This window comes from Archocentrus centrarchus, chromosome 8 (genome assembly GCF_007364275.1).
Source record: "Archocentrus centrarchus isolate MPI-CPG fArcCen1 chromosome 8, fArcCen1, whole genome shotgun sequence".
Lineage (NCBI taxonomy): Eukaryota > Metazoa > Chordata > Actinopteri > Cichliformes > Cichlidae > Archocentrus > Archocentrus centrarchus.
Window position 1 is genome coordinate 1,311,191 of NC_044353.1, and position 144,179 is coordinate 1,455,369.

The 144,179-nt window shown below is 44.0% G+C and overlaps 6 protein-coding genes across 6 annotated transcripts; 5 read left to right on the plus strand and 1 right to left on the minus strand.

Moving 5' to 3' along the window:
• Positions 1–13,198: 13,198 nt before the first annotated feature.
• Positions 13,199–26,459, plus strand: LOC115784953 (uncharacterized). Its single transcript, XM_030736363.1, has 6 exons — positions 13,199–13,260; positions 15,406–15,516; positions 16,770–18,833; positions 18,993–19,130; positions 20,055–20,150; positions 22,937–26,459. The coding sequence occupies exons 3-6, from the start codon at positions 18,623–18,625 to the stop codon at positions 22,954–22,956; spliced, it is 465 nt and encodes a 154-aa protein (XP_030592223.1). The 5' UTR covers positions 13,199–13,260; positions 15,406–15,516; positions 16,770–18,622; the 3' UTR covers positions 22,957–26,459.
• A 12,176-nt stretch (positions 26,460–38,635) lies between these two features.
• On the plus strand, positions 38,636–76,281 carry rapgefl1 (Rap guanine nucleotide exchange factor (GEF)-like 1). Its single transcript, XM_030735769.1, has 16 exons — positions 38,636–39,505; positions 41,037–41,305; positions 59,733–59,811; positions 61,385–61,586; positions 62,182–62,279; positions 63,272–63,384; positions 64,087–64,254; positions 64,368–64,465; positions 64,825–64,947; positions 65,049–65,227; positions 65,598–65,688; positions 66,431–66,481; positions 66,562–66,649; positions 68,576–68,640; positions 69,173–69,227; positions 69,369–76,281. Exons 1-16 carry the CDS (start codon positions 39,306–39,308, stop codon positions 69,491–69,493), a joined length of 2,004 nt encoding a protein of 667 aa, XP_030591629.1. The 5' UTR covers positions 38,636–39,305; the 3' UTR covers positions 69,494–76,281.
• A 3,513-nt stretch (positions 76,282–79,794) lies between these two features.
• On the plus strand, positions 79,795–85,591 carry LOC115784596 (nucleoside diphosphate kinase A 2-like). The gene is made up of 5 exons (XM_030735880.1): positions 79,795–79,907; positions 81,869–81,999; positions 83,057–83,158; positions 84,217–84,329; positions 85,364–85,591. Exons 2-5 carry the CDS (start codon positions 81,883–81,885, stop codon positions 85,479–85,481), a joined length of 450 nt encoding a protein of 149 aa, XP_030591740.1. The 5' UTR covers positions 79,795–79,907; positions 81,869–81,882; the 3' UTR covers positions 85,482–85,591.
• A 12,080-nt stretch (positions 85,592–97,671) lies between these two features.
• LOC115784534 (MBT domain-containing protein 1-like) lies at positions 97,672–110,782 on the minus strand. The gene is made up of 18 exons (XM_030735795.1): positions 110,653–110,782; positions 109,510–109,756; positions 109,268–109,401; positions 109,020–109,131; positions 108,371–108,450; positions 107,525–107,642; positions 107,235–107,369; positions 106,995–107,083; positions 106,815–106,913; positions 104,846–104,981; positions 104,651–104,706; positions 103,977–104,081; positions 103,753–103,900; positions 103,261–103,343; positions 101,667–101,904; positions 101,524–101,595; positions 100,786–100,974; positions 97,672–100,711 (listed from the first exon to the last, which is right to left on the minus strand). The coding sequence occupies exons 1-18, from the start codon at positions 110,671–110,673 to the stop codon at positions 100,608–100,610; spliced, it is 2,166 nt and encodes a 721-aa protein (XP_030591655.1). The 5' UTR covers positions 110,674–110,782; the 3' UTR covers positions 97,672–100,607.
• A 1,154-nt stretch (positions 110,783–111,936) lies between these two features.
• LOC115783966 (uncharacterized) lies at positions 111,937–122,350 on the plus strand. The gene is made up of 9 exons (XM_030734986.1): positions 111,937–112,255; positions 113,223–113,351; positions 114,385–114,467; positions 115,216–115,375; positions 115,455–115,580; positions 115,687–115,818; positions 116,248–116,456; positions 116,666–121,173; positions 121,679–122,350. Exons 1-9 carry the CDS (start codon positions 112,049–112,051, stop codon positions 121,720–121,722), a joined length of 5,598 nt encoding a protein of 1,865 aa, XP_030590846.1. The 5' UTR covers positions 111,937–112,048; the 3' UTR covers positions 121,723–122,350.
• Positions 122,351–139,912: 17,562 nt separating this feature from the next.
• Positions 139,913–143,690, plus strand: LOC115784282 (keratin, type I cytoskeletal 13-like). The gene is made up of 7 exons (XM_030735441.1): positions 139,913–140,444; positions 140,877–140,959; positions 141,963–142,119; positions 142,226–142,387; positions 142,889–143,014; positions 143,094–143,317; positions 143,471–143,690. The coding sequence occupies exons 1-7, from the start codon at positions 139,989–139,991 to the stop codon at positions 143,616–143,618; spliced, it is 1,356 nt and encodes a 451-aa protein (XP_030591301.1). The 5' UTR covers positions 139,913–139,988; the 3' UTR covers positions 143,619–143,690.
• Positions 143,691–144,179: the final 489 nt, after the last annotated feature.

Sequence of the window (144,179 nt, forward strand, 5' to 3'; positions counted from 1 at the left end):
TTGGTCGGATAGGAGGTGGACAAACCCTCACCACACCAAAGGACTCGACCTGGAATAGAAAACAGTTTTGTTGTGTTTTGAGTATTCTGATTGGCGTAAGTGCCTCATTTGTTGTGTGCCAGCCCACAAAAACTAGTAATTCAAGGGAAGATTTTGTTTGATAGTTTTTGTATTTTATTTTGTTTCCTGATCCAGTGGTCATAGTTTCTCCACTGCTTGATTTTGCCTCCCACATTTGTTTTGATTTCCTGTTCTCTTTTTTTATAATGTAGTTTGGATTTGTATTGAGAAGTACACTCATTCATCTCATTCTGTTAGGTGCTTGTTATGTGGCTGTCCGGTAGTACAACTAACTCAAGACGATTTTGAAATTTTTTTGCTCTGTTTACTGATATGTGTGTCATATGCTGACTGTGATGTGTTTCCCTGAATGTAACCACACTTTTCTATGTGAGTTATGTATGACCACATATTAAGTGCAGGGGGTCTGATTTTTTTCTGCTGTGTACGGCTGAGGACAGCCGTATTGTAACCAGGGGGGAATATGTAACAGCCAGAGCAACAGGGATGGGATATGTTGCAAGGTTGAATGATGCCACAAGGTGGTGTTTCTTCCTTGTTGTGTGTGTTGGACTGAGAACCACTGCAGAACGCCGCTGATGCCCACCCAGCTGACATCTTGGAGCGCGAGCTCTACATTGTGACAAGCTGATCGCGGGACTCTCTGTGCCTATTGTCATGTATGATCTGGCTATGTAGAACCGTGGAGACCTGGCGTTTGATGGTCGTAAGTTCTGCCAAATAAAGGCACTGTATTCGGAATCTTGTCGGTTATGTTTATGAGTTACCCAGGCATGGCTAGTGCTAACCCTAGCTAATCTCGCTAGACTCTCCACCCGCAGTTAGCCCTCGTTACACCACCACACCACCTTGTTTTGTTTGTTAAAAGTTTATTAATTTTGTTACATTTCCACCAAACTGCAGTCAGTTCTCCAGATCGTATTAAAATCAGTCTGAGCTTTGTAAACTCTTCAGTCCTTCTTGTCTGTGAAACTGATGGAGGTGGAACATCAGCCCCACGATGTCTCCATAAATCTCTGTGTTCACTTCTGTTGTCACGCTCATGTCGATGCTTTTGCTCTTAATGACCAACTAAGCATCATTTTTCTGTAATGATCCTCTTTTGTGCTCACGTAAGATTTCAGTTGAAGTGTGTGAGTCTGTTGGTCAGGTGTGTCATCAGCATGGTGACAGTGTTACCTGAAGGAGTGACGACTGTCTGTGAGAAAATAATGGAGCTCAAAAGAAAGAAATGAGAGGAGAGACGGAGGCTGAGATTAGACACAGGCACGAAGATCTGTGTGGTAAGAAGGCTCTGTTCCAACAGGCCTCAGCTTCATACCTGCAGCAGCACACGCCCTCTCCCAGCAGGAGGTGTGTGCTCACACTGCTGCACTCTGTGGGAGTTGTGTTGGATTCATTTTAGGTCACTTTTTTGTGTTTCTGTCCTTAGAGGAAATATAATGAAGTTAAAGCCAGGCTCCACCTGTCTCTGTTCCACTCTGAGGGTTACACCTGAGCAGCTGTGGGAGGCCGGCTGCAGTGCGGCCCTCTGGATGTGAACACTTCCTGTCCTCAAACCCGACCCATGTCAGCGTTTCCAAAATGAGCGCCGCTACAGTCAGCAGGAGACAGCCTGGTATTAGGACGTATGAGCTACATGCACTTTAAAATCATGTTTACTGTGTAATGTTTAAGCTTTTCCTGAGGTATCTAACAGCACTGAGTCCCCACAGACTCTCAGTGAGAACAGGTGGAAAGTTTTCACACCCACCTTGTTATTAACTCAGCGTGCAGAAAGAAAAAGCTCAGAGCAGAAACGAGTAAGCAGGAAAATCCCCCAGCCGGCCGTCACTGAGCAGGTACGGCTGAAGATGACGGACAGCTCGTTGGAACCAAAATCCCCCAAAATCTCCAGCATTCATTTAACAGAGTAATTAAGATGCAGCTCCAGCTGAAGTGGGCGGAGCCAGTTGGATGGCTCCACCCACTCTCATGGTGCAGGAAACTGCTGTTAACCAGTCAGTGCTTCCTCTTCTACAAACATGGGTTACACTGTAGGAGGAACAACAGTCACTGTGGGAACACACTCTGTGTGTACTTACAATGATGTAACACATGTGTGTTGTTGTTCCAGAGTGCAGTCTCCATCCCAGCTTAGAAACCTTCCCAATAAAGAAACCAGGACAGAGAACCATAAAGGCTGGTAAGCTCTGAGTGACTTTAAGTCTTCTAATAGACCTGCAGAGCATCACAGCTTACTGAGCCCACACTCCTCTGTGAGGACTCCAGTGAAGGCTCTGAACCAGGACACAGGCCTGCCATCTAATAGAGATCTCTACAGAATCAAAATATCATGGATCTCAGTGAGCAATATTCATCCTAAAGTGCAGTTCATGATTCATTTAACATTTTCAATATTCCCACTGTCACCGAGTGCTGCTCATAAAAACACCTCTTAAACAGTTAAAGAGTTCACACCTACTAGACGTCACAGCACTGGAGAGAAACCTGCACCTACTGAACTAAACATGGTGGAGAAGGTTTCAAATGTGCTTAAAACACCATAAATACATTTACTGGTTAAAACTTCTCTTTTGATTGATTTCTTCCCATTTTTCCTTTCCTTTTACTTCCTGTGAAGCTCTACAAGAACCACTGCACATGAATCGTGTCCAATAAACACGCTCGTCTTTTCTTCCCTGCAGTTACCGTTCTTAAGGGGGGTGCAGGTCCCTCACTGACAGACTTCATCACTGAACTTTGAGTCGACACTGTTTGGATTCCTCCATCAGCCGATGAGAGATGACTGCAGCTCTGGTGATTGGCTGCAGATAATTCAATCACTTTGATTTGTATAGCAACAAATCACAACAACCACCTCAAGGTGATTTATACTGTAAGGGGATCCTGATGGTGGATCCTGACCGTCCTCTGCAGCCATTACTGGACATGCAGCAGACACAGATACTTCCCCACCTCAGACCATAATTCCTACATTCACTTTATAACTAATATTAGATTTGGATTTATTTTGGGGTCATTTCTATGTGATTGGCTGCTGTAACAGCAGTTTTCCATCGTTGGGGATAAATAAAGTACCTCTGATGGTTTGGACACCGTGCTGTGAGCCTCTGTATCTCTGAGAGCTGTTTTCCTTTTTTCTGCCTTTTCCATAAAATCAAAGATGATCTGATCGACACCTTCAGAAGTAGCAGGACCTCAAACATGATGAGTTATTACAGGCTGTCAGTTTCATGCAAACAGACTGTGTCTAATGAAAGGAGCATATTTAAAGATGACACCATTAAATATCCAAATTTACTGCCTGTGATTTATTTATTGTATGGACCTCGTGTAACAGGATCCTGTGATTCCTGGATCAGGATCTGCTCTTCCAGAGGAACCACCTGTCACAGATATGACTGCACAGACACACTCACACTCAAAATACATTCAAATGGTGCCACCTTTGTTTTATATGTGTCTGCATAGAAAAGTTTCAACTATGACCTCACACCTCAGTGTGTGTGTGAGCCCACCCTGATGGTGTGCTTCAGCAGCATTCTTTATTATCTGCTGGCTATTGAAAATTACTTTAATTGATTATATATATATATATATATATATATATATATATATATATATATATATATATATATATATATATATATATATATTAATTATTGTATTTTATAGTAACAGTATTGAAAATTAGGGTTCAATATCTATATGCCAATATATTATTTATATATATTTTTTGTTTTTTTATAGGTTCTTTAAACAAAAAAAAAGAGGGCTTGTATATAAAGTGGAGGATGCAATTATAGATTTTATAATTGCCAAATAAAAAATAATAAGTGTTGTCTACAAATATGTCCCAATCCTTCATTTTCAAATGAAATGTACAACAAAGAAGTCAGCTTTACCAGCTTCCTAATCACAAGACAAAGCCATTTTTTTCTATGAGTTTCTGAGTAAAAACTCTAATTTGAATGACATTCAAAAATCCTGAATCTCAAGGTCTCAGATCTCAGATCTCAAGGTAAGTTTACAACAATTATCGTTTGGCATATTGGTTTAATATCTGTAAGGTCATGGTTATTATACTTAACGTATTTGGCCAAGCTGACTGAATATTTTCTCAAAAGTAAACTTGCCAACATTAGTCAAAACCCATGTGCTAACTAGATAGAAACTTTCATGATTTTCTGATGAGCGTAGAACAGCAGGGTATGCTACCCACTAGTGGGGGGTGGATTGATCCAAATGTTGATTGCACTGAAACACAGCTGGTACTGGTATCACATCGATGCTAGCATGCAGTCCTGTCACCAGATCTCAGTCTTAAGGGGGGCTTATGAAATCCAACAGGGGGGCACCACTATTATTAGCTTGATTAGTGAGCTGGGTTGGGTGGGCGGGCCAGGGCGGGCCCAAGCATATCAGTGGGCGGGCACGGCACGGCCCCCCTAGGGCCCGCCCATAGGATCTATGGTTTAGTTTGTTTCCTGTAAATTCAGTACATTGCTCCTGTTTGTCAGAAAAGGGGAGACATGTTGGTGCAAACACTGCTCCTCTCATACAGGCCCAATTCACTTCACCACCTCCTACCTGCTCTGCTATGGCTAGTTGCCTGCAGTCACATGACTCAGCAGCGCTGAACAGAGACATGTGGCTATAGTCAGTGAGAAAGTAGAGGTACTTTTTAGCTGTAAATGAAAACACTTCAAACAGCAATGTGGTGGAAAGAAATTCTCCACTGTTGAAACACCACCAACTTATATGAAAGACCACGACAAAGAAAAAGCTTTGTCCTGGAACAAGCAGGAGGAAGGAAACCCCTTACACATACCCAGACCCCCAGCACGGAGGCAGAGCCTGCTGTCACAGTCCTTTCTGAGAGGCAAAGAATAACCAGGTAGCTCATATAGTGGTGATCTACCTGATATTTTAGTCAGCTTCAGCTTTAGTTCCTGTTAAACTGTCATCTTACACTTTTACTTCATCAGACTGGTTTCTCTAGACTATATTAAAAGGGTCACTGAAAAAATATACCTCAAACATGATTTATGAAAAATGTTTAAATAAAATAACCCCTTGTGTTGACTGTCAAGTCTAAAAGAGAACACTTGCTGCACATTTAAAATTTGAGGTAGACGTAGCCTATGATTGAATTGTTTTTATATTTATATTTAAGCTGCCTTTAAGTTAAAAGTATTGGTATTGTATTGGTAAAACTGACCCTTTATTTACTTGGTACTGGATTGATACAAAAATTTGCAGTATCACACACCACTAGTACCCACAGCAAGCTTGTATTTGATGCCACAGTCCAAAGACATGCACTTACTGGGGTTAGGTTAATTGGTCACTCTGAATTGCCCATAGGTGTGAATGTGAGTGTGGATGTTGTCTGTCTCTCTGTGTTGGCCCTGCGACAGGCTGGGAACCTGTACAGGTGTACCCTGCCTCTCGCCCTATGTCAGCTGTGATAGGCTCCAGCCCCCCCGCGACCCTTAACAGGATAAGTGGAAGATGGTGGATGGATAGATGAATTACTATGTTTACATTTTTGAAAAAAGGCACCTCACCATTACCTGTGAAATGAAATTACTGAACTTCACCATAAAATCCAGATTTTAAAAGAGCTGTTTTTAAAGAAAAGTGTCCTGGCAGATTTAGAGGGTTTTGCATCTGAACTCTTCATGTTTCTATATTCATTAAAAAAAAAAATCAACAACTTAAGGCATGCCTTCATCTTATGCTATCTTTAGTCAGTAGTCATCCAACATTCTTCTTTACAGAACTGATCAATAGGTATTTACTCGTGTGTGTGTCTTTGCTGGTCTTTGGTGGGAGTGTGTTTTGTTCATTCTTAACTATCATAGTTGATCATTTTGTTTTTTCCTTGGTTTATTTAGAGGCAACTACCTGATCAGGGGATGTATATGTGTTGCAAATGATGTGCACGCATCATTAAAATATGAGAAAATAACTTTCAAAAAAAGGAATAAATTGTGACTTTTAAGTGTGGCGTATTGTATAACAATGCTCATTGCTCTACAATTCATGACACACATCAAAATACAATACAATACAATACAAACGTGTATCCATTTTATTCTGCTTATCCAGGGCCGGGCCTCAGGGTGGCATTCTAAGCAGTGGAGCCCAGACTAGCACTTACTAGGGCCTTTACTGGGGCATTCCCAGTGCACCCTCCCTATATGTTTTGGTGTGCGCGGTCTGTCTAGCTTCCTCCTGATCTAACTAGCCACCAGGTGGTGATCAACTGACAACTCAGCTCCTCTCGTCACCTGAGTGCCCAGAACATATGGCCACAGATCTGATGTTATCGATCATCAACCTTTGACCTAGAGTCTCCTGGTGCCACGTGCACTTATGGACATCCTTATGTTCGAACATGGTGTTCGTTATAGACAAACTGCGGTTTGCACAGAAGTCCAATAACAAAATGCCATTTGGGTTCAAATCAGGCAGGCCGTTCCTCCCAATCACACCCATCCAGGTCTCACTGTCATTGCCTACATGAGTGTTGAATTCTCCCAGGAAGACAATGGAGTCACCAGATGGAAAGCCCTGAGCACCCTGCCCAGCGAATCCAAGAAGGGTGGGTACTCTTAACTGTCATTTGTGCATAATCACAAACAGTCAGGATCCATTACCCAGCCAAGAGTGAAAACTCCAACATACAGGCAACAAGCTGAGGGGATACAAAAATACCCACCCCAGCTCGTCGCCTCTCACAGAGGGCAACTCCAGACTGGAACAGAGTCCAGCCCCTCTCCAGGAGACTGGTTCCACAGCCCAGGCCATGCGCTGAGGTGACCCAGACTATATCTAGCTAGTACCTCTCAACATCATGCACTAGGGTCAGGCTCCTTCCCCACCAAAGAGGTGACATTCCATGTCCCAGTAGCCAGTCTCGATAGCTGGGCATCGATCTGTCAGGGAGTCCGCCATTGGCCGCCGCCCCATACACACTGCACCTGACCCATACAATGCCTCCTGCAGATGGTGGGCCTAAATTAATTAATTTGATATGTCTATATGCCAAGGGTTTTGCTTTCATTAGCATTTTTTATACAAAAAGGTGGAGGGCTTGTAAATAAAGGGGAAGAATACCATTATAAATTTTATAATTCACAACCAATATACAAATTAACCCATGTTAGTGTTGTCTACAAATACATCTCAAATCCTTCATATTCAAATAAAATGTACAACAAACAAATCAGTTTTACCAGCTTTCTAATCACTGAATATGTTAAATGACTATTTTCTAAGGAAGCTCAGATCCTTTAATGTGTGCAGCAAGATGTTGGAGATCTTCTACCAGTCTGTGATAGCAAGTGCCATCTACTTTGATGTCTGCAAACACACCTGTCAGGACATAAGATCCCACACACATGTTTTTGTATTATATCCACTTGCTGATGTCTTCTGGATTCTTTGTATGCATATTCTGATTTATATTTATAGTTCATATATTACATATAATTTTTTAATGCAGTTTGCACTACTCTCTTGTACAATGTCAGTCTTAATATAGATGACTGAATATTTTCTCAAAACTAAACTTGCCATCATTAGTCAAAACCCACATGCTAACTACACAGACAGCTTTCACGATTTTCTGATCACTATATGGTAGGGCTGGGCGCAGTGGCACAAAAAGGCAGTATGCACTATATGCAATGCACAGGGGCACCGCACAAGAGGGGGGGGGGGGGGGGGGGGGGCGCCAAAACGACGTGGGAAAATATTTCTCTAGTTGCATTTTCTGTATTTAACAGCTGTGCATATGACATGATCAATAACAGAGGCGCGGAGCTGATTAGGCGCCCCTGCGCTCCTTCACCTCCCCTCCTCCTGTCCCGTTTAAAGACAGTCGGTAAGTGATGTCATAGAAGTCTCTGAGGATTTCACCTTCACTTTCGGAGCTCTGCTGTCTCTGCATTTAGCAAACAGGAGCCTCACGGACTCCGGCTAGATCGCTGCTTTTATCGCTGCTTCCGCCTCTATTATTTCACTGCAAGTTACCACAGCAGGGAAAGTTCACAGTGTGCACGTTTGAGGTCCCTAAGGTCATGCGCGCACTTGATTTTGCGGCTACAAGTCAAGTCAAGTCAAGTCAAGTTTATTTATAAAGCACATTTAAAACAACGACGTTGACCAAAGTGCTGTACAAGATCTGTAACCCCAAGGACTATACTAAATAAAAATAAAAATATATAAATAAATAAATAAAATAATAAAATAAAAATAAATAAATAAAAACATTAAGAACAATAAATAACATAAGAAAATTAAAAATTAAAACGTTTAAAACAAGTACCATAAAAATACCATAAAACAATCATCTAAAAGGAGGTAGCACTGCAGCCAAATGCCAAGGAAAAGAAATGTGTTTTTAATAGAGATTTAAATGTGTGTATCGTCTGAGCTGTGCGGATATGGAGAGGTAGATCGTTCCATAGCTTTGGTGCTGCTGCTGCAAAAGCTCGATCACCTCTCTGTTTTAGTCTAGTTTTAGGCCTCTGTAAGAGCAGCTGGTTCGATGACCTCAGAGCTCTTACAGGGGTGTGACAGTGAAGCAGCTCAGACAGATACAAAGGTGCCAGTCCGTTTAAGGCTTTAAAAGTAAGCAATAAAATCTTAAAATCGAAACAGAAATCGAAATGACAACCAGCACGAATGAGGAGAAGTAAGAAGAAAAACGTAGATCAAATTAAAGTTTCAGGCGTGATTTAACAGGAGTGGATCATCGCTGACAGGTTTTTTCCACACCTTCATTGTCTGTGTGGTTTTGTTCGTTGTGCAAAGAATGTCAGCTGTTTTTTTTTCATTACATCAGCTGTAGCCACCAGCACGATCACTATAACCACAGTCTGGTGGTAATCACACTGTTGTGGTTTGTGTGATTGTTTGGTGCCGTTTCCTTCACTTTCTATGAACTGACAGATTTCCTCAGGCAGCTCATCGCACCTGTGTAATAGTGCACGTCACCAAATTCAGAAGCTATTTACTCCAGAAAAGACTGAAACTGCTGTGATTTAAACCTCTTATAAAGTTCCCTGTCTGTGTTTCGGTGTTTATGACGTGTTCTGTCTTCAGGACTTTGCTGCAGCGTTTCCTGCTGTGTGACGCAGTGATGCACTGTCAGCTCACCTGTGCAGGTCTCCCTCTTCATCATCTGTCCCACCAATCCGCTCTTTTCCCTGCAGCGCAAGTGAGGAAAAGAGACAGATGGTTTACCTCCGATGTCAGCGTTCAGGGCTTTTGCCTCCCACCTGTTTGGAAAATCCCTGTTTCCCACTTTTCCTTTGGTCATTTTTGGGGAGTCAGGCAGCTTAAATGTCACTGTAAAAAGTGCTGACCGATGTTTTATCCGCTGATCACTGATCAATCTGCAATATGGAAAACGGGTTAGCGCACAGTTCATGGCCTGCCGGCACCTGTTGCAGTGCATTGTGGGATTTGTAGTATAAGTGGTGGGAGCACATTTACCCGCGGGCTATTAATAATAGCTATATGACATCATCTTGCTGGCCGTATAAAATTAGATTGTGGGCCGGAAGTGGCCCGCAGGCCTCGAGTCTGACACATGTGACATAGAGAAAAACTGCAGTACGGAAGTTAAAATGTGCAGATAAATTGTTAGTACGAAATTTTTTTTCTTATCCAATTACTTGATTTAATTGATGGAATAATGGATACAATACTCGATTAATAACATAATTGATATTGCAGCCCTTGTATTCAGCCTTGTATTCAGAAAGCCATCGTCAAACATTAGTTTTCAGCACCAGTGGAGCTGTGAAAGACCTTCAAGGAAAATGACCTGCACCTCGAGAAATGTAACTACAGGTTCACGAAGACTGTGATTAGGCTTTAGATGGTGCTGAAAAAAATTTCAGGCTAGAAGCCTGGTGTGTGTATGCACATGGGGTGTGTTGGGTTGGGGGTCGCATACACCTCAGAAAGTATATAGCTGGGCCCCTGGCTGGGCGATATGGACTAAAAGTAATATCTCAATATTTTTTAGCTGAATGGCGATATACGATATACTATATCTCGATATATTTTCCTTCCCAAATGGTATAAACAAAAAGGCACTTCAGAGTAAAATCTACATGTCCCAAATGTCATACAGACAATTTATTAACATTCAGCTGTAGATGTACATGAGAAATTACTCAAAAATAAACTATATTTAAATTATAATGCTCCTCAAATAAATTAATGCTTTTTTTCTTTTATAAAAAGACTCACAGCTGTGCTATTAAACTGTAAATAGAAAAGATCCAGACCAAAAACAGCAGAAGGCTGACATTCTTTCCAAAGCTGTACATCCAGGTACATGATAGACTGAATGAACAAAACTCCATCTGCAGGATTTTAGCATCTCAGTAAATCCACAGACATATGCGCTGACATATCACAGCAACGGGCCCACCGATCAATGCAGCGTCTGTAAGCACACGTATAAGACCCACTTCTGCTATTAAGGTCACGTGACTTACAGTACAAACCAACTTCTGCTGCGTATGGCGGCGCTCTCTCACCTGCAGGCAGGGACTCTCGGGGGTCCGGGTGATGCCAAAGCGTACGAACGGACGCAGTACGAAGGCTGTATGTACACAAAACACGGCGAGAGCGGCGGATTTCAGGTTAACAAAACTCTCCGACCTCACCGGAAAAAGTAGTTAAATTTGTGGCTAGTCGCTTTTGGGGAAAAAAGTCGCCAGTAGGGTCTCAAAAGCCGTTAAATCTATCAACAAAATCACTAAGTTGGGAACACTGCCATGCTGTCACTTCCTGCAGGATTAACGGAAGGGGGGGGGGGGGGGGGGGGCAGTGTGAAGCTGTGCAGACGGAAACTGGGAGAAGAGAAAGGTGAACTGGTGGATCTACAAGTATGAATAAGATAAGATAAGATAAGATAAGATAAAACTTTAATGATCCCACGACGGGGAAATTTGCGCGTTACAGCAGCTCAGTACAGAAAACTAAAAATAGAATAGAATAAAATAAAATAGAAAAACACTATACACATATACATAAGCACTATATACAGAAAATATATAGTCAATACACACATGTACATATACACACATATACACACACATCAAAACACTATATACAGATATCAAAATATTATATACATTTGTAGCCGGTAAGGTACACAGCATACATGGTATGCATTATATGGGTGAGTGTAATAAATAAAATGTATCTGACTGTATGGATAAAGTGATGGCAGAGGAGGTAAAGTGTCCAAGTGACTCAAGACATTATGAAGTGTTATACAGTCTAACTGCTGTTGGGATGAATGACCTGTGAAAGCGCTCCTTCCTGCAGCGAGGATGTTTCAGTCTCTGACTGAAGGAGCTGCTCAGCTCACCCACGGTCTCATGCAGAGGGTGATGGGGGTTGTTCATGATGGATGTCAGCTTTGCAAACATCCTCCTCTCACCCACCACCATCACAGACTCTAGAGGACATCCCAACACAGAGCTAGACCTCCGCACCAGTTTGTCGATCCTGCTCCTGTCCCTTTCGGGTAACGCATCAGACTAAACTGATACAAACGATATTGTCTCATCTTATATTGCGTATGAAAATATAACGATATTTTAAAAACAGATATATCTCCCAGCCCTCCTATATGGCATATAACAGCAGAGTATCGTACCCACAGCAAGCTTGTATTTGACGCTGATTAGTTGCTAATGGTTGTCAGTGCTCTGAACCTATTTATTCTACAAAGTCTTTTGTGAATTTATGTAATTTTATCAGTGTCTTGCAATGCAGATGTACAATATATATAATCATAACACACCAAAAATAGGTGTTACTAATTACATCATGTGCTGTACATGGTCCAGAATATATAGTTAATAGAGAGACAGCAAGAAAACAATAAGACAAGTCAATCTGAAATTATAAGTCCTCCTTCAACAACATCCTTTAACAATCTGTGATCCCTTCATGGGAATATAATGACAATAATAAATGGTGCAGATGGGCCGTCCCTAACAAGCTGGCATGCAGAACAGCTCCATCTCCCGTGGACCAAATTACCAGCGTCTCATATAGACATAAGTATAGAACAGGGGTGGGCAAATCCAGGCCTCGAGGGCCGGTGTCCTGCAGGTTTTAGATGTGTCCCTGATCCAACACACCTGAATCACCTGAATGACCTCCTCAGTATGCAGTCAAGTTCTCCAGAGTCCTGCTAATGACTTCTATATTTGACTCAGGTGTGTTGAAGCAGAGACACATCTAAAACCTGCAGGACACCGGCCCTCGAGGCCTGGAATTGCCCACCCCTGGTATAGAACATGAAACAGCCAGCAACATGACACACATCAAGACCATGAACGGCAGTCATGACCCTTAAAAGCTCATTGCGACAAATGCGCAGTATGCCCACTGTTCAATGACTGATTCTGATAAAATGATTTTTATTAGACTGGCATAGCACCCAGTTATTAAATATGTGGCAAGATTTATGTAAAAAAAAACAAAAAACAAACAAAATAACCCCAGACATCAAGCAGAATTAAAGTGCATAATGTCCACTCCATTTAAACAATTAATAGAGCAGCACCTCTACATAAGCGAACAGATATCTTGCATATAACAACTTACTTTTTGATGATGTCATGTCTTGAACTATGCTGGTGCTGAAAATCCCTACAAAGGTCTGTTTCTGCTTCAAATTAATATCATAATCCTCTCTGTGTAGGCATTTATTTGCAAAAAAAACCTCCAAGGTTTCATAAAAATTAATCCAAAAAACAGCAATGACAGAAGAATGCTGATGAATCCTCTTCGGTAATACTAACAGACTGGCTTCAGGCCTGGGAGAAACTTAGCAGACAGATTAGCCAACTACGACTAGGGCTTGTGATTGGTTCCATTAAGGAAATGAGAAGCCCCGCCGTGAATACATTTTTAAAAAATGCCCTACTTTTCTTTTTTTTTTTTTAGCATAATGTGTTTAATTATGCAGTATTAATTCATAAGATTTAAAGTCAATGCATCTTATACTAATATTAAAAAAATACAGACCTCATGCTATCCACCCCTCCTCCCATACTTGGTTTGATCCAGAAGTTCGAGACACGCTACAGCACGACGATACCGACTAGAGCTGAACAATGACCGGTAATTGTGTGTGAAATGATTATTGTCGTAATTTTGATTTCCTTCAGTTAAATTTTACCTATTAAAGTTATTCTTTGCTGAATTACCTGTAAATTATATTCACATTTTCACTTATTGTGTTTTGGGGAATTCGCTAGCTTAGCGCAGCTATTAGCCTAGCTCTTAGCCAAGTCACTAGCAGCATAGCTTCTTCTCCCGTCCCTCCTGCACTTTCCTGCTCTGTGTGTTTAGTTACTCCACGGCCTCATTTACAGGCAAAGATACTTGTAATAAATGTAGCCTGTTTGTAGCTTTAGGGGCCAGGCTCAGTCAATTGGAGACTCAGCACTCTGAAAAATCCGGTAGCTAGCGAGAACCCTGTAGTCGGTGAAGACCAAGGTAGCTTAACACCGTTAGCTTCCTCAGCAGATCCTGAGCAGCTGGGAAAGCAGGCTGACTGGGTGACTAGCCCTTTCTCTATCCATTTTCCACACTTAGCGACACACCCGCCGAGGAACAAACTCTTGTTATTGGCGACTCTGTTTGAAAAACGTGAAGCTAGCAACACCAGCAACCATAGCATACACCCATGAGTGTTAGCAGGCTACATTCAAGGAAATGTAAAACTGGCTAATGCTAAACGTCGGACAGTGCAATTGAATAAAATTGGATTTTGATTACAATATTGGCTCCAAACGATCACAAACAGTGTAATTGACCAAAAAACGATTATTATTAAAGTGATTTTGTTACTTCACTTAATACTCTTAGCCCTCATTTATTGTGCTGCTGTCTTTGCGGCCTTATGATGATACATGAGTGGCTAGCAATTTATGCTTGATCGGTGCATTATGTTAATTATCGAGCGGGAAATCTACACTGTCACCTGACCTGCACTTCCCGCGAAATATCAAATGACGTCTGTTACGTCCCTACCAATCACGGGGCATGGTTAGCAGGGAAACGTCCCTACCAATACTTGCTCTGTGGGTGTAATTAGTTCCACATGGTGGCTACACCAAACTTTGAATACATGTACAGGATCTGTTAAGCCGCGTTTCCATACGGAACGATTTGGCGCGGGTCGACGCAGTCAACACAACTCCGCACGGTCGTGTTGTTTCCATTGCATTTGAGGACACTACAGCGTGGGTGGAGTCAATATAGCACCGGGGGCAGTAGTCTCATGACGTAACTCGTATGCGGCTCAAAACAACACAACAATGGATGAGATAGAGCCAAGTTAACAGCTAATGCCAGTTTAATATCATAATCATGCATAAGTCCCACATACAATGTTTTATTTGTTGAAGGTTATCTTTTTTAAGTATAACCCTATACCCCCGAATATAATTGGCTCAGTGTACGTAAAAAGTGCCGCTGTTCATGGACTTACGGCAACAATTACGTAATAAAACACATCATGCACATTGTATATAGTGTTATTATTATTAGTAGTATTAAGGTTAATATTGTTTGTTGATTTTATATATATTCTTTTCTTAATAGTGTGAATTATTATATCTTTATTTATATTTATAATAACTGCGGCTGCTGTTACACCCAAATTTCCCCTCTGTGGGACAATAAAGGCTGTTTCTTCTTCTTCTTCTTCTTAAAACTACAGTAATACCCTATGTTGGTTGTGAAGTGCAGTTTCTCCGCTTTCACAAACTGTGTGTCGAGCCTCTAAAGAACAGTGGTTCTCAAATCCAGGCCTCGTGGCCCAGTGTCCTGCAGGTTTTAGATGTGTCTCTGCTTCAACAGACCTGAGCCAAATATAAAAGTCATTAGCACGACTCTGGAGAACTTGACTGCATACTGAGGAGGTAATTCAGCCATTTGATTCAGGTGTGCTGGGTCGGGGACACATCTAAAACCTGCAGGACACTGGGCCACGAGGCCTGGATTTGAGAACCACTACCCTAAGAAGAACATGTCAGCCATCATTTATGCTTGGTACAAAAACAGTGTAGTGTTCACATTATAGTGCATCATTCTTCTGATGTGTGGAGCTTACAGCATGCTGTCATCTTACACTGCCTTCACTCGCTAGTCACTGAGCATCCTTTACAGAACTGATCTATGAGACTTTAATCATGTGTGTGTCTTCACTGGTTTTTGGTAGGAGTGTGTTTTTCATGCTGTCCCTTTGTTGAACTGCAGGTTTCTGTTTCAAATGTGGACATGACATCAACGGCTGGTCTCTCAAACACCACCGATCAGTCACTACATCCTATCTTGAGCTTGGTACCACTGCCCTCCACTGCGAATGAGGTATGTGACATTGCAACCACAAAGACAACAGTTGTCGTCTATTTTACACTGTTCTAGACAATTGCAGATTACCGTAGTGTTTAACCACTTGAAATGGGATGTGCCAAAGTTTCTGTATTAACATGAATCTTGTCCTTCAATCCTTTCATTTTCCGTCCTTCCAGTCTGTGTCTCCTAAATTGAAACAACACCATGAGAAATGCTCTGAACGCTATATTGCCTCAGAGGAAGAACAGAATGCCATTGAAAGACAGCGCACATCACTTTTGAAGCAGCCTGACCAATATGGGATTTTTGAGATCTTATACCAATTTTGGTGTAAGGGGGGGGGAGAATCACAGAATTAACCCTTGAACACCCAACCTGTCTTCGGCGACAGAACGTACTTCAGATGTGTTGCCGTTCACAGACTTTCAGCAACAATTACTGTAATAACCCTATGTTGGGTGTGAAGCACAATTGGATGTTTCCGATTGGACAAACAGCCGTGTAATTACCGTAATACAAATTACGTGTGGTCTGACGTCTAGGCAGCAAAACAATTGGTGTTAACCAGCTGTTCACTGCAACTAAGGGCAGGTAACAGGTGAATCAACCGCGATCACCTGTGGTTAGTGGATTAATTTGTTGAACTGATAAAAGTGAGTTTTTGTGCTGGACTGAAAATTCTAAAACAGTGCCTTTTTTATGTTCTTTTTGCACCATTGTGCACTTATTGGGTGATGTAAATGTACTCAGAAGTCAAATAATATATATGTATATAACGTTACACCGCACATTTCTTGACATTTTTTAAAAAATTATATTTTATTTAGGGGCAGCACGGTGGTGCAGTGGTTAGCACTGCTGCCTCACAGTTAGAATTCCATCTGGAAGGCCTCGGTTCAATTCCACCTTGGCCCAGGCCTCTCCCTCTCTGTGTGGAGTTTGCATGTTCTCCCCGTGCTTGCGTGGGTTTCCTCCGGGTACTCCGGTTTCCTCCCACATTCCAAATACATGCGCTTAATTGGCTACTCTAAATTGCCCATAGGTGTGAATGAGAGCGTGAAAGGTTGTTTGTCTCTCCCTGGGACAGGCTGGCGACCTGTTCAGGGTGTACCCTGCCTCTCGCCCTATGACAGCAGGGATAGGCTCCAAACAAATATCCTTGCAAATAATACTGAACATGGCTTTTCATGTATTCTCATCATTCAAAAGTTGCAAATAATCCATTACCTGTTTGGTTTTTTTTTTTTTTTGGTTTTTTTTTTAAGATCGATGAAGATACCTTAGATGAATCAACAGATGAGAGCATTGATAGTGACTACAATGATGCTGATTATGTACCTGACACTACTGGAACTGACTCTGATGACTCTTTGACTGTTCAAGACAAACTAGAGAGGTCACCATTTCCCCAATTAATGCCAGTGATGGGGAAATGCTCAAACAACAAAAGCAGCTCAACAGTCACCCCAGACAGAGAAATTTGCATGGATAAGGACTATGCATTAAAGAGGATGGAGATACTCTCATCCACCCCAAGAAAGAGGATAGTCAGCCCAAGGAAAAAGAGGAAGACACTTCTCCACCGAGAAAGAAAAAGATTTGACAGTCAGCCCAGAGAAAGACAGCAGCTCCATAGTCAGCCCAGTCAAAGAAAGTTTAATTGAAGTACTGTGTACTACAAATAATAAAGAGCGTCGGGTGTACGATAAGAGTAACTACTGCCTTTATTGGTCCAAGCCAACATCAAAGATCTCCCGACACCTTCAAACTGTTCATCGTGATAAGCCAGATGTTGCAAAAGCCCTCTATTATCCACAAGATTCTAAAGAACGACGAGCTCGACTGGGCATTTTGAGGAACAGAGGAAACTTTGCCCACAATACTGATGTGGTTAAAAAAAGGAAATGGTCATCTCGTTGCACGTTATCGAACACAGGAGATCAGACATGGTAAAGATTTTATTCACTGTGCGCACTGTCAAGGTCTGTACTCAAAAAAACCATTATGGAAACATATCAAAGTCTGTCCAGAAAAGACAAAAGAGAATGACACCCAAGTTGGAAGAAAAAGAGTTCGATCCCTGTGTGCTCTTACCACCCCTGTTGGTCTTGAAATTAGTGAAAGCCTACACAAGATTCTTACTCACATGAACTATGATGAAGTGTCGAGGGTTGTTCAGAATGACACATGCATCCTCCAACTAGGACAGCATATGTTCAACAAACTAAAGAACAGAGGGAACAATTATGATGACTATATAAGTCAGAAGTTGAGAGAAGCTGGAAGAATGGTCCTGAAAGCTCAAAAGGCTACACCACTAAAGAAAGTGGAGGAGTTCTTTATTACTAACAACTTTCCACATGTTATAGCAGCAGTGAAGAAGGCAGCGGGATATGATCCTAAAACCAACACATATCAAACCCCATCTTTAGCACTCAAGCTTGGCCACACTCTGAAGAAAATCTCCAGTATTGTTGAGAGTAATGCTTTGATGCTTGGTGATCATATCACAGCAGAATATGCTAAAATGTACAGGACTATACATGACAGCAGACGGGAAGAGTTCATCTCCTCTGGTGCACTCAGCACTCTTAGGGAGGCCAAATGGAATGTACCACAGGTCTTACCGTTTACCCAAGATGTGAAGCTGTTGAACGAACAAAGTACTTCTGAAAGAATGCTTAGACTCTCCCCCACTCCAGAGAACTATGCTAACCTGGCTAAGGTTACACTTGCATTAGTGATTACATTCAACAGGAGAAGAGCAGGAGAAGTATCTCGAATGTTACTGACTGCATTCAGGTCCTGCAACAAATCAGTTCTGCATGATGACATGGCTATCTGCTTGACGCCATTCGGGAGGAAGCTGTGCGAGTTTTTCACAAGGGTGGAGATCCGAGGGAAACGTGGAAGAATGGTTCCTGTCCTTTTAAAACCGTCAATGGTGACTGCTATGGAGCTGCTGTGGTGTATCAAGTGACAATGTATTCATGTTTGCAAGACCAGATGCCTTGTCATCCTACAGAGGTGGGGAGTGCCTTCAGAAATATGGCAAACTCTGTGGTGCCAAACACCCTGAAGCACTGACTTCAACGAAGCTAAAAAACATATTGCAACAATGTCGCAGGTCTTGAATCTTGAGGAAAATGAATCTGACCAACTGGCTGACTTCTTAGGCCATGATATTCGCATCCACAGAGAGTTCTATAGGCTGCCCCAAGGAACGTTGCAGCTTGCTAGAATGAGCAAAGTCCTGCTGGCTATGGAAAGGGGTACTGTGTCACAGTTCAAAGGGATGACACTGCATGACATTGAAATTGACCCTGAAGGTTGGTGCTTGTTCTGATATTTTAGTCAATTTGCAACACTCTTGTGGATACTTGTCTAATATTTCTGTTTTTACACCCACTATACTGGATTCTGCATGTGAGGTTTAGTGTTCTGTTTATTTCATTTGCTGATTTTCTTCCTGTCTTGTGCTTCGCCAGAGAAACTGCCATACTGCAACGAAGAAGAGGAGGCTTCTTCAAGTGCTACTTCAGAGGAGGAAGATGCCTGTCCCAGCACTGACATGGACACATCTGCCTCTTTAGAACCACCAACTGCTGCTACTCTTCCTATACAAGGTTAAAGCTTCTATCATGTTAGACAGAGAATGACGATTTATGGCATCCTTTCTCTCCAGAACACGATACCCTTTCTACATTAGACTTAGAGAAGGGCAAGAATGTCCACAGTTAGTCAAAACAGTACAACTTTAATATTGCAACATTGTATCTGACCACTAAATTTCATGGAGAAATGCAACAGCTGCTTACCTCCTGCAGCAGCCGCTTGCCTCCTGCGACAGCCGCTTGCCTCCTGACCTACAGTCACCTCATGAGCCGAGTTCCTGTTCTACCTCCAGGAGGTAGAGCAGGTCACCTACTAATCGGAAGGTTGGCGGTTCGATTCTGGGTTGCATGCCAAAGTATCCTTGGGCATGATATTGAACCCCAAGTTGGTCTCTGACGCAAGCATTGGAGTGTGAATGTGTGCGAATGTTTAAAAGCACTTGTCTTATTTACATATGGAAGTACTTGTAGGAATGGGTAAATGTAAAACGTGTTGTAGAAGTACTGAAAAAGCTCAGAGTAGAAAAGCGCTATATAAGAACTAGTCCATTTACCATTTATATAGTGGGTCAGATGACTGATCGCCAAATGCTTTATTTGCTTTGTTATTTTCCTCTTTCTCTGCCCTGTTTCCACCAATGCTATGACTGTAAGCACATGCTCAAAGTAAATCTGGCCCTGCAGCTGTCATCTCAGGGTGACTTACAGGTCATCCACTTTCACAGTCACTCCCAAAATACTTGCTCTGGATAAATGTTCCTCTTTCTCCCGGAAACAGAGTTTCTTTCAGATTACTGTCAATTCCAATACAATAGATTGCATTTTTATTGGCCAATTTTATGGTTCCATCTGTAATTCTGTGTTTACTGATAATGGTTTTATCTGCATGTGTTACAGATGTATTATATAAAGCTGCAATTATTTTCTTCTTTACAGAACGAGTAGAAAAGCCCAGACGCAAATGGGACATGGCAGAAGTGAATGCAGTCGAGAAACATCTGATGAAGTTCATCAGAACATTCACAATTCCAGGTAAGAGCGACTGCATGGGTTGTTTACAAACTGAAACACTGGCGTTAAAGAATCGGACATGGACGGATGTGAAAAACTATGTTAGAAACAGGATCACTACCCTGAAAAGACAGACAAGCCTTTAAGTAAAGCACTGGTGTCTGCCATGTTCATAGTGTTAATGTTCTAAACAGTTAAGCATCACAAAGATTTTGTAAATGTTAAAAACAGAGTTTTACATCACAAATGTTCAAATTGTTTTGGATTACAGGGTTCTTTTATATTTGTCTCACTTTATTTTGTAGTTTGCTTGTTTTGCTTCTTTTGTCAATAAAAGACAATTGAGGCTGCAACAAACATCCTTCTCCTCAAACCTTATTCTCAGTGTATCTGCATGTCTGTCACCTTCTTTTTGGGTGTAACATTTACTTGTCATAGTGCGACGGTTTGCTTTAAAGTAAGGTGCCAGCCAGGTTTCTTTACTGACAAGTAAAATTTTACAAACCTGACAAAGCATGTAAGTAACACAAGGACTTAACAACCTTAAACACAGAATTAAAAACAATGTAATTCAGTCAGTTCAAACACAGCAACCCAAAAAAGAACCCCCAATCTGTTTCCCAGTCAAGGCAGGCTCAAAACAAGACTGTGTGCCCAGCACTTCTAAACAACTTGTGCTAAAGTTCCAACAACAAACAGCCATCCACCCAGATCCACCAGGTTTAACCAGTTGGTCTGACTTGCTACACCACGGTTAGTTTTAGGGTTGTCCACTCCAGGGCCATCTCTTTAGGGCAGGGCTCTTCAACTCCAGGCCTCGAGAGCTCCTGCCCTGCAGGTTTTAGATGTGTCTCTGCTTCAACACACCTGAGTCAAATATAGAAGTCATTAGCAGGACTCTGGAGAACTTGACTGCATACTGAGGAGGTCATTCAGCCATTTGATTCAGGTGTGTTGGATCAGGGACACATCTAAAACCTGCAGGACACCGGACCTCGAGGCCTGGAGTTGAAGAGCCCTGCTTTAAGGAATCCCCGTCCTGGCAGTTTCTCCCGGCTGGGTCCTGACATGAGGTGAAACTGCCTGTGGAATTACTGAGTGAGGAGGATATGTATGCCATGTGTCAGACTGAAATATGCTGTGAAGGACAGTTCTTTCATCTCCCTTACTGGTATTTTCGTGTGGCCCATAACAAAAGCAATACAGGGGCTGAACTCTAATTGAAGTGCCAAATCCATGGAATCCCACTGGTCTGCACCTGGCAGGATGTGGGGATGAGCTAAAAAAAATAAACACATGCAGGGCTTGTCTTAAAGGAGGGCCATTGGGCTGTCACAATAGATTAAACTGTTATCACATGTTTTGTATTGATTCAGTTAGTATTAAAATGATATCAGGTATATTTGTCCCCTCCAGTTCAAACAATTCCTCTTTGAGGAGGTAAGACCAAGCTCAAAGTATTGATTCTCTGAATTGCAAAGTATAAGACCCCAAAGATGAGTTCTGTCAGATTTGTGTATGACCCAAGTCCCCTGAGGTTGCTTAAATATCATATGTCCCCAATCTCTGGGTGAAAAATCAGACTGGACAAAACAAGCTCTAATCAAAAAACTAGTGTGATTTTTGTAATTGTCACATTCATTTACATGGGGTAAAGTTGTCAGTTTCTCTCTAAAACATGTAGAAATAGGTGCATCCCCAAAGGTGGGGTGTTGTGTCAGGTGACCCCAAAGGTGGCCAAAGTACATGTGTGTGTGTGTGTGTGTGTGTGTGTGTGTGTGGATGACCTCTAATTTCCTGCTTCTAAATTCAGATAAAACTGAAGTTCTTGTTCTCGGCCCCACAAATCTTAGAAACATGGTGTCTAACCAGATACTTACTCTGGATGGCATTACTTTGGCCTCCAGTAACACTGTGAGAAATCTTGGAGTCATTTTTGACCAGGATATGTCCTTCAATGCACATATTAAACAAATATGTAGGACCGCTTTTTTGCATTTGCGCAATATTTCTAAAATTAGAAACATCCTTTCTCAGAGTGATGCTGAAAAGCTCATTCATGCATTTATTACTTCTAGGCTGGACTATTGTAATTCATTATTATCAGGCTGTCCTAAAAGCTCCCTGAAAAGCCTTCAGCTGATCCAAAATGCTGCAGCTAGAGTACTGACAGGGACTAGAAAGAGAGAGCAGATTTCTCCCATATTGGCTTCTCTTCATTGGCTCCCTGTTAAATCTAGAATAGAATTTAAAATCCTTCTGTTTTAAAAAGCCCTCAAACAGGTGAAATAATAGATTTTAAAAAGCTAAATGATAAGTAAAAGCTTTGCAATTGAAGCATTACTAAAGTAAGTGTAAAAAAAAGTATTATTAGCAAAAGGTATGCCCACACTGAATAAGAGTAAGACAGTGTCAAATGCTTCATAGACATAGTTGCGGGCCGGTCTCAGCCAAAAATGCCAGGGCTGATTTTTTTTGTCCCAGTCCAGCCCTGCCTGATACTGTAGAAAACCTAAAAATGAATGTTGCTGCCAATCATTGACTCATATCAGGACTTAATAAAATAATCAAATACTCCCTTAAAATGCATTTTATGGAAATTATTTTAGTTGTTTTTGTTATGTCGATGAAATCAAATCAATAGTACAATGTAAGAATTCTGGCCTTTTGAAGGGTTAAAATGCAAAGCAATATTTGTAATATTTGATGTATTTATTACAGGCTGAAGTAGTTTTAATAGACTGGAAAAAGTGGTTTTTTGAAGGATCTCCATTAACGTGTTTATTCTGTCCGTGTGCCTGTTCCAGTTCTGGGAGGCGATTGGTGAGGAGCGTGGCATCGACCCCACCGGGACCTGCCACGGAGACCGCGACCTGCTGCTGGAACGGATAAATGTGTACTTCAACGAGGCTACAGGTTAACTGCCTCCGACCTGCACAGGCTGATTACCTAATGTCTGGGTTAGGCGAGTAATTCAGAAGGTATAAATTGGATTTTTAAGAACCATCAGTCACATTTTGTAAATGGCCCGTTCTCAGCTCGCTCCGATCGTCTGCTTGATTGTTGTTATGACAGGTGGTCTAATGAATTTGTTAAGCACTGTATGTCAGATTTACACATTTTTATCATCTTCATGAATTAAAAATAGCTCACTTACAGAAGTTTGGGCATAATCCTAACATGCAACACTTTATAACACAGAAAAACACCACCAAACTCAGAATGTGTTCTTTGGAATTTTTCTTGCATGTTGAATTAAATATTTTATGATTAGAGTGCAAAATCACAACAGTCTATTTTAATGCTCTAATACTGTAAAATACAGGAACCAATGACTAACGTACATATGCAACACTTTTTTCATATTTGACAACACAAGAAAAAAATAAGAAAAAGATTTTTTTTTAATTCATTTTTTTTATTGATGCCAATTTTAAAACAGTTAAACTCCAGATTAAAAAGCACCAAATTAAAAGAATCCGTCTCCTTAAGATGTTTCTACTGTAGGGTAAAGACTCTACAGTACGAAACATCTTTCTCTCTGGTACTCTCTACAGTACCAGAGAGAAATCCCAACAATCAATGATCCCCTATGAGCAAGCACTCGGCGACGGTGGGGAGGAACAACTCCCTTTGAACAGGAAGAAACCTCCGGCAGAACCAGGCTCAGGGAGGGGGGGTCATCTGCCGCGACCGGTTGGGCTGAGGGGAGAGAAAAGACATGCTGTCTAACCGAATACAGCTTTAAAAGCTCTAAACAGTTCATCAGACTCTTGTAGTGACAGGTCCGCTGAAGACCCCATTACAGTGTTATCAATGGTGCAGGCATACTGCTTCATCAGAGCATCCTCATCAATCTTCATGTTTCCACGTCTGCTCACACAGGCAGTGAGATGGAGGGTGGCTTCAAACCTGGAGAACATGAGCGCCAGAGACAGAGCCGAGGTGATAACATTGAAGGGGACGCTAATTTCGCTGTTATCTGGGAGGATGAATGGGATGATGATGCGGTTTCTCCCAGCTTTACCGTGCTGAGTCTTAAGACTCTCAAATGCTCTCCATGCACGATCTTTAGGTTTTAGCGAACTCAGCGTGATGTGGGGAATCTTTTGGTCTCCAGCCTTCTTCATGGAGTTCCACTCATCTGGAAGTTTGGTGGGTTGATGCCCAGCATCAGGAATTTTGCAGCGTTTTTTGTTACAGAAGTAGCAGCACCACTGGAAGAAGAAGCAGCATTTCCAAACAGGAATGCTACAGCAACACTCTCTGTCGTCAAGCGTCATGCGTCCTTTAGCTACACTGTATGCTACTTCAGCATCCATGGCACAGTTCCAGGGAGAATACAGGAGCACATCAGTGATTCCGGGCCGAAGCAGAGAGCTGGCTGATATCATGGAGTCTGTGATCGCTCCATGTGCCACAAAGATGATGTCAATGATGTTGGAGTGTTTTTTCTTTTCCTCCTTCTTAATCTTTTTATTCAGGAATTAAAAAATTTTGAGAGATAAGTCTAGAGATTGGAAGAATGTGTCAGACTTAGGGTTCTTTCTCAGCCACTGCAGGGTGATTTCATCTTTGCAGCTGTCCATCACAAAATCTGTTAAGGATTTTTTTTCTTCACTGTTCCTCTGACTTTCTACCTTTTCAATGGCACGTTTAACGCTCATTAATCTCTGGAAAAAATTTAATAAGTTGATCCTAGGCTGTGATGTAGGAACAGTGTGACTGGATGTAGCAGAGCTTTCTTCCAGAAAGATGCTCTGCTCTGCTGTACTCAAAGCAGATGCTGGCTTTGAAGGGCAGGATGCTGCAGATCTTACATCTTCTGGGCTTTCTCCCCTGACCGTCTGGCTTTGAATCAGAGGCAGAACAAGTCTCAGGAATTTGGCAGAGGTGATCTGAAAGATTTCAGAAATCAGATCAGCCAGAAGTGCTTTAACATCTGAGTCCCAAGCACCATGTTTTATCATGTCCAACTGTTCTTCAGAGAGCTTCTCAAAGAAGCCATTAATAGCTGGTAAAAGGTCCTCTGCTGTGACCACGGTTGGAGTTTCAGCTTCGTTTTCTTTCATTGTTGACAAGTATTATCTCCTCCGTTTGAATCTTCCTTTCGTGAGTGCAGAGTGTCTGGCATCGAACTTAAACCTTCCTTTCATGACGTCATCCGCGACCACATCAAAGACATTAGAACCGTCAAAGGAATTTCGGCCGCTTTTATGTCTGAAACTTCACAAGAACGCGCGCGCGCAGAAGGAATCCACACGTGAACGAAGGAATCCCCACGTGAACGCGCATGAATGAAAATCACTAACGTACTAGTTAGTGCCCAGCAGTGTTGCCAAGGCCACTCATTATAAGTGGCCTTGGCAACACTTATAATAACCGCAAAGAAAAAACCGCAAAGCTCGTGAGTCGCGGGTTGCGGTTATTTGGGCTTGTTTTTGAACATGGAGTTGCTTATTTGGGCTTGACTCTTTGCTCCTCCTTGAATATCTCTCGGCAACCTTTAATAAAGCAAAAGCGAGTGGCAGGTAGTTTGTCCCTTCCAAGCCCCCGTTTCCTGTTTATCGCTCCTGGTCAAGTTGACGGGCGCACAGCCAAACAAACACTAACAGCTCAGAGTGAGGAGGCAGCGCACGAATGAGCTCCAGTAAGCGGGGAAAATATCTAAAAAAATCTAATGAAGAGCGGGAGAAAGCGAGCGCACTGACAGAATGGATCCGAGACAGTGGCGCTGTGCACTATATGCGTAGAGGCGCCGCACGAGAGGGGTAGTCGGCGTTTTCTGTATTGAACAGCTGTGCATATGAAATGATCAATAACAGAGGAACAGCGCTGATTAGGCACCCCTGCTCCTTCACCCCCCCTCCCCCTGTCGCCCCCCCCAGCCTAAAATTGTGTCCGCATGCACCTCAGAAAGTAGCTGCTCCTAATGGGAGACGTACCAAAGGCATTCTGCAGATTGTGTGAAATATGTGCTCACCATGCTGATTTAGTTCAACATGCTGATACAGAGAAGCACTGTTGGGATATTCATGATATATGCCACATATATATCTTACATACACTGACTTCCCTGAGAAATTTGTCTGGAAAATAACTGATTAAAAACACAGAAGCTTATAATGTTCCGTGTCCTCATGAACTTTGTATTGTGACGGTACAATGAGCCACACTGATGAAGACTACACAGTGATAGAAATGGAGACTTCGAGGTCACCCTGTTGTTGAAATTCTCTGTTTTGTAAATGATGTAATCAAGGCTGATATGCTGTGATTATGTGACACTGTAAGCTGAATTAGAAAGAGCCATCTGTGACCCAGATATCTGAACTGTTTGAAATAAATGTAATAATTGGACTCTTTATTCTGTTTGTGTAATTCGATAAAACGAAAACACGCAGAAACCTAAAGGCTTAAACAGCAACACACACTCTGATTATTATCTAAATCCCTTCACACACACAAACTGTGCACCCTTCTCGGGTTTGACTGCTCCAAAACACAATGAGACCAAACAAAGAAGTGAGCTATACCGCTGTAGAGCTGCACAAAACCAATAATGGTGGAATAGAGCGGCTAAAACTGAGTAAACTTTGACATTTTACCGCTTCTGTGATACAAAACAAACTTTCACGGTGTTTTCAGGCGAGAATGCAGATGTGTAAACATCAAATATCTCCTCACTTTATCAAGATATTGCTTAGGAAGTGGTATGAGGGGGGCCCAAATCAAACTATGCTTGGGGCCCCTTTGAGGCTTTGGGCGGCTCTGGTTCTACAGAAAGTTGTTCCAACAGTGTTTGATGATGAAGTCTATGAAAACCTGATGTTACAGTCCTGGAATCACTCTCAGCTCTCATTCCTGCTGACTTGACGCACTAGAAAAACAAACCAAGTGTTCCTGCACAGAAACGGTGCATTCAGCACACTTCATTTACAGGTGCCTGTCTTTTATTTTGAAAGCTGGGCTAGCAGAAGTTGTGTTTTCAGGTGTTTGAGGTGGTTTCCGGTGTGGTTGTAGGTTCCACCGTGTTCAGAGTTGACTATAGTCATGATGTCACCACAGAGAACACACACAGGCCAAAACAGCGCGCAGGAGCGCTAAACAAACACCGACACGCCCAAACAGGCACAGCGAGCCGAGGGAGGCTCTTTACCTGAGACTCACCTGAGCTGCGGTCTCACACATTTTCTCCAGATTCTTCTCCAAGCAGCCCATCAAGGTTTTGATGGGTAAGATTTAATCTGATGGTTAATAACTTATCACAACAGCGTGTAATCGTATCCATTTACCACACTAGGATGTAACTGTAATAATAATAACATTTTATGTGTAAATTCTGAGTTGTGATTTGAAGGCAGGAAGAGGGGCGATGGTGCTGATGTCCGGTGGGAGAGAGTTCAGGAGGCGAGGAGCAGAGCGGGTGAAAGCCCTGCTCCCCCTGGTGCTGAGGCAGGCGGAGGGCACAGGGAGGTGGAGGTGATGCGAAGAGGATCGGATAGATGAGGAGGGTTGGATAGCCTTCACGTGTTAATATATTCAGGACATATTTGTCTCTGTCCTCACAGGTAGGTCGATGTAATCACAGCATTCTCTGGAAGACGGGCGAGCCCGAGCACAGAAACAGTCCCGTTAAACTCTGCTCACTTTAAACTTATTTGCATCTTAGATGAGCTCTTCAGGCTGAAACACGCAGAGATTAAAGCTTTCAGACAGGAAGAAGCCTGTTAGTGACTGTGATGAAAACCTGACTGCAGTGAGGAAGAGCTGCTGCTGTTGTCCCTGCAGCACAGGACAGTTCATCATTTACTCTGAGTCAGTGCTGCAACATCACACACTTCCTGTCAAACAGGGGCTCATGAGGGTTAAGAAAAGTAGTTTAATGTCATAGATATGAGTGATAATAATTCATAATTGAGTTATAATTTTAAATAATGATAATAATAGCACAGTGGCATGGTGGTTAGCATTGCTGCCTCACTTATTAATCTGACACTGGTTTATTTGGTATGATGAACATTAATGCCTATAATAATAATCCCTGTTTGGGGGACGTAGACTTTAGTGCGTCAGGTTCATTGTGTGGGTTCGAAACCTGCTGGAAACAAAGGATTTAGAGCAGTCTGGAACTTTTGCCTCTCAGGGATTATTTCACATAAATTTATCTCATTATTTGAACCATTAGTCACTTTGAATATGACCTTTGACCCTTCCTATAGCAGATGTGGCTCCTCCATTATGTTTTGAATCCACGCTGAGCTGCAGGAGCAAAAGCATTGTGCAGTGCAGTGAGTGTTTACTTCAGGTGTGCAGACCTGTGAGAAGCAGAAACAGCTCAGTAACCTCAGCACCTCCCTGCAGGGACACGAGTCTGCACGATGACACAACATGATCATTTGTGCTTTCAGTCATTTCCCGTCTTCCAGTGCTGACTTTCTGTTCAGTTGAAGTTCTTGGAAACTGATTTGAGTATCTTTTCTTTGCTCGACACAAACTTCTATCACAGCCACAATGCAAAGTCCCCATTATGCAGCAGCTTTCCTGTGGCGATGATGGACGTGTGATGCTGGTTCTCTGGACAGCTGTTTTCAGGGATCTGTCTGTCACTGTTTTTCATGGACAAACTCAGATCTGAAATGCTCCCAACCCTAACACAAGAACCAATCACAGCAGAGCCCACCTGCATCAGGACCAACCTAACATCAGCGCCTGCACCGTGAAACCCACAAATCATCACGTTGTAAACAATGACTGTTTCAAAGATGGACATCAACGTTTCCTGCTTCTGGGGGCTGCCATCTTTTTTTGGAGCCACAGTCGGTGCAGGAATGACTTAGGATGGAGTCTCTGCATCGAAGTGCTGCAAACAAACCCAGCAGTGAAATGAATTCTTTCCCTTTAACACCAGGACCCAGAGTCCACATTATTATCAGCAGCTACATTCACCCAGTGAGGGAGGCCATCAGGGCCCAGCTGGGTCTGAATTCCTGGGTCCAGCAGTTTGGAGAAACTTCCTCCCTTTCTTTCATCACAGCTGTCCTGTGCCAGATGTTCTGTTGAACTGAGACAGATGTCGTGTCAGAAACAAGAGGAGGACTGAAGTTCATCGCAGGGATCGAGCAGGACTCTCAAGCTTCACCAGTGGCTTCCTCAGAGGAACATTTAGAGTTCTACCACAGACCTGCTCCAGAAGATGGACAAAGCTCAGCCCTTTATGAACAGAGACCTGTGCTCTGTGTAGTGTTAGAGGTACTGCACATCATCCTCAGACAAAGCTCCCAGGCTGCTGCAAGATTGCAGGCCAGTCTTCATCCAGCATTTGCTACCAGTCAGCCATGGGGTTTAGGTCAGGACTGCAGGCAGGCCATCCTCTCCACTCCCAAAGTCCCGAGGCAGTCTCTGATCAACCCGCTCTGTGGGGTGAGTGTCAGACTCAGAGATATCAATCAATCAATCAATCAATCAATCAATCAAATACTTTATTATCCCCGAGGGGCAATTTGTTTTGCAGCCAACAGCAAAAATACATAAATCTATAAAAAGAATCAAACATACAACACACACAACCAGGGACACAATTATCTAAGAGTTCAAAAAGTTAATAGTATTAGGAATCAAAGAGAATTTAAATCTGTTTGTTTTGCACTGTGGCAGAGTACCTCCTTCCTGAAGGCAATAACTGATACTTTGAGGACAGGGGGTGAGCGCTATCACCCCGAATCCTTTCTGCCTTTTGGGTGGCTCGAACCCTGTACAGGACGGCAAGATCATTAAGACTTACATTTGCCACCTTGCTACACAGTTTCACAATGTTCTCTAACCTTCTTTTGTTCGTGAGGCTCAGAGAACCAAACCAACAGATTAAAGAAAAGGTTAAAACAGACTCAATAAAACAAGAATAAAACATTTTTATAAAAATCTTATCTACGTTAAAACCCCTAAGTTTCCGATACAAATACATACGCTGATGAGCTTTTGCACAAATGGCATCTGTATTTGCATCAGATGACAGTTTGCTATCCAGTATAGTGCCCAAATATTTGTATTTCTCCACTACCTCTATTTCCTGGCCATGAATATGAACAGCAGGTACTGGTGAGGTTTTCCGACGAAAGTCTATGATCATTTCTTTTGTTTTTGATGCGTTTATGTCCAGAAAGGAATTCCCACACCATGTTACAAAATCGTCCACAACCGGGCCGTGGTCTGGATCTGCATCATGGAGCAGAGAAATGATCACTGAGTCATCTGCATATTTAATTATATATCTGTTCTTATAGTGGCTCTGACACTCACTTGTGTAGAGAACAAATAAAAGTGGAGAAAGGACACATCCCTGAGGGGAACCAGTGGAGGATAAAAGCAGATCTGATAAAATGCTCCATTTTATCAGATCTGCCACTGGGATTGCCACTGGTTGCAGAATTTCATCTTGATACTTCTTTACATTCAGTTTTATTGATAAAGCACCAAATGACAACAAACAGTGGCCTCAAAGAGCTTTATATAATACAGCGAAACCCAACAGTCAAATCGACCCCCCATGGACAAGCCCTTGGAGACAGTGGTTTATTAGAGGTCATCCAGGCCTTTATGTCTTTAAGACATTCCTGCAGTTTAACTAATTGATGTGTGTCATCAGCTTCATGGATTGATAAAGCTGAGTATCATCTGCATAACAATGAAAATGTATGCAATGCTAATACTAACTGATGTGTGTCATCCAGGTTCAGCTTCATTTAATGGACGTTCACATTGATTAAATGATGACCAGAGACAGAATAATAAGTTCTATATTTTCTACCAAACTTTTGTTCTATGGTTTCTTCCTGTTTTTAAGATAAAAATCACGCTCAGCGCTGACACGTGATCATATGGAGGCTCAGCTCTTCATTTACTCGTTGCCATGGTGAATCCTGTTCCTCACACACACTCTTCACTCAAGGTGAACTGACTTTACCGGGTGTGTGTGTGTGTGTGTGTGTGTGTGTGTGTGTGTGTTGACTTAGACCAAAATAGGGGACATTTTTCAGAATACACACCAGTTGATTGGGGACGGCTTTCCAATTGGGGACAAAAATCACCGTCCCCAATCTGATTTCATTATAATCGTATTCTACGAGCTCCAACATGCATTTCTCTCTTAAAATCTTCATTGTCCCAAAAAGTGACTTTTTTCAGATTCTGTGTGAAAATGTGTGGACCACTTTTATTTCTTAGGAATTTTATCACTAGCAAGAAAGTTAGCATTTAGCTACGTTAGCATTTAGCTAGCGTTAGCATACATATTGAGCATGTCCCAAATTCGACGATAATTTTCCTGTCAAAAATGTGTACCTCCTCTTTTTGTTGAATATAACAAATCTGCTGCTTTAAAAGCTGTCAGTCAGGCAAAATGCAATCTAATATATAACAGATGTGTATCAATTTATAACTTTAGTTTGTGTGTTCAACTAAATGCCAGTAGACTACTTTATTTATTAGGAATTTCATCACAAGTAACAAAGTTAGCATTTAGCTAAGTTAACATTTAGCTAGGGTTAGCATACATATTGAGCACAGCATTCTTTATTATCTGCTGGCTATTGAAAATTACTTTAATTGATTAAATATATATATTAATTATTGTATTTTATAATAACAGTATTGAAAATTAGGGTTCAATATCTATATGCCAAGATTTTTTTTGTTTTTTATAGGTTCTTTAACTGAGTCTGTTTATGAGAGCACAGAAACATGTGCAGGACAAACTGTGTGTAAATCATAAAGACTGTATTAATGCCCACAGGAAGCTGTTTTAGAGGCTGGATTATGAAATAACCTGAGGAGGAAGAGGAGGGAGGAAGGAGCTGCTGTGATGTTCTGTGGAGCGCTGAGTGGTTGTGACTGAGCACGCTCCTCTGCTGAGTTTGATGACACACACACACACACACACACACACACACACACACACACACACACACACAGAGTAATATTTATGGATTTATTTAATGATGTTGATTAGATTCGTTCAAAGAATTTTAGAAGTTCCTCTGACCATGAGGATGAGCGTATGGCAGCCTGACTGCTCTAAACACACTTTAAAATCAATATTACCACCACTGCTAATAATGACAGTAAAATAATAATTATTGATAATTATTATTGCCTTTTGGTCATTATTTACAGTTTTCCAAATCACCATAAGCCACAAAATGCAGAGAATTACAATAAAAACAAACATTATGTAAAGAAAACAAAATACTAAATGTAAAGATTTAAGCTTTAACCTGTTAATTTAAACGTTCCAATATTCCTTATCTTATCTAAACCACAGGGAGTGTCCCAGAGGAAACGATATTCAGCTTGATGGCTGAGTCCGCCTCACTGCTGTCCCTGTGCTGCTAAATAAAAATGTAAATAGAAAAAACCATACAAGATAAGATAAGATAGTGTTTATTTGTCACATGCACAGTTATACACAGTACAATGCACAGTGAAATGTATTTTGTACCTGCAACCATATATACACACACATATAAATAAGAAGAATAAAAATAAGTAATTCAAGTAATTCAAGAACTAGTCCACTCTTGTTGAGCACTCAAATATTAAAATGAGTGTAACGTAGGTCAACTGGCAGGTACGGGAACCAGCGAAGCTTGTGGGTTTAATTTTAGCGGTGACAATCACGTGACCGAGACAAGCGTCTCGACACACGTCAAGAGAGTCATAGATGGATGTAGCGGAGAGGATCTGCCAATTTTTCAAAATAAAACATTGTTCAGTCTCAGATAAGTAAAACGGAAATGTAAGTTATTTAGTCTTGCACGGCCCGGTACCAAATGACCCACAGCCCGGTATCGGTCCGGGGCCCAGGGGTTGGGGACCTCTGTACTACATCACTAAAGTCAGTCGGTCTTTAAGTTTTTAGCAACCATGATTCAGTCCTGACTGTGGCGACCTTTAAACCCCCGTGTAAAGCATGAATGATGGCTGATGTAAAGTAGATTACTCCTTTGGCCACTGCGCTCATCTGGATACACTCAGGAGAAGGCCCGCCTTCTCCAGCTCTCCTCAGACGTGATAGAGGTCTGGCTACTTGACATCTTATCCTCTCTCCCATCCGGGCCCCCTCTAGGCCCGGGCCGGGGGCGTGCCACCTTCCAAACCCCCCCAGAAACTCCGCCCCTGAGCAGCACCTTCTTTCATTCCTTCCTTTGGAAAGCTGCCCCTTTCTGGCTTCCTGCTCGGACCTCAGAAACTCTGAGATGTCACAGGAGGTCAGACCTTTGTTTTCTGCTGCACTGAGGTCAATAACACAGCAGCATGTGATCCTGAGCCTGTGGACAGAAGAGGCAGCTGAGGGGAGAGGGACGCAGAGGCAGCCAATTAAGAGAAAGCACTTATTTGAGGGTCAACACTGCCCTCTGCTGGACACAAGAATTCACCCACTCTGACCCCGGGGATGGCTCAGAGGTGTTGATGGTAACAACAGGTAATTACAACAGGTAACTTTTTCTGATAAATATTAGCTCTGCACAACAACAACCACCATGGTAACTGAACTGTAGCCTGCGACTGCACTTTTTTTAAGCCTGTCATGTCTGCAGGCCTTACAGGCAGAACAGTGATCTGAATGCACTGTTGTGCCAAACATATGTGCTCTTTCAAGGTGAGCTCCATATGTTCTCTGTAGGCTCCTCCTGTTAATGTCTGCCTTTTTACTTTTTTATTTATTTGCATTATTTTCACATATATCTGCGCCAGAGTTGACAGGCTGAGGAAAAAAGAAAAAGGGAGAGAAAGAAGGGAAAAAAAGGAGAAAGAGAAGAAACTAGAAAAAGGGGATAGAGCACCAGTAAATAAACCAAAATAGTTCATCAGCTGCTGTACCTGTAAGAGAGGGGGGGAAACAACATACAAAATACAAACCAACAATATTGTTGTGTTGTCATTGCGTGGGTGTTTGAATCTGTGTCATGAAATGTATTTACTATTGAGGGCAGAACGCCGCAGCTCCGCCCATCAGAAGCTAGAGGCGGGTAGAGAAGGTTCCAGGAAACCCGGGCCACCAGCAGCTCATCGAGAGCCACAAAGACCCACAGCCACTCATTCCAGAGACAGCACACCTCAGTCCACCTCTGACTGAAGGTCTGATAAAGCTGCAGCTGAACCCCATCAGACCAAGCTCAGGTCACCTGATCCAGCCCTAACTATAAACTTGATCATAAAGGAAAGTTTTAAGCCTAATCTTAAAAATAGAGAGGGTGTCTGTGTCCTGAATCCAAGCTGGGAGCTGGTTCCACAGAAGAGGGGCCTGAAAGCTGAAGGCTCTGCCTCCCATTCCACATTTACGTGCACCGAGCTCTCTGTGTCCTTAACAAAGGGCCAGACACCCCACACTCCCACGGCCCCCCCACAGGATTGCCTGAGGGATGCAGTCGAACACCTTCTGTAACTCCCTCCAAGTTGAAAAATGGACACAAGACGTTCTTGAGTTTTACTGGCATTTAATTGGACACAGGTGTCACCAATGATGCCGTGAGAACTGTACAAAACACAATTTTTATACAGTAAGACATTCTTGTAGAGAATAGACAATAAAGAATGTGATTCAACAACATAAACTATTCACAAATCAGTGGTTTGACTTACTCACAACATCAGTAAATTCTGTATAATCTTTGAGGACGCGTAAATAACAGGAACGCAACAAGGTCTTCACAAATTAACATCTTATTTCTCATACAAACACATAAAATACAAACTGCATACCTCATTGGCTGCATTAAATTGAAAGGGTTAACAAAAACACGTCTTCTTTAACCAAGAGTCGAAATCCTCGCTGCACGCTCCTCCAAATCTCCAGCGTACTGACAGAAAGGAAAACATGTTGCCCTCTACTGAGTGTGGCGTGGAACTGAAAATGTCGCTCTAACCCAAACAACAAATTAAACACTGGTTCCACAACAATACATATTACAATCAGATTTTAATAAACATAAATTATTTTACCTTACTTGAACTTATTTATTGTAACTTAAATCATGAATTTAACAAACTGCATAACTGCCACTAACGGCAGCCACACCTTCTCCAAGTGGACAAAACATGTAGCCAGGGCGGGCAAACTCCCACCCACACTCGAACATCCTCGAGAGGATAAAGAGCTGCTCCAGCGTTCTGCAACCAAGACAAAACCACATGATTCCTGCTGAATCTACAAACACACAAACTCTCCTTTCCAGCACTCCGGCACAGACCTTCGCAGCGAGGCTGAGGTGCCCCTCTAGTTGGAGCCCTTTTTTTTTCCTAAAGATGGGAACCACCCCCCCAGACCTCCATGCAATGTTGCAGAGGTGTGTCGACCAATACAGGCCTACAACACCCTTCAGCAGCGCGCCACCTGCACTACACACCGTGTGAGTTGCTTGGCCTGCCGGTACCCTTCAGCTGCCTCTGAACTAAAACCCCATCCCCACAGATGGGTGCCTGCTCCCAGACACCACAAAACAAACCTAAAACCAGCAACATCTATTTAAGCATGAAAATTCAAAAACAATAAATAATACAGCCTAATCAGCTGCACCAAAGAAGAAAACGTGGATTATTAAACATTATGTCTCTCTATTCCAAGTCCCTGTTTAATGATTGAGTAGCAGCAATCTTCAATTCCAGCTTATTAATTAATCACAGACCCAGACAAAGTTTGAATTCTTTTGAAAGCCTGACTCTTAGTCTGGTTCATCCTAACTGGGAAAATCAAAAACCTGTTTTCTCTGTTCTTATCTATCGTCCACCTGGTCCTTACTCAGAGTTTCTGTCTGATTTCTCAGACTTTTATCTGATTCAGTGCTCAGTTCAGATAAAATCATTATAGACACACACATGTGAGATGATTTCCTGCACAGCAGTCTGAGTTTAGTCAGTGCAAATAAATCCTGCATGTTTAATTTGACCAACACGTGAGTGGGAAGTTTGTGTTGCTGCAGATTTAAACCACTTTGCCGTGTTTGTGTAGTTCCTGCACCGACCAGCAGAGGGAGACATGCACACACACACACACACACACACACACACACACACACACACACACACACACCTGCTGTTTTTCAGGCCGTTAACATGAATATTTATGACCTACAGGGGGCGGGCTGCAGCTCTTATGTAAACCGTGTGATTGGCGGCTGCTCACAGCCAATCAGATCACAGACTGCGGCTCCTCCTCATGAATATTCAGCAGCAGGTGAGCCTGAAGAAGGCTCAGCTGTTAAAGGAGCACCTTCCTCTCATTCAAACCCACCAAACTTTATTGACAGCTGCTCTGCGCGCGCTTCGTCCTTCCTGCTGTATGAACCAGATAAAAAGAAGAAAACATCTTTTCTTGTTGCTGTGGTGACATGCGCCTCTGTAACCATGGTGATGGGCTTTCAGTCTGTGACTGACAGCTGAATGTAGATGATGATGTAACGCTTCAGAACAGGAGGAGCTTCCTGCTTTCTAATTGGCTCGTTTTCTGTGATGTGAAGTCGTTATAGCAGCTCCTCGTTTCTTTCCTTTCATTCTTTTTCTTTCTTTCATTTTCACCTTTCTGTGATTTATTTTGCCTGTTTTTCTTTTTGTCCCTTCATATCTGCATGATTTATTTCTTCTGTCTGTCATTGCTTTCTTTATATTTCCCATTCTTCTTGTTCTTTCATTTCATTTTCCACGTTCAGTTTCTTCTCTCCTTCTCCTCCTTCCTGATGTTTGGTGCTTTTATTGATGAGGCTCTTTAAAGGAGCAGTTCAGCAGTTTGTGACGCTCCAACAGGTCAGAGAGCAGCAGGTGGATGAAGCACTGAGCTGATCTGCTCCAGGTTTAACGATGTCAGCCAAATGCTGGTGTTAGATCATGAATTCAGGGTTAAATGCAGGACAGCCAACCAGAGAAGGTGGAGCTGGTGTAGAAATGAGAAGCACTTCAGGGAGGACTCCTCAGGACGTCACCTGTTTCACCTCAGAACACCTGAAATATCTGTGTAACTGGAGCCACTGAGCATGTGCAGAAGTGAGCTCCCAGAGTGATGTCACAGGTGTGCAGCACGTTCAGTGAAACATGAACCCACACACAGACACACAAACTGGGTCACAGTGTTTGTCTGAAATATGACAGGATGAAGTCACCAAGAATGTGTGTGTGTCTGTGTGTGTGTGATGTCAAAAAACTTCAACACAAAGTATTTTTGTTAAAAATTTGAAACAAAGTTGTTATTTTAAATAAAATCACATCCTCATCATAAAACCTCCCACTCAAACATTCTGTGTTTAAAATATTAGAAATGTAATGAACTTCAGCTCTAAACAAGCTGCTTCACACAGGTCCAATAAAGCTGCACTGAGAACAGAAACTCAGGCCGTGCTGATACGACTGCAGCAGGAGAGGAGCTTCAGAAATGTCCTCACTTTAAAATCAAATCTGTGATGGTCTGAAAACAGATCCTCACTGACCTCAGATCAGTTCAGCCTCAACAGAAATCCTGGATCAGGAATCAGAGAGTCTGGATACGTGAGCTGCTCTGGGATCAGGTCTGCTCCTCTGCTGGGATGCTCCCATCATGATTATTGATCATCATTATTATTGATCGTGTACATGAATATGTGCCAGAGCAGGTCTGGAAACAGCAACATGTGAGAATCTCCAGCATCCATCACGCTTCATGAAAGCATGGTGCTAACTCTGTCCTCGTCTCTGACGTTTGACCTGTGAGCAGCAGCCACAGACGCTCTAACAGCACATTCAACCTGAGCTCGCAGAGTTTCAGCTTCTTCCTCCTGGATGAAGGTTTCTACTCTGAAACTGCAGCTTCAGAGGGGCAGATCACAGCTCTGAGTTATCATCATCATCCATTTCTTCTTTATTATGATGGAGATGTGCAGAGAGGATGGGCGACTGAGCTTCTGCACACCAAATGATCCAGAAGCTGAACAAGCAAAGAAAACCTGCAGTTTGTGTCCCTGCAGGAACGTGGGGCCTGAGGAGGTGATGGAGGTGGTAGTTACAGCAACATGCTGCAGGCGGGAGGAGGAGGAGGTCTGTGTGTCCGGTTACAGTTTGCTGTCCGGCTGATTGTTGCGGTTACGGAGCTGTGAGGAGACCTGATCAGGTTCCACACAGATCAATGAACGGTCACGTGACCTCACAGGGAGTCAGTAATGAGCCAGGTGAATTCTGACCTCTGTGAAAGGTCCGGACTCACCTGGAAGCTTTAAACGTGACTGTGATAAGTGTGTGCGCAGGTGAATGCTGAAGTCTCGCTGTACTTCTGACTGAACTCTGATTAATGTGGCTGCTGCCTGTCGTCGGGCATATTTCCATATCCATCAATTTTACACCACTGCAAGTAAATGTGTCTGCGCTCGCCCGTCCTGCCCGTGCCGCGGGAGCGCGCAACTGCAGCAGATGAGCGCGGGGAGGGCGGGGGGCGCGTGAACGTTCCCGGTCACTTCTCATCGCACTAATTTAGCAGAAGGGGAGGAGAGAGAGGCAGAGAGAGCTCGGCGCACTGATCCGGGGGGAGCGCCGGAGCCGCTGCAGCATCTGAGCGAAGAAAGAAACCGAACCAGCACCGATCCTTCCGCTGCTGCTGCTGCTGAGAAAACCGACAGCACCCAAACGCACCGGGCCGGGCGGGGGATCCTGCTCAGGTGAGTGAGGAGGAGGAAGAAGGAGCGTCGACCGTTCAGCCGCCGGACGGAGGAAGCCCGGGCCCGAGAGGAGGAGCTCCGTTTGGGCTCAGATTCTGGTGTTTTCGGCGGTGTTCGCGCGGAGGCTGAAGCCTCAGAGAGGCGGGGGGAGGACGCGCTGAAGCCGGGGAGGAGCGGCCGAGAGCCGCCGCTACACGGAGCGGAGATTTCTGACGGAGGGCTCGCGGTGCGGTGAGATCCGACCGAGAGGAGGGACGGAGAAGGAGTCTGCCGTCCACCGTCGCCTCCACCAATGGGTTAGAGCCGGGCTGTTGTTCCGCAGCAGCCTCGGAGGGTCCGCTCACACCTGCGCACGCCTGCCCGCCCCGACCTGCAGGGGCCGGATGATGTAGTAGCCAGCCGCCCCCTCCCACCGCATCCCGTAAATTTACCGCCTCCACCTACCGACCACCGTCCCAGCCTCGCTGCCCCCACCACCGCCTCCACCACCCACCCCCGTCCCACCATGCCGGCGGGGATGAAACCGCTGGAGAAGTTCCTGAAGAAGCAGACCACGGCGCTGACCCGGGCCGGGGGCTTCGTCGGTGGGGTGGCGGACAAAGCCAGCGGGACCGGGGCGTCCCGCCGCAGGGCCAGCCTGTCCCGGGTCGTACCTTTCTTCAGGGAGACGTCACCGGAGAGCGGCCAGGCGCGAGAGGTTTTCAGGTGAGAGGCGCGTGTCAGAGCAGATTCATTTAGGATGTGCAGCAGGTGGACTGGGGTCCTTAAAGGGGTCTCCAGGATCCCCCCCTCCCTCTACAGGTTAGCCCATGATTCAGTCACATGATCATAAACATCTTACATAACCGCCCGCAACGCTGCACAACGTTAGGCCAGCGTTACCTGAAGGTTACCTGGCCTCAGGCTTCACACACATCACATCCTCCAAACCTGAAGGCTCCTGCAGCTCCACTGCAGCTCAGTCATTTCATGAGTGTGTGTGTGAGTCCGTTTGTTCTCAGGCTGAGCAGCAGGAACACAAACACACACCTTCCTTCCATTTCAGCTCCTCAATGTGTAACTGGTACCAGGAGCTCTTTCTATGAATCTCCCAGTTTGTTGGACTGGAGCTGCAGTTTATAATGAACCCTTCATTCAGACTTCAGTAAAATCAGCTGTGCCTGTTTATTTACAGAGCAGCATCTCACTGCTTTACTCTGTGAGTCAAACATGACTCCAAGATTTCTCACAGTGTTACTGGAGGCCAAAGTAATGCCATCCAGAGTAAGTATCTGGTTAGACACCATGTTTCTAAGATTTGTGGGGCCGAGTACAAGAACTTCAGTTTGATCTGAATTTAGAAGCAGGAAATTAGAGGTCATCCAGGCCTTAATATCTTTAAGACATTCCTGAAGTTTAACTAATTGATGTGTGTCATCTGGTTTCATTGATAGGTAAAGCTGAGTATCATCTGCATAACAATGAAAATTGATGCAGTGCTTTCTAATAATGCTGCCTAAGGGAAGCATGTATAATGTAAATAAAATTGGTCCTAGCACAGAACCCTGTGGAACTCCATAATTAAGCTTAAACACTTCTGCTCCTCACCAGCTCCACATGTTTATTCTTAGGTCCAGAGCAGCTTTGCATGATCCACAGTTTAAAATAATCCTTCTGTTTCTGACACCGCCTCAGTTCATCCTCTGTCTGAAACAAGTTGTTTTAGCTCATCCCCCTTTATAGTAATTATCCTCTTATTGGCTGCTCCTGCAAGTGGGTGGGGCTTCTCTCACTTTTATGTCATAAGATAAAACACTGATATGTTCAGCCTCAGCTTCTGGCTCGCAGGGATTATTGTACATACAATGAGCTCATTATTAGAAACTTTATGTTTAATATGAGCATTCAGCACCAGAACAGCAGATTTATGACAAGAAAGTAGGAGACACAGGATCTCAACTGGCTTCCAGATACTGGCCAATCAGAGTAGAGCAAGCTTTTAAGGAGGTGTGGTCTTAAAGAGACAGGAGCTAAAGGAGCTTTTTGCTGGGGGGGGCTGCACTGAGGGCCAGTTTAGGATAAATAAGGATGGTTTTGAGTTTTCTCTCTAAAAGGTGACGAGCTGACGTCCTCAGAGCTGACTTTAAGAAAATCAGACTTTATCCTGTCAGAGTCAGCGTTCTTTACTGCACCCACATTATTCAATAAATCTGCAGCAAAGACAAACTCTGTTATTTGACCTTTGACCTCCTCACAGCCCTGACAGTGAGGATCCCCCATCCTGGCCCTCAGCTGCAGGGACCGGTGTAGTGACGGCCCTCAGCAGTGCCAATGGCTCCGGTTCTGGTTCTGGAGGGGGAGACGTTCGCAGTCCATCCCTGTCCAGTGACGAGCAGAGCTCCGAGGCGAGCCTGATCACAGAGACCGGAGGAGGGGGAGGGACGCCTGTCCACGCTGACACCCCAGAAAACCTGACGCTCGCCGTGCTAGACAGCGTGGCAGGAAAACGCTTCGGACACTGCAAAGGTAAGAAGTGACATTCATGAGCCCGACTTACATTTTAGAACCAGCACCTAAAAGTCTGAGGCCACGGTGGGCTCAGGTTCTGGTTCCAGTTCTCCAAGATGCTGAAACTGGGTGTCCAGGTTCAGCAACTGGGAGCTGTGTCCATGAGTGAGGGAAGTGTGGAGCAGCAGGTGTGGCGGTCTGCTGTGCTGGACCACCTCGTGTTCTAACACTGAGAGAACCAAAGAGCATCACTACAAACCGCCTGAGAATGCTAGGCTCTGATTGGTCAGATTGCTGCGTTCACATCTGCACAAACAAACTGCATCAGAGTTCAGTTCAAACGGACTCAATACCTCAGGCTAAAAACGCCCTCAGGCCAGGTTACGTTTTGGAATATGGATTGATTGATTGATTGGTTGGTTGGTTGGTTGGTTGGTTGGTTGGTTGGTTGGTTGTCTTTAGCTCTAACTTCACATCATCTATATTTCACGTCTTTGATGCAGACTCCTGCAGGCCTTTGAGTGTTTGTGAGTTTTTGGAGATGTCGGCTGCAGCCTCTCAGCTCGGCGTACGTCGCTGCTGTGTGAACGCTGCGTGCGAAGCCTCTCTGGAGGAACGTGGCGCTGCTGCAACACTGAATGTGACATTTCAGGTTTTGGGCTTCAGACTCAGAGAGAAAATCTGCCGTCAGATCGAAATCAGGACGAGTCCGCTTCCTACAGGAGGATTTTCATTTTACAGCTCATATCACACAGACCGCAGTGTCTGTGTGTGTGTCTGTGTGTGTGTGTGTGTGTGTGTGTGTGTGTGTGTGTGTGTGAGAGAGATCCAGTGGTTACATAATCACTGCTGTCCTCTTTCAGAAACGCAGCCTGCTTATTACAGCTGAAGTGGGTGTGCAGGCATGCGTGTGTGTTCCTGCAGGAATGTTTGCCTTCATGCTTGTGTGTGTGTGTGTGTGTGTGTGTGTGTGTGTGTGTGTGTGTGTGTGTGTGTGTGTGTGTTTGCAGCGCTGCTTTCTGCCTGTTGGAGGCTGCAGGGTTTTTGCATTTCTGTTTTTTCACAGGTTAGAAAATAAAAAAAGGATATTTGAAAATCTGCAGATTTATAAAATAAATACATTTAAACAACAATTAAAAGACTAAAATAAAAAAATGTGCATGAAATGCTGCAAAAGAAATGAAGATATAAGAATTTAGAAAAATTCTCACAAAAACTTTAAAATAAAATCAGCTGGAAATCAGAAAGAAAATAATTTAAATGATGGAAAATTCCTTTAAGCTTTTAAATTCTCCTGATTAAGAAACGATGGGACATGTGACCCCCCCCCCCCCCTCAGCAGATGACCCCCCCTCCCAGAGCCTGGTTCTGATGGAGGTTTCTTCCTGTTAAAGGGAGTTTTTCCTTCCCACTGTCATCAAGTGCTGCTCATAGGGGGTCGTTTAGACTGTTGGGTTTTCTCTGTATTATTGTAGGGTCTTTACCCACAATACAAAGCACCTTGAGGCGACTGTTTGATGTGATTTGGTGCTTTATAAATAAAACTGAATTGATCTAAAATATATTAAGACTGTTGTGTTCCACTGATCTTCTGCTTGTGACTTGGGAAAGAGGCTTGTGAGTCGCTACAGCCTCTCAGTCAGAGACTTGACTCTGTGGAGCTCTGATTGAACCTAAAACCAGCTGAGCTGACCCAGGCCTCTTTCCCACCAACAGGGTTACGGTGCCGGTGCCTTTATTTGAACCGTTAGGCGATTTTTCCACCGCGGAAGCACTCGGTGCTCGGCCAAAAAACGGGTTCAACTCCGGCCCCACAAACTAGCTGGTCTCGAACCAAGAACGCGTGACGAAAGCGGCAGAAGGGCGTGACTCTGCCGTCTCAACATCAAGTTTTCTACCATATTACATTAGGGCTGCAACTGACAACTATTTTGATAGTTGATTAGTCATCGACTATTGAAACGATTAGTCGACTAATCAGATTATGAATCACATAATTATGAAATGACACTTATTTAGCCATCAGCTCTTACATTTTGCATAAGGTTATTTGAAATGTGGTAGTAACACATACTTCATTTAAAACTTTTAATCAGGTTTGCTACTGATATAACTTTAACGGTCCATTTTTCCAACCATAAAAAAAGTATACAGTACTTTTTCGTCCCTGTAAAACAAAGTTGGCACAGTTTCACCAGTATCCCATCACTAAACCTGCTGCTGAACGCTATCCGGTCTTTAAGTCAGACATCATTTCCGGGTCCAAATGCTTCTAAATAAACAGCAACGGTATAACCAATGACTGTTCACTATTAAAGATGATTCTAACATACCTAATCAGCTGCAGCCATTTCTTCTTCTCTTTCTCATCGGTAAAATCACAGCTGAGTGGGTTTTTTTCAAGTTAAAACAACCAGGAACACAACATTGCGGAAAATTGATCACGTGACAGTTTGGACCCGCAAATGAAGTTCTACGTCGTCACTTAACAACTGGATTGCGCATGTGTGAAGCTCGCCAGAGATAGACAGACAGGAAGATGTCTCACTACGTTAAAAAAAAAAAAACAGTAATAATAAACGACAATAATCGACAATTAAATTCGTCCTGAACTATTTTTATTGTTGATTATTGTCGACAATGTCGACTAGTCGTTGCAGCCCCATATTACATGTATATTACAGGAGAAGTGATTTTCACGGCTGTGAATTAGGTTGGGCTCTAAGGCTGAACTTGCTGCTTTGTATCAGTTCATATCACAGATAAAAGGACACAAAGTGCGTACTTGTCGTCTTGCTCTAATCGCTGTCTGTGTTTTACCTCTGTGCTGCACACAGATGCTGCAGTAGTTTGGTTTGGACCCTAAAACGTATTTGCAGCACAGAAAGGGGAGCGTGTTCTCCCACGTTTGTGCGCTTCGGCTTCGTGTCCAGACGAGGACCCGCCCACACTCATACGTAAAGGAGCAGTTCACAGAAACGCGGTGGGAACGCGGGCCCGTTCTTAAGCGTTTCACCGGTTCATTGAAACCAGCACTGGCACGAGCACCGGCTCCTCGGCGTTGGAAAGTAGCACCAGTGGGGTGGGTTGGGCTCGGGGGGGGTCAGGTCTTAGAGAGGTCTGTTAGTGGGCTTTGGGGGATGAGAAAACATCCTGTTATTAAATTAAATTAAAGTTCATCTATACAAACGAATGAATGGATGCTTAACTTCTGCCTCGTTCCTCTGAAGCCTCCTTTGAATGAACTCTGACCCTGGAGACGTGTCCCAGCATCAGCAGACTGAATCTGATTGGCTGCTGCTTGTTTACCTTGCAGTGCAGTCTGGGTAGGGAGGTCAGGAGGCTGCAGAGATGCTTCGGTTTGAGCATAAACCACAGACGCCCCTCAGACTGGACGTGAGTGTGAGGACAATCACAGAGGCGAGACAGTCCGAGTCTTAATGTGAAAAGCTGCACTTCCTGTCATCAGCTGTTGGAAGGTCAAATTAAAGTTCCAGTAATCTGGGTTAGCAGCATCCCTCTGCTTTTATCCAGGTGAACAGGTGAATCAGGATTACTGACTCAGGGCTGGTCATCACTTCCTGTGTGATTGGGGGCGTGGCCTTTGGTTTCCGAGAGGATGCTTTACTTCCTGTCTTTTAAAGCGACTTCCTCTCGCTGTCCGAGACCATTTGGACTCTTCTGTCTGTGCTGTGATTGGTTCTAGGCTTCGTTTATAGTCGGCAGCAGTTGTGACTCTTTTACTGCATTAAAGAGGAGGCGAGTCGAGGACTCAGCTGACAGCTCTTACCTGGTTTCTCCTGAGAGGCCGTCAGGCTTCCTGCACTCTGGTCAACCACCCACAATTCATTGCGCACACACACAGGAAAGGCCGCCTCTGCAGGTCAAGCATGTGTTGACCTTTTAGGAGTGAAAGTGTTTCAGGTGAGTTGCCTGAAACGGCAGCGTGTCGGTTATGAGACTGTCACAGTGTCTGACAGCCTAACGACAAAAACTGTGTGTGCGTTCATGACGGCCTTCAGTGTGTGTGACACGATGAGCTGCCGAGGAACTCGAAGCGCTCTGAAGGAAAGTCGCTCGCTGTCGTGTCCAGACGCCACAAACAGCCGAAAATAAACTGAGGCTATTTTGAGCAGGCGTGAACAAAGACGCAGCTTTAAAAGTTTCCTCAGAGCTGATTTCAAGAACAGCTGACGGTCTGTGCAGCATCATTTATGTTTTCAATCATTCTTCAAACTTCAGTCAGTCCTCACTGAGGCCTCTGACGGTTACACATTACAGTATGAACTGCTGACGCTGTAATAACAGATTTATCTCACACCATTTTTTGGTGTCTGCGTCACACCGAACGACCCGACTCTGAACCTTCGGGCTGCGTGTCGTTCAGGACTTTGTTCCCTGCAGGTGGAGGAGGGGGCTGGCTGCGATACACCTGAATCCCTGTGAGGTCACAGCGACCCGTGGATCAGGATCTGGAATAATGTTTCCCTCCTGCCTCTCACCTCAGCCACACTTTGAAACAGGTGAGCTGTGAGGAGGTCCTGAAGCGCATTCAGACTGAAACGATCAGAAATATCCGTCTGAGGGGGAGAATGACTCGACTCAGGCTTTTAAAGTTCATACTGAGTGTGTGTCCTCTGGATTGTGTCTCAGCCTCACAGCACAGAGTTACAGGAGTGTGTTTGACCCACAAACCCGAGTTAGTGGCTGCTGTTTGTTTTCGCTGAGCGGTCCAAAGGTCTGTGATTAGCAGGGGTCTGTTCTCCCAGCAGATTAGTCGGCGGTTTGCACCGGCCGCCGTGGGTGTGGCTTAATGAAGAGAGTTTATGTCAGAGTAAAGACGTCACAGCTGAGCTTCTGATCAGAATCAAAGCTCAGCTCTCCTTCAGGAGGGTCTGCAGCTCTGCAGGGTCTGGGCTCGATTCAGGATTCAGGTCGAACCTCCTTCTGTCTCTGTGTTTCTGGGCCATCGCTCTTTAGGGTTAAGGGACTACAAATATGGAGAGCCAGCAATTTATGGACTACAAATTCCACCAAAGGCAGCAGTGAACAAACATGAGTTTCTTTGTTTTGTGTGGTGTTGTGTTGTGTACAGCGCAGCCTCAGGCTGATATTAAGATTGATCATGTTATCAGGACAGACTTTCAGCTTCCTCACTTAAAAATGCATTTCGTTAAATGTGACGCACTGTAACTGTCAGATGAATCATGTTTGTGTTGCTAAGTTGAAGCGATGAGTCCTCTGCTCGGCTCAGAGGTCAGAGCGAGCCGGTCTGCTCGGCTGCAGCAGAGTGACGCCGTCCTGATGTGACGAGCTTGAAATTACACCTCGTTTCATATTTAATTACTGCAGAGGCTGATCCCACCAGCCTGACCCACATCCAGCTTCATTCAGCTTCCAAACCTGTGCAACACACACACACACACACACACACACACACACACACACACACACACACACACACACACACACACACACACACAGAGGAAGTTTTCTTGGCCAGTTTGAGATGCCATTTGTTTGTGTTTTATGTCATGATGCTTTCTCACCTGTCTGGTTTTACCTGCTTGTGACGCGCACACACACACACACACACACACACACACACACACACACACACACGCGCGCGATTGGGAAATGAGAATCTGGATTACACGTCAGATTTGTTCTCCTGCTCTGATCATGTGACGTGTTTAGTAGGGTTTAATATTTTTCCCGAAAATGACATGAATCAAATCCCGGGAAATGACGAGCCATTTCCCGGGAATCCCGGGAAAAAGTTTATTTATTTTTTTATTTTAATTAGGCCTTCTGTAGCCTGTGTCGGCCTTAACCTATTCTGATATTGTAGAGGTAGCTTTCCAGCTATGTCCTGTTATGCCCAGTAGGGGGCAACGTCGGCTTGATTAATGCAATAAAACCTACATCTGGACATTGGAGTGCTCGAGCTATGCGGTGTTGTATCGTTCCTCAACGCTCCCTTAACAAATATAATTCGAATATTCCTCCATTGTACATGGAATTATACCAAGCTATTTTACAACTGCTGGTGCAAAACAATACGGTTCATCTCCACACAGCATTGATAAAGGCTCAGCCACGCTGTCGTGGCGACATCTGTTGCGCTATATCTCCACCAGTGGAACGCTGTAATAGTCACTGAAAAGTTAACTACCGTACTACACTATAATATGGCATAACACAGGGCCTTGAGTAATGCACTACGACTTGGTCATTGCCATTCTGGCAACAACAAATTTATAACACCGTGTCTGAGGGTTAAAGTAGGTTCGCTGTGAATCGTCTATTGAAAAACTGGCCAATCCTTATAGCCTAAAAAATATACATTTTACTCAACTCCATTTTAAAAGCGAAATATGTTAAAGCAATCTATTTCATGATAATTTCTTCACACATTAGGCCCGTATCCTAATTCATGATTGTTAGTAAGCGGCTGCAAACGAGGAAAAGAAACACTCGAAGTTAAACAGATATTTCTTTATTGTTAAGGGCAGGCATATTTTATAGGCTATATAATGCAATATAAAAATATATAATAATATAAAATTATATAATACAAAATACCTTAGGGTAAACACATTGCCTACGATTTCAACAAATTAAAGAGGAAAAAAGCACAACTGTGTAATACCTCTATTAAAACGCTTGAGATGAAGGCTGAAGCCTTAAACGGAGGCTGAACGTGCCTGAAATGAAGAGTAATGCTTTTCGCATTAAACGAACCCTTCTCTCAATATTTCCTTAAATTTAACTTTAGCTTTCTTTTCTTTCTGAAAGTCAAATCGACGCGCGCGACTTTTTTCCCGGTTTCCCCTCTAACGTTTCCCGGGAAACGGGAAATGGTTCTGATCGCATTTCCCGGGAATCCCGGATCCCGGGATTAAACCCTAGTGTTTAGTTCACTGCCACCAAAATATCAGGTTTCCTTCATGAACATTTGGATTTTGCTAACAGGGATTTATTTTCAGTGGGAGACCCTTTTTAATTTATTTATCTAACAGACTCCAATTTGTTCATGTAAATGGGGAGTCTTCGTCACACACTAAGGTTAATTATGGAGTTCCACAGGGTTCTGTGCTAGGACCAATTTTATTTACATTATACATGCTTCCCTTAGGCAGTATTATTAGAAAGCACTGCATCAATTTTCATTGTTATGCAGATGATACTCAGCTTTATCTATCAATGAAGCCAGATGACACACATCAATGAGTTAAACTGCAGGAATGTCTTAAAGACATTAAGGCCTGGATGACCTCTAATTTCCTGCTTCTAAATTCAGATCAAACTGAAGTTCTTGTGCTCGGCCCCACAAATCTTAGAAACATGGTGTCTAACCAGATACTTACTCTGGCTCTATTTTGTTTGTTTTGTTAATTTCGGGACAATAACCATGTGATCTGTTCATGGTTCGGTGAGCTGAACGTTGGTTTCTATACTGTAGTTATTGGTTATCCACGGTGAACTGTGAGTGACTGTAAGGTTTTGTTTTTGGATTCTTCATTAATATATTTGAGTTTTTGTTCATTTTTTTTTATTCTAGTGTTTGAATTTTTATTCTTATTATTTTATATATTTTGGTTTGGATTTCTTTGTTCTACTTTCTTTCCCTCGGCGTTCCCCTCGGCGTTCCCCTCTCTGTCGGTGTCGGGCTCTGTGTCTTTGTTCTTTGCTCGTCTCCTGGGAGACTTCTCTCATGTTTTTAGGTTTTACCTCCTGTCTGTCTGATTGTCTTCACCTTTTGTTAAATACGTTCTGCTTTGCCTCGTTCTCCTCCTGTGTCCTGTTATCCAATCAGCCCTTTGTGCTTAAACACCCTCGTATTCGTTCGTGTCTTTGAGTCGGTCCCTGTGCTCACCTTTAGGTTTTCAGCTCTACATTCCCAAGACTTTTTTTGTTTGTTTTTGAAAGCTGACTGTGGCCTCAGGTTCCCATGAAATCATCACAGATCTGTGTTCCCTGAAGTGATGTAAGTGTGTGTGTGTGTGTGTGTGTGTGTGTTAGTACATGCCGATGTGGATAATCTTGGCTCAGCGTTCAGCCTTTCTTCACACAGCAGTGAATGAGTGACTAAAGTGTGTGTCAGGCAGTGAAGATTTAAAATGTGTACCTGCCACGTACACGCATCTCATTAATGACATCACGTGCTGTGATTGGCCCCTGGGGCTGAAAGCCCAACTGTTGTTTTTTTTAAATTAATTGTACATCAGCAGGGAGCTGTTAGAGATTATCTACAGGTGAGACTCCACCCCTGCAGGTGTCACGTCATCACACCTGAAATATAAAACACAAAGAAACGCAGAACAAACCTCAGGATCACTTAAGTCTGTTTTTAAGTAAAACTGTGGGAAAGCACGAGCCAGCAGTTGCTACGGAGACATCCGGTACCACCCCATAATATTATCCTAGTGTGTGGGTGTGTGTAAACCTCTGCTTCACAGGTGAAACAGAAAGAAGACAAGTTTTGTGAAAGAGGAAGAAACCAAGCAAAACTTGCACCACACACACACACACACACACGCACACACACACACACACACCTGCATGCATACGGGATCGGGCGTGCTGAGGCAGGCAGGTATTCAGGTGTGTTACACTGTGCAGAAGAATGTAAATACCAATTTTGACTGAATGAGCTCTTCGTTATGGGACAGGTTTGAAATCGTCATTTAGTGTTCACGGCTCTCTGTGAGGACCTCAGCTTCGGTCCTCACTTGTCATGTAGACCAATCTGAGGGTTCAGACGTGGTTTTGGGGTTCAGGTTGGCATCACAGTCCTGTGAAAGCACTATTTTTACCTGTGATCCCACAAGTACCAATGACTGTGATTTTAGTTTGTTACTCTTGGGCTGCTACAGGAACAGGTTCACATACTGTGTTGTTCAAAAAACACCTGATTTTCTGATGCTTTACATTGTTGTAGCTGTTTCCTTTCCTCTCTCTGTCTTTAACACCCCCCATTTCTGTTAACTGTATATAAAAGATGGCTGTGGCCACCTGAAAGTCACCCATGGGTTTCTGGCCTCTGCATCCTGAAGCCTGGGTGTGTTTTTGTTTTTGGGAGCCAGAAATGCTCATATGGACGAGGCTGGAGTTGTTAAATGTTGCCTCAGAAAAATTCCCCTCATAAAAGAAAGTAAAACTAAAGCAAAGTGAGTAAAAACCAAACATATCTGAACAATCAAACAGAAACAAACACCAGTGGCTAAGTGCTTGAATTAAAGCTGCGCTCCGGTCGCATCCACAGAGGCAAAGCTACACCTTCTCTGTAGCTACGTTTCCAACGCTGAAGAGCCGGTGCTCGGGCCAGTGCTGGTGTCGGTTTCAATGAACCGGTGAAACGCTTAAGAACGGGCCCGCGTTCCCACTGCGTTTCTGTGAACTGCTCCTTTACGTATGAGTGTGGGCGGGTCCTCGTCTGGACACGAAGCCGAAGTGCACAAACGTGGGAGAACACGCTCCCCTTTCTGTGCTGCAAATATGTTTTAGGGTCCAAACCAAACTACTGCAGCATCTGTGTGCAGCACAGAGGGAAACACAGACAGCGATTAGAGCAAGACGACAAGTACGCACTTTGTGTCCTTTTATCTGTGATATGAACTGATACAAAGCAGCAAGTTCAGCCTTAGAGCCCAACCTAATTCACAGCCCTGAAAATCACTTCTCTTTTCTCCTGTAATACACATGTAATATGGTAGAAAACTTGATGTTGAGACAGCAGAGTCACGCCCTTCTGCCACTTTCATCACGCGTTCTTGGTTCGAGACCAGCTAGTTTGCAGGGCTGGAGTTGAACTCGTTTTTCGGCCGAGCACCGAGTGCTTCTGTGGTGGAAAAATGGTTCAAATACTGGCACCGGCACCAGAACCCTGTTGGTGAAAAAATGGCCTGTCATAGACCTGATGTGTGGAGTGATGAAAGCCCCCTCCTGTCTGATCATTTCTTAGTAACATTTACATTTACTTTAATGGATTACACAGCAGTGGGGAATAAGTTTTATTACAGTAGAAGTCTTTCTGAAAGTGCTGTAACTAAGTTTAAGGATCTAATTCCTTCATTATTATGCTCTTCAGTGCCAACACAGTGCAGAGCAGCTACCTAAACTCTGCTCCCAGTGAGGTCGATTATCTCGTCAATAGTTTTACATCCTCACTGCGTATAACTTTGGATACTGTGGCTCCTCTGAAAAGGAAAGCTTCAAATCAGAAGTGCCTGACTCCGTGGTATAATTCACAAACACACAGCTTAAAGCAGATAACCCGAAAGCTGGAGAGGGAATGGCGTCTCACTAAATTAGAAGATGCTCATTTAGCCTGGAAAAAGAGTTTGTTGCTCTATAAAAAAGCCCTCCGTAAAGCTAGGACATCTTACTATTCATCATTAATTGACGAAAATAAGAACAACCCCAGGTTTGTTTTCAGCACTGTAGCCAGGCTGACAAAGAGTCAGAGCTCTGTAGAGCCGAGTATTCCTTTCACTTTAACTAGTAGTGACTTCATGGATTTCTTTACAAATAAAATTTTAGACATTAGAGAACATTAGAGCACTGCTGGTATTTGTTTAGACTCTTTGGCTCCAGTTGATCTTTCAGAGTTAACTTCAATAGTTACTTCCTCCAAACCAGCAACATGTTTGTTAGATCCCATTCCTACTAGAGTGTTCAAAGAAGTCTTTCCAATTATTGATGCTTCAATCTTAAAAATGATCAATCAGTCTTTATTAGTTGGCTATGTACCACAGACCTTCAAGGTGGCAGTAATTAAACCTCTACTTAAAAAGCCATCACTTGACCCAGTTGTCTTACCTAATTATAGGCCAATCTCCAACCTTCCTTTTCTCTCAAAGATTCTTGAAAGAGTAGTTGTAAAACAGGTAACTGATCATCTGCAGAGGAACGGTTTATTTGAAGAGTTTCAGTCAGGTTTCAGAATTCATCACAGTACAGAAACAGCATTAGTGAAGGTTACCAATGATCTTCTTACAGCCTCTGACAGTGGACTCATCTCTGTTCTTGTCCTGTTGGACCTCAGTGCAGCTTTTGATACTGTTGACCATAACATTTTATTACAGAGATTAGAGCTTGCTATAGGTATTAAAGGTACTGCACTGCAGTGGTTTGAATCGTATTTATCTCATAGACTCGAATTTGTTCATGTAAATGGGGAGTCTTCTTCACACACTAAGGTTAATTATGGAGTTCCACAGGGTTCTGTGCTAGGACCAATTTTATTTACATTATACATGCTTCCCTTAGGCAGTATTATTAGAAAGCACTGCATCAATTTTCATTGTTATGCAGATGATACTCAGCTTTATCTATCAATGAAGCCAGATGACACACATCAATTAGTTAAACTGCAGGAATGTCTTAAAGACATTAAGGCCTGGATGACCTCTAATTTCCTGCTTCTAAATTCAGATCAAACTGAAGTTCTTGTACTCGGCCCCACAAATCTTAGAAACATGGTGTCTAACCAGATACTTACTCTGGATGGCATTACTTTGGCCTCCAGTAACACTGTGAGAAATCTTGGAGTCATTTTTGACCGGGATATGTCCTTCAATGTATATATTAAACAAATATGTAGGACCGCTTTTTTGCATTTGCGCAATATTTCTAAAATTAGAAACATCCTTTCTCAGAGTGATGCTGAAAAGCTAATTCATGCATTTATTACTTCTAGGCTGGATTATTGTAATTCATTATTATCAGGCTGTCCTAAAAGCTCCCTGAAAAGCCTTCAGCTGATCCAAAATGCTGCAGCTAGAGTACTGACAGGGACTAGAAAGAGAGAGCAGATTTCTCCCATATTGGCTTCTCTTCATTGGCTCCCTGTTAAATCTAGAATAGAATTTAAAATCCTTCTCCTCACCTACAAGGTCTTGAATAATCAGGCACCATCTTATCTCAAAGACCTCATAGTACCATATCACCCCAATAGAGCACTTCTCTCTCAGACTGCTGGCTTACTTGTGGTTCCTAGGATACTTAAGAGTAGAATGGGAGGCAGAGCCTTCAGCTTTCAGGCCCCTCTTCTGTGGAACCAGCTTCCAGCTTGGATTCGGGAGACAGACACCCTCTCTATTTTTAAGATTAGGCTTAAAACTTTCCTTTATGATCAAGCTTATAGTTAGGGCTGGATCAGGTGACCCTGAACCATCCCTTAGTTATGCTGCTATAGGCCTAGTCTGCTGGGGGGTTCACATAATGCACTGCTTCTCATTCACCTTATTTACTTTGTTTATACTCCACTCTGCATTTAATCATTAATTGATATTAATCTCTGGCTCTCTTCCATAGCATGTCTTTCTCTCCCCTCAGCCCAACCGGTCGTGGCAGATGACCCCCCCTCCCTGAGCCTGGTTTTGCTGGAGGTTTCTTCTTGTTAAAGGGAGTTTTTCCTTCCCACTGTCACCAAGTGCTGCTCATAGGGGGTCGTTTTGACTGTTGGGTTTTCTCTGTATTATGGGCTCGACACACGGGGAGCGACAAACGACAGCGACGAATGGTCGCATCGCCACTGGGGTGAAACCGAACACACGGGACGCGATAGCGACGGCAGCTTTGCGAATCGCGCTCTTACGTCACTCGTCTCCAAGAAATGTGATTGGTTATGAAACTGGAGGGATTTAGACATTTTCAAAGCATTCCATGTCAGACACGGCAATAAAGATGAGGAGTCTGAAGATTTTATTGGAACTGACAGAAATCTTGCTGTTAAGTCTCCTCTACAAAAGAAAAAGACAACCTCGCGTTCATCCTATATTAGCACAAAAGTCCTCTCTATCCGTCTGTTTAATGTTAGTCTTGCACCAACACGTTCTCATATGGCTGCCTTTTATGTTTAACTCGATAATCACTGCGTGAAGTGTCATATAATATAGGAAAGTCAAACACAGCTAAAACGATGCTTTCCTTCCTGCTGAAAGTGGTTGCAGACTGCAGTGTGTAGCATACTCTTCGCTCATTGGTCAGTCAATGAAACTCTTGCTGATTGGTTTAGTGCCACGCGACAGCGACAAAAGTAGAACATTTTCCAACTTTGTTGTGTCGCGTCGCCTGGTCGCGTGTGCACGTCTACGTGTACGAGCTCGAAATTTCACATGCACGAATGTCGCCGGTCGCTTAGCTGGAGGAGGGCAAGCGATTGTCGCCTCATCGCACAAGCTCCATAGGAAATGAATGGAGAGCGAGCGACGTCGCTCCCCGTGTGTCGAGCCCCTTATTGTAGGGTCTTTACCCACAATACAAAGCGCCTTGAGGCGACAGTTTGTTGTGATTTGGCGCTATATAAATAAAATTGAATTGAATTGAATTGAATTGAATTGATGGAGGCTGACGGCTCACCTCTGCGTTTGTTACTGTTTGAAAGTTCTGGATGCAGATTATTGAAGAGCTTATTAATCTAGAACCTGACTAATTGATATCAAAAATTCGCTGTTTGCCAATACATTGGCATCAGCATTTATAACAGCTGATAAATGAAGGGACTGAAGAAACACCCTTCAACCATGTTATGAGTGTTGACGTTGCATAGCTTGTCCACCAGAGGGCGGTGGCCACAAACAGAAAAACCAGCTGATTCGAATAAATAAATAACTGCACTAACCGAAGCTGGGATGTCTCTGAGAGAAACAACCTCCGGCTGATAAATCAGAATATCAGAATTTTGAATCTTAAAAACATGTCGGGCTTCATATGTAACAGTAATGTGATTGTTGAGCTCAGCACAGACTTGGATGAGTAACAGAAGAAAAGCCTGCGAGGAGGTTCAGGAGGGTTTTGGCCAGTAAAAAATCAAAAAAAATCTAAAAACTAAGCAGAAAGGAAAAACCCAAAGCATCACATGACCTCTTCACATGATCATGTGTCTGTATTGTGAGCTGAGGAGGCCTGGCAGCTGCTGCTGGCTTATCTCAGACTCTGTAATAAGAATAATTATGCAGGAACGACTGTGTGCAGCTGGGATGGACCTGCACACCCACTGATCCTGGATCAGGAGCACAAACAGAAAGAAGGCAGCAGGCTCTGAGAGTGGGAGGAGGATTTTTTTCTTCAGAAAGAAGTGACACACTGCCCACTTGTTTACCCCATCACACTCTCTCTGGAAGCTTTTACCTTCACCGCCTCCTCCTCTTCCTCCTCGTCTTCCTCGACCTCTCAGAGCTGCAGGTTTCCTCGTTCCCATCGCTGCAGGAGTTTGTGCATTTTTCCAGTGTTTGTATGAACATGTGTGTACAGATAACATAAGAGGCTCTTTAGCACCTGTTCACATAGCAACCAGCTCTCAGCAAGACATTTGGAGAAGAGGAGTGGGAGGCAGAGAGAGAGGAAGAGGAAGAGAGCGAGGAGGTGGGAGGGAAAAGCACAAAGAGGCTGAAATTAGAAGCTGGGAGCGAGCGGCAGAGACAAAGTTCTCAGCAGAAGAAGACGAGTTGCAGACAGGAGGCCGGTTTCATCTTCATCACAGCGACACTTTGCAGCCACGCACAGTGGATGAAGTCAAAGTCAACTTTATTGTCAATTCTTCAACATGTACAGGATGCAAAGGTTTCCCCCGATGCTGCTAAAATAAATAAGAGCGATCTAAGAGGTACAGGTGTGAAAATAAAGATCAGGTAACAGTATAGATATATAAATGATTGTGATGGTAAAACCATGAGATATACAGGGATTCTTAACCTGTGTACATTAACGCAGTTATTTGTATAAAACACCAAGTATAAATGAATTATATACATGCAGACTGTGCTCATTACAGTGCAGGTGAGGAGTCAGTATGAGGCTGATGCAGTGAAACGGTCACAGCCTCTAATCTGCTGACACCACCTCTCATCAGTCTGATTCACACCCACCTTCATGCTGTCAATATAATTATAAATGGGACCAATGCAACATTTATGCTCTTAGATGCTTTTCTCCCATTTTTATGTCTTGTGACTGAATTGATTTGACGATGGATGATGATGGATGGATGATGATGGATGGATGATATATGAATGATGGATGGATGGATGGATGGATGGATGATGATGGACGGATGATATATGAATGATGGATGGATGGATGATGATGGATGGACGGATGGATGGATGGATGGATGATGGATTGATGATGATGGATGGATGATATATGAATGATGGATGGATGGATGGATGGATGGATGATGATGGACGGATCATATATGAATGATGGATGGATGGATGATGATGGATGGACGGATGGATGGATGGATGGATGATGGATTGATGATGATGGATGGATGATATATGAATGATGGATGGATGGATGATGATGGATGGACGGATGGATGATGGATGGATGATATATGAAGGATGGATGGATGGATGATGGATGGAGGGATGGATGGGTGATATATGAATGATGGATGGAGGGATGGATGATGATGGATGATATATAAAGGATGGATGGATGGATTGATGATGATGGATGATGATGGATGGTCATTAAATGAGTGGATGTTGTTTTGCCTATAGAGAACAAATGAAGAAGGATGCCCTTTCTCTTGCCCACAGTGAGGAATGCAGATCATTTGTGGTATTGATCTGGTATCAGCAGATACCTGCAGGGTGAACTGAGCTCTTTTCTATTTCCTGGATTTCTGCTGTAGTTTTTCCTCCATCCGTGATGCTCACAAACACTCAGGATTAAAAAGGAGCTAATGAAGAGAAGAGCTCCCTGCATCATGTTTACCAGGTATGAGGATTAACTAGTGGCTCTAAATTGAAGGGAGCGTCTCTGAGCTTTGACCCTGTTGGAAATAACTGGATGGTGTGAGTTTAATCTTTGAAGGATAATGAACGTGGACCTTCATACTGAACCTCTGCAATCATTTCATTGAAGTGTCGCTGTCGGGTTACGTGCTGCCATCGTTACATCCACAGCGCTGTGCCTGCCCCCCCCCTCGAGGCTGTGGGCGTTCTTCCCGTTTGGGTTCTGCTGGTTCTCTCGCCCTCCTCCCACGTTCACACTCTCTGTGTTCTCGCCGTCTCTCCTCCAGTGATTTTCACTGCACATGTTCACATTGTTGTAGCTGTGAGTTTGTCTCTGAGTCACAGTTACATGATTGTTAGTGTTGATGCCGTTTGCTCTGAAACAAACCGGCAGCAGTGTTTACCTGTTATCTGCTCCTTTGTATCGACGGTCTGGAGTTCAGGCAGCACAGACAGAAGGCACGGACGCTGCAGACGTTCCCTCAGCTGTCTGTCGGGTCCGGCTGTAAAAATTTAAAGAACAGGGAACACCAAACTAAACTGGACAAAAAGAAGATCAATACGTACCTCACAGCTGATTTCTGCTGCAGTAAAAGTGGATTTTCAGATGATTGCATGAACGTCACCACTGGAACAGGAAAGCAGAGTCATTCGTGTCTGTGTCAGCGGCCACACTTGGAAATAAACCACTCCACAACAGTCCCAGTTTCTCCTGAGGCCTCTTGGGAAAATGGATTTCCCGCTCCTTCCTCATTATCCAGCTCTTTATTCCGGGTCTCTCCCAGAGCAGCTTTGCACGATCCACAGTTCAAAGAAATCCTCCTTTATCTGATTCTGGGCCTCAGTGCAGCCCTCTTTAGCCCCGCCCCATTTCACCAAACTGTCTTCTGATTGGCTGCCCTGTCAGCTAACGATGTCTGTCTGACATCTGATTGATCCACGAGCCTGAAATTGAGCATTTGGCCCTTTGATTGATTAGTCAGAGGATTGTTTTTAGCTGATGCTCAAATCTGAGAATATTTGAATCATTTAAATTTTCATCTTGATGTTTGGACTGCTGCTCGGCTCTGAAACAGTTAAAGCTTCACTTTCACATTTTTAAAAACCACAAATCAATGAAATCATCAAAAACCAATCAGTGTGCTCCTCTTGTATGAATACAAACAGAATAATATATTTATTGAAGTTATTGATCAGTGATCAGCAGTAAAGCTCAAAGATGTCAGCTCCTGCTCTGGTTTCTTCTTCTCTCACATTTCCATCCTCCCACTGTCACAGTGTGTCTCTATGACAACCGTCTGCAGAGAGGTGGACCACCACAGGCCACGCCCACTGCAGCATGCCCCTCTCACACACACACACAGACACACACACACACGAAGCAGCAGTATATTTTAGGAAATGTGACCACAGGTTTTGGCAGTTTCAGCAGCTTTAATTACAGCTGTTTAACTGCAGCAGCTGCTCTTCATCACAGCTGTGTGTGTGTGTGTGTGTGTGTGTGTGTGTGTGTGTGTGTGTGTGTTTCATTAAAGGATCTTCATCGTTGTCTCGTGTGAATATAAATATTCACTTGTTGTGTGTTTGTGAGTCAGTCTGTGTGTTTCCTGTCACCAAATCAGAGGCTGGGTAGTGAAATCTGAGTCCTGCTGCAGGGTCTCCTGTATCTGCCTCCTTCTGCCTCACAGTCACATATTTCAGTATCGGCCAACAGGTGAAGGTTCAGGTGCAGCAGCAGGTGATGGTGAGCAGGTGGAGCTATAACTGTTTTTAAACCAGCAGAGTTACTCTTACATATCGTTCATTGAGGTGTCCCGGAGCGCGTCTGCTAACAGAAAACAAAAACTTTATGATCCAGATGTTTTATCGATCACTGGATCATCAGCAGGGCTGTCAGCCTCAGGGCCAAAACTGAAGACACAGTCGGAGTCTGAACAGGATTACAAATAATCATTTTAACCACTAATATGAACCTGAATGGTCAGAATACAGCAGCAGTTTCCTCAACACATTAAATAAAATATAAAATTATATTTTTCTTCAATATTCAAAATGATTGTTTCAAGCTGATGAAAATTTGCAAATTTTTCAGGTAAAAGCTGTGATGTGAATTTCTGCACTTCAGTCAGAAAAACACTGCGCAGAGAAAAGCCGACCACACCTTTAACCCTGCTGACAACTTTTCAGTTTTTATCAGCTGATCACTGATCAGTGTGTCATTGATGACACGGAAAATTAGGGTGGCTTAGTGGTGAAGCCGGCGACCACATACACACGCCGCGTTGCGGTGTGGGCGGCCCGGGTTCGCGTCCCGGCCTGGCACCGATTTGCCTGCGTGTCTTCCCCTGTATCTTTCCCCCATTTCCTGTCTCTCTCCACTGTCACAAAAAGCTGCTGTGGCCAAAAATGAAAGAAAAAAAAACACGTAAAATTAGAAAATTAAAATTAGAGGCTCCTCCTCCTCCTCCCTGCAGGCCTCCAAAGACCTCATGAAGGTTCCTCAGAGGGCCTTTGGGGCTCAGTGGAAGGACGGCTGTTCTGTGTGTTGTTAAGATCGTCTGTTACTTCACAATCGTACAATCTTTCCTGACTGCAGATGTGTGTGTGTGGAGCTCTTTGGGCGGAGTCTGAGTGGTGTGTTCAGGGACCGTCTGTACAGATAATCTCTCTGTGTTTGTGTCTCCGTGCAGAAACCCTCCTGGATGACTTCATGTTGACACATCCCATCTTCCTGACGGCGGACAGGCTCCAGCAGGTCCTGCTGCAGCAGTATCCTTCACGCCGTCACATGCATGAGCGGCCGGGAGAAACGTGCCCGACTGCGGTCTCGCAGGTTTACCTGCCGCTGGTTCTGCAGGTTTGAGTGTGAACAGCTTCAGGTTTGGGTGGTTTTGTTCCTTTTCCAGCCCGGCACTGTTCCAGGGAAAGGACGCTCCCTCCCTCCAGGTCACAATCAGTTCCTGCTCGAGTGGAAAAACAAAACCTGGTTTGCAGATTTCCATGAAACCTCCGTGATATTGTTTCTGATCCTAACGACCTCTGACCTTAGCCTTTTTATTGCCACGCCTCTAAATTTCTAGATTCCAGGAAATGTTTGAGTCCGGCCCCTCTGCCCAGGAGCTGTCGCTGCAGGAAGAGACTGCAGCGATGTGGCACCATCGTCCACGATCGTATCAGAGTACCTGCACCACCAGCCAGCCCTGAATCGTCCTCCTGTCTGACCCTGAAGGGTCAAAAACCTCATGATTTACTCAGCAAGACCAGAAACTGATCAGGAACCAGTTCACTGAGCTCAAAGATCAGCTGAGCTTCTATAATCTGCTCATTAAAACTGTTTAATTCACCAATAAAGAGTTTAAATTAAAGGCAGTGTTAGCTGATTACAGGTTAATGAGAGGAAGCAGCAGAATGAGGCTTCAGCAGAGGTGTTTCAGCTTCTGCGGCGCTGAGCGTGCAGTGGCAGCGATCTCCATCACCCTCAGAGCGCTGAGAGGAAGAGGAGCAGAGAGGGAAGGACAGACGGAGAGAGAGCTTCCTGTTCTTCATCCTTCATCTGCTTTCAGAAATCTCAACAAGAACCTGAGACACTCAGGGACTCGTTCAGGAACTGGATGTTCTCAGTTCCCTGAAATTATCAGAAGGTCCCGAGCACATGGCCTCAGCTGATTTTTTAATTTTATTTTTTTAAAGGTCCATTTCAGCTTTTTTGAGGGTCTCTGTGGGTCCACCGTCCATAAATCAGAGACGAGGAGTGCTGCTCATCAGCGAGCAGCTCCTGTGATTCAAACAGGAGCTGCTCGGTCCAGCTGCTTTTAATGGGAAGAAGAAGAAATGAGCTGATTAACCAGCTTTCCCAGAGCATTGTGGGAACTGCAGGTCTGAAAACCTGCTTTCATACAGAACAGATAAAAAACAAAAACACGGTTCATCGGCCAATCAGAGGAGAGGAAAAAAGAGTGTGTGTCCAGACACTGAGGCAGCTGTGTGCGTGTGTGTGTGTGTGTGTGTGTGTGTGTAGTGATATGTGGGTCATCATGGCGGCGTCTTTAAGCTGCAGCTCCATGAAGCTGAAACTGCTGATTATGTGCTCATGCTGGCTGCTTTGCTTTAAACCGAGGCAGCTCTGTGTGTGTGTGTGTGTGTGTGTGTGTGTGTGTGTGTGTGTGTGTGTGTGTGTGTGTGTGTGTGTGTGTGTGTGCACGCGCGCGTGCGCACGCGTGTTTGTTTGTTTGTTTGTGATGATGACAACAACAACAGCAGATTTTGTGCAGGCGTCCTGGTTTCAGAGCGAAGCGTCAGGCAAACATCAGACATGTTTCCTCCTTAACTTAACCTTAACCAGATTCAGTCTGGAGGGAGATGGAGGAGGGGCGGAGGGGGAGAGGAGAGATGGAGGAGGCGGAGGAGGAGGAGGAGGGGAGAGGGATGGAGCGATGGATGAAGCAGAGAGGAAGCAGGCGGTGCTGACTGTGGCGTTTCGATACCTGGACACCTACAGAGAGCTGCTGCAGGAGGAGGGAGAGCGCAGCAACAGCTTCCCCAAGGTTACACAACACAACACAACACAACACAACACAACACAACACAGTGAGTTTTCAGTGGAACCTGATTCTGTCCTCACACTGTGACTCAGTGGGTGTAAAACTGGAAAAAACAGTCAAAGCTCCAAATTTGGAGCAACCATCAGACACTGAAAGATCCACAGTGTGAGGGTCACAGACGGCACGGGGTCGTGACATGCAGGAGGTCACAGACTGCACGGGGTCGTGACATGCAGGAGGTCACAGACTGCACGGGGTCGTGACATGCAGGAGGTCACAGACTGCACAGGGTCCTGACATGCAGGAGGTCACAGACTGCACAGGGTCCTGACATGCAGGAGGTCACAGACTGCTGGCTCTGAGAGCTGTTGTTACTGCTTTAGTTTGTGTGTCATCATAATGTTCATGTGATGGTGTGAAATGACCCCTTCGCTGACCTCAGTCTGTCTCAGTAAACCAGCGCTGTTGGTTCGTGGAGCAGCACGGCTCGTATAAATGAGCTGAACCTGTGTGTGTGTGTGTGTGTGTGTGTGTGCGTGCGTGTGTGTGTGTGCGTGTGTGTGTGTGTGTGTGTGTGTGTGTGTGTGTGTGTGTGTAGGAGCTGTACATGTGTGCGGTTCAGGAGCTGAGCCAGTATCCTGAGCTGGTGGAGGACGTCCTCAAACTGCAGCGATGGACCGAGATCTTACACTGCCCGTAAGACACACATACACACACACGCGCACACACACACACACACACACACACACACACACACACACACACACAATTAAAGCGTCAGTCACACAGCTTCAGACCTTTTGACAGCCACCTGGCAAACACTGGTTGCCAGGGAAACATGAGCATTCCCTGATTGGCTGTGAGTGATTCCTGTGAAATCGATTGCTGGTCCTCAGTCACATGACACAGACCTCAGAGACCAACCGGCTGCTAAGAGCAGTGGTTGCTGAGTTTGCTCAGTTGCAAAGACAGTGCTGCACTGTAAACCCTGTGATTGCTGTGGTTGCTGGCAGGTTGCTGGCAGGTTGCTGCGGTCACCCACAGTTTGCACCGAAGACGTTTCTCTGTTTCTGGTGTGTCGTTTCGTTATCTCCTGGCGGTTAGCAGGCGCAGACCTTCAGGCCTCTTCCATCCGTGCAGGTGACTGCAGCAACCTGCCAGCAACCAGAGCAATCACAGGGTTTACAGCGCACCACCATCTTTGCAACCAGTATCACTGAGCAACAGCAAGCAACCTCCAGCAATCGCTCACCAACCGGTCTGAGATTGCACCTTTTTTCTGGGGGTTTCTGGGGGTCGCTGACTGGTCTTGAGGCCCATGTGACTGAGCTCTAACCAATCAGTGTGCAGCGCTCATACTGATTTTGTTCCTGCACACAATAAAATGCACACATCATAACACATCTGTCAGGTATTAATTTTTGCATATTGATAATTTGATTTCATATGTTTCAGGTGTTTCTAATAAATATGATAAACATGTAGTTCTGTATTGTTTGGCTAATGCAGTTCGTCATGATGCCTGCTGGAGTTATTATACATTTATCGTGCTCATTATTCATTTTATGGTCATTTATTTATCCTACACTTTATGATGTAGCAGAGTGTTTTGGGAACAGCTGTAACTTGTTGTTTACTAGATATTAATCAGATTTGTAGCAGATGTTTATTGTGACTGTTTTGTGCAGCTCTGATGAGGAGAAGGAGAGCAGGAAGAAGCAGGTCCGTCCTCTGTTCAGACACTTCAGACGCATCGACGCCTGCCTGCAGCCCAGAGAGGCCTTCAGAGGCTCCGACGAGAGTACGACACATGCACGCACACACACGCACAGTTTGCATGCAAACACACCTGCAGTCTGCGGCAGGCATAAACAAATCACAAAGTGACACACCCAGAGCACACAGCTTCAGGAGATCAGGAGTGTGAGAGCTGCAGTGTGTGTGTGTGTGTGTGTGTGTGTGTGTGTGTGTGTTTAAGTAGAGTCTGAGTTCAGTGCCATAAACCTCTCAGTCCGGATGAAACATGCAAACAAGTGTTTTATACCTGCGTTCTCTCTGAAGGCCACCAGATGGCGACAGCTGCATAGAAACCTCTGGTCTATTAGAGTTCATCTTTCTGACCTCTGACCTGCTGAGTTTATGGGCTCAGCGACTCGTTTTGGATCATATCAAATAAAAACTTAGTCTGTTTTGAAAATCATGTTTCAAAACACAGTTAGCCGTGTTCTGCTCACAGGCTAACGACTTGTCAATCATAAGTCATCAGCCAATGAGCAGGCGGTTTCACAGTCAGCCCCCCCTCCTCAAATCCGGGTTTGTTTTAAACTACAATGGAGGCTTCAGAAACCAGCCGATGATGTCACTGCGTCCATCTGTGTGAGCCGGGACTGTGGAGGTGCAGCTCCACAAATGTTCACCTCCTGACGTGTGTGTGTGTGTGTGTGTGTGTGTGTGTGTGTGTGTGTGTGTGTGTGTGTGTGTGCGTGTGTGTGTGCGCGTCCAGTCTTCTGCAGGGTCTACACTCCAGATCATTCCTACGTCACCATCAGGAGCCGTCTGTCTTGCCGGGTCGGAGAGATTCTGGCTCTGGTCAAAGAGAAGCTCCAGTACAGCGAAGACCAACCAGTGCTGCCAGGAAACCTCATACTGGTGGCTGTGACCTCAGCAGGAGGTCTGCAGACTCACACACACCATCACACACACACCAACAAACGCACACCATCACACTCCACGTTAATGCGTGTTTGTGTTCCTGTCTGATTGCCGGGTGTGTTGTGTGTTCAGAGAAAGCGGTGTTTCGTCCCAGCGACGAGGCCGTCTTCACCACGCTGGGAGTCAACACTCACCTGTTCGCCTGTGAACCCTCCGAACTGGACTCACTGGTGAGGAACCGACTGGTTTACTGGTTGTTTGTAGAGACAGGTGATAGAGACACAACACAAACATCTAAGAGCTCCTCAGGTAACCCTGACCTTCATCCACCTCGACCTGCTGCACCTTCTGCACACATGGGGGCTTCTGCTGGGCTCTTTAAGCGACCAATCAGCACGCAGTAGCAGGATGCTGGTGTACCTGAAGGACAGCAGGCGCTTTTATTTATCCCTTTAGCTCCACTCACCCTGATCACAGGGACTCGCTCACAGCGCCCCCTGCTGCACACTCACCAGTAGGATTTCTATACAGTGAGATTAACAGGAAGTGGATCGGCTCTGGTTCTAATGAGATCATTTCCTGTCTTCAGCTTCCTCTTCCTGAGGAGATCCACTGGACGCCGGGCGACAGTAAACTCCACGACATGTCGGCGGAGGAGGTGGCCAATCAGCTGGTGGTGTTTGACTGGGAGCTCTTCAGCTGCGTGCACGAGGTCGGTGCGACCACAGAGGTTCAGCTCAGTTTAGCTTCAGCTCACAAACCAGTCCTGAGTCTACAGCGCTTTGTCGTCTTCTTCGTTGGTGTCTCCTGCAGGTGGAGTTTGTGTGTTATGTGTTTCACGGAGAGCAGTCTCGCTGGCGCCCCCTGAACCTGGAGCTGGTACTGCAGCGCTGCAGCGAGGTGCAGCACTGGGTCGCCACTGAGATCCTGCAGTGTCAGTCGCTGCCGAAGAGGATCCAGCTGCTCCGCAAGTTCATCAAGATCGCAGCGCTGTGAGTCTGCAGTTACACATCGCTCACATCTGCCTTACAGCAGCTCGCACACAACACAAGGTTTACTATTCAATAAAACTTCATAGCAGCAGTCATAAACGTCTCATGTCTCATATTTGGAGCGTCACTGTGATCACTCTGAGCTTACTTTAGTTTGGGTTAACATGGGTGAACATGCTGCACAGCAGGGGGCACCGCCAGGGGGGGTAAAAGAGGTACACAACTCTGTTAAATGATAAAACTGAGAATTAATGAGGAGATTCAGAAGAAGAGCCGTGGCTCCCCTGAGATCACGAGGCTCGTTAATTAAGGCTGAAGCAGATCCTGTGTGCACGCTGTTACAGACTGAAGCTCCTCCTCTGTGTTTCAGCTGTAAGCAGCAGCAGGACCTGCTGTCCTTCCTCGCTGTGGTTCTGGGTCTGGATAACCCCGCCGTCAGCAGGCTGAGGCTCACCTGGGAGGTATGACGCCACACTCTGCATGTTTGATTCAGATGTTCTCTGTGAGAGGTGGTGTTAAAGGTGTGAAGTTTGTCCTGAGGGTGGCGCTGCAGGGAAGCTTTTACAGGGTTAGGGGTTTTTTCCAGTGTAAATGTGTGTGTGTCCGGGACCTTTACCTCACTCTGAGCACCTTTATGAAACGTGAATGCTCCACGTATGACGTGATGATTGGTCAGTGAAGTGCTTGTCTCGCCCCTCCTCCACCACGATCGCACAGCTTGGTGAAAAGAAACAGTGACGGGTGCTGATTTGTGATTGACAGACTGTCAGCCAATCAGCATACACTGGATGATCCTCCTTTAACTTCCACGATGAGGATCGTGTTTCATTCAGACCTGAAAGTGTCGAGTAAACCCACAACAAAAAGCTCCATGCAGTTTGCTGCAGGTTGCTGCGGTTTGGTAGAACACACTGATTTGTCTGCAACTAGTTGCCAAGTGGTGATAAAACTTGAAAAAGTACCGTACCACTACAGCCAACACCTTTGCAAAGGTGCAGCTTTTATTTTGAAGGCAAACAGTCTCCATTTCCAGTTTGCACTTTTTACAGTTTTACCACCACCTGGAAAATCTTTAGCGAGTGTTTGCACACAAGTTGACATCTTCCATGCAAACTACAGGCAACCACAGCAACCTGCTATTATTGTTATATGAATAAATTCATGACTGTCTGCTTGAAGTGATAAACTCTGCTGTGTGTTCAGGGTCTGCCGGGGAAGTTCAGGAAGCAGTTTCAGCAGTTTGAGAGCATCGCTGTGAGTCTGCTTCTTTAATCTGCATCAGGACCGACCACAGTTAGAACGTGAAGGTCTCACCATCCTGTTGTTTCTTGTAGGACCCCTCCAGGAACCACAAGTCCTACAGGGACCTGATCACCAGCCTGAGACCTCCACTGATCCCCTTCACACCTCTGCTGCTCAAAGGTGAGCTACATGCTAACATTAGCACGTCTATTCCCCCCCCAAAACCAGATGGCTGCCCCCTCCCTGAGCCTGGTTCAGGTTTCTTCCTGTTAAAAGAGAGTTTATCCTTCCCACTGGAACAACCTGGAATAAGGAATAACTCGGATCCTGATACAGGAATTTGTCCTGATTCGTCCTGGGTAGCAGGATCCTGTGAGCTCGGTGTGCCGTGATCACCAGGTCCCAGTTTGGTGCTCTAGGACCACGTAAACTTGCTGACTGCTTCCTGGGGTACCACGAGCCGCTGTGCCGGGAAAGCCTGCCCACTCGGCACATGGAACAGGACCAGCAGGTACCTGAAATACTCCAACCAAAGATGGGATAGAAGATGTTTCTGGTAGCCTTTGAGGCTCTTGGTGGTGCACCATGAGCCTGTGTTGGGTGGATCAGGACCACATAGATGTTTGCAGCATCAGTCTGGTGCATGTCCCACAGATGGTGGTTGGAGCTCTTGCAGCTGGTCAATGGAGGAAGGCTCCATGGGGGTTTCTAAATAAATGAATCTGTTTGGACTCTGAGCTATAAAAGCCAGTTTTAATTAAATTATTGAAAGCCTCCAGACTCCATTTTACCTGATTATTTTTTTTTCTCAAATTCAAGGAAGGTTCAGTTTTGTTTTCCCTCTGCAGCTGCAGTCATTTCCCTCTTCAGGGTCTCCTGAAATGAGGAGAAGGAGCTGAACAGGAAGTGTCAGAGGTAAACAGAAGCAGGTTCATGAGTTCATCCACGGATCTGTTAGAATCTCTCTGATTGTTCCTTTGAGACGCCGCACGCCTCGAGGAAGCTACACCTCGCTAATTATCACCTTTGGCTAATAAGCGCCATGCTACTGATAACCTGCCACACACACACACACACACACACACACACACACACACAGGTTCAGCCACTTCAAAGACTTCATCGTTGGCTCTGAGTTCGTCTTCGCTCCAGTTTTGTTTCTTTCATCTTCATCTTGTTTAACTTCTGCCTTTAAATCCTAAAACTGCCTTCAGACTGTCCACACACACACACACACACACACACACACACACACAGACGGTGTGAAGTGTACGGCGTGGACAGAAAGTCTTTTTAAAGTGAACCAGTTAAAGCAGAAGAAGAACTCTGTGTGTGTGTGTGTGTGTGTGTGTGTGTGTGTGTGTGTGTGTGTGTGTGTGTGTGTGTGTGTGTGTGTTGCCTTTATTTCTGTCTCCACGGCAACAGCCGTAGAGCAGGATGGATGAAGTGACGAGTTAAAAACAGGAAACTGAAACTGAGATTAAAGCTGATATTTTTAGAGCGTCCTTCAGCGCCCCCCTGTGGTGAGAGCAGAGCAGCACTGCTGGGACCGAGTGGAGCCCACAGTGACTGTGACCCAGCCGAGGACCACAGAGGCTAACCAGAGCACCAGGAACACTAAAGGGAAGAGAAACAAAGGTCCTGAGGGGGAGACACAGAGTGACTGATGATGACTACATATTAAACCCACTGTGAGCAGTCTGTAGGCTGTTAGCCGCTCTGCTCCTCTCTGAGACATTCATGTGCAATAAAAACCACGTCACCACAGTGTTCACATGATGATGACTGCTCCACATCAGTATTTTCTTTACTGAGATTTATTTGATTTATTCTGGAAATGCACAGCTTTCTGTTTTTGGTGCTGGGGTCATTTTTTTCTTTGTTTTTTGGTCACTTTTTTGTGTGTTTTGATATTTTTGTGTGGTGTTTTTATCCTTTTTCTTTATCATTGTGATTATTTCTGTAAATAATTTTACTTGTTCTTGTGTTGTTTAAAAATCCCTTTCTCAGTATTTCTGAAGTGTTTCATAAACTCGTTTATTTGAATCTTCAGTTTGAATCACAGTGTGAAAATAAATAAACGGTTTCCTCGTCTTTTTCTGTCAGACCTGACGTTCCTTCACGAGAGCTGCAAGACCTTTCACGGCGAACTCGTCAACTTTGAGAAGATGGTGAGTGAGATCGCTCTGAGCCTCAGACATTTAAACTGATACGAATCCCCAAAAGATTTCCATCGTCTGATTTCAGGCTTGAGTATCTGTAAGTAACTGAAGTGTTCAGAGACTTTAAAGTTATTATAATTAATAATTCTTTGTTTCTTGGCACCAAAATGAGAATAAATGACTCGGAAAGAGGAGGCAGTAAAACTCACAGCTGGTTTCCCACCTACTGTTCTTCTTCACTCAGTCCAACAGTGTTACTTCCTGTTTATTGCTAGCGTCAGCCTCCCACTGAGCTGCAGTTCCTCTGGCGTCCAGCAGAGGCGCCACAGTGAGTCAGTCCCCACAGACTCCCATGTTAAAACCTTCCAGCAGAAACTGCTTTGGTGTCTGTGACTGATTTCACCTTCATCAGATCAGATGAAGTTCAGCAGTCTCTATGAGTCTCTAAAGGGGCGGAGTCACACCGCAGGTTTACTTTGATCAAGCAGCCAATCAGAAACATGGAGCCTCCTAACCAACTGCTCCTCTGTCTGTCCTGCAGCACAAAGTGGCCGAGATGGTGAGGACCATCAGAAGATACAGGAGCAGCCAGCTAGGTAACACACACACACACACACACACACACACACACACACACACACACACACACACTCTGTGGGATTTGTCTCCATCTGGTGGCGGTTTTATCACACTGTGGCACTGCGTTACTAACAGCTATTTCTCTTTTTTTCTCGTAGCCATAGATGCAGAGACGTCTCCCTCCCACCTGCAGACCAAAGCCTACGTCCGGCAGCTGCAGGTGATCGACAACCAGAACCTGCTGTTCGACATGTCCTGCAAGCTGGAGCCCAAAGACACATAGAGAGACGAAGGTGGAGGAGGACGAGGAGGAAGAGCTGGCGTCTGTGAATCAAAAGGAGAAGATGGATAGTAGGTAGAGAGACCCTCCTCCTCCTCCTCCTCCTCCTCCTCCTCATCTGCCTGAAACCACATGAGGAACACGACATTTCGGTTGCGGCCTTCATCGATCTGGACTGAAAACCCGTCACGTTTAAACCCACAGAGGAGTTCTGTCGGCTCAGGATGCCCCAAACCATCCGGGGACCGGCAGTCTTCAGTCTGCATTCAGTGGCCATTTCATCTCCAAAAACTGGGAATTTTGTCCTGTGAGCCTTTCTCGGGAACGTTCAGGAAGCTCTCGGGATTTGAAGGTTTTGTAGAAAATTAAATTTGACAAATTTAAAAAGAAATAAAAAGCAGATCTCATTAAAAAAAAGAGTGTTTATGAGCCCAGACGACGATCCAGAACCTGCTGAAGACAAAACCCTGCGGCTGACCCGTATCAGCCCGAAGTGTCCTCATTCAAGACCACGTGAAACTTCAGGCTCTGAGGACGAACTCATCATTGACCTTCAACCCCAAACACACATCACAAGCTGAGGCACAAAGCTCAGAGTGCTCTGCAAGAAAAATGAGCAGCAAATATTTCTGCAAAAGGAAAATAAAATGATAATAAACTGTAAAATAAGCAACAGTGACAATAAATAATAAAAGTCCTGCTGCAGAGCATCGAATCAGGACAAAACCCAGAGCTTTGAGGACGTTTGGCTGCTGCAATGAAGCTGACCGGCCTTCTGCACTTTGTTCTCCCTCCTCGACCAATCAGACAGCAGAGCCTCGCCCTGCGGTCTAAACGAGAAGCTGTTCGTAGTAATTCTGTCAGAAATGACTCCAGAACGAGTTGCTCCAGGTCTCGGAGCCCCGAGGGCTCGACGTCTAAAAACGAGCAGAAACGGGCTGATGATGATGAGGAGACAGACGCTCCTGTAACAGGACGAACTCTTCGCTTTCAGTGGCGAGCAGCAGCCGTTTCATTCTCGCTCCATCGTACAGAGCCAGGTGGTGGCGCTGCTCAGTAGTGATGCTGAGGCAGCACTGAGGTCAGGAGCAGCTGCTGGCTTGGACCAGAGCAGTTTTCCTGCAGGTGGAACTGGTAAAATTTCCAACTTTAAAACTCTTGGATACAAGTTTGGATCACATGGATTTCATATATTTTTCCATCAAAGTAACGCTGATGCGTCACAGAACCATCAGCCCCGGCTGACCTCAGGTCTGTGGTTTGTATCAGCGGCTGTTTCCCGCGAGCTGGAGCATTCCAGGAAGTTTCCTGTACACTGACGATATCTGTGAAGGACTCACGGATACTGTGTGAGGTCATCATGATGCGTACATGCAGATGTAGATGCTGGTTTTCTACCAAACGACATGTGAGGCCTCTTCAGTCTTTCTGCTTCCTGTTTCAGGACTTTGATGAACATCCAGCGTCTCTCAGTGTTCAATGACCCCTCAGGAGGGTCAGAGCATTCATGTGACACCCGCTTTTAAAGGACCACGCCCGTGTTTTTAAACCTTTAACTTGTCGGCCTGTTTAAACGTCAGGACGTGGTTTGGTTTTGTTTTTTTGGGTTTTTTTACAGCTTCAGTTCAGTTTCTGTTCATGGAAATGATCAGTGAGTCCGTGAGGGGCTCAGAGTACGGCTGCTGCTCCTCCTCATCGAAAGGAGCCAGTTCAGGTGGTTGGGGCATCTGACTAGGATGCCTCCTGGGCACTTCCTACTGAGAGGAGGCCCCGGGGCAGACCCAGGACACGCTGAAGAGATTATATCTCTTGGCTGGCCTGGGAATGTCTCGGTGCCCCCCAGATGAGTTGGAGGAGGTGGCTGGGGAGAGGGAGGTCTAAGCTTCTCAGCTTAGGCTGCTGCCCCTGTGACCCAGCCCCTTATAACAGAGGTGGATGGATGGATGGAAATTATCACAGGGTTTTTAGCAGTAGTGTCAAACTCATTTCAGGCCACGGTGAAAAACCAGTGCACAGGAGACCTGGTCAGAGTCCAAAGACATAAAAGTCAATACACATTCATGGTAGGTTCTCCCTCTGAGGTTCTGAAAGTCCAGCTGGCTCAGGAAGGAGCTGAGACCTTTGGGATGAAAACGGCTCCTTTTGGAAAGGTCAGAGTGAATGAAAACACGGGTCTGGTCCTTTAAGAACGCGGCCGATCATGAGCTGATGGGACTGATGATCACATGACCTGCTCGTGCTGATGTCATCGTACCGGACAGGTGAGCACAGACACACAAAGAAGTGGACGGGAAGCACTTCTTTCACTCTAACTGCTGTCACACCTGACCGACCAATCAGCTTTAAGGAAGGACTCGGTCGCCCCCACAGAGCCGCCCTCCCATTGGTGGGCTCAGCGCGTCGGGGCGGTCGGGGTCCGAGGCAATAAGAAGAGCGACGGAAGCGAAGCTGGCTGGTCGACGTGTCGCATCGACGAAGCACTTTTGCCAAACCTCAGGGCTCAGAGACACACGGAGGTTTTCTTTACTCTTTTCTTGGTTTCAGTAGAGTTCAGTTCAGTAGAGTTCAGTTCAGTAGAGTTCAGTTCAGTTGAGTCCAGTTGTGTTGCGATTGATTGGTTCTGTGTTTGTACAGCTGATCACACTTCAGTCATATTTACTCTAATAATAATAATAATAATAATGATAATAATAATAGAAATCTACAGAGCTGTTGTTTTTATGCTGTGATCACCACCAGGCCTGAGTGCAGTGATTTTTTTTTTACTTAAAGAGCCGCTCAGCTGCAAAAAAATGAGGAGAGTCCATCTGAAGACCTTTTGTTCTTCAAAGAGCTCAGAGCAGCAGCTCAGTGATGCAAAGATCTGTGCACAGATTAATAAACCACCCTGAATTAACTCCCAGACTCAAAGATTTACCCTCCTGCGTTCCTGCCCTCACCTGTGAGCGAGCCGTGGGCTCGGCCTCAGAGAGGGCCTGAGGAGCTCCGCCATGTGAAAGGAGCTCACAGGTGACGTGTTTCACCTGTGCCATGCTGGAGAGCCTCAGCTGGTTTGGGAATGCCTCAGTCTCCACCCAGAGGAGCGGCCAGCAGAGGGTGTTCTGCAAGTCTCTGCTTAAACTGCTGCCCCCTAGTGGCCTGGATAATCGGCACAAAATAAACTGTGTATTTAAATGCTTCAGGAATATTAAATAAATAATATAATAACAGCTTTTTTAAATCGAGGGAACAAATGAAAAAGTCATGCCTGCAGGTTCATAAACCAAGTGCACCTTTTAAGGAACTACAGAAAAGGATTAAGAAACTGAAGTGATGCACTTTGGCAAAATGTGTCCACAGATTTAATGTCCTCTGTGGGCCTCCGTAGACTTAAAATCATGGCTGCCGCGTCACATGAACATGTGTGGTAATTTCCTGGTTAGTGAGATTTCAGTGCAGCGGTCTGACATGCAGGAAGATAAAACTGCAAAAGGCTTTAAGATGGTTTTTCTTTTTTTAGTTCACTGAAGAGCTTCACTCTGAGTTCTTTAAACACGACATCTGTAAATGAAGCTGCAGCTGAATCTGAGGCCGACTCAGTAATCTGATAATGTTGAAATGACTGAGGCGTAGGTTGTGGTTCGTTTGCTGGAAGTCTTCCTGCTGCATCAGCTGACCCTGGGCGACTCGCCTTCGTGATGTTTTTTCTTTGAATCCCTATGATTGGCGTGACGTCGTCAGACTGAGGCTCTTCAGTGCGTCGAGCGGCTCAGGTGTTTGAGTCGGAAAATGTGTAAAACGTGCTCTGTGCTCAGCTCTGGTGGCTGGTGAGACTTCATCATTCTCCATCTGTACCATAACATCCTGTTTGTAAAAGCTCAGCGAGGCCGGTCCCGTCCAGAAACAAGTCCTCGCACAGCGGACGTTTCGGCACAGCCCAGAGCTCCTCGTACCTCTGCTGGGTTCATGTTTCAGTCCTGTTCACTTAAACGAGGCTTTTATTTTGGTAATTTGTGGACTTGATGAAACGTGCATGGAGTTTATTCACTGAGTAATTCACTCATTTTCACTCATTCAATTCAATTACATTTTTTTATATAGCACCAAATCACAACAAACAGTTGCCTCAAGACGCTTTGTGTTGTAGGTAAAGACCCTACAATAATTACACATATTTTCTTAAAGTCAAGACATGAGGGTTTCAGATCCCTTTAGTCCTCGATTTACCACACAGGACTTTAACATGATACCTAAACTAAGGTTACTTGATTCTGGACAGGGCAAGAGCTTCAAAACTTCTTCACCTCAGCAAGACCTTTCACCCAATATGGAGTCAAAAGTTGGAGCTCCCAAGAATTTTGAAAGCTAGTTTGAATTTCCAGGAAGGCGCTTTTACTTCCCTAAAAATGAGTCAAAAACCCAAGCAGCCAACAGGAGCTCCTGAAACTGTGAACTCAAGCCCCAAAAATCCTGATGGCAAATTTCAAATAAATAATTTTAGGATAAACTCAAATTATCAGCAAACAAACAGCAAATTATCTGCAAGTTTAGCTTCAAACTCTAGAAGTCCAGTTCAGTTCTCGTTCAATAAACCCAAGAAAGCAAGTTTGATATATCAGCATTTCCTGAACCGTAGTCGGCACGGAGAGCAGGAGCTGAGGTGGAGGTGGGCTGCAGAGCGGCTTGCAGGCCTCTGGGCAATCAGCAGGTCAGAGCCTGAACTTTCTATTCAGGCATTCTCACTCATGTTACTCAGAACTTAAATTTAAGTTCAATCCTAAACTCTAAAGTTCACAGGTTTGTTTCAGAAAACAGGTTTTAAACACTGATCATTTAAGACTGAGTCTTAACCTCCAAGAAAGTTAGTTTTAAGCTCAAAGGTCACCAGTTTCAGACTCGGCTCCCAACATTTGAACTCTGACAAAGGTGGTTTGATTTAAAACCTCCAGAAACTCCCCCAGTGTTCCCGAAACAGGAGCTCCGGAGTCCGGCCCATGAACAGATCTCCTCTCTCAGCCTGAGCGGTGTTCAGGTCTCTCTATTCGAGGTCAAAGGTCTTGTCGAGGCGGAGGTGTTAGTGGCGGTTTTGGCGGGTACACAGTGTGAAACCCAGCGAAGATTACTATTAGATCATCACTAGTCTGCCGGTGGCTCTCTCAGGACCACTTCCTGGGTGTCGGGTGCTTTATCATGGATCCCACCATCATACTGGGCAGAAGCAGCGGTCCTGGGTCCCCACCTGGCTGTAACCCGAATTAAGCTAACCTTAACTTGCTTATTTCTGACCTCACTGGAGCAAAGCTTCCCATGTGGTGGACCAATCACGGCTCATGCCTCTACTTCGCTGGGATCCATGATTCTGAGAAGCGGGCGGCCTCTTGGGTCGAGGCCATCCATGCTGTCGCCTGAATGAAAAACACTGAAAAAAATATGTGTACATACTGCAACCCTGTAAATAGGCAAATACTAACGGAGACTATATTTTATGTATGAGCAGAGAGAGCGGCGCTAACTCAAGGAGAAACTTTGATTTGGTGTTTTTTATTTGTAAAAGTGAGATAAAGTGTAAAGTGATGACAGAAAGAAATTATTATGACTTTATGAATTGTACAGTTGAATCTCCTCAGTTTGATGGTTCTGTTGTTTTCTATCTAAAGCTTCGGGTTCTTCGGTTTCTTTTTTTTGTACATAAGTGGTTGTTTACATCGATAACAAGTCCTGATGTGATGTGATTGGAGCAGAGGTCTGATGGGGGCGGGGCCTGCACGACTGCTAACATATTACCCAGAAAATCTTTTGAAAATCATTTGAAATGATTCAATAATAAAAAAAAAATCTGTTGAAATTATTTGAAAATTAAAAAAAAATTAGGAATGAGTTTTTTTTTTTTGAAAATGGAAATTTGAGCCATTTCTTTAAAAACTGAAAACAATTTCTTTAATGTCTCAATGTCTTTAATGTTTATATTGTGACTAATAATTATGCAAATATAACAAGAAAAATATTTCTCAAAGTTCTGATTTTAAACGTCATAAAATAAAAGTTGCAGATAAATCTGTAATTCTGTTCCTGAAATAATTTAAATATAAATCTTCAAAGACGATCATCGTTTTTAAAAGGCCAATTGTCTTTGTTGTGTTCTATATTAAAATTATCATTGTATTTAACATCACAACTTTTTAAACTTTTTTTAACTGTAGATCATATAATTAAACGCAATCATTAAAGTCAAAGTTCAGTTCTCATAATATTACATTTTAATTGTTGACACTGATTTATTTCATAAATTTATGGCATTTCTGCTAAAATTGAACCTCTCATTGAAACACTCATATTAAAGTTAAATTCTGGTGAAATTAAAACTTTTTACCTGAACGATTTTTTAATTTATATTTTATTTTTCCTTAAACTCAAACAGCATGAAATCAGGTGAGTTTGTGCCGTGGCCCTGATAGATGCACTTTATCTGAGATCATGTTTATCACAGGAAACATAAATCTGGGTCTCTGAGCTCATAAAAATGTTTCCAGCTCAGTTTTGTTCTTAAAGTTAAATCTCTGGTAAAAGCAAAGACTCACATAGAAAGGCTTCAAGTGTTCATGCTAACAGAAATTGGCTGATTGGGAAGTTATTGATCAGGCTGTTAATGATCAGGCTGTTATTGATCAGGCTGTTAATGATCAGCCTGTTATTGATCGGGCTGTTATTGATCAGACTGTTGTTTGATGGGAAGGTCGTCCTGCCCCCCCGGACTTTTGCTCCCTCTGCTGTCACACCACAGACACTGAAATAAAACCTCTTGACAACAACAACTGACTGTCTCATCACTTCCTGTTTGTGTTCTTTTTATTTTTTTTTTGGTGCAAATTTGGTATGAATCAGACTAGTAGATTTATTGTAATTTTGTGAGCAAACAAACAGGCAAACATACCAAAACAATACCACATTCCCCCTCTGGGGGCGGGGCTAAATAAATGCAATCTCACTCAGGATACACAGGACATCAATTAAAAGACACCAAAGTGAAAGTGACCTCTCTTCCTTTTCCCATTTCCAATTTGCATGCATCCTGTAAATTACTGCCATCTTGTGGCTGCAGTTTGTTAAGGTCTCTGGAAGCAGGATTGACTGTGAGTTATTGGAATCTAAAGTTTCCATCATTTTCATTTTTTCCCTTTAACACATCGTCACATTATGTCCCCAGCATGTTTGTGCAAGCACACTTTGCATTATTGTAATTACGCAGCAGTTTATCCTGTTGGAAAGCTGAGAAATGGCACTTCACAGCCTACATGTGGTTATTACAGATCTGCTCCTTTGTCCCATCGAACCCTCAAACATCTCTGAGAAATCACTTGTTGACTGAACATACAAAGTTTAAACAGCTGCTTTGCTAAAACACCAGATTCAATTTTTATTCATACTTTAATCCCTCTGTAGATATTGATATAGTTTCTTATAGGTGGTCCTCACATGACAGCCACTGCAAACATGATTTATGGAATATGATGCATTACTGTAGAATAAGCAATTTAAGTATTTAATCTTAAACATCTGCAGGAGTAACACTGATCCATTTTACACTGATGGGAACATTTTTCTGCAGATTAATTTCTTTTACTTTAGGAACACTTTTGCAGTAATACAGTTTTATGTGTAGTGAGTTATTTTACTAAAAGAACGATTAATAAAATTCCCTCATCATTGTCGGCTAATAGCAAATATTTAGTTAACTATAGAAGTGATGATGTTTTTCAGTTCTGCATACAGCAGGCTGCAGGAGGCTGTCAGCATACAGAAAAGAATTAAAGACATGCAGCACAACCCATAAAAAAGCACATTTTTATTTTAATCTGAATTTGTCACACTGGTGCATCAAACAGTGGATTTGTACTTTTTTCCACTTTCTGTTAAAGACATCAGATACTGCAGGAAAACTGAGCACTTCAGCACTGTAAGTAAATCAAATGAAACGTAGACTCCCTATTGGCACCCTGCAGGATTATTAGGGAGTAACAACATTTTTTTTATCCGTTCTATTTCACTTTATTGGAGCTGAAAGAATCTGGACCATTTTTAAAGGAGTCCTGTGGGGATACTGTGACTGTGGTCCAGTAAAAGGAGCGGTCTCACAGCTGTGGTTCTGCAGGTCCCACAGTGTAAGAGCATTAGAGAGTGCAGAGTGTGCATGATCGGGGTGTGTGTGTTTTCATTTCAGCTGATAGGGTCCTTTTGTCCCCTCCTCAGGACTGTAGACCTGACCAGCGTGCCCCTTGGGAGGAGGCAATTTCCATCCCTGATTAGGATAAGGTTTATATTTAGGGTCAAATTGGGGGAAGGGTGAAGGTTGGGGCCTCAGATTAAAGACTGGTATTGAAGTGACTGTTACCGTGGCTGCAGCAGTGGTTTCAGTTGTTATATAACAATCACCCTCCCTTATGTAAGACATCGCACCTCTTCAACTTACAGAGCGGAGGACAGCTGGAAAACAGCTTGCAGTGAAGGGAAAAGTCCAAAATCAGCTTAATGGACATCCCACTGTGAAAGTAAACTTTATTATTATTCATATCCATCCATCTATTCATTCTCTTCCACTTATCCTGTTCAGGGTCACGGGGGGGGGGGGGGGGGGCTATCCCAGCTGTCATAGGGTGAGATGCAAGGTACACCTGTACAGGTCACCAGCCTGTCAGAGGGCTAACACAGAGAGATAGACGACCATCCACACCTGGACTTTATATTATTTAAATAAATCACCTTATAGCAAATCCACCTAGCTTTAGTCATTGGAGGCCACCCAGCCTTCTTTGTGACCATCAACCCCCAGCCTGAAAAATAAACCTGCAGTTCCCCCACAGTACAGCAGAGCCGCCAGCAGTGAGTCTGTCCCCACAGACTCTCATGTTAAAATGTCCAACTTTACAGCAGAAACAAGTTTACAGGGATCATTTCATAATTCACCTGTTTGAAATGTATTACAGCTTAAAGACCACAACCCCCCTCCCCCATTCAATAAGACCTGAAACCAGACAAAGACAATAAACTGATCAGGAAAGTGTTCGAGGAGCTCAGAGATCAGAACCACAGAGGAAGTTTAACATATCCAGGCTTTCTTTGCATTAGCCAGCTCAACAGCTCAGAGCTAACGGGCATCAGGACGTGCTTATGACCTCGCTGATAACCAGCAGGATCAGAGGGAAACGGGACAGAAGGCGGGAGAGAAAAGATGGAGTTTAATGACCTGCTGCAGTCATGTAGAAACACCTGGGAAGTGGAACAAACAGAGTGGAGAAACTCCCTATGCATCATGGGAAGTGCCCAGGCAGCGTTAGAATATAGGAGCATAACCAAGGCTGTGTTCAGGGTCACCTGATTCAGCCCGATCAGCTTCATCAAAAAGGAAAGTTTAAAATTAGAGTGTCTGTGTCCTGAATCCAAACTGGGAGCTGGTTCCAGTCTGCAATGCACTCTATATATAAAACAATTAGAAATCTATAACTCCTTTAAAATGCTGCAGTTGCTCTGATACAACACACCGAGAAGAGAGAGCACATTACTCACATTACTCCAATTCTCAGCTCCTTCCACTCACTTCCAGCTAAATATAGAATCAAATTTAATGCCCTACTTTTTGTCTCTAAGTCTCCTGATGGTATGGGCCCAAAATATATCAGGGATATGGTTTCTGAGGCTGGTAGGTGTCTCAGATGTGCAGGGTCGGGTCAGCTCGTGCTGCCCAGAGTTCAAGCCAAACATGGTGAAATGGCTTTTAGCCACAATGCTGCCCAGTGCTGGAATCAGCTCCACTGTGAGCAGACTGCTCTCCATTCATGTGACACTTTGTCTCATTCTACAAGTTTACTTGTTTTTATGTGAGGGTTTCTCACAGCCTTCTCCAAACTGAGAGCTTTTATTCAAGACAAACATCTTCCTCTGTTTGCAGGTTATTCTGCTTCTCTCACTTTATAACCCACTCTGTGGTAAACAGGTCCCTCAGTGATGAGTTTAGATATAAAAATGTTAAATGTGCATGAAAGGATTCTGTAAATGAACCTGAGCACCATGAACATGTCTCTGAAACACACAAATAAAGGTTTTATTTGAATTTCGTTGCTCAGGTTGGTTCAGCTGGTTTGAGGACATTTTGGATGGTGACAGAGGTCCCCACAAACACACACATACAAACACACGTACACACATACATGTCTGTCAACAACTGACACAGATTTGGATCAGCTGCACGCACACACACACACACACACACACACACACACACACACACACACACACACACACACACACACACACACACACACACACCCCTCCCCTGCAGTGAAGCCTTTAAATAGAGCCGCTCTTCGGCTCTTTGGCCTTGGTGATCGCATCCCCGCCGCCGGCAGATCGTCTCCACAAGTTCTTCTCCAGTCCCAGAACCAAGGTAGCTATCAAACACAGACACACTTGAAGCAGAGGATTATGGGTACGATGTACTGTTTCCATGAGTGGCTTTAAAGCAGAGAGATGTGCATTCAGCACATGTGAGTCTGACAGATGAGTTGAAAGTTGCGCATGAAGGTGTGAAATAGTGGAAATGTCTCTCTGAGTTTTGGGTGAGCTGATCGTGCGTCGCTGAAACTTTTCCAGCTTTATGAGTTAAACAAAAATGACCCCAACTCGAAGTTGATCTTCATCTGCTTAAAATGAAGCCAGATTTAACTCCTGCAGGTACCTACATAAAGCACTTTTGTCAGCTGACTCATTTTTCAGTTGCAGATTAAGGTGAAGTACTTTAACAATATTTAGTTACCCTGGCTTTATGTTAGCTAAACTCTGCATATCTGTTTCAACATGCTATAAAAACCCTGAAACTTCAGTCCGCTCTGCAGCCTGCTGCACTCGTGGTGTCACAGCTTTGCTGATATGAAGGAAAAACCATAAATACAGTAATCATGATGTTTGATAAATATGCCCACTGCAGACAGAATTAATGAACTAAACCTGACAGCGGTTGGCTGATGAATGAACACCACATCGTCCTCAGTACCATCGAAGACTTTAAGCTCAGCCTGACCGAGCTCACAGTTATGCTTTCATATTATCCTGTCCCACAGTCAGTGACACTCAGATCAGACACACATACATTTAATTTCACTCATTTCTAACATTTAAACTCTTATGTCATTCTTAATCTGTAAAATAAGCTCATTTTCAGTTGAATTAACTCAGTTTTGGTAGAACAGGTCAGAGAAACTCAAAATATTTAAGTGAAGCAACTTGAAGCAACTTAAACTGAGCGCTGGGTTGATGGTGCGAATCTGCAGCAGGTTTCAGTCTGCAGGAAATTCAGGATCACATCTGTGACGTGGAAGCAGCAAATGTTTAAAATGTCTTCTGGGATTTTTCCAAGGAGCAGCTGTTTCTCTGCCTCTCCCTCCACCTGTCCTCCAGCTGTTTGCTTGTTGCTGCAGAATCAGCCTTCAGGAAACCAGCCGAGGGGAAAAACGTGTTTTTCCATCAAGATTCCCATTTCCAGTTCAATGTTCCTGCTGGAGAAACCTTAGCAGGAATAAAAAGATGCTGATCTCACAATTCAACATTCAGACCACACAAAATTCATATTTCAGCAGTTCATGTTAAACAGTGTCACAGACAGTTTGCTAAATTCTCCAATAATTTGTACTGAAACTGAAAGTTTGGAGGCCTAAAAACGATTAGAGCGGCTGAACCTCGGGCTGATCTCTGGCCGTCACACCTGCTTTCAGCTGTTGTCGGCGTCGTGCCAGCAGATACCAGCGGCCAGTAAAATTAGCAGCAGGGCTGCCAGCTCGCCGGGGCTTTGTCCAGAGTTATGAGCAGGTGTCGGGTTCGAGTGGATGGTTGTCATGCTGAGAGAAGAAAACATGGTCCAGGAAGCTCAGAGGCAGCTCTGGTTTCACATCAGGAGGAAAGTTTCTCTAATGATGAGAAATTTAATATGAGCTCACCTCGATTAACTGTAAACTCTCACTGAGGAGAAGTAGACACACCTGAGAGGACCAGGCTGCTCCTCCCATAGAGGCAGATGTGGGTTTGTGGTCATTCAGCATCAGGAACACAGGGTCATCTGTCAGCATCCTCTCAGGGGTGTCTTTAATGCAGCTCCTTCACACGTCTCCCACTTTTTCTTCATCTCATCCAAAAACACTGAAACCTTCAGAACCGTGTCCGTCCTCGTTTAGAAAACTCATATGATTCATTCATGAACACCAGCAGCTGGTGCTTCAGCCTTTTCCACACACACTGAGCGCTGCCATTAAAAACACTTCCTCAGGGAAACTCTGAAAGCCATCAAGTTTTTCTGCTTTATTCCATTAAATGTGAGCAAAGTCACTCCTGCTGACTGATCTCCTCCTGTTTCAGCCTCCTCAGCAGACATGGAGCGTACCTTCATTGCTGTGAAGCCTGATGGCGTCCAGAGAGGACTGTGTGGCGAGATCATCAAGCGCTTTGAGCAGAGAGGCTTCAGGCTGATCGCTGCCAAATTCGTGCAGGTAATGATGATGCAAACAAACAAACAAACAAACAAACGGTGTTTGGACCCAAGTCGTTTTTCTTTTAACACCAGCAGGGGGCGTTTTCTCCCTGCTGTGGTTCGTTTGTTTACAGGTGAAACGAGCTCGCGGAGGTGCAGCTCTCAGAATTATTGCCAGCACAGAAACTGCAAATGTGTGAAGCTACAACATTTAAAGAACATTTAAATGACACCAGGTTCAGCACAGCTGAGTTACTTACACTGGGCCTCAGTGCAGCCCCTCAGGTCTGAAACAAGCTCCTCCCCCTTAAAACCGCCTCCTTCTGATTGGTAACAAAAGGTTGGACCGTGTCCTCCCCCATGACATCACAGGGAAATGAGATTAGAAAAAACTGTGGTCTGTGTGAGTGCTCAGAGCAGGATTACTGCACACACTGAGCTCATTTCTAGAAAGTTCCACCACTTTAACAGGAGACAAACAGGAAAGAAGACGTTTACATTTGAAAACATTAAAAATGATTCAGCGTTAGAGCTGAAAGCTTTTATTAAACACTGCCTTCATGTTTTTAATCAAGTGATTTGTTCTAAGCTTTTCATCATAAAGCTTCAGACTGAGGTCTGTAGAACAGCTTCAGCAGAACGGAGCCAGAGAAACCATAAATATCAGAAATATGATGTGAAGGCTGCAGCGACAGGGTGCACCGAGGAGGTCTCAGATTAGAGGCAACGACAGCCGCTGAGTGTTTGGAGTTGTTGAAGTGAAGCCAGACGTCTCAGTGGATTCATGATGAACATGCAATAAAACACCTGATACGCCCTCTGTGGAAGCAGCTCGCAGTCAGCGTGCGTATGAAACATGGACGTAACCTCAGGTCACAAAAAGCTGAGAAAATGAGCCTCCTGATGAGGTCATGGCCTCAGTTTAGCTGTTTTCAGGTCTGATGATGATGATGCTCATTTTGAAAATGATGGAGCAAATAGTGGAGGAGGATTGAGGGCGGGGCCACTTGTGACTTAGTCATAGATTAATCAGTGACCTCCTGCATGTTTTAACGTTCTTGATTCTGTGTCTTCAGGCCTCTGAGGACCACATGAAGAAGCACTACCTGGACCTGAAGGACATGCCTTTCTACGCTGGACTCTGCAAATACATGTCCTCTGGACCCATCCTCGCCATGGTAACGCACGCACAAACACGTCGAGCACACACTCAGCTTGTCTCTCACACCTCCATCACACTCATTTATCTCTTTCCATTGCATCACTCCTCCGTCTGTTCACACCCTCTCGTTTTCAAGGCCTCACTCTGCCGACCTCCACCCAACAGAGGAGACACACCAAGACTTTAATCAGCCCGGCTTTATTTAGCCCAACACACACACACACACACACACACACACACACACACACACACACACACACACACACACACAATGCATAAAAACAAAACTTCACGCAGCCATTTGCAAACGGTCCGAGTTTGGACTGAAACATGAAGCCCCCAAAGCTGCAGTTCCCCTCACAGCCACCAGAGGCTCCAGCGGTAAGTCAATTTGCCTACCGGGCGCTCTGAGCTTGTTTTGACTTACTGTGTCAAAACTGTGAGATAGATACACACACACACACACACACAAACACACACACACACAAAAATACATAAATATAAAAATATGAGTATTCTTCAGTTCATTCAGGGTGCACAGCAGGGGGTGCTCTGAGGTTGAGTGAGTTGAAGAGGTAAAATAATTATTTCCACCTGCTTCAGGCAAAAATGATTTCATTTTAGTTTCCATAAATTATCCAGCAATTATTGCGGTGCTGCAACGTCTGTGATATAAAAGCACTGGACTACAACCAAAACCTGTAAAAACTCATCTATAAATAGAACTTCCCATTTTGTTCTACAGTTTCCTTCTGGATGGCTCAAGAGCGCTCCCTATGTAACAGGAAGTTCACAGAGGACTCGGTTCTTGACTCTTTTGGCAGTTTCCAACATAGTAGTGAAAAAAGAAAGCTGAAACAGGCTTGATAAAGAGAATATAAATTCCAGTGGGTGATGTCACAGTGGTTTTGTCCATTTTTTGGATACAGTCTATGGTTTCAGACTGGTTTTTTACAGACTGGTTCTTCCTTTGTCATCTTGACACTTTCTGGATGTTTGTGCTCATCTTTCACGGTCCTGCACGTCCTTGCTGAGCGCACAGGTGACCAGTGTGTGTGTTTGTGTGTGTTTCAGGCGTGGGAGGGTCAGAACATTGTGAAGCTGGTCAGGATGATGCTGGGTGAGACCAACCCCGCTGACTCCAAGCCCGGCAGCATCCGTGGAGATCTGTGCATCAACATCGGCAGGTGAGCACCATAAAATTAATACATTTATTTCTTATCATCTCCAGTATCTGATATCTGCACGTCAAACAGAGTCACAGCTGATGGTTTTTTAAAGCAGAAAGTTTGAGCTTCGAGTTTAAAGCCAGAGTTACCGGATTAGCTGAAGAATTTTTAATAACAACCATGAAACAGGAGCTCTCTGAGGATACGTTAGTACCAGATATTTCAGGCTCACACAATAAAATTTCAGTAGCTCTGTCCACAAAATAAATCAGCACTAAAACTCCAAACAGAGCCGAGCAGTATGTTTTAATAAAAGAAAATTACAATTAAATGTTTTTTATTAATTAAATAAAAAAAGAGGCAATTTTTATATTACATTTCTAAAATATTAACATATACCATGAAATGTTACTGCAATCCCACCCCCAACATTAATATCTTATTTCTTAACAATATTAAAAACAGAAAACATCAAATATGTCAAAAATTATCAACAAAATGTTGAAATATAAAAAATATATAAATGTCTGAAAAATATTAATAATTAATAAAATGAGAAAATATTAAGAAGTGTTCTGAAAAAATGAATAAAACATTCATAAAATTTTGTTAAATTAAACCTCTACAGACATGAATAAAATATCCTAAAAATATTTTAAAAATTGAAATATTTTTCAAAAAAATTTTCATGACTTAAAAAAATGTAAAAAAAAATACAAAAATGTCCATAAATCTTAAACTGTACCAGAAAATGTCAATAAAATATTAGAAAATTTATAAAATACTAATAAAAAATTAAAATAGTAAAAATCTTTAAGTACAACATAAATGTGTCCATTTTTAAAAAGTCAACTTAATGAAATACCAGAAACACAAAACATTAATCAAATCCTTAAAAATATCTAAAATGTAAGAAAATATTATGTTATGAAAGTCTATTAGAAAACACATTATCAGACAAGTAGTAATAAAATCTGGGAAAATTTCCCTGCAACAAAAATTGAAGTCATCGATCAGCTATTGATCAACACTGATCGCCTCCGTCTCCACAGGAACATCATCCACGGCAGCGACACCCTGGAGAATGCCAAGACGGAGGTCGACCTGTGGTTCAAGCCCGAGGAGTTCGTCAACTACACCCCCTGCGCCCAGCCCTGGCTGTACGAGTAAAGCGGCCCCGCCCATCACCACCTGTCAGCCCCGCCCTCCCTGCAGTCGATCATCGATCAATCCATTGATCAACATGTAGCACTTATCAATAAAGTCTCATGTTAACAACAGTCTGAATGTTTGCGTCTTTGTCCTGTTACACTCGCTTATGACTGGGCCGGACTAGCAGCAGTTAATATGGATCACTCCGCCACTATAGTCCCATCCAGTTTCACTCTGGAGTGTTTGATAAAAACAACAGCATTATTATTATTATTATTATTATTATTATTATTAATATTCAAATAAGAGCATCCATGATATGTTGGTGGGTTTGGGGTAATAATGATCAGCTTTCTGAATCATAAAGGGCCGAAACCAACAGTTATTTTCATCTCTGACATATCTGATCATTTTTTCCACTAATGAAAAACTGATCAGATATGTCAGAGATGAAAATAACTGTTGGTTTCGGCCTTTTATGATGCATTTCCTGATGTTTTTAAACAGGAAAAAACAAAAAAGCTTCACAAAAAGTTCTGAATCTGAACAAAAGTAACACTGAGGACCCGACAGGTGTGGTGGTTAGCACTGCTACCTCACAGCTAGAAGGTCTGGGTTTGATTCCCCTTGGCCTGGGCCTTTCTGCGTGGAGTTTTCCCTGTGTCTGTGTGGGTTTTCTCCGGATACTCCAATTTCCTCCCACAGTCCAATGACATATAGTATCTAACAGATCATCTATCAGAAACATTAAGTGCTTATTGGGAACCGTTCATCAGTGACCAGCTGACATTCCTACTAGCCACCTAGTTTTTAGCTATAAATTGATCAGGAACTATTTTGATGCTTGATATTAGTTCTTGATCACTTTTCATCTGATTTAGGTCCCATGAACTTGGGCCCACAAACTGGCTGGGTATTCCCTGACCAACCAAGTGGTTGCCGGAGGTTGCTTGCTGTTGCTGGCTGGTTCCAAAGAGGTAAATGGTGCTGCACCAAAAACCTTTTTGAGATTTAGTTTGCCTGGAAGATGCCGCTCTGTCTGCACATATCCACCAGGTGAAACCATGCAAAGTGTGACACAAACCAAAAACGGGGACCGTTCACCTTCAAATTAAAAGTTGCACCTTTTGAAAAGTGCTGGTTTTTCCAAGTTTCTCTACTGCTTCTTGGTTACTCGGCGAGTGTTTCCAGAAAAGTCGACATCTTTTATGCAAATCATAAGTGATTATGGCAACCTGGTGGCAACCACAGCAATTGAATGGAGGTTTTTGGCGCACTGCCCTCTGTGCAACAGATTTTTTCCCAGCGACTGCCAGCAACCACTCGCCAATAGGTCAGGGAATACACATCTTCCTGGTGTTGACAGAAGATTACTGATCGATCTCTAGGCCTGTGAGACTGATACCTTAACTTGAACATATTTGACAGATTAAAACACTGGTTTTATTGATTGAGTTTATCCTAAACTGGATACTGTTTGGTCGTATTGCATGTACAGAAAAAGAAAGTGGGCCAGGATAGTTACATTTTTACATCCAAGTTATCCATGTCATTAGGGACCAGTCTGTTAGGGGTTAGGGTTTAAGTTCCCATCCAGACACTTTTTATAGAATTTTCACCTGTTTGAATTAAAAAAAAACTGTTTGAGTTTGTGTTGTTGGACTGTAGAATTTGATTAGCTCAAATTTTACGACCAGTGGCTAAAACACTGAGTATCAGATCTACTCAGCTTCAGAGGGTGGAGACGTAACTCTACACCTTTCTGGTAGAATGAGTAATCTGATGCTGGATGCTGACGAATAAGAGAACTCAAACAGACCCATCAGCTGAATCCTACCCTCCTCAGCAGCTGACCTCAAAACTGCTGAGTACAGTTGAATGGTCAGGATCCAGGAGGGAAACCCATCAGGCTCAGATCCAGAGTGTCTGCTGATGAACTGACACTTCTTTCCTTTTACAGATCCGAGCAGCAAAGACAGAAAGAGACCTTTAATACTTCCAGCTGACTCTGAATTATATTTATTATATTAAATATATTGATTTGCTGATGTTAACACCTACCTCTCTGAGTATGCAGCCCATTTCAGACCGTTTAAGAGCCCCATTAAAGCAAAAGGGTCACCAGTTCACCAAGATCAAGTTTCAAAGTCTTGCTCTGGATCAGGGACAAAAACTTAAAGCACGACTCTAAATCAACAGCCTAAAGATAACAAGCCCAAGACTTGAATGTTATTCCAATTATTTGCACCCATTTTTTTTTTTAATTCTTGAAACACTTAACCTTTACAGTCTGGTGCTGTTCCAAACTCAGGATCTAAATCTGAATGAAACGTTCTTGAAACATTGAACCCAAACTGGTTTTAGTTTTGATTCTGCTTCAAAGGTTTCAATTAGGGCTGCATAAAACGATTATTTTAGTAATCGAGTATTCTATCGATTATTCCATCGATTAACCAAGTAATCGGATAAGAAATACTTTTTTTATTAACAGTTTATCTGCATATTTTAACTTCCGTACTGCAGTTTCTCGCCATGTGAACAAACAGCGGTGAATGGAGCAGCTACAAAGTTCTCTTCTCTTCACCTTAACACTTGCTGATCAGGTGCTTGATGAAGGACCTCCAGCTGTTTCACAGATTTAATGGTGGTTACTAAAAGAAAAAGCTGCTGTTTTGGACGCTGGAAAAACGTTTCCTTTTGCACTACTTGAGCTCACCGTCTGTAACAGCTTCGCCTCTTTGCGCTTGCGCAGTTAAAACCGCTGCCTGCTATGAGTGTTTTGAAAAACTAGTGGCTGCGGGAGCCATGGCGCATGTGTGAGTAATGGTGTAATGCTTTGTATTCACAAGCATTCTCGAAAATACGTTTCTACTGCAGGTCTGTATTTAGTCACTAATAAGGGATTAAAGTATAAAAAATATTTTGAAGGAGCCCCTCGGTCCTGGGGGGCGGGCCTTCCGGTACCGAACCATCGCTAGTGCTAATGGCCCGCGCTCGCTAGCAAAGCAGTTCTGGTAGCTACAGCTGAAGTAAAGACAAAAATAGCAGCTGAGATTCTCAGCGAGCACAACACACACACACACACACAGAGCAGTGGAGGCGTGGAAATGCATGTCAGCGATAGTTGCCACCCGTCCGGTAAAGTACGGAACCCCCGCATGTTACGGAGCCGTATTCCACGGAGTCCCGTAACATACGGGGTTCTGTATTTTACGAGACAGGTGGCAACTCTAGATGATCCACTCTGTGTTAAAGGAAATCCATCGCAGCGACGGAGAGCTTTTTAGAATCTGTGTGTGTGTGTGATTGTCTGTGTAGATTCTCAGTCATCCAGGTCATAGTAGTCTCTGGAGCTTGAAAAAGGCGACTGGACTTCTTTTTTGTTTCTTGAAGACGTTTCACCTCTCATCCGAAAGGCTTCTTCAGTTCTCAACCAAATGGTGGAGAGACCCAGGTATTTAAACCCCTGTGGGCGTAGTCCCCTGGAGGTGGTTATGACCCTCTATTGATCATGTGCTTGAACACATGTGCCCAGGTGTGAAGGGGGCGTGGGTCATATTTAATCAGTGGTTTCAGTTGAAACCAATTTAGGACTCCGCTCCATTGTTTCCTGTGGCCTATTGAGGTCACTGGAACAAAGGTGTGAATGGGGGTTGAGACGTCTGGGAAGGGAGCTCAGGACAGCACTGTAAGCGGGGGAAAGTTGGTGACGTAATCCACCTCCTCTGTTCAATGATGGTTGTTCACAGTGGACATAGATGGCTTCTTTCACTCCTCTTTCAAACCATCTGTTTTCCCTGTCCAAAATGTGGACATTGGCATCCTCAAAAGAGTGCCCTTTTTCCTTCAGATGCAGATGTACTGCTGAATCTTGTCCTGTCGAGGTGGCTCTTCTATGTTGTGCCATTCGTTTGTGAAGAGGCTGTTTGGTTTCACCAATGTAGAGGTCCGAGCACTCTTCACTGCACTGAACAGCATACACTACATCGCTGATCTTGTGTTTGGCGGGTTTGTCCTTGGGATGAACCAGTTTTTGTCTTAGGGTGTGACTTGGTTTGAAGTATACTGAGATGTCATGCTTGGAGAAAATTCTTCTGAGTTTCTCTGACAAGCCCGACACATATGGGATGACAATGTTGTTCCTCTTGTCCTTCCTATTCTCTGTAGTTTGTGTTTGGCCTTCATTCCTGTGCATCTTAGCTGATTTGATGAAGGCCCAGTTGGGGTAACCGCATGTTTTGAGGGCTTTCTTAATGTGTGTGTGTTCCTTATGCTTCCCTTCTGCCTTAGAGGGAACACTTTCCGCACGGTGTTGTAGGGTCCTGATCACCCCAAGTTTGTGTTCCAGAGGGTGGTGGGAGTCAAAGAGGAGATACTGGTCTGTGTGTGTGGGCTTCCGGTAAACTTCAATGTTGAGGCTTCCATCTTCCTCGATAAGCACCGCACAGTCCAGGAATGGTAACTTGTTATCTCTGGTGTCCTCCCTGGTAAAACGTATGTATTTATCCACTGAGTTAATGTGACGAGTGAAGGCTTCTACTTCTTGGGTTTTGATTTTGACCCAGGTGTCATCTACATATCTGTACCAGTGGCTAGGTGCCATCCCTTTGAAAGAACCAAGAGCTTTACTTTCCACTTCCTCCATGTAAAGGTTGGCTACAATGGGAGACACTGGGGAGCCCATGGCACATCCATGCTTCTGTCTGTAGAATCTGAAGGAAAAAGGGCACTCTTTTGAGGATGCCAATGTCCACATTTTGGACAGGGAAAACAGATGGTTTGAAAGAGGAGTGAAAGAAGCCATCTATGTCCACTGTGAACAACCATCATTGAACAGAGGAGGTGGATTACGTCACCAACTTTCCCCCGCTTACAGTGCTGTCCTGAGCTCCCTTCCCAGACGTCTCAACCCCCATTCACACCTTTGTTCCAGTGACCTCAATAGGCCACAGGAAACAATGGAGCGGAGTCCTAAATTGGTTTCAACTGAAACCACTGATTAAATATGACCCACGCCCCCTTCACACCTGGGCACATGTGTTCAAGCACATGATCAATAGAGGGTCATAACCACCTCCAGGGGACTACGCCCACAGGGGTTTAAATACCTGGGTCTCTCCACCATTTGGTTGAGAACTGAAGAAGCCTTTCGGATGAGAGGTGAAACGTCTTCAAGAAACAAAAAAGAAGTCCAGTCGCCTTTTTCAAGCTCCAGAGACTGTGTGTGTGATTCACACTCCAGTCCAGTAGGTGGCGGTAATGCAGTTCTATGTTGGTTTGCCAGCCACCAATAAACCCACAAAAAGACGACGGAGCACTAATGCTGCTAATGCTAGTGAGGAGCGCCGCTTACACCGAGACAGCTGAGCACTGCTGAGTTTAAACGAAGCATCGACACAGTAAATTTGTGTAGCGATGAGCCACTCAAGATTTCTTTTACTCTTGTCCCAAAGACCTTCATTTCATGAGATATAAAACAGCAAACTCAAAGTAATTACCTATTTTTTTCTATGCTGGTCTCCACTGGTAAAGGTTTACAGTATTAGTGCAAAATTAAGTGATTACTGTTCTAATCAGGCAGAGAACCATGTTCTCAGAGTGTTGACTGTCATCCAACCACCGCACACTCGGCTGCAGACCAGTCTAGTGAATACTGGAGATCACGGCTATTCTGAGGTTCCTAAAACACCTTCCTCACACTTTGCGATCCTGTCTGTGAATATCACCAACAGGATCAAAGACAGGGGGCAACCTCGGTGAAGTCAACACCCACTGAAAATGTGCTTGACTGTGTGCCTCGAACCATCTGAAGCAACGGTTCTCCACAAAAAAAAACAAACAATCTTCTTCTCAGGATCTTATTCGTGACTGAGGGCATCGGACTGGTGGGTTGGTGCGGCACTGGCACTAACACAGCACTGTACTGCGTGCTGGAGCGCTCGTCAAACTCCGACAGCGTGGACTTCGTACACCGCTACCCAGCATCCATATGACAAATCTTCGCTCTTTACGAAACAAAATGGACGAACTTTCACTGCTAAACCGTACCAACAAGGACTTTTCTCTCTCTGCTGTACTGTGCTTCACTGAGACCTGGCTCACTGATTCTGTCCCGGACAGCGCGCTCTACTTGCACAGCTTTCATCTCCACCGAGCGGACCGCGACACGGAGCTTTCCGGTAAGGAAAAAGGCGGCGGAATTTGCTTTTATATCAACCAAGGCTGGTGTACAGATGTGACAGTGTTAATGAGAACATGCAGCCCTAATCTGGAATCATTTTTCTTGAACTGTAGACCGTTTTATTGTCCGCGGGAGTTTTCATCAGTTGTGCTTGTTGCTGTTTACATTCCACCTCAAGCACACGTGAGGCACTGAGCGCTCTTGCTGATCAGATCCTCAGCGTAGAGCACCAACACACAGACTCTGTTTTTATCATCTTAGGGGACTTTAACAGAGCGAAACTTAACAACGAACTACCTAAATACAGACAGCATGTTACCTGCCCCACCAGGGAGAGCAACATCTTAGATCACTGCTACACTGTATTTAAAGGTGCTTATCGCTCTGTCCCCCGTGCAGCACTGGGACTATCTGACCACTGTTTAGTTCATCTTCTCCCGACCTACAGACAGAAGCTCAAGTGTGCCAAACCTGTGGTCAGTAAGGTGAAGAAATGGACTAATGAGGCTAAAGAAAGGCTTCAGGACTGCATGGAATTAACAGACTGGTGTGTATTTGATGACGCCACAAGCAGCCTGGATGAATACACGGTCACTGTGACATCTTACATCAGCTTTTGTGAAGACATCTGTGTTCCCACCAGGACTCGCATTAAATACAACGACAAGCCCTGGTTTAATGCCAAATTGAAACAGCTGCGCCGGTCTAAGGAGGTAGCATATAGAAGCGGGGATCGGGCGCTGTACAACCAGGCAAGGAACACCCTAACCAAAGAGATCAAAGCTGCAAAGAAGAACTATTCCAACAAGCTAAGCAGCATGATGTCCAGAAATGAGCCATCAACTGCCTGGAGGTGTCTGCAGAATATCACCAGCTACAAAAGGCCATCTACACAGACAGTGGGAGATCGTCAGCTGGCCGATGACCTTAACGGATTCTACTGCAGGTTTGAACAGCCCAGCAACGAGCTCCCATCCAACACCACCTCACACCCACTTGACTATCAGCCACCCATCCAGCCTGCTCTGAAGATCTGCGAGGAAGATGTGCTGAGACTTTTTAAAAAACAGAAAGTCAAGAAGGCCCCAGGTCCTGATGGAATCTCTCCCTCCTGCCTGAGGACCTGTGCAGACCAGCTTGCACCTGTCTTTACTAAGATCTTCAACAGATCACTGGAGCTGTGTGTTGTTCCGTCTTGTTTTAAAAGCTCCACAATAATACCCATTCCTAAAAAGACAACTACCACAGGACTAAATGACTACAGGCCTGTTGCCCTGACCTCTGTGGTCATGAAGTCCTTTGAAAGACTGGTTCTCAACCACATTAAGGAAATCACGGACCCCCTGCTAGACCCCCTGCTATTTGCCTATCGGGCCAACCGGTCTGTGGACGACGCAGTGAACATGGGTCTCCACTTCATCCTCCAACACCTTGATCACCCAGGAACTTATGCAAGAATTCTGTTCCTGGACTTTAGTTCAGCCTTCAACACAATTATTCCAGGACAATTACACAGCAAACTGACTGAACTCAGCGTACCAGCCTCCAGCTGCCAGTGGATAACTGACTTTCTTACTGGCAGAAAACAGCAGGTGAGGCTGGGAAAGTGTACTTCAGGGACCCGAACCATCAGCACGGATGCCCCACAGGGTTGTGTACTCTCCCCACTGCTCTTCTCGCTGTACACAAATGACTGTACCTCCATGGATGCCTCTGTTAAAATCCTGAAGTTTGCAGATGACACAACAGTCATTGGTCTCATCAGTGACAGTGATGAGTCTGCTTACAGACGGGTGGTTGATCAGGTTGTCCTCTGGAGCAGTCAGAACAATCTGGAGCTGAACACAACAAAAACAGTGGAGATGACCGTGGACTTCAGGAGGGGCCCCCCCCAACCCTGCCAGCACTCACCATTCTAGACAGGACTGTGATGGCTGTGGAGTCCTACAAGTTCCTGGGCACAATAATCTCCAAGGACCTGAAGTGGGACAGCAACATCAACTCCATCATCAAGAGGGCACAACAGAGGATGTACTTTCTGTACCAGCTGAGGAAGTTCAACCTACCCAGAGAGCTGATAGTGCAGTTCTACACAGCCATCATAGAGTCCATCATCACCACATCCATCACAGTGTGGGGCAGCTATCACAAAACATGACACCAAGAGACTGCAGCGCATTATCAAGTCTGCAGAGAGGACCATCGGTGTAAAGCTGCCCACACTGCTGGACCTGCACGCCTCCAGAATCAGGAAGCGTGCAGAGAAAATCATCACTGACCCGTTTCACCCTGGCCATCACCTGTTTCGGTGCCTTCCATCAGGCCGACGTTTCAGCCACATGAAGACCCGAACGACCAGGCTACAGAGAAGCTTTTTTCCAACTTCCATTATTCTCATGAACAATTGTACACTACTGAACTGTTAATACCTGGGACACTTGCATATAAAAAATTACCTATTTAATTTATGTAAGGGCATTCACAGGATTCTCACCTTTACTTCAATTTTTTATTTATATATTTTATATAGTTTTTATACTGCACAAACTGCACCTTTTTAAAAAATTACAAGGTAAATTCTACATGCTAAATATTTTAAATGTTTTCTAGATTTACGGGTATGAATGTGTGTGTAAGGACAGAGTGAGCTGTGTGAATAAGATTGTTTTTACTGTATTTTTCGTGCACTGCGAGTGTAACCAAAAACAAATTCCTTGTTTGTGTGAGCGATACTTGGTCAATAAAACCTGATTCTGATTCTGATTCTGAACTTTGGTGCTGAAGAGAGCTGAGATGAAAGGTTTCAGTTTACCAGTCCATCTATGGTCCAAGCCTCACCGGGGTCTTGGATCTGGATATTGACTGAAAGAGGAAGGTTGCAAATACAAGTGGCTGAAAAGAGGTTCCTTTTAAGGCCCTCTGTGCTCAGCCATAAGACACAGGGTCAGGAGCTCGGACGTCCAAAGGAAAGTTGGAGTAGAAAAGAGGCAGCTGAATTGGATCTGGCATCAGGAAGTTTTCCATGAATGACCAACTGGGAGGAGAACAAGGGGCAGACCCAGAACACAGTGGAGAGAATATATATTTAATGTGGCCTAGTAATGCCTCAGGATCCCCCAGGATGAACCGTAAAGTTCTGCTGGGTAAAAGAACATCTGGAATGCCTGTTTACCCTGCTGCCACCACAGCCTAACCAGATAAGTGGAAGAAAACAGATGGAGGAATGGATGGACAGATGTTTGTTTTAAACTCGTTATTTCAGTAATTTGACCAATTTTTAGTAATGTGATATTTCAAAAATTCACTCAAATAAAACACAACGAACAATGTTATAAAAAAATCAAATTGATTTAACCTTTCAATAACATTTTATTGCATAAAAATGTAAATTCAGTCATTTCTTTTACACCTACATGTAATAATTTCTTCACAATCATGCTGTCAAAAATTGCACAATGTATTAGAAAAAAGCTTCATGAAATTTAACATCAGTTTGTAACTACACTTCTTTTGTCAAAAACAGTTATAGTATACACATATATATATATCTATATATCTATATATCCATCTAGATATTTTTTAACATTTGTATGTTTTAATAAGAGTTCAGTAAAAGTCGTGTTCACAGCACGAACATGTGGACAACATGGACAGATAAAAGTCATCAGTCTGGGACAAACATTCAAATCTTTTTTATCAGCACTAAAAAAATATTTGTGAAAATGATTGTTTAGAGTTTATCCACATTGAAATATCTTCTGTAACAAGATGAAAACACAACGCAAAGGCTTATTTGTCTAGATTAAAATGAGTTTTGTACCTCTGGGAAATAGAAATAAATAAATGCAGGCACTAAACCCGAGCACTGCTGTGGCTGCTGATAACGACACAGCATTATCTCAGGAAAATGGAAGTTAGGACATAATTGGCAAAAGCAATTTTTAGTTTGTGTTTCTTTTTTTTTGGGGGGGGGGGGGGGGGTAGATTTTCAGATTCAAAATGTAAAATATGAAGATAATATATCAAAGACTTGGACCGAGTACAAGAACTTCAGATTTATTGCATGTGGTTGCTCGCTAAACCAGAGCTGCAACTGTTCAGACACATAATCAGTAACTGTGAATCAATCAGGAATTATTTTATTGAAATTTTTCATTATTTTTCTGATTAATATGAAGGAGTATTAGGGCCACACTGAGAAAAAAATTTAAATTGTGCATTTTGAGAATAAAGTCAAAATTTCGAGAAAAAAGTTGAAATGTGGAGATTAAAGTTGTTGTTTCAAGTAAAACAACTGGCACGTCTGCTATCCCCTCTCCAAAATGTCATGTAGATGAGTTAGTGAAACTATACTTTAGAATCGGTTTTAGTAACAAGGAAATGATTGCTTTTTTAGTACATAAACATGATGCAGTGGTAAGTATGAGGACGTTAAAGACGTTGCAGAACGCTGCATCTGCTCAGAAGGAAAAACCACACAAACTGGACAGATGGAAGGATATCGATGGTTGCACCTTTGTGCAGTACAGAGAGGATATGTTGAATCATAAGACACAATTAGACAGCTGATCAAGTTGTTTCATCTACTCCAAGGCATTTTGTAGAGGGAAATGACGATTTTAATCTCAAAATAGTATTTCAACTTTTTTCTCTTTGACGCAGGTTGCTTGCTGTTACTGGGTGAAACTGGTTGCAAAGAGGTATACGGTGCTTTAATTGCAAATTATACTTTGGTATAATTTGTTTGGAAGACACTGACTTGTTGACAAACACTTGCTAACTACTTGCTAAGTTGAAATGAAACTGAAAACATTTGGCTTCACAGTAAAAGTTGCGTCTTCTGAAACACATTGCCTGCAGTGGCAAGGCACAACTTTAACTTTACTTTTCCAAGTTATGCTATCACTCAGCTAGTATTTACGAGCATTTGCACACAGGCTGGTGTTTTCCATGGCCAATTGTGGCCAGCGACAAAAGCAATCACAAGATTCCTGGTGCAGCAACCTCTGCCATGATTTTACCCAGAGACAGCCGGCAACCTCCAACAACCAGGCAATACACATTTCTCTGTAGCAACTGAAGTTTGCTGGGGGGTTGCTGAACGACCTCTAGGCCTGTGTGACTGAGGCCAAACTTATCACCTCAAACTAAACTAATTAACTGTAAAATTTTCTATATCTGATCATAGAGTCTGAACCAACCATAATGTGGGTGAAAGATTTTGTCCACAATCCCAGCGCAGATACATTTCTATAAATAACCACATTACACTGAATTAATTATTCCCAAATGTTGATGCATCATCTGAAGAAATGAAACTATAAAATCCTGGAATGAGTCCAGTCATTCTGTCTGTCTGATCTTAGCCTGAAGCTCTTAGATTATCATGGCCACCGAATTATCCTCAAAATCCTGCAGGCCTGCTCCTGATCATGAACTTTTATGCTTATTTCACGATGACTGTATTGATTAATTTCTGATTTTTTGCAGCTGACTGGATGTGGTTTGAGCACAAATTTTAAGCCACAGAAGGATCAGATTAATTCCCATAATAGCCACTGACGAATGAATTAATTCCACACTTGGTAAAAAGCTGTACAAAACCCTGTCCAGTCCTTGGATTCCCAATTTAAAATCTTCACCTCATCATCCGGAGATAACGACAGTAAAAAGCAACCGCTGTCAGTCTCAGCATCAAACACTTCTTTAGGCCCCGATTCTGAGTAACTGCTGCCAGTCACTGAAAAACCTATAAACCCACGAGGGCCTCCTCACCTCTGTGGATAAACATAAAACTATCAAAGTGATGAGGAAGACCGGTGAACCATTTCACTCTTTCTCTGAATACAAAAATCGAATACAAATACAACTTGTTCACCAGACACAGTTTGTCAAAATCCATCCATAAAAACATTATCAAATGTGTCACCTATAGATAGCACCATCATACAAATCAGACAGGTTAACATTGTTTTAGAGTCACGTATAAAAAAAGACGAACACCAACAGACGACACAGGAACAGCAGTGCGGGCAGATTTTATAAAACAGCTACGAGTTCAGTGTGAGGGATGCTCCCAGAGACTCACACAGTTCAGTTTGAGACACAAACTCTGGAGTTTAAAGTCTCTCAGCAACAATTCATGAGAAACTCCAACTCGTTTTACCACCACAGATCAGAGATTTGCTCTCACACAAGTATAAACTCAGAAATGTTAAAAAAAATGAAAATACTGAATAAAAGGTAACAATTTAAATTACTCAATACAATCATGAGCAAGAAAAACTTTGAGATCATGAAGTCAAAAAGATAAAATATTAAGGCAAAGTGATGAAACTAGAAAAAGTTTGAGTTGCTTAGTAAATATGAGATAATAAATGATGAGTAAATATTTTTGTCTTATGGGGTAAAGTAAGAACAGTCATACCCTTTCACTTTAATATGTCATAATATATCGAATTTAAAAAATATTAACAATTTATGAAATCTTGAATCATCAAAATTATAAACCAAGAAAATCTTTGTGAAAATACACCATTTAAAAAAAAAAAAAAAAAATCAAGTTTTTAAAATATATAGACAGACATATCAAAAACTACCCCCCCCCCCCCCCCAAAAAAAAACAGAGAGAGCGAGAGAGAGAGCGAGAGAGACACTGAAATAAGTAAATACATAATTAATAACTTCTGGGATCAAAATTAAAAGCATTTAGCTACCTGATTTTAAAAAAAATCTAAAATTTTGACTGAATCTGTGAAAATTTTATATTAACAAGTAAAATTATGACTCTAAATGTAATTACTAACAAGTATATGATGTCAGACCTGAAGTATGTCATAATGTTAAAAGTAAAATATACTCTGAATATTTAATAGTATGTTTCTTTTTCTGAGGTCAGAGTTACAGGATAAGGGGCCAGTCAAATATTTGATGTGCTTTTTGTTATGTTTTTAAAGTGTGACTTGTAGAGTTATTACACAAAAACAGCAACAGAAAGTCAAAATAAAATAAAATGTTAAAATGTTTAGTTACTCTGTAAAGAAAAAAATTACGAGACAGAAACTTCATGTTAAAATACATTAAATTATATAAAAACAGGTCAGATTTTGAGATGTTTACTCAATTATATGAAATTAAACTCCCATTGATACAAATAAATAAATTCCTAAATGTTATATTTTTAAAATATGAAAACATTAATTTTCTATAAGAACATGTAAGATAGCCAAAATGATGGAAGAGAAAAATATGAATTGTTGGAGCAACTTTGGATTACGAGATAAGTGAAAATTTCAAATATATAATTTTTGACTCAGGGGTCAAATTATTGACATAAAAAGGTCAAATAATTTAAAATAATGTCAGACATACATATGTTACTAAGCAAGTTGAGATTACAGCAAACCAGAATCATATTAAAGGAGTAAAACTTTGCGTATTTTGTCATTGTTTTTAATTGGTTTCCATAGTTTATTTAACCTGTTTTTTTTTGCCCTTGATTTTGCTTTTATTTTTGCAGTTAATAGTTTGTTTCTTTAACAAACAGATTTTAATCTTTTGCTGTTTTTACACATTTTTTAAAAATATCTAATTTAATAGACAACTGAAAATATCAAAATATACATTGTAAATTAATGTAGCAGCTGAAATACATATTCAGCTTTTAATTTTCCTCATGACATTATAGTTTATTGCGAAGTAAAAACTTTGAATAAAGGAACATTTTTATTTTTCAGATGTTAGTTTCAGGCTGCTCTTATTCACAGCAGGCTGCTGTTGAAACTTATTTCTGCAGTGATTAAGATCGTCTTCATTATTAATAGATTTTTAAAATCAAATATACTCATTTTACAGTGCGTTTGAAATAAAGTTTCTTATATCTAATTTTAAAAATTATCCTTTTAACTGTTTAAAACTTTTTCTGAGGTATCAGTAATCTCTAAGACATTTTATTTCTTTTATTAGCTGCTGAGATGTTAAAGAAAGTTTTTTTTTTTTTAAATAAAGTTCCCATGAAGCATTTCTGAAGTTTCTAATGAAGAATTGTACTATAATCTCTGTGGGCCAGAAGCTCAGGTTTTTCTACTTTTGAATCTGTATGACATCACAGAGGGGGCAACCCGTCTGCAGGCCAGCCAACCAGGATAAAATTCTCTTAAAGGGGGCGGGGCTAAAACTGCTTGTATCAGATAGAGGAAGAACTGAGGTGCTGTGAAAGACAAAGAAGAACTACTGCAATGGAGCCCCAGGACAAAAATATGGAGATGGAGAACTATTCCGTTTCCTTTATTAAACTCTTAATGAACAAGTATGAATGCAGCAGTAAGCGTTCCTTCAGCTGCTGTTTTTCCATTAATATGACCGTGGGTGGTGCTAACTCTGCGGTCCTCACCTCGGCTGTAGAGGCCCCACAGGCTGAGATAAACCAGAACGATCTTTTAAAGGTGCAGCTGTGATTGGATGAAAGTGATTTTAAAATCATCACAGAGAGAAAATGTGGCTGATTTTAAACCCTCCAAATGCTGCAAAACTATTGGCAGAGGCTCGAGAACTGTAAACAAGCTCCTCTCCTATTGGCCATTTCTTTTTTTTTTTTCTCTTATGTGGCATCCTCACTGATCCAGGCCCTCACAAACACTCACATTAAAACAAACAGTGTTTTTATGACTACATCAAGACTTTTAACCCTCAAACACGAACAACTACAAACAATCGAGATCGTGGCGTTGGAAAAAGTGTCATATAAAAGAATTTTTTTGTTTTTTAATGTCCTGCATCTATTGTTTCCTTTAGCAGGGCTAATTTTTCCAGACAGCAGAACACGGAAACACAGCGGAAAAGGTTGAGAGGAAAAGGAGTGGTGACGGGAAGGAAGCTGTCAAACGCTTTTGAGTTTATCAGTAGATGATTTCAACACATTGATGGGAGGAGAAATGAAGGAAGAAGAGGATGGAAGAGGCCTACTACTGGACTCGGCTGGTGAGGAACTCTCCAGAGGATCCGTTTGTTTCTGTTTCAGTCCTTTGAGAAGATCCGTCTGCCCCTCTGGCACTCTCCTCTTTGACTCCTGCAGAAACACAGGTGATCGTCAGTGCTACATAGAGGGTGTGCTTTGCGGTGAACAGGTGTGCCAGTGTGTACCTGCCCCCCCCTCAGCATGAGGGCTGCTCCCCAGGTCAGCAGAGGGCGGCTGGGCTGCTGAGGCCGGAGGAGGGGGTGACGGATAATCGGGCGGAGTCTCGTTCTCGTCTCCCGATAGGCTCCTGGGAACGCCCGTTACCACGGCACCGGAAAGACTGACAGGTCGCTTGGCGATGGGCAGCTTCCTCTCTGAGAGCAAACAGATTTAATTACAGAAGTCTGAAACAGTGAAACGGTGTTTGCGCCACATCAAACAGCAACTCCACTTTATTTTTTATTTTTATATTTTTGTGTCATCACTTTGTTGATTTTTTGGTTCATGTTTTTGTTAATCGTCTCCCTGTCGTCATTTTGGTCTTTTTTCTCGTTTGTGTAACTTTTCACTCTTTTTGGTAATTATTTAAAACGACCTAAAGCAGGGATTAAAGGATTATTCCGCTCCATTTCCTATTAATTCGTTGTGGCTGCGGCTCTGTGAGTGAGATGAGTTTCCTGTGAGTCAGCCTGAAAATCACTTCATATAAAAATAACCGTATATTTTTTAGAAAGCTACCGGGAGGTCGAGCTTTCTGTCCTCATATTACCCATTTTGTGTGCTTCTTAAAGGAAATGTGGCTGAAACAAAGCAGATGCACCACTTTAACCTGAAGGATGCACGTGCTCCACATTCATCTCCAATCAAACTTTTAATCAGTGTTTATGGATCCATCAGAGTGCTTTGAAGAGACACCTCCTCACTTTTCTTTTGTCCTTTGTACTGCTGAGATTTCTTCCTCTGTTTGGCTGCTGCTGACTGCAGATCTCTGGAGCCTGAAACAAACAAACAAACAGACTTTATCCGTCCTCGTCGCCACTGAAACTGCAGCTCAGGTGTGTTTTACCTGCGTTAACAGCTGGAGGCTGCAGCTGGTATCCAGTTAGCTGACACCAGCCCACCGGGTACAGGTCAGGCGATTCGCAGTCCACCCACTGATCGTACTCGTCCTCCCAGCCGTCGAAGTGTATCCGTAGCAACCGGTGGACGATACGCGTGACGGTGGCGACGCAGACGAGCCGCGGCTCCATGAGGTCGACGGCCTCCAGCTTCATGCCGGGGCGGAACCCGTGATTAGGAACGTCCTGTTGGAGAACACAGACACGCTTTACCCCTCAGACCCCTCAGGTCTGGATTTCTTTCTGCTGCCTTTGTTTCTATCACAGTTTCAGTGCTTTATGCCAAAAATCTGAAGTCATTTCTAAGAAAAATCAGAAACAGAATTAAATTATGATTTCTTTAAGTTTTCCAGCTCGCATCACTGTAGCTCCTTTCTACACTGGTCATATAAACATACAGTACTTAAACTACCCTGTAATATTAAAATACTTAATATACTTCACTTTTGCATGTTTATATAACAACTATGTATTCAACAATGTAAGTGTAACAATAATAACTAATTAGAATAAATTGGATTTTGCCTCATATTTTATTTCTGTCAGTGTTTCTGTAATATGATCAACATTTGTTTGTCTTTCTGTTAAAAAAAGCACAAATTTAATGTTTTAATGCAAACATTTATTATACATTTGTAGTGTGATAGCATCCACAGCACCCTGTAACCTCTTTAAAATGTTCTCTATAAATATGCAATAATAATAATATTAATTATTGTCTCAGATGTGCTGCAAATGGTGAGATTTTTACAGAGTTTCAGGTCTGTCTGATTTTATCTCACTTGATGAGATTCTTCCAGCTCAGAAAAATTATATTAATTCATAAAAAAGTATCAATGATGCCACATGAAGTACCTCTGAGCTCTTTTTTCACACAGCTGTGATTTTTTTCTTTAAATTAAATTTATTTATTTTTTTTATATAGCAACAAATCACAACAAACAGTCGCCTCAAGGCGCTTTATATTGTGGGTAAAGACCCTACAATAATACAGAGAAAACCCAACAGTCAAAACGACCCCCTATGAGCAGCACTTGGTGACAGTGGGAAGGAAAAACTCCCTTTAACAGGAAGAAACCTCCAGCAGAACCAGGCTCAGGGAAAAACATTATTTTTGGTAAATTTATACTGGATATATATAACTAAACTTTGCCTCTATGCTGATGATACTCTGCTGTAAATGACTGTAGACGATAAAGATCCTTCCCGATGTTCCCTCCTCTAACCACCAAGAGAAAAAAATCAAACAGATGCTGGAGCAGCTCTCGACTGGACTGACCTGTGCCATACGGGAACCACTGACTTGTGGTCTGAAGGGCTGCAACTGACATCAAAATATCACCACAGGTCATTTCCTTTGACCGTTCATGTAATAATTTGAGTTCAACATGTGATTTCTTTGTTTCTACATTCAAACCTCCAGAGCTACTTAGATTACAAAGATAACAGGCCTTCGCTAGAAATAAAAACTGAAAAAAACTCATTGATTTTCTGTTGATTGATCAGTTGGGAGAGTTTATTTCAGCGCCTGTTGAGCCTCACCTTGTTGAAGAGGTTGACCGGGGCAGCAACAGACTTGCTCTCCTTCAGATACTCAAACCATCTGAAGGGCAGATTGGTGTAACCTGGAAATCCAAAGGAAAAAAGATGGGATCAATTTGATCACTCCTTTGACCCTGTGAAGAAAAAAATGCAAGTTTAAAAGTATAGTAATCATAGATGCACACAAGTGGGAAATTTCTAGTAATGACACATGAGTTACAATCCCAATTCCACAAAAGTTAGGATGCTGTGAAAATCTAGACAAAAACAAAATGCAATGAAATTCAAAGCCTGCCTCTCTGAGGGTATGGGGGTGCATCAGCACCTATGGAACTGGCAGCTGGCACATCTGTAAAGGCATGGACATGTTTTAGAGCAACACATGCTCCAAAACCTTCATATACTAAATTGTCTCAACTTTTCAAACATGTCCTCACTGTTCTTGGTTTCTGCTTACAAGTGTGTGCTGCTGCCTTCTGAAGGTGGCCATACCTCTAGGGGGCGTCAGCTCGATCTTGTTGATCTCACAGAAGCCAGCGGGGAAGATGGAGGGAGACGTGGAGTGATAGCAGAACCAGTCTGAGCCGTCGGCCGCCTCTGAGCCATCGATGCCGATCATCAGATACCCGTCTGCCAGGACCTGATGGATGAGGGCGACAGGTTAGATGGGGCCGGTGTTTGGAGCAGCCGGCTGCAGACGCTCAGCTCGCCGTTACCTTTCTCACTGTGGCCACGCAGATGGCAGACAGGTTCAGAGGGTCGATGGCTTCCAGTTTCATCCCGTCTTCAAACCAGCAACCACTCTGATCCACTTCCTTTACCTACAGGACATACAGGATAAAACATCAGTTATGTTTCTGTCCATTTTTATGTATTTATTGTATTTATTATTCCAGTTAATTGTGGTAAACTCCTTAAGAAGGCTTCAGTATAAATCGATAAAATACTTACATGTTACATAAATAAATACATTACAGAAAATACGTGGAGTACCCCAGGGCTCTGTTATCGGTCCCTTTCTCTTTAAGTTTTATTTTTTTGCAAAATTAGAGTTAAATGCAGAATTTAAATCTGCTGTTGTGTCCACTGTACACCAGACAGTTATCATTATTATGCAGAGTGGATTCAACCAACATGACAGACTAACTGCAAGTGAAGGCACAAAGTGGATGAAAAGAGTTCAGCAATCCTGTGAAATGAAAGAACTAACCTTCTCTCTGAGACTTCAAACTACGTTTAGACAAAAATTTATGGAAAAAAATGTTATCAAAAATCATTTAAATTTACATCCACGAGGGTATAAAAGGAGCAGAAATCTTCATCACAATTTGGTAACGTAGGCTTCACAAACTGACAGCACAGGACAGAGAGGAGATCAGGTGAAGCTCACCTTGGCAAACAGCTGTCCAGGTGCATCCATCTGACCATCCAGCTTTTTTGACACATCTGGAAACAATCACACAGTTATTAAGCTCCATCTTCTCCCCTCCATTCTTCATCATATTACACTGCTGCCTTAAATTCACTGTTTTCTAAATGGAGTCTGGTGGCGTCGCGCCGTGCCTTAATTGATCAGCTGACCCACCGGATCGTTTGAAGCGGTGTCCGATGGATCGAGACCAGCCAATGCTGTGGATCAGAGGGCTGTACATGTGACACCAGAAGTCGTCGGTTCCATCATCGCACTCCTCGTACACGAGCCGCAGACGGCCGCCAATCACCTACGACGACGCAAGCATCAGAATAACGTTCACGCAAATAATATTAATAAATATAAACAACGTGAACTGAAGTCACTTTGTCTCATGTTGTGTTTTGATTAGTTCAAATGTTTAAAACAGAAAAAACAGCTGCAGATGAGGACAAAATTTTGAGCCCCCAAATAAAATTTTAAGTTTCATTAACATTTTTGCAAGTGAGACTTTCAACATATAATTTCTAAATGCACAAGTTTTAGTTTTATGAAGCACAAATTATTTCTATTTTCACACAATAAAAGAATTATTAAAAAAATAAATAAATACAAGGGTCAATTATTGTAGGGGGTTTACCTTACAATATAAAGTGGCCTGAAGTGTGATCAGATTTCCCTTGTGGGATCAATCAAGTATCTATCTATCCATCTATATGAATAAAACTGAATTGAATGTTAAAAACAGACTTTTATTAAGCCACAGCACAAATCACTGCTGTGCCATGACGTGCTTTAAGTTTATAACACTCAAAGCTCTTAAAATCATGTGAAAACTGAGGTTTATTTCAAAACTTCAGCAAAGGTTTGAGCTTCCTTTGTGAAAGCATCATGAGACTTGAGATAAAGAACCGTAGATGCTCACAAAGCAGAAGATACACAAAGTTATCACAGCATTTCCGACTTTCAAGGACTGGAGGGAGAAGAATCATTAAGAAATTCAGAGACGCACACAGTGCAGAACAAGTCTGGCAGAGGCAGCAAGCAAAAGATTTCAAAGTCTCTGGAAAGCAAACTAGTGAGAGATGCATCTGAAGACCCCAGAACAACCGCCAAGACTCCAGCAAATGACTCAGCCAAGTCAGAACCGTCGACTTAAAGAAGACGATCACTGGAACCCTGCACAGGAGTGAACTGTGAGGTTGCGGACCATGAAAAACTACATTTCTGACACTTTCAAGCCAGACTTAAGTATTATAAGGACAACCTGGAGAAAGATTATTTACACTGGAAGTGTAACCTTTGGTCAGATGAGATGAAGCTAGAGCTCTTTGGCCACAGAGAAAGAAGGGAGAGGCGTACAACCCAAAGAACACCAAGCATCTGTGGTGTGAACTGAAGATGAAGGTCCATACTAGAAGACCATCAAATCTGGAGGAGCTTGAGAGATCTGCCAAAGTAGAATGGGCTGGGTTTGCTCAGGAGATGTGTGAGACTTCCTGAAATCTACAACAAACGACTGCAGGCTGTTATCCTGCAACAAGGACACACAGCTGACTGTTAGCACTGAGGGGGGGGCTAAAACCTCTGACCAGGGCATTTTTGTGAAATCACTTTGTTTCTGTGTGCAAACAAAAATAATGTAAGCATCCAAAATAAAAGTGGGATGTTTGGAAACGCTGTGTTAGAAATTCCCTGCTCTGTTTAACAGCACTTAAAGAATACTTTAAAAAACATGACATTTTCATAGGAGGGCTAATAATTCTGTTTTTATTTGTGTTCTAGTTTTTGCTCCAGAACACCCACTCACCTTACACAACAACACTTTTATCAATTATATCAAGTAATGAAAACCACTAATTATATAAAAGTAAATGCATCAGAGATGGTGTGTGGAGTACCCCAGGGCTCCGTTATTGGTCCTCTGATTTATTTCTTTAAATCTGATTTTTGGTAAAACCACACTCAAATGCATGAAATCCACAGCTCAGCTGATGATACTAAACTGTCCGTGCCTTTAAAGGTAGAAAATCAAATTTCAGAATCTGGAAATCCATTCCTCCTCGTAAACTCCTAAACCAATCAAACTAACCTTTGGTCGAGTCTTTTTCTGCTGATTGTATAAAATCACACTGACACACACCTGTTCAACCAGAGCCACTCGAGTCCGGCACAGGTGAGTCTTATCAACCACCTCCACCCTCATCTGCTTCTTGAAGGGGAACTGCATGCTCTCCTGCACCTGAACAGGTATCTCAGAGTTCACACTCAGGTTTAGGCTGAAGGTCATAAAAAAATGGAGGACATGTGGTTTCTGTGTCACCTTGGAGGAGAAGTCTGGCGGCAGAGTTTTGGATCCTGTGAGTCTCTTGATCAGGAACGATTTCCAGTTGGAGAAGCGGTGCAGGATGGCTGATCAAACACAGACACACACCATACATCACTTTATAGCCTTAAAATTATTCAGAGTTTATCCTTGTGAACCTGATTAGTGTGATTGCTCAGGATTGTGAAAATGATCTGAGGTCTGAGAACTCCTCTGCAGACAGGAAGTGACCCTTACTCTGAGGGGGGACCAGAGGTTTCCCTCCAGCGGCACACCAGCCCACCGGGTGGATGTCCGGCACGCACAGATTCAGCCAAAAGTCTCGCGCAGAGTCGCTGTCGAAACCCTCGTATCTCAGCAAAGCCTTAAAACCTGCGTTCCCACATGCGCACACGCGCGCGCACACACACACGCGCGCGCACACACACACACACACACACACACACACAGTAACCTAACATTAACTCCACCTTAACATCAGGGTGATGACATTTTCCCTGTGTGTGTGTGTGTGTGTGTGTGTGTACCAGCCAGTTTGATGATGGTAGCGATCCAGTAAACCTTCATGGGCAGACCGGTGTCAGTGTTTGGGACCTCGACCCGAATGCCTTCACCGATGCCCCCCCATGACTTTCCCATTGGGACCTAAAAAACAAACGAATCATCCAAAATGCTGCGCTCAGCTTCTCACTGCAGATCCCACTGACACACACTGATAGTATAAAAGAAACTCCGAAGATATGAAATATTTTAAATTCCTGTTTTACAGCAGCCAACACACGAAAACAACTTAGCTAAAAAATGTATACAAACGACACAAACTTTCTCAGAAAGGCAAAAACACAAAAGAAAACAGAATTCTGTGAGGTGCTCAGTATGACACAATAAAGATCGTGGATGTGAAATGAATGCAGGTATGGCGGTCTGAGGTGGTTTCATGTTCGTCCCCGACACAGAAAACCACCTCAGACCGCTGAAACAGATGTTAGACAACGTGGTCAGCTGCACGTCCAGCGAGATCCATTAATTACCCACAGCCACTGAATTACCTCCTCAGTATGCAGTCAAGTTCTCCAGAGTCCTGCTAATAACTTCTATATTTGACTCAGGACACCGGACCTCGAGGCCTGGAGTTGAGGATCCCTGCTGTAACACTTTTACCTTTGACCTTGTGTAGTAGAAATATCACATCCAGAGGAAATGTTTTTTTAAACCTCATTCTGGGGCAAAAACACTGATGACTGCATGTACAGTTTACATGAACATCAGTAAAAATACAGTTGGAGCTCTCTTTATATTCAGAGGAGAGCCTCAACATAACTGATGGAGGTGTTGTGGTGACAGATGCTTCTAGAAACTTTGGTTGTACCCACATGTTTGAAGCAGCTGACCGGCGCTCCCATCACTTCTCCGTCCCCGAGGTAACGGCCCCAGTCGAACACCTCCACGGACACTGCAAAGAAAACAGAAGGCTCAAGCAAACCCCCGATAAAAGATATGGAATCACCGCAGGTGGAGATGTCCGTGCAGCTTTTTACCTTCAAGCAAATAGACAAACTGCAGATATGATGGAGAACACAGCTGAGCCCGACTGATATCAGATTTCTGAGACTCATACCAATACCAATATTGGTGATTTAAAAACCTGATGTCATATAGATGAACTAAGGAGGGTACACCAAGGCCCATTTAACATAAAGATGGATTATTATGAACTGGAAATCATGCAAAGCTGCTCTGGTAGAGTCCTGGAGCTGGAAATTGAAGTCCAAACAATGGGACGAGAAGGTTCAACCCATATCTGCTCTGCTCTGCAGAGGCTACAGCAGAAGACCCTAAACTGTCCGTTTGGTTGATGCTCTCTGCCCGGCAACACCTACAATCGAATTCTGTGTTTGCATTTAACATCTTTTAATTCTAATGAAATCCATCACAGAGGAAGCAAATGCATTATTTTATTCAGTCAAAAAGCTCATTTCAGTCCCTTTTTTCAGCTGAACTTGTTAATGGTGTTGAACTCACCGCTCTTCTTGACGCTGCTCTGCTGGCTGGCCTGCTGCTGAGCATAGGCAGCTAGTTTGGTCATCAGAGGCTGCTTCTGAAGAACCTTGGCTTTCTTTGTAGGAGGTTTCCCCTTAAAAACAGAGACACACAGGGCGCGTTACACTCGATCTCACAGGACATAAAAACAGATGAATACAGATCATAATCCTCAAGTATATCTCGGTTCAACACAAAGCGTTCATGAACCTGCTGCGTGTGTGTTTTACCTGCAGTCTGGCGAGGATGCTGGCCTTCTTGGAGTTGGAGGAATAACTCCTGGAGCACGAGACGCTGCAGAAACGCTTGGTTTTGCTGTAGAAGGCATCTCTGACACCAACCATGCCGCACATCTCACAGGTCGCTGAGGAGAGCAGAGACAGAGGAACTGAGGACACAGACCCACCAGCTCACAGAGAACTTTCCGAAGAACCAGCAGAAAGCCAGCCTGTGATTCTGGACACAAACTCACCCATGCCGGCCTTCCCGTCGGGGTACGTGTACACCTGCCCGTTGGTCTTGATGAGTGTCAGTGAAGCGGAGGAGGAGGGGTTGAGTTGAGCGACCCCTCCTCCTCCTCCTAGCTCCTCGTCCTCGCTGTCCTCGGGGCTGGAGGCGCCGCTCCCCCCGCTGGACTCAGTGCTGCAGCTGCTCCGGTCCTCATCCAGCCCATCCAGCATCCCGAAGGAGTCCCGCCGCTTCCGTGACGGACGCTCCACCTGAGGGAGGAGAAGAGGTCAAAAGTCAAACAGATCTCCAAAGATGTTATTTTTACCCAAGTAAAACTGCATTTCAGCCACAGAGAGACTAATTTAATCACAAAACCTTTGTATTAAATATCATCAGGCTGCAACCTGGACACCAAAGAACTGTGAAGGTCATGAACACTTTTCTTTTTCTGCTTTCGCCATCTGACCTCCACCCAGCTGTTGCATCAGTGAGTCTGTTGCTCCTGCAGCACTGCAGTGCAGAGAGGCTGACTGACAGCACAGAGAGCGCCGGGTCACCTCCAGCAGCCCCGTAACCCCCCTGCAGACGAGCTTACTCTGCCACTGCCAGCATTACGTTCACCTTTTCTCGGCACTGATCACCGTGACGCTCTGAATGGACATCATGAGAATGAAGCGGGAAAAAAGCAAAACGATAAACACGTTAAATTTTTATTGAATTTAAACACGTTTACCGGAATACATGCATACCGAATTACACAGCATTTTGTCAGCTGTATTCGGCGTTTTTAAGGTAACATCAGTCCACTGTCTGGCTTTGGCCACGAGCAGGGAAACTAATATCGGATGACTTTCAAAGGAGATCTGGCCCGAACAACAGGTAAAGCGGATATAAAGACTACGTTTGGCCGGTTAAATAACTGCTCCAGTCTTTACACGCATGCCGAATTAAACTCTGATATGTTCTCGATAAAAACTGTTAAAATCCCATTTAAGTTTGGACATGTGTTTCCGTCGCAGAAGAAGAGACTCTTAAATTTAAAGATTTGTCAGCGGAGGTTTGCTTGAACGCTCCGTCCACAGTCGCTTCCAGGCAGCCGCTGAAACGAGCTCTGAAAAGGAGGGAAATGCGGGTTCGGGGCGCTCGGCGGAGCCTCGGGACTCACCAGGTCTCTGGGGTTCTCCATCAGGTGGGGTCGTAAAGGGAGGCCGCGCTCTGCCTGCAAAACCCGCAGAAACCCTCATGAAAGACCTGCGGCAGACATGTCAACAAAACACCCGCAGCCTCGGTGCGCAGGCGCGCGAAGCGCAGACACTGATCGCTCATTGGCTGCGGCTCCTGCTTCGTTTACGCTAAGAAGGAATGAGTCCTCCAGCGACCCCTGCTGGCAGGACGCTGGTAGGAGAAAAAGAGATGAAAAGCATCCTGGTTCGGAGCGGAGCCGCCTCGGCTGCTGCCTGTTACACGTTCATACCTGTGAAACAGGCTGTGCTTTTCTGCATAATAAGGATGTCAGGAAATACCTGAAGGCCCAGGTGTTCTGAAACGGCTTAAGTTAACTGCATTAACTCAGTGGAGCTCTGTGGGACCTGCATGTGTTAAAGCATGTTAATAAACTCTGATGTGCTTCAGTTGTCAGGTTTTTGCCTCAGTAACACCCCAGCGCACGGCGAGGCCCTGTGTCAGATAAAGAAGGATTATTTCAAACTGTGAATCACGCAAAGCTGCTCTGGCAGAGTTAGGGATGGTACACGCCTCTCCTGACCAGCTCTGGTCCTCCCAGCCTCGACTCCTGAAACCAGTGTGCCCTGTCAGTACCTGCAGCCTGCATAAGAGAACCAGACACATATCATTCAGATGCTTTGGAAAATTTGGAACTGGTTCTGAAGTGGCACTGGTTTTTGATTCCCATCCCTGATCAGGGTCCAACGAGCAGAACACGTCCTTTTTAAACAAGAACAGCTGAACTGAACTTTGGACTTTCCTTTTCCTCTACATGATTAAAGGAAACCAAAGAGACACGAATGAGCATGAAACTGATAAAACAATAAAGACATGAAAGCCTCTCTGTTGTTATTTAAAATCTGAAAAAGTGATGAAACAGAGTTTGTATAGTTTCTGTGTTTGTCAAAGAGAATCAGACTGTGGAGCTCTGAGCTGATGTGATGTTAAAGAAAGGAGCTGCAGGGCTGATGCTCTCTCTGTTACAGAATCACTGATGACCTTTGAGACAATTTCCTTGCTTTAATTTTCCACATTGTAAATGAAGGTTTGGCCCTCGGGTTACACGACTGCTGATCCAGAACATCTGCAGAACAAGTGAAAACCTGACTTGGTTTGGACGCGGTGTGCAGCGAGCAGCGTGCAGGGCAGGGCTGCCATCCTGCTGAAACCTGTTTCTAAATATCACCATTCAAAGGTTAAAGCAGATCAAACCTGAGCTCCAGCCGCTGCTGACACACCTGAGACAGAAACCCTCTTACAGCTCACTTTACAACCGCAGAAGAAGACAGAGTTTGTTAAAGGAAGCTTTAAAGCAGCTGCGATGAAACAGAAATAAAATGATTTCTTGGCAGGTTCTCCGCAGCAGCAGAACCTCGCGGTCTGCTCCAGATTACTGTTACCAGCACGGAGCCGGAGGGTCGATGCACGACTGCACGGCTGCTGCAGTTCCTGCAGCTCCGGGCGGCAGCGGCAGCTCCTTTTTATCCAGAGAGAAGGTCAGCCTGCAGCAGCTGAACAGGAGGCTGGCTTCATACCTGCAGCAGGTAGGATGGAAAACACATCAGCTAATGGAGGCAGTGGGAGGAAACACTTTCCTGCTTTATGGATCCAAAGTTAAACTGAGATCAGTGAGCAACAGCTAAAAGACTCTGAGAGCAAACAATAACACAGTAAAACGCAACTTTTTCACCTTCACATTTTCTTGTTTTACTTCTTCCCATCATGATCACCTCTGAGCAGTGGAAGAAAAGCACCAAAACAAAACAGATTTATTAGTGATGATGAATCGTTTCTGCTCCAGCTAAAAGCTTCAGTATATTTACAGATTTGATGGTTTGTGATCATTTTAGGAGCAAGTTTTTCATCAGAGTTTGTACGAACCAGCAGATTTATTTTTTACTTCCTTCATGTGACTTGGAAACACACAAACATGAAATGATCATTATTATTTTAGAGGGAAAAAATAAAGATACAATAGGATTTGACCTGAGTGCAGACTGAGGTTTAAAGGAGACCAGCGGGAGAATTTAAAATGTTCAGATTTATAACTTTTGCATGAACTTCATACAGACTTTACTCAAAGATTCAAAAATTACAGTGAGATTTATAATAAATCCTCTCAGGAGTTTTCCGAGTGCTGTTTATTATCTGTACCAGGCAACAGAAACGGTCCGATTCTCAGAGGAGGACCGACAGCCGCTGCACACAGTGAAAGTGAGAACAGACTCAGTAATTACTGATTAGCAATTTTAGGAAAGAAATCAACGGAAATGTGTTGAAAAACATCCTAAAAATAAACCATCAGCATTGACAGTGCTGTTTAATTTAAAGTGTGATCTCTGATTTAATCTTTCCTGAAGCAGCTGTGAACGTGCAGGATTTGAGATGTTATTAATTTATATTTGTGGGACAAGAAGCACAGAAACAGCAGAGAGAGCCTCAGAATAAGTATGTTCTAAAGAGCAAGAGAAAATAAAAACGATTACTGACAGAGAACGTTTGTTTGTTCAGGTCAAGCATCTTGAGGCAGCCAATCAGAGGCTGGAGCATCAGATCCAGGAGGAGCTGGACAGGAAGTGTCCCAAAGAGCTGAGACAGCTGGATGGACACCTGAAGACCGCCTCCCTGCTGCAGGACCAGGTAGACTGTAAATAAACGATGGACCATCACTGTGCTGTCACAAAGCTATCAGCTAATGCTAGCTAGCTTGGTTGGTTAGACTGTGGGAGCATCACACAGATACCTGCTGATCAGCACTCAGTAACATCCAATTAAAATCCTCAAATTTCACTCATGAAAACTGGAGCTCAGACATCTGTCGATTCCTTCCTTCCTTCCTTCTTCCACTATCCTCATTCTTTCTTTCCTTTTTGTTTCCTTTCCTTAGTTTTTCCATCCTTCACTTTTTTCTTTTACTATCTGCTTTTTCGTTCCTTATTTTCTCTGTGATCCTTCAGTTTCTCTCTCTTTAGTCCCTTTTTGTTGCCTTTTCTTGCATTATTTCCTCTCATTCTTTCTTTCTTGTTTACCAACATATCTTCCCTTCTTCCCTCCCTTCTCTCTAACTGATTTATTGTGTAGTCTGTGACTATAATCTAAAGGGCAGTGAGGTGTTGATGGATGAGATTCGTCAGTGGAGTCATAAAGTAAAGAGAAGAACATGTGCAGACAGCGGAGCTCCTTAAAACTGATGTCAGATTTATTCCTGTTGAAGCTTGTTGCAGCTTTAGAGACTCTGCAGCTCTCTGATGCTTGAAAGATGAAGTCCTCAATCAAACCCAGAGACTGAAACATTTAATAAAGGTAAAAAAAAATCTGAACCAGGCGATAGCCTCCAGGGCTGAAAAATGTGCCAGAGCCTGCAGTTCCTCCAACATCCACCTGAGGCTCCACCGACTCCACGGACTGCCATGTAATCAAAGATCTGTTCAGACACTGGAACACATCATGTTTCAAATCAAGTCTCTTCATGCATTTGCCCTTTCAGCTCCTCTGCTATAAAATTACAATGACAATGGATGTGATCCCCACCCACTGTTTAACGAGGTTCTCGTGTCAGGAAGCTGGTCCTGTGATTAAAGGTCATGGGTCAAAGCCTGACATCATTCATTCCTGAGGAGGCGCTGAAGTCACCAATAAAGCTTCTCTCTCTCTCTCTCTCTGTCGCTCACAGATCAGTGAATGTCTCTCAGCCCAGGCTCAGCTGAAGCTGCAGTTACTTGAAGCAGAGCTCACCGTCTTCGACCTCAGTGAAAGGTAGATCCACACCAGAGATATAGGCTTACAGGTGCCTCACTGCTCACTGCTTTCAGTCACCTGTTGCATCAGAGCAGCTGGTTCTCCTAATGTGTGTGAGTGCATGAAGGCAGAAGTCTGTTCATGACGAACTCTGCCGCTGATCTTCAAACCCTTTAGTTTTTTTCTAAATGCAGGAAATGTGTTTACAGGAGACTGAGCTCATCTCTCTGATGTTCACAGTAACTGTCACACTTCTGTAATCGAATGTGAAAACTGAAATGGAAAAAGTGATGGGATTCCTCCATCAAAGCTCCTCCTCAGTGCTTCGCTCCATTAAAGTCTTCTAACTTTACCACTCTGCAGCGACACAGGCGGCTGTAGCTGCTAGCTGTCTGCTAGGCTTCCCCTCAGCTAACCGGAGTCCCTGAACTGGACCTCTGCACTGTGTTTGTGCTGTTGGAGCCTTTTGGAGCATTTTTAATCCAGTTAGCATCAGGTGATAATTTTGCACTCCACCCTGTCATCCAAATATGGTCACTTCTAAACAAAACAACATGGCTGTGGCCAAAATGCTAATAGTTAGGCTTTAAATGTTGCACAAATCAGTAGGTAATGTTATGGTCCACCCCCTAAGAAAGATGGCAGAGACACGTTTCATAATCCAGATCAAGGTGGCTGCATATGCATGGATACCACATTGAAAGCTGGACCCCCAAACACACACATAAATGAAGACATATCCCATGATCCTCTGCTATGTGAGCAGGTGTAAAAAGGAGTGTGAGCGGCGCACTCATCTGGAGGTGGAGCTTAGTGACCTGAGGCTGCTGGGGGAGGTGCTGAAAGCCCACAATCTGCCAGAGCTCCAGAATCTGCTGAACGAACAAATGCAAGAGATGGAAGATCTGCAGATTCGACACCAGCAGGTAAAACAATACGACCACTCACCTGGATCCTTCAAAGAAACAACACAAACTACATCCTGTTTCCTGTCTACCTGCCCAGGATATGCAGGTTCTCCTGGCTGAGGTGACAGGGGGCGTTGCTGTCGAGAGGCACACTGCTGAGTCATCAGACCTGATACAACAGGTGGAGCACCTGAGACGGAGCGAGTCCTGGTTCAAGACTCAGGTAGACAAGAAGAAGAAGACTTTAGCAGACAAATATCTGCTGCACACTTGTATTTAAACAAAGGTAACTTTAAAAGGGATTGTAATGTAATGTAACATTTTTCCAGGTGTCTCACATTCAGGCGTGCATGCCGAGCTTTGACTCTTCAGCGGGGTCAGAGGCTGACAGAGCCAAGCTAGAAGCACTGAGGCGAGAAGTGGACCATCTGGCAACAGAACTGACACAACTTCAGGCTGTGGTGAGGTCACACTACACTTCAGTACTCCAATGTTCCCACAATTAGAGCAACATAAGGTCCCAGGGGAAGTCCCAGTCCAGACCAGTAAGTCCTGCAGCTCTTTCTTCAGGCCCACCCATAATTAGAGTTGCCCTGGTTCCTTAAACAAGAGGTCAATTAGATTTTTTTTTTATTGGATTGATGGTTATAAATTCAGTTCTGCAAGAAACTGTTCATAATGACACCAGTTTAACGATGCCACCCCTGCCACCAAAGAGCCAATCAGCAGCTAAAGACATAAACTGCTCAGACCGAGTGGTGAGACTTACTTCTAGTAGAATTTTAAAAACTCCTGAGTTTACTCTAAGTCAGGACTAACAAATCACAAAACAAAACCCATCAGAGTCCAGACCCAAGTCAAGACTGGCATCAGTCTTCCTGTCTGTGCAGGTCTTGGTGTTGGAGGCTTCTGGTCGGGAGCAAACTGAGTCGTTACTCCAGCAGCTGGTGGTCCTACAGAGGACAGCAGATGGTTTGTCCCGAGACCTGGACTCAGTGTTGCAGGCTGCAGATCATCAGTCCCTGCTGGACATCAAGAGCCAACTGGAGGCCGAGATACAGGACTACAAGAAGCTGCTGGATGGGTTGGGCCATGAGGGGTACGAGATAATAATAAAGGAAATCCAAGAGATAAATGCAGCCCTTTTCAGTGATTAATCTTTATCTGGTGTAACTCTTATTCTTGTTTCATCACTTGACTTTTTCTCCAATGTAAAAGATTTAGGTTTTTGCTGGTACTTCATAGTTTTTGACTATATAATTCAATTTCTGTTCTTGCCATTCTTCTTGTTTCATTTGATCTTTTCAGGGATTCATGTGTCCACTTTAATGCCAAGCCAGATGCCAGATCTTCCCATCTTGCAACCAGCCCACTCACATTCAGGAGAAACATCATGGTAGACAGAACAGTCAGTGTTCAGGGCGGTCATGCTCACACTGTTGGAAAAACACCAGTAGCTGCACCCCTGTCCAAAACAGTGACTGCATCCCAGTCAGTTTTTGTCCACAACAAACATCCAACACTAACTAACCCTTTGGTGGAGTCCTTCCAAAAGCCTGATAACCAGAGAACAGGAGTTCTTTCTGAAAAAATGAGCAAGTCCATCATCTCTACTGAGACAGTCAGCAGTCAGAGCTGCCCTGTGGAAAATGAAGTTCATGCTAAAGATCATGATGTTCAGAGTTCAATATTTGCTGGGGCTCAAATTAGTCAAGAGATACCCAACAAGAGAGCATTTGTCAAGGCTTCCAAAACAGAAATAACCACAACTCTGGATCCTGACAGCACTGACACAATTCAAACCAAGCAAGAGACTTTGATTTCCAAACAAGCTGGTTCACAGTCTTCTGGCAGAGGGACAAATATTAGAGTGGAGACTAACAAAACTATTCTTTGTGCCGAAGCAGTTAAAAATGAACAGCCACATTTTGAGACCAAATTTGATCTCTTCAGTCCAACAACTCCTGAGGTGCAAGTGGATCCACCTGAAGTGGTGGATCCACCTGAAAGCTCCTTCCATGCAACGAAGAAAAATCCAACACAGATCATGACCAGTGAGGCTGAGACTTCACCAGAAACTGTCAAGGACATGAATGAAACTGCCAGTACTATACACGGGGCATCTGGATCTTCTTGGGTTGATAGATCAACAACAGTTCAGGGTGAAGTCTGTGGTGAGGTAGCCCTTATGGAAGACACAGATGAAGGAGTAGATGGAAAGTCTGGAAAAGAAATTGTAGAGGGAGAAAGTGTCCTAAGTCTTGATCAGAGTTTGGGAATATCCAAAAACCAACCAAATAAACTCACAGAAGATAAAAATACAAGGTACAACAATGAAAATACTTCATCTGGTATCCCAGAAAATAATAACAAGTTTTACAGTAAAACTGCAAGCACTGGGAACTTAAATGAAGAAATGGACAAAGTAGAAGAAGTCCATTACCACACGGAAGTGAAGATGAATCCAGTTCACTCAGATAATGAGTCATTGAGTACTACAAGCTCAGAAACATCTACACATCTAACAGATTCTGCTGTGGCTTTAAGTTCCTCCAGCCCTGAAGAGCATCAGAGTCCAAAAGAAGCTGAATTAATGAGCCCAACAAAGTCAGATGAATGCTTGAATCCAGAAATGTCTCCAGTCAAGAGTTCTCATGAGCCAGAAATATATCTCTCACCAAATGACCCAGACACATGTTTGATTCCAACTGATGTTAGGACTGAGGTGAATAATAGGGATGTACACAGACAAAGAAAGAGGGGAACGGAAGAAGCAGAAGATACTTTGCTTGTCTTGAGTTTGGCTAAAAGTTTGGCACATATGTCCAACATGAAGCTTATGAAGGATGCAGAATCATGGTCCAGCATTGCAGTTTCTTGTCCAGAAAGCAAGGAAAACCTTAAGAGTAAAACCCAAACTACAGAGGTTTTAAAAACAGAAGTGGATGAAATGGAGATAGTAAGTAATGCCAATAAGGTGAAGATGGATCCAGCCAAGTCCAACAAGGAAACAGTTGATCTTGCAGGTGAAGAGGTGCCAAAGCATTCTACAAGTCTAACAGATTCTGGTGTGGGTTTGAGCTGTTCCTCTTATGAAGAGTTCCTAAGTCCAGAAGAGGTCCGTTTGTCAGCCAATGAAACAAAACCACCCCGTACTGAGAACTTAAATGATGTGGTGGACAAAGTAGAAGAAGTCTATGACTGCAAGGAAGTGAAGATGAACCCATTTCAACCAGATAATGAGCAGGTAAATCTGCAAAATCAAGAGATACTGGTAAGTACTGGAAGCTCAGAAACATCTACAGATCTAACAGATTCTGTTGTGGCTTTAAGTTCCTCCAGCTCTGAAGAGCATCAGAGTCCAAGAGAAGCTGAATTAATGAGCCCAACAAAGTCAGATGAATGCTTGAATCCAGAAATGTGTCCAGTCAAGAGTTCTCATGAGCCAGAAATATATCTCTCACCAAATGACCCAGACACATGTTTGATTCCAACTGAGGTTAAGACTGAGGTGAATAACGGGGATGTACACAGACAAAGAAAGAGGGGAACGGAAGAAGCAGAAGATACTTTGTTTGTCCTGAGTTTAGATAAAAGTTTGGCACATATGTCCAACATGAAGTTTATGAAGGATGCAGAATCATGGTCCAGCATTGCAGTTTCTTGTCCAGAAAGCAAGGAAAACCTTAAGAGTAAAACTCAAACTACAGAGGTTTTAAAAGCAGAAGTGGATGAAATGGAGATAGTAAGTAATGCCAATAAGGTGAAGATGGATCCAGCCAAGTCTAACAAGGAAATGGTTGATCTTGCAGGTGAAGAGGTGCCAAAGCATTCTACAAGTCTAACAGATTCTGGTGTGGGTTTGAGCTGTTCCTCTTATGAAGAGTTCCTAAGTCCAGAAGAGGTCCGTTTGTCAGCCAGTGAAACAAAACCACCCTGTTGCTTCAGCCCAGAAATATGTCTGAGTCTGGTTGAGACAGAAGTGATGTTAAGCCTCACAGATGAAGCATTTTACCCAGTCGATGTGGAAGACCACATTACAAGTCCTGATCTACTTCTGAGTCCAAATGAACCAGAAAATTATCTGAGCCCAAATGACTCAGACACATGTTTGAGTCCAAAGAATGACGAAGAAGATGAGGCAATAAGTCTGAGTCTAACCAAGGCAAATGCACATGTTCGACCAATTGAGAAATACATTCTCTCAACGAAAGAAGAAGGCCAGTCTGTATTATTTAGTGGTGATAGAACTTTGCCAGAAGACAGAAATGTGAAGGTCATCATTTCAGAGGGAGACAGAGATGTGTGTTTTAGACCATTTGAATGTCATGAAGGTAGAGGAGTTAATCTGAATGGTACAAAGCTTAGTTCCAAGCTTAGACCAACCAGTCAGAGCAGTGACCTTCAGGTGAGCAGCAGTCATGCAGGCTTGGCGTTTGGAGATGGACGAAGTATCATAGCTGACAGAGAGGAACAGCTTGGTTTTGGAGGCCTTTATCGGAAAAGAGATGCAAGAAGGACCAGAGGCAAATATGCAAGTGGTACTCCAGATGAAGATAAGATAGAACGTGTAACTATGGATAGTGATGCGAGAAGCTTTGGAAGTGTCCCTTTCAGTAAAGGAACTACCTCTAGCAAGTTAGGAGGTAGAGTTAGCAACAGTGGTGATACACAAGTGACAACAGCAGGGATAAAGGAAAGAGTCCGGTGTGCCAATGGAGAGTGGAAGGTTTACAGTGGCAGCAAGGAATATCTTACAGAAAGAGGGAGATTCGGAAGTGGGGAGTGGATAGATTACTGTGGCAGTCTTAGACGTAAGAGCAGCTTAGATGCTGGCACTAAATTACCCAGTGAAGGGAATGGAGAAAGCTCATCCATAAATGGAAAGCTTGCAACAAGTCCACCAGAAACAGGGAGTTTTGGGAGGAGAGGGAGTGGAGGGAGTGGAGAGTGGATAGTTTACGGAGGCAGTCTTGGACGTACGGGCAACTGGGCTGGCAGTGATAGCTCCCTCAATGCAGACAGCAAAGAATGCCTTCCAACAGCCATGAACATGGCAAGAAGCCCACCAGGAGCAGGGAGGCTTGGGAGCAGAGAGTGGAAGCTTTATGGTTGGCGTCCTGGATGTATGAGCATTGATAGTGAAGACTGTCCTTCAGAAGCCATGCAACTCGCAACGAGCCCACCAGGAACATCAGGAGCAGGGAGGTTTGTCAGTGGAGGAAGCGTAGTGTATGGTGGGAGTACTGGTCATATGAGTAGATCTAGCAGCGCAGACAGGGCCAGCGTCAGCCGCAGCCAGACAATCAGTCCACCAAGCAGCTACACCAGCAGCAGGCGCAGACTCAGCAGTGCTGGAAGTGCTGGCAAGCTGAGCTCAGGCAGCGTTGTTAGGCGCAGCAGCAGTGTGGGGATTGCGGGGTGGGGCGGTGGAGGGAGGACAACCAACAGCCCAAGAGCCCTGAGCCCCGGGGGGAGGATTGGTGTTAGCGGGGGCAGCAGCGGGTGGCTGAGCAGTTCAAAAGCTGCTGGAAGTGGATCTAAACTTCGCAGTGCTGGTAGCAATGACAAACTCAGCAGCTACACTGGAGGGAGGATCTGCGGCTCCCCGGGGTCAGGGAGGACCAATAGCACAGGGGGCAGGGTCATCAGCAGCAGCGACCGGCCAATCAGGAGTACGGGCAGCGGAGCTGGAAGCAGCAAGGAGAGAATCAGCGTTTGTAAGATGGCGGCGCTGTCGATGTCAGCGGCTGGGAGGGAGAGAAGTCAGGAGAGACAACGCCAAGCTGAGAGAGTCCAACAACAGCAGACTGCAGGTGAGTTTAAATTCACAAGGACAAAAACACCTCCAAGGATTTCATTTCCAGCATAAAGAAAACGTAGGCTGTCTAAAATTATTGATCACAGGTGGGCAGATTTTAGCATTCAGTTTTTAAACTTTCTTTGTTGAAGCTGCTTTCAAACATGCAGAAAAAAAATCGAGGTGCTTCATCCCAGCATGGGACTCAGTTTTGTTCCCATCAGCCTGCCAGGATTATAATACACTGAGCTCATCCAATACTGTGTTCTTCCTTCTAAATAAGTGGACACCTGGATGCTTCTCATAGCATCGTTGTTCTGGGCTAACATGCACTGGACTTCCTCATTAATTAATGTGCATGTAAAGAACCTTGCAAAGTAAATGCTGCTAGTTTTCATTTTTGGACCAAACTATGAAATATATGTAGACTGTATGTTTGTAACAGAGTAACTACTGTAACCATAACTCCAGGTTTGAACTGAAACATCACACTGAAGAACCCTCTCTCTCCTTCCTTGCAGCTCCAGCGCTGGCTGACCTCAGGAGTCGGGGTCACAAGCTCTGACCCTGAGGGCACTGATGACATCATGCATGTTTGAGCAGCTACTGGGTGATGCTGTTCTTTAAAACTCCGCCCAGCCCCATCAGAATCAGCTGACTCGTTCTCTACAGTAGCGTTAGTTTGTTTAATGAAGCCGTGTGACATTTTTATCTTCATATGATGAATATTTTCTGATTTACAGGATCTCCATGTACATAAGCTGGGTCCAAATTTGAGGTTTTGAATATTTTTCTTTTCAGAATTTGAGCCCTCAAAACTTTATAAGTTCAGCTGATATTCACATGACATTTTCAGACTGAAAAACATTTAAACTCTATTAAAAACTGCAGCCAAATCAGTTTTACACCAACTCCAAGGGTCTCAGTCTGAAGATAAAATCTGTTTTTAGTCTCCAGACCTCAGAGAGTTCAAATATGATGATGTTAGAAATATGACAAATTAGCAAAGTAGCAATAAAAAGTTCCTTTAACCTGCTGCCATTAAATACAAATCACTACAGCCATTTTATTTTATTCATAATCAGCAGGTTAGTTTTTCATTTCATCCTCTCTTTGCATTGTTTTTATGAAAAGCTGTTGGTTCATGTGTGGTTTACAAAGTCTCTGTGTTCTCGTTGTTCATCACATCTAATCTGTACTTTTTGCTCTTAAAAATAAAGATGATTATTACCTTGTGTCCATTTTGCCTCTTTAAGGATCTGAAAGCAGTCTCACTGATAAACACATCACCTGTGACCTGCCATCAAAGTGAAGCGGGTACGAGGAGCCCTGTGGGGGCTTTCCTCTGACCTACAGCAGGTTCTTCGTCAGCAGACGGACTGACTGTGGAAACGATGAGCTGAGCTGTTTCAGCATCTGTTTTGTGAACGAGTGACTCAGAATGCTCCAACAAGAAGACCCCTGTCATGGTCCTGGGCTGTTTTTGTTCTTTTGTTTCTAGTCTGCAGTTTATTTCTAGTTCCTTGTGTTTTGTGTCAAGTCTCCATCTCTGTTCTCTTGTTCCACTTCCTGTTTTATTTTGGTAGTGTCTTGTTTCTTGTGCAGTGTATTTAGTTTTGCTTCCCCTTGTCTCGTCAGTGTCGTGTTCAGCTGTGCTCCCTGCTGTTTCTACTTTCCCTCGTTATCCCCTGGTGTATTTAAGTCCTGTGTGTTCTCTGCTTGTTGTCGTGTTGTTGATGCCGCCACGCCTGTGTGTGTTTTTTTTTGTCTACCTTGTGTCATTTTTGTTTTCTGCTCTTTGTCTGACTCCCAGAAGGATTTTGTTTCGTGTCCATCTCAATAAACACCTTTTAAGTTATGTCAGTATCTGCAGTGGCGGATCTAGGATTTTTCTGAATAAGGGGCCATCAAGGGGCCACAGTATTCATAGAGGGGCCAAGTATTTTTGGTAGATGTGGTGATATACGGACCAATAAAAATTAAAGCCATTACATTAAAGTTATGGTAAATCTTATCACCATGAGGTGTAAGAATTCAGTGAACTTATGTGCCATTTCACTAAATAACAATATCAGACATTTCATACATTACAGCATTAACTGTTGTTGCTCTCCCTAAATGATTTCTGACCTGATGAAAAGGGGCTGGAGGTGCCCTGCTCCTGACCAGCCTCTGGTCTGCTGTGTCCTGCTGCTCTCTGCCTCCTCTCACCCTGCACATCTTCAGCTGCAGACTCACTCTTTGCTCAAAAACTGCTGAATTCCCACCTGAGACTGACCCTTTCTTTTCATATTCTTCTCTATCACTGCCAAACATTATAGTTAATGTTAACACACTAATGCAAATTACAAAGAAGTACATGAATTAGTGAAATGCTAACATTCATGTGCAAACACAAGTAGGGCCTCAGTTAACATTAGTCTTAAATAACTTTGCTTCTTAATTTACTGTCAGACTTATGCTGTGTGACAGCTCTGAGTAAGAAGGAATTTATGACTTATCATTACCAACAAATTCCTCAAAATATACACTGGCATTGGTTGTCGGTTAAAAAAACGTTCTCCACGAGATCGTTCAGATCTTTTTCTTCTGTAAGCTTTATTCATGCTGGACATTCCTATTTGGCTCATTAGCGCTACTGGTGTTTCGGCATGGAATTGCATCCACCTATAATTTGATCCTCGCTCTTGGACAAAGGACAGATGAGTGACAGGACAGGGGCAAAATTAAGCGGGCCAATCAGATTTCAGATGGGGCCAATGCCCCTGTGACCCCGCCCCTAGAACCGCCCCTGAGTATCTGGAGTCCTGCATCTGGGTCCATCTCTGCCCGTCACACCGCCAGACATGAAGACCTAGCACACAGCTGGAGATTTGACAGGGTCCTGGGTTTTGAACCCAGGGTATTACAGTTTGGACTCTTACATTATGCCCCGCCGCTCATCCTATGTCAGCTGGGATGGTTTTTATAACATTTATTTTCTCCAATTTAAATTCTCTGCATCATCATCAATAAAACCAGGATCTGTGTGTGAGAGAGAGAGAGCTCTTCTGCACAGGGAATTATGAAAATGTGACAAAATTAATATCTTAATACGATAAAATGCTTTTATGTAGCAATAATAGTTCTCCTGTGATAAAAGGAGTACTGGTAACATCAGAGCTCATCAAAGCTGTCAGCCTTCAGTGAGCCTATTTATTCAATGAATCAGGAGGTTATTGTTTGGTCCTCATTTACAGCCTGCAGAGGGCAGTAAAGCCCACAGTGGCTTTGAACATGCTGCCTCACCTGTACAGGTGAGTGCACATGCTCCAGAGGTTGGTGTGGGTTCCCAGCAGCAGGGTGTGCCACAATCCTGTTCAGTCCTGTGCTGTCAGATTCAGTCTGTCCATCAGAGGGCAGCAGAGCCCTGACAACCTGCCTTCCTCAATACCTTCTACTCCTCCTCCTTCACTTCCTTCTTCATCATCATCTTTTCCAGAGGTTTCAAAACCCAACAGTCTAAACGACCCCTATGAGCAGCACTTGGTGACAGTGGGAAGGAAAAACTCCCTTTAACAGGAAGAAACCTCCAACAGAACCAGGCTCAGGGAGGGGGGGTCATCTGCTGAGGGGGGGAGAGACAGAGATTAATAATAACTAATTTTTAAATGCAGAGTGGAGTATAAACAGAGTAAAAAGAGGTGACTGAAAAGAAACAGTGCATTATGGGAACCCCCCCAGCAGACTAGGCCTATAGCAGCATAACTAAGGGATGGTTCAGGGTCACCTGATCCAGCCCTAACTATAAGCTTGATCATAAAGGAAAGTTTTAAGCCTAATCTTAAAAATAGAGAGGGTGTCTGTCTCCTGAATCCAAGCTGGGAGCTGGTTCCACAGAAGAGGGGCCTGAAAGCTGAAGGCTCTGCCTCCCATTCTACTCTTAAGTATCCGAGGAACCACAAGTAAGCCAGCAGTCTGAGAGTGAAGTGCTCTGTTGGGGTGATATGGGACTGTGAGGTCTTTGAGATACGATGGGGCCTGATTATTCAAGACCTTGTAGGTGAGGAGAAGAATTTTAAATTCGAATGAATGAATGAAGGTTTTATTGCCATGTGGGTGAACAGGTTCACACATTGGAAATTGCAATTAACAAAGCACCCATCCGGGGGGACAGGTGTCCTGAGGTTATGCAGCCGACTTGCAGCGCTACCTTTGAAATTCTATTCTAGATTTAACAGGGAGCCAATGAAGAGAAGCCAATATGGGAGAAATCTGCTCTCTCTTTCTAGTCCCTGTCAGTACTCTAGCTGCAGCATTTTGGATCAGCTGAAGGCTTTTCAGGGAGCTTTTAGGACAGCCTGATAATAATGAATTACAATTAGTAGGTGATGCTAAATTGCTCATAGGTGTGAATGGTTGTCTGTATTAGCACTTCCTCTTCCTCTCATGGTGCTTCATCAGTTCACAGGCCTCAGGTTACCTTCAGCTGATCTCTCTTCAACAACACGGGGATGTTTGGGACATCCTGTCGTACCTGCTGCTTCTTCACACTCTTTGATGCTTTTGTTCATTTTAGTTCATTTTAAACTTTTTTTAAAAACTAAAACCACAAGTTTGCAGTTTAATTTCATCTTTTAAACTTAATTTAAATGCAAAAGTTAGAAAAATGATGTAATTGTCCAAATATTTATGGCCCTGACTGTACATGTGTTATCAAAAATGCATCAGCAGCATTTAACGAGGTGATAACAGCATACAGGTGTGCACCGAGGCAACAAAAACACAAACACACAAACAGTACAAACATCCGTCTGCTGATGAGATGAGGGCGTTGTATAAAGATGTCTCATTAAACTGATTACAGGAGGCCTGCCAGCTCCTCCTCCTCTCACAGTCAGTGATGATCAGGATTCACAGCCTCACTCTGCAGGTCAGTGTCACAGAAACACGCTGTGACCTAAAGTATGTGGACAGTCAGAGGTGGAAAATCACCTGCATTTGTTTGCAGCTTTTCTAAGAAGTGTGTGTGACACGGAGCTGATGGGAATGACATGCTGCACATTCTCCGGCTGCTTACACTGTTTTTCATTCAGGGCAAAGTCCTGAGACATTGAGCAACAGATGCATGTTATTGTTGAAGGAGCTGTAAAGCTGCCAGAGCTGCAGGATTGTTTGACAGATCTCCATCAGATAGGTCCACCCCTCCCTCCTGCGGGCTCCACTTAATTGTAGTTGTGGAGGTTGAGTGGGAGTCGTATGTGCGTGTCACTGCGGCGTGTACGATGACAGGTGGGTGGGTGTGACAGCAGTTTGGCAGCTGAGCAGTAAAAGCTCTGCAGGAGGAAACTGGTCGGTCCTGTCAGCAGCAGCAGTGTGTCCACACTCAAATAATCTACAACACAAACACACATTAGTAAATAACACACAGCCTGGGCCGAACGCAAATGTCACTGATGGTACTTCAACCATGTAACACAGCCTTTAATACTCAGTATATGAATTATGTTTCATGTTAGTGCGCAGGGTTGAAAACTGCATTCAGCTGGACAAACATCAGATCCACTGGAATCAAATGTCTGTCCAACAAACAGGCCGACGTCTCCACACGTCTGAAACGAGCCGCCGCTGCACATCATGGTAAAAATGAGGCGACATATGCATCACACGATGAAACCTCTTCAATTAATAAATGCAGCAACAATCGCCGAGCTCTCCGCAGCCCTTTTTTACAACCACCTCCAGTGAAATCTGAGATGAGCTGAGCAGCAGTGGTTACTGTAACAAAGGAACTCACAACGTTTCTGTCTGCACAAACCAACGAGAACAGAAAGGCAGTGAGAACAACAGAGGTGACCACGAGCACAGTTTGGGTGGAGACCGATCAGCTGATTTTACTGAAACCTGACAGAAGCCACGGAGCGCAGGTCACTACAACCAAACCCCACTGCTGGGAGAGGGCGTGTCCTGCTGCAGGTAGGGACCTGACAGTTATGGCAGGTATTTCCCAGAGGCCTGTTGCAACAGACCTTTTTACGACACTGATACTCGTGCCTGCGTCTAATCTCAGCCTCCATCTCTCCTGACTCCAGTCGGCGTCTTTCGCTTCGTTTGATCTTTGCTTCTTTCTCACAGACGCTCGGCTAATGAGGTTGTCGCCATGCCAATGACACACCCAGCCCACCTGGATCTGGATCAAGTGCAACGTTAAATTGAAATCTGGCCAGAGCACAAAACAGGATCAGCAAAGAATCAGAGGCTGAGTCAGAAAAATGTCCTCTTCAACTAAGCTGATAAAATCATTTCAGCCTCCATCCATTCACTTCCACACATCCTGTTAAGGGTCAAAGGGGGGCTGGAGCCTATCCCAGCTGTCATAGGGCGAGAGGCAGGGTACACCCTGAACAGGTACACAGAGGGACAGATGACCTTTCACACTCACACTCACATTCACACCTATGGGCAATTTAGATTAGCCAATTAACCTAACCCCAGTAAGTGCATGTTTTTGGAATGTGGGAGGAAACCGGAGTACCCGGAGGAAACCCACGCAAGCACGGGGAGAACATGCAAACTCCACACAGAGAGAGGGAGAGGCCTGGGCCAAGGTGGAATCGAACCCAGGCCTTCCAGATGGTATTCTATCTGTGAGGCAGCAGTGCTAACCACTGCACCACCGTGCTGCCCATCATTTCAGCCTGTCAGTCATAAATCAGCTGCAGCGCTGCTTTATGGGCCCATACCTTTAGCTCCTCCCCCTCACCTGCTGAAACCTGCCTGAGAATACCTTCACCCAAATCTGCTCCAACCGAACCAAGCTACAGTACACACACTGCTTCAACACACAAACTGTCCACACACTCCCACACACACCCCAAAACACACAGTTCAACACACACTCCAACACACAGTCCAACACACACTCCAACACACACACTCCAACACACACAGTTCAACACACACTCCAACACACAGTCCAACACACACTCCAACACACACACTCCAACACACACAGTTCAACACACAGTCCAACACACACACAGTCCAACACACACTCCAACACGCACAGTTCAACACACACTCCAACACACAGTCCAACACACACTCCAACACACACACTCCAACACACACAGTTCAACACACACAGTTCAACACACACTCCAACACACAGTCCAACACACACTCCAACACACACACTCCAACACACACACTCCAACACACACAGTTCAACACACAGTCCAACACACACACAGTCCAACACACACTCCAACACGCACAGTTCAACACACACTCCAACACACAGTCCAACACACACTCCAACACACACACTCCAACACACACACTCCAACACACACAGTTCAACACACAGTCCAACACACACACAGTCCAACACACACTCCAACACACACAGTTCAACACACACTCCAACACACAGTCCAACACACACTCCAACACACACACTCCAACACACACAGTTCAACACACACTCCAACACACAGTCCAACACACACACCATCACACACACTCCAACACACACAGTTCAACACACAGTCCAACACACACACAGTCCAACACACACTCCAACACACACAGTCCAACACACACTCCAACACACACAGTTCAACACACAGTCCAATACACACACAGTCCAACACACACACAGTCCAACACACACAGTCGAACACACACACTCCAACACACAGTCCAACACACACTCCAACACACACACTCCAACACACACAGTTCAACACACACTCCAACACGCACAGTTCAACACACACTCCAACACACACACAGTCCAACACACACTCGAACACACAGTCCAACACACACAGTCCAACACACACTCCAACACACACTCCAAAACACACACTCCAACACACAGTCTAACACACACACAGTCCAACACACACTCCAACACACACACACTCCAACACACAGTCCAACACACACAGTCCAACACACACACACTCCAACACACACAGTTCAACACACACTCCAACACACACTCCAACACGCACAGTTCAACACACACTCCAACACACACACACTCCAACACACAGTCCAACACACACAGTCCAACACACACACACAGTCCAACACACGCAGTCCAACACACACTCCAACACGCACAGTTCAACACACACTCCAACACACACACAGTCCAACACACACAGTCCAACACACACTCCAACACACACACTCCAACACACACAGTTCAACACACAGTCCAACACACACACAGTCCAACACACACTCCAACACGCACAGTTCAACACACACTCCAACACACACAAAGTCCAACACACACTCCAACACACACAGTTCAACACACAGTCCAACACACACACAGTCCAACACACACACACTCCAACACACACTCCAACACGCACAGTTCAACACACACTCCAACACACACACAGTCCAACACACACTCCAACACACAGTCCAACACACACAGTCCAACACACACTCCAACACACACTCCAAAACACACACTCCAACACACAGTCCAACACACACACAGTCCAACACACACTCCAACACACACACTCCAACACACACTCCAACACACACACACTCCAACACACAGTCCAACACACACAGTCCAACACACACACACAGTCCAACACACGCAGTTCAACACACACTCCAACACACACACACTCCAACACACACACACTCCAACACACACAGTTCAACACACACTCCAACACACACACACTCCAACACACACACACACTCCAACACACAGTCCAACACACACAGTCCAACACACACACACTCCAACACACACAGTTCAACACACACTCCAACACACACTCCAACACACACTCCAACACGCACAGTTCAACACACACTCCAACACACACACACTCCAACACACACACACTCCAACACACACAGTTCAACACACACTCCAACACACACACACTCCAACACACACCAACTCCAACACACAGTCCAACACACACAGTCCAACACACACACACTCCAACACACACAGTTCAACACACACTCCAACACACACTCCAACACACACTCCAACACGCACAGTTCAACACACACTCCAACACACACACACTCCAACACACACACAGTCCAACACACACACACTCCAACACACACACACACAGTTCAACACACACTCCAACACACAGTCCAAAACACACTCCAACACACACACACACACACTCAACCCACACACTCTGGATCAGACCAGAAGAGCACAGAGCAGCTTCAACCACCTACAATGTGACTGTCTTACAAAGGTTCATGACACAGGATCGAGGCCTGTGATCCACAGTCTTTGGTCTGTCTGTCGGCTCGCTGTGCTGACAGAGGGTCGTTCTGGAGGCTTATCGTGTAGACGGTAGGGCTGCACGATATATCGAAAAAATATCGTCATCGCGATATTGGCACGTGCGATAGGCATATCTAAAAAATGCGCGATAATTTCTAATTATTTAATGTATAAATCACGTCTTTCTTTATGTCCACACTTTGACCAATCCCGCGCGACCTTAAATGTGAAGGTGCCGCGTCGCTATTGGCCAGAGCGAGCACATGCTCTCAGCGGCGCAGGGAGCACGTACACACACAGAAGGAAAACAAGCATGGCGGGAATTGAAGAGACGAGTCGAGACGAAAACAGAGAGCATTTGGGACGACTACGGTTTTTCCACACAGGACGAGTCACAGACACAAGTTCTTTGCAAGTCATGCCGAAAAATCGTGGCTATGTCAAGAGGAAACACGACAAACCTCCTTCAATACAACCACAAGGAACTTTACAACGTATATTTAACATCTAAAAACCCACAGCCTACTCCGGTAAAGTCAAGCAAACGAAAGGCAAGTTCACAAACTAACATAGTTTGTGAACAGTTTCGCTTCTGCCGCTCCTTATGAGAAGGCAGAGCTCAGTGAAGTGGATTTTTATGCTAGCACTACTGACTTGTGGTCCAGTCGAACCACTGAGCCATACATGAGTTTTACCGTGCACTTTTTGACATGCAAAACACACACTGGTGAAAACATTGCTGCTGCCCTGCGGGATGTTTTGAACAACTGGAACTTGCCCGAACACAAACAAGTGGCCATCACAACAGATAACGGAGCGAACGTGGTGAAGGCTGCTGAGGTCAACAACTGGTTCAGAGTGCAGTGCTTTGGCCATCGCCTGCATCTGGCAATTGGTAAGTGTTAAAGATAAAAAATTACTCTCAAGACATATAGCCCTAATGTACTATAACATTTAAATGAAAAACAAACAAACATGTGAACATGTTTGTTTATATGTTAAATAAATGCAACATTTGAAATGCATATTTGTTGTTGGTATACATTTTATAGATTTTTTTTTCTTATTGGTCATGTATATTGCATTTTTAGGTAAAAAGAAAAAATATCGCGACAATATCGTTATCGCAATACTAGACCTCCATATCGCATATCGCACTAATTTCCAATATCGTGCAGCCCTAGTAGACGGGTTAGGTTTTAGGGCAGTTTGTAAAACACAGCATGCTTGCACGTCACAGCATCGTATTTCAGTATTTTTACACCTTTGTGGTGCAGCGAGCGGGAATCCTCCATCACATCAGAGCTGAAGACGAACGAGCTGACAGCGTGTTGGCTTTGCTGCGTACAGAGAGCTGGAAGAACCGGACGACGTTGATTCACAGCAGCAGAAACCTGGCAGCACATGAATAGAAACTGATCTGCCGTCAGTCATTAAAGTGCAACATGATCGCTCAGAAATCATTACTCACTATTCTTTAACGTCTGTGGCCTCTGGGCTGCATGTCACTGATCATCTAAAGCGATGCTGGATGAACCGCACTCATTCTTCCTCAGCCTGTTCCTACAAAGCACAACAGGCACAATCAAAGTTCACTGGAGATGAAGATGGAAACTGAAAGACCTCTGCAGGTCCTCCTGCTTTCCCTGACAGAGGGACACAGGTGTGCAGGTGAGGGTGCGGGGAAATCCAGATAAAATTAGCTCCAGTTCCAACAAACGTTCCTGAAACTTAGACTCAGACGTGACTATGAGTGAGCTGAAGTCAGGTTCCTGATCAGGAGGCAGAAGCTCCATTAATGTCTGCACATCATGATGTTCTGCAAACAGGAGCTGCCTCTGATGGCACCAATGACAGGTGTGAACAGATCAGGTAAGACTGGGCACAGCAGCACCTCTGTGCTCCTGACACACCTGCAGCTTTTTATTACTTTCTCTCCCAGCTATGTCTGCATGGTGCTGTTAACATGTTTCCATCAGATTTCCCTCCACTTCCACACTAAAGCCGGTTCCTCACCCACTCAGATGTTATCAGCACATTAAGCTATGAGCTGTAATCACTCCCACAGATATCACCTGCCTGCTGCTGCAGTGCCACAGGAAGTGTAATCATCAGATCTGATCTCTGAACACCAGAAAGGAGCCATTCATATTTAAATCTCTGCCATCCAGAACACGTTCTCAGTTTAAACGTTTCTGTGTTCTGCTGTGGATAAACTCTGGCTTCATGAGATTTCTCCTTTTTCAGCTCATTCATGCTTCAAACTGACAGGAGGGCCTCTCTCTGAACCGAACTCAGCTCTCTCGTCTACCTGAGGCCAAAGAAAAGCAGGTAGGAAGCAGCGTGACATTTCCTTTTATGGTATGAACACAGAGAGGCAGGAGGCCAAACAGGTGAGGACAGGTAGGAACAGAACTCTGAGCAGGAGGATGAGCTGCTCCTCATTTCCCTTCAGCAGCTTTTAAATCTCTTTGTCTCAAATCTGCACCATGTGCTCGCTGACAGGAGCTGAAGCTTTGCAGCTTCTGCAAAACTGAGTGAAGAAAATCTGCAGAGCTTCAGTCTAAAACCTTTAACCTGGTCACATCCACCCGCTCACAGCTGGAGTCAGGGCTCAGGTGAAGCCTCCCACTCTCACAGCTTCTCCTGCACGCTTTTAACTGAAGACAACTAAATAAATACACCAGAACTGATCTGATGTCTGAAGAACCTGCCTGTTGATCATGTGACTGCCACCCCAACACATGACGGGTCACCTGACCTGGCATTGAGGTGACACTTCAAAGCCTGCAGACCTCTGAGTCCAGATACATTAGTGATGATTCTGTTTCCTGTTTATTATCATCAGCTGACTAAAATGATGCTATCAGGACATTTTGATGCAGCACCTGGTGTAAACCTTCCTTCTCATGATTCCTCTCATTTTTAGCACCGCGTTCACTCAGACTCGAGCTTCAGCTTCAGCCAGAAACCCAGAGTTCATTAGAACAATCCGTTTCTATCGGTGTGAACGTCTGATCCTCTCTGCTGCTTTCACCTCTGCACCTGCAGGTAATATCTGCTTCATAGAGCAGAGGTCAGACTTTAGTTTACTTTCAGTCCTCTGACCTGGTTAAAGTCCAGCTTTATATCATTATGATAATTATGGTTGCACGTGTGTGATTTAGACTGATAAATAAAGTCAGTGATCCTTTTTCTCATTTTTGGATTTTAAATTCTCTGAACAAAAATCAGATTTTGCTTCAGTGACATTTTCCACTGTTAACTTTAAGTACATGAAGTACTTTATACTCACATACTGTTCATTACCAAGCTAATGCTAATTAGCGGTCTAATGCTAATGTTAAATCCCGCGCCTGTTTGCTAACTGCAGTGATGGTGAGCAGATAGATATAAACCAGCAGAGTTACACTCACATGTATCACACATGTAACGTGTCCCTGAGCACCGTTTCCTCCCACTGATGGCTCTGCAGAAATCATGTAAAAAGAATACAAAACAAAAACATTATAATCCAGATGTTTTATCACTCCAGTCAGCTGCTAACAGCACTCCCTAAGTTTGAACATCCATTGTCAGCATGAACTAATGCAAGCCACAAACTACGACAACAGTAAGTATCAACTGTAGTTTCTTCTTCAGGGTCTCTCACAGTTCCTGGGATTTTATGTTAGGAAGCTCAGAACTGAGCTCGCTTTTTCCTCTTCTTCTACCTCAGGTTCACGCTGGTCGCCATTTTGCTTTCTGTAGCGTGAACAGGACCGTCATGAGATCACGCGGCACACTGTGAAGGACACTGGCCCTGCCGGGTGGGAGATTTCAGACTGTGGAGAAATAATACCTAAAACCTGAGTCTGGTGTTGGTGCCGGGGCAGAGTGCACGGGCTGCGGTCCTGCCTGCTAACTGTAGTGACAGAAGAGTTCTGACCTCAGACGGCCTCAACATGGCGCAGCGCCGGGAGATCAACCATCAACGTGCAGTCCATGACAGGATGTGTCTGTAGTTTTACTGTGAAAAGTTCTTAGTTTGAATTAAAATGCTGGTTGTGTGCACGCGTGTGTGTGTGTGTGTGTGTGAGTGTGAGTGTGTGTGTGTGTGTGTGTGTGTGTGTGTGTGTGGTGGGAGCACACATTCACACATTTCTGTTTCTTTCTGTTCAGTGTGCCAGAAACTGTGTGACTGGGTGAAAACTGAAAGCGAGCGTGAGAGCAGCGCTGACAGCCGAGTGAAACGAAGTGACAGAAGATTTATGAGGAGGAGTGAAAGCCCCGAGGAAGGGAAGGAAAACTTCCAAAGAATCCAGGCGTTGTTATAGCCTGAGGAGGGGGAGGAGGATGAAGAGCGAGCTGCCACCTAACAGCAATCAGAACTGATTTGGTTTAACATGATCCTCAGTCTGCTCTTTATATGCTGCAGCTAATGTTTCATTAGCAGACAGCAGACCCTTTTCATTATCAAATATTACAATAAACTGATTTATGCAAAGCGTGCTGTGTTGCCTCTAACCTGACCTGCACAAACACACAAAGCTGTGTGTTGAAACATGTTTGCTGCAGAGCCTGTCTGGGGCTTCACGGCTGTCCAGAGTGAAACCAGTAGAAACCTGCAGTAAAACCAGTAAGGGCCCACGGCTAAGGCTGTAGATACAGCATACTTACAACCTTAGTCCCGGAAATTTTGCAGCTTAAATTTACCTACAGGGTACATCGCTGTAAAATACAAGTACTTACACATAATTACAGAGTTTTTACAGCCTTAGTTGTGGGCCGTATTGTGAAGTGTTACCATAAAAACTTTTAATTACACATACTAAATAAATACTTTAAATAATAGAATATCTGCAGATTTTTTTGCCCCTTTGAGTAACTGCTCGAGCTGCAGGCACAAAGGCCACATCAGCCCAGCGGGATCTGACAATGATCCAAAGAGGTGTTTGTCTTTGGTTTACGGCCTCAGAAATGCTCAGAGAGGCTGACTTAATCCCTCTGCGGCTCTGCAGAGCTTTATGAAAGAGGCTCCATTGTTGAAGGAGCTCGTAAACGTGTGTTAATGTGCACTGTGGATGAACGAGTGCGGATGAACGTGTGTGGATGAACGAGTGCGGATGAACGTGTGTGGATGCCTTGAGGTGATCGTTGGTGTAAATCCCTGCTTTATAAATAAAACTGAATTGAACTGAAGCTCATTCATCTGTAAAGAAAACAGTTTTTAATGTGATGAGTAAGCCCCGCCCCTGCTGTCAGGTGAGGGTGGGTCCTCTGCGGTGTGTTATGTAAAGCTGGTGCCGGAGGCAAAGGGTTCAGGGTGCAGGTAGTTTGATTTATGAATGTGTGGCTCTGGCTGACAGACTGGGCCGCTCAGGTTTCTGGGTCCAGGTCCGAAACAACGGGTGATGAGACTTTGTGAGAATCAGCTGCCTGTAAATCTCATCTTTAAACGCTGCTCTGCAGAACAGGATCTGTGTTTTAGACGGCTTCTCCTTTCAGAAGCTCTGTTTCCACCCTTCTGGGTCAGTTTGTGTCCTGTTCTTACAAGCACAGAAATAGATGGTGAGATCTATTCACAGCAGTGCTTTATAACGAACAGTAAAGGCCTACAATGTTAGAGAAAGAACCAGCAGGAACCTCCAGCAGAACCAGGCTGGAGAAGATGCCTTCATTTACAATCATATCAATCCAATCATGCTTTTTTAACGTGGCCTAAAGACATCCGAGATGTCGGCTTATGCAGCAAAAAAATTTAAAACACACAGGTCAAAGTAATAAACCATAGGTGGAAACTGACGACAAACAGGAAATCAAAAGCACAAGAAAACTATCAAAGAAAAACAGGAAACGGACCAAAATATGCTCACAAAACAGAAAGAAGTCAGCCTGAGCACACTCAGGTCATGTGACTCTTCTTCCACACAAAATGATGTTTGTGAGTACGCCGACGTTATCAGATGATGATGATTAAATGATGATAAAATCTATAAGGAACAGAAATTTCTATAAATTTCACATTAAATTGCAGCACAGGGTTAATCTGCTGGTTTCTGTTGAAAATGAGAAATGCAGTTTAAAGTTCTCTTTAAAAATAAAATAATTAAGAAATAAATTGTAAGAGCTCCAAAGACCAGCTGGGAGATTTAAGCCACAAATCTGTTTCCTATCAGCTGCAGGACGGACTTAATCCCATAACCATAGAGCAGCTAAGCACCAGCAGTTTCATCAGGAAACCACAGCGCTGAATCACTAATCCTCTTTAATGCTCTGAGAGGTTCCTCTTAGTCCACGACCACAAATGAACTGAATGAAAGGCTGATTCTCAGAGGAAGTTCATTGTTGGCTAACAAAGGTTGAATCTGATCCTGGAAACGCTGCTGTTATTTAATGTCATCATTGTTTAGGCCAGCGGGAGCCAAACTGAGGCTTGGGGGCCAAATCTGGCCCTCCCAGTGCCTCTCCTGTGCTCCCAGTTATCCACATAGGAGATAAACCAAACAAAAAAAAACAGTTCCTGTTAAATCTGCACTCCATCCACAGTGAATTAAATCCAGTTTTGGGATGAGCTGACTGGACCCTTCGGTCATTTCACAGATTGATTTCCTGGATTGTGTTTAAAGTTCGAGGAGCCATCCTGACGGTTTCCTTTCTGTATAACCTGGAAAACCTGAGACTGAGGGGATTTTTTTTCATCATGTCCTGAATAACATGAATAGAAATAAGGACTGAAAGTTTTTATAGTGGCCACAACTAAACTAACAGCTGACATTAAAGAAGAAGAAAGAAAAAGCAGCCGAGACTGAAACCAACAGATCAGCTGCAGTAAAACGTGTGAACCATAATAACCATGAAGATGGCGGATTGGAGGGATGATGTCATCCTGTTAGCTTTGACTGCAGAGTAACGGTCGAGTGCGATGGCACCGTTAGCCTGCTGGATGTAGCCTAGCATGTCATTGATGTGGTTGTTTGGGCTGATTGAGGCACGAGGTTAACAGATTTCTGGATTTTATGCTGAGTGGCTTAGTGTAATCCAAACCCCCCACCCAGTCCTCACAGCGATCCAACACCACCATCTACACACTCAGAACCCCTCTGCTTCGGTTTGTGAGACAGAAGAGTTATTCTTTTATTTATTGCCTCCATCAGACTTTAATCAGCGCGGAGACGAACGAGCACGGAGCTCAGAGGCCGGGTGGCCGTTTCGCCCTGCAGACTGGGAGCAGCAGCTCGGAGAAAACACCTGCAGCATGAAAGCAGCAACACCCACACCACAAAAACACTTTACAAATCATTAAAGCTGCAATTACTCCCATTGTATGTGGACATGTCAAGACATGTGCGCGCTCACTTTTCCCCATCATCTGAAGACACTGCAGAATCTGTTCTAACTCATCGTGTTCTCAGACATTCACAAACCTAATGACCCAGTAATGAGGCCACTCCAATCAGGGAATCATGTTTGTGCTCCTTAAATGTTCACATGCTGCTGTTCCTCTAATAAACAGACTAAACTCGGTTTTTAAAAAGAACAGTTGGCTAACAGAGGGGTGATGTAGTGTTCAGCACTGCTGCCTCACAGTAGGAAGGTCCTGGGTTTGATTCCACCATTTGACCTTTCTGTGTGGAGTTTGCACATCCTCCCTGTTTGTGTGGGTTCTCTTTGGGTACTCCAGAAACATGCAGCTAATTCAGTTTTATTTGTAAAGCAGCAGAACCAGGCTCAGGGAGGGGCAGTCATCTGCTGAGGGGAGAGAGACAGAGATTAATAATAACTAATGAGTAAATGCAGAGTGGAGTATAAACAGAGTAAAAAGAGGTGAATGAAAAGAAACAGTGCATTATGGGAACCCCCAGCAGCCTAGGCCTATAGCAGCATAACTAAGGGATGGTTCAGGGTCACCTGATCCAGCCCTAACTATAAGCTTGATCATAAAGGAAAGTTTTAAGCCTAATCTTAAAAATAGAGAGGGTGTCTGTCTCCTGAATCCAAGCTGGGAGCTGGTTCCACAGAAGAGGGGCCTGAAAGCTGAAGGCTCTGCCTCCCATTCTACTCTTAAGTATCCGAGGAACCACAAGTAAGCCAGCAGTCTGAGAGAGAAGTGCTCTGTTGGGGTGATATGGTACTATGAGGTCTTTGAGATAAGATGGGGCCTGATTATTCAAGACCTTGTATGTGAGGAGAAGGATTTTAAATTCTATTCTAGATTTAACAGGGAGCCAATGAAGAGAAGCCAATATGGGAGAAATCTGCTCTCTCTTTCTAGTCCCTGTCAGTACTCTAGCTGCAGCATTTTGGATCAGCTGAAGGCTTTTCAGGGAGCTTTTAGGACAGCCTGATAATAATGATTTACAATTAGTAGGTGATGCTAAATTGCTCATAGGTGTGAATGGTTGTCTGTTTCTCTGTGTTAGCCCCGCGACAGGCTGGTGACCTGTCCAGGTGTACCCGACTTCTGTCCCTATAACAGCTGGGATAGTCTCCCCTCTTTCCTTCCCCCTCCAACCCTGAATTGGATAAGCGGAATAAAATGGATGGATGGATGGACTGAGCTGGTCCACAGGTGAGGGAATGATGGACACTATCTGCTTGCTTTGTTGGAGTAAATGGTTTTTATCCCTCTGAGGTCAAAGGCAGCATTAGGGATGACCCCGACCCTAACTCTGACCCCATGTAATAAATGACCTGGTACTTATTTAGTGCTTGTCTCCTCAAAGCCTCGTTCACCTAGGTTGGGTTCTCCACCTGTTCATCCAACTTTCATGAATTTAGTATATCCTGAAAATTTCTTCAAATTTGGCACAAACAGGAACAGTTACACAACATTCAGATCAAACAAAGCTGAGGTTGAAATCTCACTGTTAAATATGACAGTTTGATATCACTGTGATCACTGATCTGAATGCTTTATGACCGAACAGACGCAGGTGTTAAACTGCAGGGCAGTAATTCAGTGATGAGCTGTCAGTGATGATGCTTATGCTGGATGATCCTTTGAGCTCTGCAGCTTTTCTGAAGCGTGCGCTTGAACTTTAGACTTCATATTTCACCTCTGCCTTGAGAATGAGCCGCTCCTCTGTTTGCTGAAGATTAAACTGCTAAGAGTGCATTAAAGCAGCACGAGCTGCTGTGGAGTTTCCCCACACTGCTGTCACACATCAGGAGGGTCATCAGCTGCACGTTAAACTCCAAGTTTTCCACGTGTGTGGAGCGAATTGGAGGCTAAACTAAGTGTTTGTGTCTGAACTGGTTCTTCTGAGCTCCTCCGATGTGAAATGAAAGTTGCGTGATGATCCTTCTGTAATTCACTGCACTGACTTTAAGTGGATTCCACATTCTCAGGCACACCCTAAACCATTAAAGCTGCTGCTGTTGATTTAAACAAACACAGGTGACCCCTCCCAGGCTTGGCACCAGCTCACCACCACCTCCTCCTCCTCCTCCTCCTCCTCACTAGCCCATCTGAGAGTATAAAAAATCAGCCACCCTCTGAGCACTGCACTTTCTCCTCTCCAGCTGAAGCAGAAAGACAGCATCATTTGCCTTCATCACCACAGAAGATGTTGTCCTTTGTGAGGTCTACTGGTGGGGGAGCCTACCGGAGCAGCAGCAGCAGGTCCCTGGCTGGGGTCGGCGGAAGCCCTCAACTCAGAATGTCCACTGCTGCATCCACCATGTCCATGTATGGCAGCAGCGGCGGTGGTGGAGGAGGTGGTGGAGCTGGCTATGGCTTCAGCTTCAGTAGTGGAGCAGGCGGTGGTGGCGGTGGTGGCGGTGGCGCTGGCTTCGGGTTCGGTGGTGGTGCCGGTGATGGCATAGACATCTCTGCCAATGAGAAAGCCACCATGCAGAACCTGAATGACCGCCTGGCCGCCTACCTGGAGAAGGTGCGCAAGCTGGAGGCGGCCAACGCCGAGCTGGAGAAGAAGATCAGGGAGTTCCTGGAGAAGAAGACCTCCCCCTCTGCCAAAGACTACAGCCACTACTTCAAAACCATCGCAGAGCTGCAGGGAAAGGTAGGCTCACCTTTGTTTAGTCACATGACCAAGGTGCATGCACAGCATCTCTCAGCCTTGCGTCACCTTCGTCTTCACCTGCAGGGTCTGTTTTCATGAACCAGAACAAGTCCTGAAGCTGCAGAAAAACATCCAGCTGAGCATTAAAATGTGACGCTGTGCAGTCAGAGAACAAAGAAGTGAAATTCATTTAAAACATCTCAGAAAACAGAATGAAAAACATGAGAAATCAGTGAAGACCTGCTTCTGCTGAAGGGGAGTTAAACACAGTTTCATCATTTTTCACAGAAACTAAGAAAATTAGAAACCACAGAGGGGAAAAGTTTAATTTATGTCTATGATATCAATGATTTCAGGACATAAAATGAACATTGGTGCTCTGAGTTTGTCTGCAAACCTTTATTATATTTTTTAACCTGTTTGAATCTGCAGATCCAGGATGCTACCAAAATCAACGGCGGCATCTACCTCTCCATCGACAACGCCAAGCTGGCCGCCGACGACTTCAGGCTGAAGTGAGTGACTGAGCTCTACAGATTCTCTGCAGGCTCCTCTTTCAGTCTTTTTCATTTTATTTTATTCATTCATTTGTGTTATTTTTCACATACATGTATGTGTACTGTAGCAATGCCAAAGCTGAGAGGGTGGGGAAAAAGCCAGGGGGAGAAAATAGGAAGAAAAAGTCCTGACCCCAACTGCTGCACCGTAAACAAGAAGAAAAACCTGCAAAAAGCAAAGAGTACCTAAAAAAGATGAAAAAACACACAAACCAACAATCATGAGTGAGCCCCCCCCTCCCTGAGCAGATGACCCCCCCTCCCTGAGCCTGGTTCTGCTGCAGGTTTCTTCCTGTTAAAGGGAGTTTTTCCTTCCCACTGTCACCAAGTGCTGCTCATAGGGGGTCATTTCTCTGTATTATTGTAGGGTTTTACCCACAATACAAAGCGCCTTAAAGCGACTGTTTGTTGTGATTTGGTGCTATATAAATAAAATTGAATTGAATTGAATTGAACTGAAAGTGTTGATGGAGCTGTTGTGACTCTGAATATGACTTCAGTGTGAATGAGGTTTATCTCATCTCAGCATCCATGCTCATCACAGTGACCTATAGCAGCACAGCTGACAGGTTCAGCAGGTAACTGCTGCATCTGTCTCTGGGTGAAATCACACACAGTGATGCTGCTGCAGTTGATTGCTAAAGTCGCCCATAGGTTACATGGGAGACTGCAGCTTGTCTGCTCACAGAGGGTTAGGGTTAGGTAACAGTAAAACTAGAAACGAAGAACTTCACCTTCAAAGTAAAAGTTGAGCCCTCCTGATGCAGCCAAAACATTTCAAAGCTTTTACTTTGAAGGTGAGCGCTCTTCGTTTCCAGTTGTCGTTGCACTCCTCACAGTTTCACTGCTGCTCAGAGAGCAGTTGGCAAGTGTTTGCATGTAAATCTGCGTTTCCAGCCAAAGGAGGGTTTCTCTGTTTGTTTTACTTTTGGAAAATTTCTGACTGCTTCGTCTTCCACAGGTATGAGAACGAGCTGGCCATGCGTCAGTCGGTGGAAGCCGACATCGCCGGGCTCAGGAGAGTCCTGGATGAGCTGACTCTGTCCAGGACTGATCTCGAGATGCAGATCGAGGGCCTGAAGGAGGAGCTGATCTTCCTCAAGAAAAACCATGAGGAGGTCAGTGAGCTCTATTGGTTTTGGGGGATAAATTATATTCCAGGGTATAACAACTCATGTTGGAGGAGGAATCCTCCCCTGATGTGTCTCCTGGTTGTATTTGTAGGAGCTGCTGGCCATGAGGAATCAGATGAGTGGTCAGGTGCATGTGGAGGTGGACGCTGCTCCTCAGGAGGACCTCAGTAAGGTCATGGAGGACATGAGAGAGCACTACGAGGGTCTCGCTGCCAAACAACGCAAAGAACTGGACGCTTGGTTCCAGGCCAAGGTGAGGACAGGATTTTTATTTTTCCGTTTTACTCAAACCTGCTGAACTGTTCACAGTCCAGCCATTAAAATGCCTCCAAGAATAATAACTAGCAAACTTTAGGATGAAGATGGAGAAGTATTATGGCTCCTTTGGGAATGAGACACCTGATCCAAGGTGAAGGAGCTTCACTAAAATTCCATATTTTTGCCACATATCACAGTTTCAGATGTTCCAATTGAACGTGGCCCAATGATGAACCCTGCGATAACCGATATCTCTGCATGCATATTCAAAGTGACATTTAGCAACATTGTGTTCAGTAAAGAGAAGCCCTGTGATGGGCTGGTGACCTGTTCAGGTGTACCCTGATACACACATCTGGGATCGGGTCCAGCCTGAACCCTGAACTGGAGACATGGTTAAGAAAGTGGACGGATGGATGGATGGATGGATGGATGGATGGATGGATGGATGGATGGATGGATGCTCTAATCATCTCACTGTGTTCCCTCCATTCAGTCAGAAGCACTCAATAAAGAAGTCGCGGCCAGCACAGAAAGCATCCAGACGTCCAAATCAGAGATCACGGATCTCAAACGGTTGCTGCAGAGCCTGCAGATCGAGCTGCAGTCACAGCTCAGCATGGTCAGTTCACATCGCAGCACAGAAATCTTTTCATTTCTTTTCTAAAACAAAGACTGAGCCTCCTCTGTGCCTCCTGCAGAAAGCCGGGCTGGAGGGCACGCTGGCTGAGACGCAGAACCGGTACGCCATGTTGCTGTCAGGTTACCAGAACCAGGTGCTCCTGCTGGAGGAGCAGCTGCTGCAGCTGAAGTCCGACCTGGAGCGGCAGTCCCACGAGTACCAGATGCTGCTGGACATCAAGACCAGGCTGGAGATGGAGATTGCCGAGTACAGGAGGCTGCTCGATGGAGAGGGCGGCAGCAGGTCAGAGACCTTTACCTCGACAAACTTTCAGGGCAGTCAGAAAAAAAGTTCATGAATAAATAAAAAACAGGAAACTAATCAGATATTCATGAAATATTTATATTCAGTGATTAAATCCTTCAAAACTGACTTCCTGTTTGTCTCCTCCTACAGCAAAACCATCTCCACCACCTCCTCCAGCACCTCCTCCTCCTCTGCCTCCACCAAAACCTCCACCACCACCAAAAAACAAATCGTCATCGTAGAGGAGGTCGTGGACGGAAAGGTGGTGAGCTCCCACAAAGAGGAGGTCACCCTGTGAGTTCCAGCAGGGGGCGCTCTTGCAGATATAAATTCATAAATAAAAACCTGCAGAGGTGCTTCAAAATAAAAATGTGTTTTGTGTCTTTTTTTTATTCTGAAATCAAAATATGAGGGCCTGCTGTTCTTCTAATGACCACCAGGTGGTGTACAAAAAAACCCGCACTCCATCAGTTTTATGAGGAATAAACTGTTAGGCCTCAAAATACTGTTAAACATTTTTACAGCTCTGGTTCTGAAGTCAAACAATGAAGCTGCAACTTTCACTGCACGAAAAGAAGCATATTCGTCCCCGGGCGCCGCTACTAAACGGCAGCTTTCGTCAGCATACGGGGATGCACATTTTCGTTCGAACTGAGACGGATATGGTCGTTTACGTACCACCAGAATCAGCGGGGGGTAAAGGTACGGGGGGAGCCGGCCCGCGGGAGGTGTTAACGCGTCTACTTTACATATGAATAGCAGTGCCACGTGGCTTCTCTGTCATTGGATGAAAAAAATGCCATCACAATTCAGCACTCACATGTGATTGGCTGGTAGATCTGTCCCCCATTGGCCTTTA

Bases quoted from the DNA above. Each gene is read 5' to 3' on its own strand.
- LOC115784596 (XM_030735880.1), top strand. From the start codon at position 81,883: ATGGAGCGTACCTTCATTGCTGTGAAGCCTGATGGCGTCCAGAGAGGA. The intron at 82,000-83,056 runs GTAATGATGATG...CTGTGTCTTCAG, and splicing joins TCGCTGCCAAATTCGTGCAG to GCCTCTGAGGACCACATGAA. The intron at 83,159-84,216 runs GTAACGCACGCA...TGTGTGTTTCAG, and splicing joins CTGGACCCATCCTCGCCATG to GCGTGGGAGGGTCAGAACAT.
- LOC115784953 (XM_030736363.1), top strand. From the start codon at position 18,623: ATGTCGCAGGTCTTGAATCTTGAGGAAAATGAATCTGACCAACTGGCT. The intron at 18,834-18,992 runs GTTGGTGCTTGT...GTGCTTCGCCAG, and splicing joins CATTGAAATTGACCCTGAAG to AGAAACTGCCATACTGCAAC. The intron at 20,151-22,936 runs GTAAGAGCGACT...TGCCTGTTCCAG, and splicing joins CAGAACATTCACAATTCCAG to TTCTGGGAGGCGATTGGTGA.
- LOC115784534 (XM_030735795.1), bottom strand. From the start codon at position 110,673: ATGGAGAACCCCAGAGACCTG. The intron at 109,132-109,267 runs GTAAAACACACA...TCTGTTTTTAAG, and splicing joins GCATCCTCGCCAGACTGCAG to GGGAAACCTCCTACAAAGAA. The intron at 104,082-104,650 runs GTGAGCTTCACC...TATGTCCTGTAG, and splicing joins CTGGACAGCTGTTTGCCAAG to GTAAAGGAAGTGGATCAGAG.
- LOC115783966 (XM_030734986.1), top strand. From the start codon at position 112,049: ATGATTTCTTGGCAGGTTCTCCGCAGCAGCAGAACCTCGCGGTCTGCT. The intron at 115,581-115,686 runs GTAGACAAGAAG...ACATTTTTCCAG, and splicing joins AGTCCTGGTTCAAGACTCAG to GTGTCTCACATTCAGGCGTG. The intron at 115,819-116,247 runs GTGAGGTCACAC...CTGTCTGTGCAG, and splicing joins TGACACAACTTCAGGCTGTG to GTCTTGGTGTTGGAGGCTTC.
- LOC115784282 (XM_030735441.1), top strand. From the start codon at position 139,989: ATGTTGTCCTTTGTGAGGTCTACTGGTGGGGGAGCCTACCGGAGCAGC. The intron at 140,960-141,962 runs GTGAGTGACTGA...CGTCTTCCACAG, and splicing joins GCCGACGACTTCAGGCTGAA to GTATGAGAACGAGCTGGCCA. The intron at 143,318-143,470 runs GTCAGAGACCTT...CTCCTCCTACAG, and splicing joins GATGGAGAGGGCGGCAGCAG to CAAAACCATCTCCACCACCT.
- rapgefl1 (XM_030735769.1), top strand. From the start codon at position 39,306: ATGCCGGCGGGGATGAAACCGCTGGAGAAGTTCCTGAAGAAGCAGACC. The intron at 39,506-41,036 runs GTGAGAGGCGCG...ACCTCCTCACAG, and splicing joins CAGGCGCGAGAGGTTTTCAG to CCCTGACAGTGAGGATCCCC. The intron at 63,385-64,086 runs GTACGACACATG...GTGCGCGTCCAG, and splicing joins CTTCAGAGGCTCCGACGAGA to TCTTCTGCAGGGTCTACACT.